This window comes from Taurulus bubalis (genome assembly GCF_910589615.1).
Source record: "Taurulus bubalis genome assembly, chromosome: 3".
Classification (NCBI taxonomy): Eukaryota; Metazoa; Chordata; class Actinopteri; order Perciformes; family Cottidae; genus Taurulus; species Taurulus bubalis.
Window position 1 is genome coordinate 7,505,445 of NC_136591.1, and position 144,179 is coordinate 7,649,623.

General features: G+C 42.1%; 7 protein-coding genes across 7 annotated transcripts in view; all 7 read right to left on the bottom strand.

Annotated features, from left to right (window-relative positions):
- Positions 1-9,381: 9,381 nt before the first annotated feature.
- On the bottom strand, positions 9,382-10,721 carry LOC306734602 (alpha-2 adrenergic receptor; the record flags this gene model as incomplete). Its single annotated transcript, XM_079215963.1, has 1 exon — positions 9,382-10,721. The coding sequence occupies exon 1, from the start codon at positions 10,681-10,683 to the stop codon at positions 9,382-9,384; it is 1,302 nt and encodes a 433-aa protein (XP_079072089.1). The 5' UTR covers positions 10,684-10,721.
- Positions 10,722-38,671: 27,950 nt separating this feature from the next.
- On the bottom strand, positions 38,672-65,138 carry LOC306733916 (protein Dok-7-like; the record flags this gene model as incomplete). Its single annotated transcript, XM_079215227.1, has 13 exons — positions 38,672-38,808; positions 41,020-41,193; positions 46,164-46,233; positions 48,161-48,249; positions 49,118-49,431; positions 49,876-49,924; positions 51,606-52,292; positions 52,632-52,730; positions 57,046-57,165; positions 60,919-61,119; positions 63,390-63,620; positions 64,926-64,971; positions 65,085-65,138. 13 exons carry the CDS (start codon positions 65,136-65,138, stop codon positions 38,672-38,674), a joined length of 2,271 nt encoding a protein of 756 aa, XP_079071353.1.
- Positions 65,139-66,174: 1,036 nt separating this feature from the next.
- On the bottom strand, positions 66,175-78,803 carry hgfac (HGF activator; the record flags this gene model as incomplete). Its single annotated transcript, XM_079216075.1, has 14 exons — positions 66,175-66,488; positions 68,090-68,232; positions 69,074-69,214; positions 69,536-69,675; positions 70,684-70,948; positions 72,060-72,157; positions 72,864-73,038; positions 73,409-73,519; positions 74,647-74,778; positions 75,819-75,962; positions 76,057-76,130; positions 77,969-78,062; positions 78,560-78,623; positions 78,738-78,803. The coding sequence occupies 14 exons, from the start codon at positions 78,801-78,803 to the stop codon at positions 66,315-66,317; spliced, it is 1,821 nt and encodes a 606-aa protein (XP_079072201.1). The 3' UTR covers positions 66,175-66,314.
- An 8,560-nt stretch (positions 78,804-87,363) lies between these two features.
- LOC306734008 (regulator of G-protein signaling 12-like) lies at positions 87,364-107,073 on the bottom strand. Its single transcript, XM_079215330.1, has 15 exons — positions 106,949-107,073; positions 97,512-97,533; positions 95,299-95,468; positions 93,998-94,090; positions 93,544-93,687; positions 92,683-92,865; positions 92,411-92,561; positions 91,519-91,616; positions 91,080-91,265; positions 90,680-90,753; positions 90,437-90,563; positions 89,894-89,993; positions 89,650-89,708; positions 89,082-89,193; positions 87,364-88,847 (listed from the first exon to the last, which is right to left on the bottom strand). The coding sequence occupies exons 1-15, from the start codon at positions 106,973-106,975 to the stop codon at positions 88,267-88,269; spliced, it is 2,127 nt and encodes a 708-aa protein (XP_079071456.1). The 5' UTR covers positions 106,976-107,073; the 3' UTR covers positions 87,364-88,266.
- A 10,279-nt stretch (positions 107,074-117,352) lies between these two features.
- msantd1 (Myb/SANT-like DNA-binding domain containing 1) lies at positions 117,353-119,247 on the bottom strand (the record flags this gene model as incomplete). The annotated part of the gene is made up of 3 exons (XM_079215408.1): positions 117,353-117,644; positions 118,606-118,902; positions 118,988-119,247. 3 exons carry the CDS (start codon positions 119,245-119,247, stop codon positions 117,353-117,355), a joined length of 849 nt encoding a protein of 282 aa, XP_079071534.1.
- A 4,977-nt stretch (positions 119,248-124,224) lies between these two features.
- Positions 124,225-136,844, bottom strand: dtx4a (deltex 4, E3 ubiquitin ligase a). Its single transcript, XM_079216279.1, has 10 exons — positions 136,816-136,844; positions 136,510-136,724; positions 134,220-134,924; positions 133,670-134,132; positions 125,956-126,017; positions 125,526-125,687; positions 125,347-125,408; positions 124,886-125,206; positions 124,685-124,774; positions 124,225-124,581 (listed from the first exon to the last, which is right to left on the bottom strand). Exons 2-10 carry the CDS (start codon positions 136,715-136,717, stop codon positions 124,351-124,353), a joined length of 2,304 nt encoding a protein of 767 aa, XP_079072405.1. The 5' UTR covers positions 136,718-136,724; positions 136,816-136,844; the 3' UTR covers positions 124,225-124,350.
- A 6,389-nt stretch (positions 136,845-143,233) lies between these two features.
- coro1b (coronin, actin binding protein, 1B) overlaps positions 143,234-144,179 on the bottom strand; it is an 8,160-nt gene continuing 7,214 nt past the window's right edge. Inside the window, exon 11 of the mRNA XM_079215962.1 lies at positions 143,234-144,179. This exon is cut by the window's right edge and continues 578 nt beyond it. The gene's annotated coding sequence lies outside the window, so the exon portion shown is untranslated.

The following is a 144,179-nucleotide window of genomic DNA, read 5'->3' on the forward strand; positions in this document are numbered from 1 at the left end:
CGGCCACAAAAGTCGTGCAATCTTTTTGTGAGTTTTCCCCTCAGGCATTTCAATGTGTGGAACATTGTTTTTCCAAGTTTATTGCCAGTATGAAATTGACATTCACTGTCTTATTTGAATCTCTTTGTCCATGGAAGAGAGGTCTGAACTCTCAAGAGGTTGTCTCTCATATCTGGCTATGAATCACAAGTATAATCCTGATTCAGCCGAGGATGTCTTGAGGATGGAGACGATTGTTTCACTGACTCAAAACTTGACAGATGGATGCTATTGAGACTTATTTACAGATGCTTAAAATCTCCTGGAAAGTGTTTCCATCCACACAATGCTAACTGTGATGAATGGAGACATCCAACTATCTGAAAGTGGTATTGATCATAGCGTCATAGTTTTTTTTCTTTTCTAGTTTCCTGTTTTATTTTGAAGTCCTTGTTTCTTGTGTCTGCCCTGTCCCTGATTGTTTCCTGCTGTGTCCAATCACCTGCACCTTCCCTGTGTATTAAACCCTGTTTGTCTCCTGCCCTCGTGTCTGTTCGTCCTGTGTATATCTCGGAGTGTATGCCAGTTTTTAATCCCTGTTTTGATTCCTGTTCCTGCGCTTTTGGAATCCAGTGTTTTTGGAAGCCTGTCTTGTTTTTGTTAAATAAATTATTTTGGAACCGTTGCATCGGCATTTGGGTCCTCTCTGATACCACCTTGTGACCCAATCAATCAAACCCGCTGTTAGTCACAATCAACAAAGCTCAGCTGGCAATAACGTCCTTATTATCTGACATTGGAATCCATTTTAAGGGGTGAAGGTTGAATTTAGTTTACTTACTTAATACCTTTATCTTCTGACAGAGTATGCGGGGTGTTATGTTCACATATGTTTCAGTTTCCTTTCAAACAATTTATTACCCCTCCGAGTTCATGTTTCAAAGTGTTGGGCCTTGTTTCATAAAATGTACCGACTCAGAATGAAAAGCTTCTCTATGAATAGAAACGTGACATTGATATATTAACTCTCATCGTCACGTAATCCATTTCAGAGTCCAGTGCTCATTTCATCACGTGTAAAGAGGCTGTGTGGTGTGGGTCAGGAAACTGGTGTAGCATCCTTCATATGACACATGTTCTAATGGAGGCGGAGCAGTTAGTCATTGCACCACAGAGAGAGGAGACCTTGGGACCGACACAGGCTGTTTGCTTCATGGTGAGGCTGTGGAGGACTTTCTGTACAGCAGCTGATGGTACAGGTGGGACTGACGGCATCAGGCCTCTTTCAGTACATTTTATTATCTTAGTTATTGCTCAGTAAGTGACCTTTATCGTGCTGGAGTTTCCATTCGGTTATTTACAAACCACCCTACTGTAAAGCCTTCATTGCCATTTCATTTTCTCTCTATGAATGCAGTCTGTTTAGCTGGATAAGATTTGAACAACGCAGGGTCTTAAAATGTTTTTGATGTAAAAATGAAAGCTGTTCCCCAAACATTTGAAATAAAAAAGTCTTGATGAGGCTCAGTATCTGTCGAGCCCTTACTTAGATCTTGAATGTTGGATGGCTGTGTGTCTCGCATCTCCGGTCGAGCTTTAGCTCCAGGGATGCGCAGGTGTCCACCTGACCCCTCGTACCGACTGCGACTCGGTTCTGTTATGTCCTCTTCACGGCCGTATACCAAAAGTCTACCGATTGTCTCATTAACGTTATCAAGTTCACTTTTAGCATTGGGCTTCAATTTGTAATATTGGCAAATAAGCGCTTTTCTCCTCGACACCAAATCCTGCACCATCTTCTTGTCGGTCAACTCTTGTTACTCTAGTCACGTGACATCACCGATGACAAGCATTGAGAATAACTGTAAAGAAATAGCTCATATTCTTGCTGATGGTCTCATTCACTTGTGCAGGTCATATAGAGGCATCAGTATTACATTCAGACTGTTGCATAACCCGTTAAATGTTCCTCACAATAACTGTAACAGCATAAAACACAACTACACTACAACCTATTTGCTTAATATTCCTTGTTGGCTTTACAGCATCCACAGTTACTTCCAATGTAAAAGCGCTAGCTTTTGACACATGCAACAGCTTTGACACATGAAACAGCTTTGACACATGAAACAGCTTTGACACATGAAACAGTGGCATAATGAGATAATCAATGACATCTTGTTCTGCGCTCTCTCTCGCCCCGCACAAGTAATTATCACCAAATTGACACTGTGCCTCAGGCTTTGCGTTTCAGGCTATAATTCTAATTGTTAATTAGATTTGACAAAGATTAGATAGTGTTGACATGGGAAAATGACTCATTATAGTATATAATTCAATTTGAACAGATGTGGCTGGTTTTGCACTAGACTTTGTGATGTAGAGGAGACGACCCCTGGCCATGCTGTTTGCCTTCATGTCCTCCCCGAGGCTGGATGAGCTCAGTGGAGCAAACAAAACAATAAAAGTGACTCATTGGGTGTTTAAGGGCCCTCCTGTTCTTCTGTATCTCGGTGCCGTCACCCTATGAACACAAGATAAAACAGTGCAGCCTAAATGTAGAGCTAAATAACATTGTGTTAGGTGAGGTAGTGTGCACACAACTTAAAACTTGTGAATTTGATACTTTTCTCTCTTTTTTTGTACGTTTCATGTCACTTTCTACTTATTGTACATTACATTCCAGAGGGAATTATTGAAATGTTTACTTTAATTCTTTTCACGATTTACCATGACTGGCTATGTTACAAGTTAAGAATTTAGAAGGAATTATGAAGCATTGTAAGATATTAAAATACCTATAATTATACAAGATCAAATTAGCTTCCCCTCACCCGACATGCCACAACACTAAAATGCAACTTAAACATGAATGCATCAGCAATAGTGATCGAATAATCTAATATATATATATAACAGTGTAACGGTCACATGGGACATTGTTCTGCATTGAGACCTTTAAGGGTTGAAATGTTGTGTAATGTGAGTACATTTTGCTAAAAAATACATCTATATATGTGTGTATATATATATATAATCCGCCTTTAAAAACAAGCCACTCTCAATCGATTTGAGGCGATTGGCGCAGACAGAGCTAACAAGTTGATGGGTTGTGTGAGCTCATGGGTTTGATTGAAATATCAATATCACCATCCTTATCATTTAACATTTGGTTGACTCATTCATTATAACACTGTGTGATGAACACAACGACTTCCATCTTCTGTACATTAAGTGCACTGCCTCTGTAGAGAAAATGGATCCCGAAAATCTGGGTTTTGACGAAATCTTTTCACACGTCTTGGTACCCGAGCTGTTTGGGAGGACAGCCAGCCGGCTTTCTGTTCAGGCAGAGTTGTGAGCTCAGCTGTGAGCGAACAGCGACTGATGTCCTCTCCATCATTATGTGTGACTGCTACACTGTGATGTATGATTGGCTGAAGTCAACAGATGGGATAATTCATCACATATCAAAATGTTGATTTAGGTGTCACAATACGTTGATGCCGGCTCAACAAACTCGACCGCATCACTTCAAATACAAATCAAGATGAATTAATTATAAGCAAGCATCAGCTAATGTTATAACTTTGGGTTCAGTGCATTTAGAACATTTTAAAGGGTGGAAGAGCTCATTTTTACTACGTATCTTCATCCCACAGGATGCTCTGTGGATTATTATGAGACTTTATAATTCCGCCTGATGATTTAATCTATATACAGCTGCGAAAGTTGAAGACAATCCAGAGTGCTTTTATGTTTTAATGGTTCAAAGAGCGAACAACTTTGCAATGTTCTTTCAAAGGTAAACATACATTTGAATGTAACTTTCTTTTTTCTTTTTTTTAAGGCCTCAGCCACCAAATAGCTCTTTTGGGTTGATGGCCGGCCCATATTTCCTCACTGGGTCTGATGTCTGGCAAGAAAATTGAAGGCAGCCAGGTGTGGCAGCGTCAAAGAACTCTGAGGCCTTTCATCTTCCTCAAAATGTGCCAGGATTAATGATGACATGAGAAAACCTCATCTGCTTTTGAGGGAAGTATATTGTGGAGAGGAGCGCATCAATGCACTGTTTACTCTCAAACAAGTCATTTGTATGCCAAGTGTTTCTTGAAATTGAAAAGCACTTAATTAGCTAATTATTCAGACTGGACCTCTTGAATTGTGATAAAATGGGTATTTTAAGGTCTATTCCCTGTTAAAAGTTAAACATCTAATAATGATTGCCATCCAATAAAGTTCTGTCAAATGCTTATATCCACATTGATGGATTCCTTTGGTCACTCTTGACTAAACTTAGGATGTATCGTATATTTTGTGTACTCCAACAGGAGATGGTGACATCGGCCTTGGAAAAGCTGTTGTAATACTCAAAGCTTTCACTTAGAGAACATTCCAACATCCCTTTCTTTGCTCTTCATAGTGGTTCCCACCTTGAATCTTTTTAGCAAAAAAAATAAACAAAGCGAATCATTCAAAGTAAAGTTAAAGCTGCACCGATCCAAATATTTACATCAATAACTGGATGAAAGGAATGTGATGGGTGCTGCTCATAATGACAAACCCAAGGATAATTATCCCCCATGACTCTTTGGCACAGTGTTTTTTCCACTCATTGTTTTGTATTTTAAAGCCTGCAATTGTACTGTTAGTTTCACTCTCATTATTTACAGAAGCATTGGTAAAACCTCTCTGATAAACAGTGTGCACGACCAAGTGAACAGCAGAGGGACAAAGCTCGTGACTGGCTTGTGAGTATTGTGGTGCTTTAAGCAGCTAAAGGGCCGACTCAGGAATTCAGTTTCTCAAGGTGTTACTTCTTGAGCCTCCGTCTAATAGCACCGGCTTAAAAGGAGCAAACAGCTATTGTAGGTCCCTACTTGTTGCTTTGTTGCTTTGTATTCTCAGTGATGTGAAATGCTTTCAAAAAACGTTTTTTACCAAATGAAACTGTGTGATCAAACTCTCTTTCATTTAAATTGACATCTGTTTCCCTGGTGACGCCTTCACCTTGATTTCCAGCCAGAAAAGAAATGAACAAACAATTCTATTTTCATGAAATGCTCATTCCTTGCTGCTTTTTCAAAGCCATAAAATCTCAGCACCTGGCAAAATTATTGTTGAGTCATTGCTATCGATCACAAACCCTGTTGAGCTGCTGTTGGTTTTCGGACTCTCGAAAGCCGCAGGTGTTTTATGTGCAGCCAAATACATTTTAATATCCTGGTGAAGAAGGCACTGTCCTTACCAAACCTATAAATCCAAAGAGGAACATTGGGGGAACAGTACGCTTAATCTATTTCATCTTTCTTGGACTTTTAAGAGGAAAACAAGTTAGCTTTGGTTATAAATTGTGCAAAGATTTAGCACGGTTGGACACTTTCTTCTCTCATTGACAGTGAGTAAAAACAAGTTTTGTTTGGTGGGGAACTTTGACTAAACATAAAATACACAGACTGGTGGTGACACACATATTGTCCTACTAGCCGCTTTACACCTACCTTTTAATTCTCCTTATTCAAACAATCAAACAGACCCGGACACTGTTTTAGTTTTTAGTTTTTTTTGGGACATACATCTCTGGTGACCTCAAACAGCAGTTGGAACAACAGCAGATGGACCCGTAACACGTTTCTAATTTGGCTGTGCACATTCAGCCACAGCATAAAAAGGAGGAGGAGGAAAACAACAAGAGTTTGGTGTGGGGAATTCAGTTTCACCTCAGTGCTGCCCACAGGGGCCCAGGAGAATATTAGATTATGAGGCGGCCAGATCCAACATCAAACCTGTTGTGCCGAAAGGTCACCAACACCCTGAAACAGACATGGCCGCTCTCCATTAGAGGGACTGAACCCTTGTGTTTGACCCCATCATGGCATCCTGATTGATTTCAAAGAGAGTATGAGATTATTTGACCTTAAAAAGGTTTCATTCATCCCCTGATAGAAATAAAGAGCAATTATGTAGTTGCATTTTCCACCAAATTAAGACACATAACTGCACAAATCAGTGAAACCAAATATCGGCTCTCACTTGCTTTGCATAAATGGGGATTTTCTCTTTCATCTTAAAAGTAAACTTTTGAGTTTTGTTCATTTAGCGTGTCAAATTCTAGCGTGATGAATGGTAATTCATAACAGAAACCAGTGTATAACTAATTTAAAAGCAAAAAAAGGCATTCATATTTAGAATGATCGACTTATAATTGAAGCTGTTACAGTGCTTAGTCTCTGCTTTTGTAACTGTATTTCCATTCAAAAACAAAACAGCCACAATACTTGATATGATTGAATCTATTGATATGCATGGCCGTTAAAGGGGCTCCGTATCGCAACATCACACCAAAAGTTCAAATAAGACTTCTTCATCTTTTATTTTTGCACAACAGCAGACAGTTTAAGCAGGAAAATGTTTACTGCACTTTGCAAAATGTGAAGAAACAAACCCAACACAAACTAAACAAACAGAGAGGTAGATTCTTGAAAAAGTTTGTTCCTTGATATTCATAGTTAATGGCCACTGTCAAATTAATGTTATCAAAATAATAAATACAATATTGACTTTTCTCAAATATTTAAGGTCCAGTCAGAGATCAGAACAAAGACTCTAATGATTTAGTCTACTGTTGTGCTTTACCGTTTGTCAGCGATGTTATGAAGTACTGATGACGCTGTGATTTCACAGATACACTCAAAGCACCCACGTGTTGAAAAACACTGCTAATTTATTTTTCCTTCTCTCATACCATTTTTTTTTTACAGCAGAAATGCAGAGAGTTTAAAAAGAAACTGTAAAGCAAACAGCCCCCAAAAAGCCAGACCTCCCAAACAAGTAACAAAATAAATCTGAGGGGTCATTTACGCTTCATGACTTCTCTCCAACACTTCTCCTTTACTTGTACAAAAAAAATACAAGATAGTTTTACGTCCTCAGGCTTCTAAAATATTGATTTTAATTAATTAATTTGAGATGGTGGAATCACTGTGACTGCAAATGTGCGTGTGTTGGTTGGATTATTATCAATCTGGGCTGAGTAAACAGCTGATCTAAAAGCTCCAGGCTTACTGTGTGTGCACTGGTTTGAAACTTTTTTTTCCCAGAAATGTGCAGAATTGAAACACAACACTGACATGCTGAGGGACCTCATGATGGTTTCTGTGTCATCACCTAATTTCAAAGGAATAGACATGTTGGGAAATAAAAGTATCTGCTTTGATCTCGTACTGTCATGGATCTGGAGCCAGCAGTCAGTCGGTTAGCTTAGTTTTGCTCTATTCGAACAAAATCCATCTACCAAAACCTCTAAAGCTCACAAATTAACATGTTATATGTTTTGTCTCTGCAGTGTAAAAAACGACAGCTAACTTAATGGAATCTCCACTCGTCGCCTAGCAACTGTTTCAACGAAGATAAGCACATAACCCCCTGTAAAACATTTAAATATTTGTACATTTTGGTTTCTATATGGATTAAACAAACTAACTATGTGCTAAGAGGCACATGTTTACCTTTGGAGAGTTTCAGGCTAGCTGTTTCTCCTGGGGGGTATTCTTCGTACCTGGCTAAACAAAGTCAAGCAAATGTCCTAATCTCCATCTTAACTTAGCGAGATGATTGACATCGGGCTATCTGGGTTTCTTCACAGCTGATCCGCGCTGAAACGGTCTCGTTAATTCTAGCCAGACATCAGTCATCTGGATAAATGCGCGCGCCCGCTCCTCTTCAGAAGGATAATAATGGAGCACTGACACCACGATGTTCTAACAGTACAATGGCAAATAAACTCAGAGGAACCTCTTTTTATCTCTCTACTGAGAAGCAGGAGATGATCATGAAGGCATATGAGGAAGTCAATACCGTAATCATTCACAGCAAACGCGTTGCGAATATTCCAACGTTTTTGCAACGTTGTTGCCGTGAACGCAACTTTAACACCTGCCCCGCTGCGAGACATAAGCGTCACAAATATATCAGACAAGTTAAATGCGTCAGTGTTGGGAAAATGTATCGGCTAATTTGAAGTGCTTCATCACCCAAATCAATCAGATTATATTTACGAATGAATATATACTTATGAGGATATATGTACTGTATGCACGTATGAATCATGTACTATATATGTGTATATGAGTTTGAATATGTGTATGGGCGGATCAGTATGTATGTATTATTCATAATCAGAAATTCAATCAATTGAAGCAGTAAAAATAAATTATGTGTGATTCTCTGTATTCTCATCACGATCACCTTAATCATGTTCTACAATAATGATATGTATGGTGTATTAATAGCACTGTCATATAGTTATGAGTGCTTTCAACACATCCATAAGTTTCTTTAGAGCTAAATAAACTTAAGAACAGCGGCATGCAGCGGCTGATAGTCTGTGTCTGAGACGGGCGATCAGCTGCGCCTGTGGTGATCAATGTCCGCGGCTCGAGAAGCTCTCGTAAATAAATTATTTCTTGCCGGCAAAATCTATAGCGCCGCGTACAGGAAGTCATGATGAGGTAAAGGATGGATCCTGCCGATCTGAAAGAACTCTCTCCCTATAAAACTAATATAACTAATATCGCTCCTTCATCAATGAGGAAGTGAGCTGCCTTTTTTGTCCGGTGGGAGTGTCCAGCTTATCCAGTGAATTTCAGTAAGCCTGCCCGGGAGCAGGTTTACATTTTTGGATGTGTTGCTATGGTGATTAATCTAAGCTTGCTTCGAGAAACCGAGAACGCCTGACCTACGTCATCTTATCCTGACAATTAGCCCGCTAACTCAGTAAGCCAGGTACGAGAAATAGGGCCCTGGTTTCCAGTTTATGCTAAGCTAGGCTAACCAGCTGCTGACTCCATGTGTACCACACAGACGTATTATGGTTATCTTCTCATCCAACTCACGGGTTAAGGCTCTGTCTGGAAAATGATTCCTTGTTTCAAAATCTAGCTTTAAAACCATCGCTATTTCAGTTTTGTGCTTATGTACGTTACATATTTCAAAATAAATATGTCACCACCAGCAAATCTGTGACCAAGTAGTATTGTATCACAACAAAATTATAGAGAAATGGTCCACATTGTACGGAGTGAGTCGGGCGTGACTTAGTGAGGTCATTTTGGCCATGGGGTCTCCAAGCAGATATATCCGGCCATGTGTGTATCTTTTGTGGTGCATAAAGCGCTTGATAATGATCAAACACTAAAGCATTACGGCACACATCAATAAAATAAAGATGGTTCTCACTAATAAGACCTTAGAGACACCCAGTATAGGTGGCTAACGATGTGCACTGTCATGACTGAATTACAACAGGACAATGAGACAAAACAGGCTTCTTCTTCTTTTTTTAAATTCACTTTGATACACCCTCTGAGATTGTCACGGTGGTCCAGCAGTTCTGCTTCAGATCTAAAAGGACTTTTTCCACGACTTGCAGAGGATCTTCTGGAAGGCGCGCCTGAAGTCCCGGTTGAAGATGGTGTAGATGGCGGGGTTGAGCGAGCTGTTACAGTAGCCGATCCAGAAGAAGAATTTAAAGAGCGGGTCGGGGATCTTACAGGAGTCCCTGCACACGCCGTACAGGCTGTAGCTGAAGAAAAAGGGGAACCAACACACAACAAACACCCCCATGACCACAGCCAAGACAAAGGTAAACCTCTTTTCCCTGGCTTGAGAGGCCTTCTTCCTGGCTAAGGAGCTGCGGCGGCGTTTCCTCCTGGAGGTGAAGAGGTCCATGGACTTGTTACTGACTCTGGAGATGCGTGTGGACTGCTTGGGGACGGAGCTCTTCTTGTGGCTGGCCCTCTTGGCTTTCTTGGAGTCCTCCTGCTGGGGTTTGTGACCTTTGCCCTCCGAGGAGGAGCTCTCCATGTCTGCGTCCTCAGTCTGTTGGCCGACGGTGACGGTGCGTTGGCTGGGCGTAGGCGGGCACTGACAGTGGCCGTTCTCTCTCTCGCCGTTGAAAGGGGAGGTGGCTTTGCTCAGTCCATTCTCAGTTTGAGTAACACCATCTGGCCGGAGATTTTTCCCCGACATGGTTCTGGTTCTGGTTTTGGCCACTTGGTATATTCTGATGTACACCAGCACCATGATTACGCACGGGGCGAAGAAGGACGCGATGCTGGAGGAGAGGATGTACCAAGTGTCATCATTCAGCTCGCACTGAGGCTGGGAGCTCATATTGGTGTTGCTGTCTACAGATAAGAGCGGCGGAGATGATATGAAAGCAGATATAAGCCACACAATTACGATGATGCACTTGACGCGTTTGGGAGTCCGCTTCAGGTTGTACTCTACCGCCTGCGTAACGGACCAGTAGCGGTCCAGACTGATTGCGCACAGATGGACAATAGACGAAGTGCAGAACAACACATCCAAAGCCAGATAAATGCCGCACCAAATGTTTCCAAAATACCAGTATCCCATAAGTTCATTTGCCAGGGAAAACGGCATCACCAGAGTGGCGACCAGGATGTCCGCAGTGGCCAGGGACACCAGAAAGAGGTTCTGCGGGGCTTTCAGCGCCCTGCTCGTCAACACCGCAATAACCACCAGAATATTCCCAACCACGGTAAAAAGAATGAGAAAACTTACAAGAGCAGCGATGCTGGCTATCGCTCCTAAAGAATATCCACTGTCCAGACTCCAGGTGGAATTCAGATGGATCACCGTGAACGCGTCCATTCCGCTGGCGTTATTAAACAAATCCATCCCGGCTTGTAGTGCGCTTTATGTGTATCCCGGAGTGGCTGAATCTGGGCTTACATTCACATTCAGCCCCTTAATGACTGAGGAGTCCATCAAAAGGCGCAGCTCCGCGGCCAATTCACAAATCTGACTGGATGAAGACGCGCGCGTGAAAAAGATTCCCACTTAGAGGAGTCTTTGGAGGTTATTTGTAGCCAGTGGATCATATTTTAAGATAACTTACTTAAAGAGAAAACAAATCTCGCTCGCGCCCTGCCATAGTGTTGTCACGCGTCTCCTGGTTGTCAGGAGTTGAGTGCCGTCCAGCAGCTCCCTTCCTCCAGCACAGTGCGCGCTCTCCTAATGATGCCCATGTGTTGTTCTCAGAGAACTCACTGCCCCGCCCCCGACACACAGCATTGTTTTCATATTGTTGGGATACGATAGGGCCAGGGACAATAAAGACTGTATCCTGATATGTGTTATTAATACGACATTTAAATGTGTGGGTTGGAACGTCAACATTTCTAGATTTTATGATTCAAAATGAGGGAGAAGTCAGTGTTTTTAGTGTCTTGGTATATTGACACGTTAACTCACTGGAGGTTAGTATTTCTGTTAAGTATTTTGGACTTTAAGCTGCTCTCCATCATTGTCAGGATATTTAAGGTGCGAGTTTTGTAAATGGAAAACCTGATAGACACATGCACGATTCATTTTGTGTGTCTTGAAGAGGAGAGTGTGAAGGAGTTGTGTTACAGTGTGATGTGAGGGAGTTGAGGGAAGCTGGAGATGTGAGGCTTGTAGGGATTTCTGAGTTGAGCTCATCAGGCAAGAAGCAGGCTGCGGCTACAGAAGATGGATTTGACATCCACATTTATATTTTAGGCTTGTTTGTCAACACACACACACCCATGGGGCCATGCCTCTATAACACTAACAGAGATGTTATGACACTGACAGCCGGCATCTTATCAACCTGTTGATAAAACCAACCTGACCTCACATAAATAATGCAACTGTACTGTCTGGTGTGTGAGTCCAAGCCAAACCAGTGCATTGATATGGGGGAGCTGGAACAAACACTCTTCCATGCAACGTTGGGCAGGGAAACATGTTTTGCTCATAAAAACGCTTGTTTTTTCTCCTCATTCACAGTTGATAGGAGAGGTTTTGATGATCACACTGCAGCCATTCTCCAGTCACAGTGCACTACACACGCCTGTGATGGAAGTCGGCGTTTTCCCCCAAGAGTCACACAAATGATTACATATAAAATAAATGTTCAAAATGCTTCAAATGTGTAAAAACTTGAGGTTAAAGAACAACAATTTAGACAACAAACAGGTACTACTGTACAAAGTGCACGTGCATTAAAGTGTACATTTGAATAAGCCTTTTTATTCTCTTCAATGGATTATCCTTCATGATTCCTGCATATCTCAATGAATAGCATTCATCATTCAAAAATATTTCATTCTTTTCATGAGGCAGAGACAATAAAAATGCAACCCTTGAAAATCCAACAGAAATGTGCATATCTTCGAAGAGAGTTGGGTGAGAAAGATGTTGAAAATGTATTAAAAATAAGAATACCAGTTTAACATTTTCAAACTAAAGAAATTCATGATAATGTTTGGAAATAATCCAGTGTTTGTATCCACATAAACAATTTACAAAGCAAAGCATTGGTGATAGATTATGAAGTATTAGGATATTTGCAGTCATCTTCGACTCTTTGGTTTAGGTTACATGTTATCTTATATAAAACACCATATCATCGCAGTAAAAGTTAAGGCAAGTTGTTTGCTTCAATAACAACAGAAAGATTAAACATGAAACATTCTCTTTCAGGATAATGCATGATGATTTCCTTTTGAGCCTGTATCACACAAAGAAAATCTATTTTTCTGTTTAACTAAAAGCTACCTGAAACAACGCTGAAAGGATTGAGGTGGCTTTCTCCTAAAGTGCTCCGTTCTTTGGTGTCAGACTTGAGAAGATTATGTTCTGTGATTACAAAGAGAAAGGGCTCTCTATCCAATGTCTCATGAGAACTTCACAACATGTTTTCAATATGAGTCTTGTGGGAGCTTCTACCTTTTATCTATAATTGATTTTTTGTTCACAAATGAATTGTGCTATCAATAGATTTTAAAAGAACCTTTGTGTTAACTTTGATATGATTGTGCAGCTTTAGTAAACTTGTCTTCTTCAGCAGTTCCGTATCTGTTGCAGGGGGAGGTGAGAGTATGACTCACGGTCTTACCTCATCCTATAGCTCGTCTGTGGAGTTGAACCAGTGACCTTTCAGTTCCAAGCCTGCCTCTGTCAGCTGGTCCCTTACAGCTCTCATAGCTGAATATGTCAGCTATGTAACAAGTGCAGGGCATCAGACTTAATCATGATGCATTACTGTACACGCTCCACCCTGGTGTGCTTAAAAGGAACTCCACTGATTTTACACATCAAAGTCTGTTTTCAGGAGAAAATACACCTCTCAAGCCTTTTGTGGCTGCAGAGCGAAATGTGTGAAATAAACACATTGTGTGACTAAAACATGTGTTGAATGCATTTCTTCCTCATAAGATATTTGCAAAGCCGATTTCCTTAAAGTATTTTAAGTCCAGCATGGTTCGCCCCCGTGTTTACTTGGTAGCAGTCTCTTTTGCTGGTGCAGTGCTGCGTTTCTTGTGACCGCCACCTGATGATTGACGGCAAAGTGTGACCCCATGGAAGGATTAGGTATTGAGTCATGTGTGTGCACAACATGAACAAAACTATTTGTTTAATAGAAGAAGAAGAACAAGAACAAGAACAAGAGGTGAAAAATCTACACTAGCTTTAGGTAGTCATTCTGCTGTGTACCTTCATGTGTGAGTGGAAGAGTCTGAGACGGTGATGGTTATGGTAATAGTGAAAACAAGCACGGGATTTTAACTGAAATATAGGGGAGGCAGAGAGATCCCTGTCAAAGTTGTTTTAAAATTCAGAAAAATGGCCATGTTTCTTCCACCTTTACAAAAACAGGAAGCACAGCATGCATGGAGTTGGAACAAAGAAGATCAGGTTTATAGTGGCAGCAGCGCTGAGCCGCCAGTCCAGGATGGCTGAGCGAACAAACGCTCTTTGCACAGCGCTGCTGAGGAGTGAGTGAGTGGCGTTTTGTTAATTGAGCACAAAAAGCACTTGTGAGGCACGACGAGGAGCTGTGAGCGGGGGAGCTGTCTGAGAGCTCAGCGTGAACCCTTTTGTTGCCTGATCATTATGGGTGGCAAGTCTAATTAATAATGATCTATTAAATGTATATATGTTAATGTATCTGCATCATCCGCATCATTGAGAGAACGTTTATGCTTTATCTGGAGCGAGATGCATCCTCTTTCTACGCTTGGATAAAATTTGACTTTGGCAGTTTCTCCTCCAAGCAAAGTGTTGCCATTAACACAATTACTTGAGTCTTTTGAACACCAAATCACAGACTGTTAGTTTTGTGTCTGCGCTTTCATATTTGAGTCAAAAGTATTTTCCGTCAGTTGCGGTGCTCAGCTGGATTTGCAAATTAACGTTTTAAGTTTTCTCCAAAATTATGTAATAGCATTGCATCACATGTATCAGCACGAGTGGCTCATATTGAGGATAAGTTAACTTCCTTTACGAAGAGAAATTGTCAAAAAATTATCAAAGTTCACATGTTTGTTGCTGTGCATAAAATACGAGAAAATGTAAGCTCTCCACGGGTTGTATTGAGGCAATCAACAATCAAACAATCACAATTGAATCCAGAGTGCAACCTTTCTTTCTGTTGTTGCTGTACAGTCAGGGCCACTGAGTGATCAGTGTTATTAGCGAGGAGATTTGTTAGTTGTTCCCTTGAGTCGAGAGGAGGTACAATCCTGTCAGGATCAGTATTTTCTTCGGGGTAACGTAACAGGAGTTTCAATATTTCTTAAACCCTTCAAACAAAGAGAACTACAAGCTATTTTCAAGGCAAGGCAAGTTTATTTGTATAGCACATTTCAACAACAAGGCGATTCAAAGTGCTTCACATGAAACCATTAAAAGCATCAAAACATAATGCAGATTTAAAAACAGTTAAGACAACATTAAAACAGTCAAAAAGCAAAATAAAAGTAGAAAAAGCAACATAAAAAATAAAAGTTGAATAAAAGTTGCAGTGCAGTTTAAGAAATAAAATGCAGTAGTGAGATGCAGTAATTGAATCTGGTTCAATTAAAGGCAGCAGCAAACAGAAAAGTCTTCAATGTGGACTTAAAGGAGCTAAAGGTTTCAGCAGACCTGCAGCTTTCAGGGACCTTGTTCCAGATATGTGGAGCAGAAAAGCTGAACGCTGCTTCTCCAAGTTTAGTTCTGACTCTTGGAACAGAAAGTAGACCCGTCCCAGACGACCTGAGTGGCCGGGATGGTTCATAAGGTAGCAGCAGATCGCAAACATACTTAGGCCCTAAACCATTCAGTGCTTTATAAACCAGCAGCAGGATTATAAAGTCAATTCTTTGTTTGACAGGGAGCCAGTGCAAAGACCTCAGAACTGGACTGATGTGATCCACTTTCCTGGTCTTAGTGAGGACTCGGGCTGCAGCGTTCTGAATCAGCTGCAGCTTCCTGATTGACTTTTTACAGAGGCCTGTGAACACACCGTTACAGTAGTCAGGTCTACTGAAGATAAATGCATGGACAAGTTTCTCCAAATCCTGTTGAGACATAAGTCCTCTAACCCTTGATATATTCTTCAGGTGATAGTAGGCTGATTTTGTAATTGTCTTGATATGGCTGTTCAGGTTGAGGTCTGAATCCATAACTACACCTAGATTTCTGGCTTGGTTTGAGGTTTTTAACATTAGTGATTGAAGCTGAGCGCTGCTTTCAATCGTTCGTCCATGGGACCAAAAACAATTACTTCTGTTTTATCTTGATTTAATTGAAGAAAATTCTGGCACATCCAGTTATTGATTTCTTCAATGCATTTAGCCAGCCCTTGTATGGGACTATAGTCCCCTGGTGGTATAGTTATGTAGAGTTGTGTGTCATCTGCATAATTATGATAACACACATTGTTGTTTTTCATAATCTGAGTCAGTGGAAGCATGTAGATGTTGAACAGAAGAGGCCCCAGTATTGAACCTTGGGGAACACCACATGTCATCCTAGTCAGCTCTGATGTGTAATTAGCTACCGACACAAAGTATTGTCGGTCCTTCAAGTAGGATTCAAACCAGTTAAGTGCTGCGCCAGAGAGTCCTACCCAGACTTCCAGTCTGTCTAGTAGTATGTCATGATCAACCGTGTCGAATGCAGCACTGAGATCCAATAATACTAAGACTGAGATTCTGCCACTGTCTGTGTTTAAGTGGATGTCGTTGAAAACCTTAACCAGAGCAGTTTCAGTACTGTGGTGCTGACGAAAGCCGGACTGGAAGACATCAAAACAGTTATTTTCGGCCAAGAAGTTGTTCAGCTGTTGAAAAACCGCTTTTTCCATTATTTTACTTAAGAATGGGAGGTTTGATATTGGTCTATAGTTTTTCAATATTTCGGGGTCTAAACTAGCCTTCTTTAGAAGTGGTTTAATAACTGCAGTTTTTAGGGCTTGTGGGAAGACACCTGAGAGAAGGGATGTGTTTACAATTTGTAAAAGATCAGCGGTCATGCAGTGTGAAATATTTTTGAAAAAGTGTGTTGGTAGAATATCCAAGCAGCAGGAGGATGTGTTCAGATGTTGTATAATGTCTTTCAATGGGAGAGATGTAAAAATGTATCGTCTTTATATATTGAGGTTTAAAGTCAATTATTAACCATAACCTTGGAAACGGCTGCCTAATTGGTAAGGAAATGTAGGTGACCCTCATCGAATGGTATCAGGCGGTTGAATCAATACTCTTATCGTTTGTTTTTGCTCTTATTTTTCTGCTTCAGTAGGGGAATGCTGCACGTACTTATAGGTCAGGAGGTGCATACTATTGATAATAATCCAGATCCATGGTCACGCTGCAGGCCTTTATGCTAACAAGTCCTATAAATTAAACATAATACGCTGTTTGTCCGTGACCTCTACCGACCGATTGCAGTGAAAACTACTGGCATGATTTTCATGAAACTTTGGGCCAACGAAGAACCCATTAATTCGTTTTATTTATTTCTAGTTATGAGTTGGAATAGGCCCTACTAACACACATCTACAGTATGCTAATGGCGACAAGTCATAATGCCTACTTAATGAACTGAAAGCATACCTTGTGGGCATCTTAAGCCTTGTTAACGCCTGGTTAATACTTTGCACAATGCCATATGTTAACTGGAAATAAACTGATTAATAAATGTTATTAAGTGCCTGAGGGCCACTGACATTTAAAATAAGATTTATTCAAATCTGTATTCAAATCAAGTAAGTATTGTTTTTCTAATATTAGAATCCTATAATGTAAGAGGCGTACATCTCTAAAGGGTCAAACATAACGGCTCTCGCCTGAAAACACACAGTGACACAGCTGTAAATGTATTCTGTGTCGACTTTAAAAAATGTTTTTGTAGATCACAATCTGTATACGGACACAGCTGCGTTAATGATGCCGTGAATGTTTCTGAAATATGGCCCCCGGCTGCCTTGTTAGATATTCCATTTACTGCTTAAACTGTACTGGTTCCATGTTGGCCCCCTCACAGTAATCGGTCACATTAAGTGCACCACAACTCTTCTTCATTGAAGTTCAGTGGCAGCGTGTGATGTAGAAGGCTTTTATAACTATCACTGACCAGGAGGGTTGTTTGTACACGTATAATCACTTTTAAAGGTACAGTGTAGACTGTAGTATTTAGGGAAACATATTGACAAAAAAGGGGTATAATAATGTTTATGTCTATACAGGGGGCGGGTCCTCTTGCGCCCCAGAACGGACAAGCCAAACTTTGGCTCTAGATGGGGCCTTCGTGTGTTCGCTAGGTCCACGGTTTTGCCTGATGACATTTGAAGTGTTTCTTTATTTCTCAAAAGTGAAACACAATCAAATGTGATATCACGGCCTGGTTCAGATTGCTCCTCTCTTCACTTGCCAGAGTGTTTTGGTGTTCTGGCGCTGTAAATTAAGTGAATTATCAGTTAGAATAACACATTTTGGTTGCCTTTTTTCAAAACGTCTTATAAATATTTGATCCGATTTACCAGAATTGGACCAAAAATAAAGTTACAGGCTTAAATTCTTCTTCACACATAAAAAAAATCCCTCCAGCAAAGCAATATTTCACAACGCCACAACATCTCTGAGGAACAAGTATTTTACTTATTCATGTTGTCAACTATTCTAGACGAGCCACCTGTCCAGCAGCCAATAAAACTAATAAGCAGCGGGGTGATGTAATGCATCATTGCAGGGCACTCAGCATTGCTGCTCTGCACTGTGATGGCTTTTTAATAAGAGCAGTGCCGTATATGGTGATCCAGAAAGACATTGGTTCAGTGTCCACTCACATAACATACGCTAACACTCTGAAACCGTGTTGGTTGGAGGTTCGATGCCTTTAACCTTAAAGTGCTCCAATATAAGTTGCTTTGGAAAATTAATTGATCTGTCATTATTTAGCTAATTAACTAATCATAAAAGTGATTCATAATTTTAGTAGGTTCTCAAAATTAGCTGGTTTAGGATATCTTTATGGGAATTGTTCACAGTTTACTGTATTACTAGCTAATAAAACAATGAAATAATGAATCGAGAAAATAATCTGCAGATTAAATGGAAATACTTATTTTATGGGATGTGCCCTTGGTCATCCAGTGCTTTAAACTGGTTGATCCCACCTGATCTGCAACATAACTGATAGAAGTTATGTTGCAGATTTCTGGATTGAGCTGTATATGAGTAAGAGGGTTTGGTAAATGGAGTACAGCAGGTGGTACTTTAGTTGGATCAATAATGATGGAGAGATCTTCTAAGGGAGCAGGATTTCCCAGGGAAAAAGAACAGCTCATTGTGACATTGAGTGTCCAAACCCAGCAGAAATATTGCAGAGAGACACTTTGCAACAAGTATAGATCACTCAGACTATATGCACATTTTGAAGATATTTCAACCGCTTCATTAAGATTCTTCACAAAGCAGCTGTTTGCTGTTTCTGCCTTTCATTTGTTCTTCTTAATAAAATCGCCCAATTTTCCATCATGTGATTCTGGCAGAGCTGCATGACTAAATACAATGAGCACTTCCATCCTCATCAATAGCTAATCTTTCCCTCCGTGAGGTCTAAGTGAGGAAAGTAACAACCTTTCCGTTCCTTTTAGCTGCGGCTTGCTCTCCCTCAAACAATGTCAGGCACAAAGTCTTTTATGATTGATATATTCAATCTCATCCATCACGCACCCAAGGTCGATGCGAGACGTCGATATCTTGAATTAATTTAACGTCAGAGAAGCGAACAGATATTTAAAGGTACCCATGTCAAAACTAAAAAAGCAATGCAACGTCTTCACATCTTTTTGACCGACAGTCCAAAACATGAAGACAGTAAGTTCACTTTCATCTCAAAATAAAGTAGCAGATCTTCACATCCGAGGCTCTGATTGTGTTGCTTGAAAACTTACCAATTAGTCAGATTCTGATCAATCAATGGTCATAGTATTGATTAATTACGTTTCTGTCAATCAAATGATTGATTGACTGAGTGATTGTTTCAGCTCTAATTTCAATGTAGAAACATTTTCTTCAGTGAGTTTTCAAAGACACAGCTTTGGTTTTACAGTTTGACTGTAAATACATTTTCAGGTTATTTCTACTTAATATAATTATTATTAACTTCTCATCATTCACCTCTAAAACCTAGTTTTCTTTGGCCATACTGAAGGCGACATGATCCTGCAGGCGCCTGCAGTGCAATATAAGTATTTGTTCTAGTTATGGCCAGTTAAGCTTTGTTTAACCATGACAGCCATAGAAGATTACAGTGAGACAAAAAAATCAATATTTGACTGTGACACTGAGCCTCACGGTTAATATACATGTCAATCTCTGCTATCTGTTTGCTTAGATGATACAATTTACATAATAGGATTCATAAACTAGTCAGTGTTCTTGTTAACTTTGGCTAATAAGTGTAATCATTCCCTGTGCATATCTCATTGAACACCCAGCTCGACCATGTGTGTGACAGCCGTCTGCTTTGTTACTAAGCATTTAAAATGTCAACACGGGTCTTGTTTGGATGCCCATCACCTAGTAGCTGTCTGCGCTCCCCATTTCCATTCCCATTGTATTTGAAAGATTGTATTTGCAAGCTGTTAGAGCTTTGATACATTTATTTTTTTATTTTCTTTCCTCGGTGGCTGTTCAAGAGATAAAGCCGACCATGATTATCTGTGTATTATGCATGTCTTTTCTAATTCAATCAAACAGAAACAAATTGTCCTTTTCGCACAAGTGTGAGTCATGGCGTATGAGTAACGCAGTAGATGAAGGTGCTTCGGGGACTCTTCGTGCATCAGTGTTCATGTATTCTTTCTGTATCTTCTCTGCTAATTTGCTCTAAGCTCCTAATTACAAACAACAGATTGCTCACGGACATTTTTAAAGCGAGTATCTTCTCTCCAAAAGTGTCCTTGAGCGAGACATTGCTGCTGAGGGAGCTGTGCCAAGAGGGATTTTCTCTTTTTGAAGATCAATGAATTATGACATAATCACAACCTCTTATTTGGGCGTTAATAAAACATTTCACTATTATTATTTGTCAAGTATTATACTCTACATACACAGCAGCAGGTAAGCAACTGTAAGCCAAAAATAAGGAGCTTATGCTTTCATATTTTCCTAAGAAATAATAAGTTAGAAGCCATGAATAATTGATCAGGCACAGATTTTCTTTTTTATATTTTAGAGGGACACTTACCATATGCTGCGTCTGCTTTCAGTCATGACCTTCTGAAACGTTCATGTCACTCATCTAAAGCTGCGCTCAGCATGGGAGCAGAGCAGAAGATAAAATGTGCTCATTGAATAAGCTGTCTATGTGAAACAATAAGCAAAGACAATGGTTGTGTGGATTCACTGCAGGATCAAATATGCACTCTGCAAGTCATCTCACTTTTTATTGAGATGTAAAATCCATTTTTACCCCAAAAATATGGAAGACTGCCAGTAAAGCGAGAAATGCACTACTTTTTTCTTCCTGCAACGTATGTTGCATAGACAACAAAACCACGTTTACAGCTGCACTAATACATGCTTTTCAAACATTAGTAATGGATCAAATGACTTTGTGTGATGTGGTTGCTTGTATCTTACCCTCGGTTTTCAGAAGCGTTTTAGCATCTTTCAGCTCATTGTTTGGGTTTTACTGCCGGCCGCCACACACTGTCCGGTTCACTCTGACTGCTCTCATCATCTTCATGTCCAGTTGGCAGCTAATTTCAGTGAAAAAGCTCTGATAAACGATATAATTGTGTGAGTATGCAGTTAGTTTTTAAATATCAGACACTGCAGGGTTTAATTAACCTGAAGAATGCCTTTCATGCAATGAAACATGGCTGCATAGTGAAGGATACACTGAATTCCCATTTGTGTTTAAACCTAAACGCTATAATCAATCCTACCTGCATGTGTCTGCCCATCTATTCACAGAGACAGCAGGAACATTATTCAGTGATGAAGTTTAAAATATACATGTACTCTGTATTTGGCATGCAGTGAATACAATAGATGATGGGACGCTGTGGGTAATCATAGTAATTAATGGTTAAACAAACTCCTAATACTCTTACAGTCCTGCAGGCTGATGTCTGTGATTGTTCAAGAACATTACATTTTACGTCATTTATTGTGAACCTTGACCTGTGGACCTCAACGTCACCGACAGCTCCTACATCGTGCTTCATCATTTCAATCCATTGGGCATGAAATGGGATGAACTTGTGCTATCTTCCTCAGATTATTATCCTCCTCAGATTATCTAAGAGTGAAGCGAAGCGGGAAAATGGGATAGAGATGACGCGAGTGCAGTTCAACGTGTGGTCAGATGGTGTTCACTCGCCTCCTGAATACCACCAGACACCTGAAAAACAGCAATAGTTGGTTGGAGTGATAATGGCGGAGATATGTTTTAATAAATACACGTTCAGGTGACACATATCGCTGTTATCTTTGCATCAAATGTCATTTTTCATTTGTACACATACTTTACCTTTCACTGAACTTTTCCACAAACAGATTAGATAAATCTTTTACCAATACCACAAGATAGTAAGAAATTGATTTAGCAGTGGTTTTTTTGTGTTGTTGCTAAAAATAACTGTCTGACTAACTAGTAGGTGTGCCAACTGTCTTACTACCAAATAAAGGACACACACTTCTGTCTGGAGCCCCATACCACAGCGGTATGGGGTGTATATTCATACTTATTCAATTGGAAAGGCAAAACATATGTGTATTGCATTTAGTCTATAGATTTACTTAAATGAATACATTAAAAGTATAAATAATCAAAATAACCACAATGTGGACCTTAACAGCAACAACAACAAAAATACATGTCTGTGGAAGCAGTGTGTGTTGTCGTCGCCTCGTCTTTTCTCTTTTGCAGGTTAGTCCATATTTTCACATGCTAAACTAACCAAACAACACCAGACATAAACTAAGTATACTGGAAATGAAACACCTGCTTTGTCAACCTCTAGAAACCTGTAGAAACCTTTTTTGTTTTTTTAAAGAAGAAAAAAAAGAAGATGAATCTGCTGAAATGCATATGTACCACAGTAACTAGATGAGGGTGCAGGCTTTAAATGTGAGTAAAACTTTAGTTTAGAATACATTAATTTCGGTTGCTGCCATTTAGTGCATGCATTAACACATTCTTGGGATTATGTCTTTAGAGTGACGGAAATAAAGTTGCAGACAACGATTCATCTGTTCAATTATTGCATACCTGTAATTAAATATAATTGATTAGGTCCAAGAGATTCTGGCACTACAGAACCACGATAAAGATCCACTATGGGCTGTCCCTCCATTCATACACAGCAGATAACAGATCCAGATTAATATTAATGCACTCGTCTAATGGGCTGACAGTGCTGTCTTGAAATACTCTACACACTTCAGAGGAGGAGTTTTGTCAGCACTTTAAAAAATAGATTTGGGTGATTTCAGAAAGAAGTTTAATGACTCAAAGTTCAAGGTTGTCTCCTGAGAGAGAATGTAGTCATGGATTATATGCATTCCTGCATAAAAACTATACTACTGAAATATCATGCTGAATCATATCCATGAAGTAATTATTAATCTTCACTAAACATACATAATGAGGTTTTCAAATGTTACTCACACATGTTACAACACTGCTGTAATCTTCAAGGAACATGCTTCGCAATAATTACATCTCTCGAAAGCATCAAATGTAATTACACTCTAAATCTTCTCTCCTGAGTAGAAAGAAGACAATTTCCATAGAATAATTGAAGATGTGGGGTGTAGTGGGACTGGTCAGTGTTGTACTCTGACATTATTCCCTCCCAGGCACGAACAGAGCGAAAAAGCAAACAAGGACGACTGCTTTATAGCAACACGTATCAGTGCATCGAGCTGTGAGCGGCTCAGCAATGCCACACATCAGTAGATCATCTGAGCATCTGTGCAAATAATGTCTGACGCTGCGTGAAAATGAAATAATGAATCACTGCCGTCCCTCTGATGTCTCCACAACTCGTTTGAATCACTTCAGCGAGCAGAGAAAAAGCCCATGTGAGGGCGGACAGGCTCCCTGTCGTCATTCCTGAAAGGCACTGGAGTCGCTCCACAAATTGAATTCCACTTGCAACAATAGCTCAAACTGATAACAATAAAACACTCAGAAAGGGAATTCTATTCAGTTGCCTGGCGCCTGCTCCTTTGCAAGCAGCCTTCAACTAAGCTTGATTGCTAATTTACCCGTGTATATTGGGTTTAAGGCTCTCTTTATTGATTTAGAGACATTTTTATAAGTAATATCAACAACCGAAATGATGAGAAACGTCACCCCACTTTAACGTTTTAAACTCAGAAATACATGTTGTCAAGTAAAGTGACAAAAAGTGTTCTTTGTCCTCATTTAAATCAGCTTTCCTGTTGTAAAAAATAAATGAGTCAGTATTGGTATTCAAGCAAAATGTTGGTGTTATTGTGTCTTCAAACTCTGAAGCCAAACTCGACAAAGGAACAAAAAAAACATAAAATGCATCTCATTACCTGGATGTAGATGGCCTTTGATTGGTCGGTCCAGAACTGATATGTCGCAACAATATGAACTAGTGCTACAGAATTCAGAATTAAATTAAACTAAACTCTGTGTGTAATTAAACCCAGCAGTGCTTTGAACAAGTTAAAATCCCCAAATGTTGTGTCAATCTGGTTAGTAGATGTTGAGATATTTTATTTCAAGTAAAACTATTATAAGCAAGAGGAAATGTCAGTATGTCACAAGTCAGTAGGATTCCTCCTCTGGGGGGCGTGGGTGTCTTTACAAAATTGCATGTCAATCAATCTAATAGTTGTTGAGCCAAAGTGAAGCAACACACACACACACACACACACACACACACACACACACACACACACACGCACACACACACACACACACACACACACACACACACACACACACACACACACACACACACACACACACACACTTTAGCTGATAGTTCTCTCTTTGTAAGAGTTTAATATCACATTGTTCTGTAGCCACATGAGTATTATGTATATGTGTCGTCCTATGTGTTCATGTTCAGTGAAAATGAAGCTAATTGTGTTAGTGGGTACAGTCTGTTTTACTCACGGTGGTGAACATCATCCCCTCAAGGCTGCACTGTACTATCAGACACATGCTTATTCAAAAAGTACTTCCAAGGGCCATGAACTGTTTGATATACGGCAGTTTGACATTTGACATAAAGCAGCATTTAGCTTCACTGTCCAGTCGATTGTATAACCTGAATCAAAATACTGCAGGACAAAAATAAAATAGCCTCCAATAGCATTAAATGCAATTAGGCTGGACTTGAGATTTGTTTTTATAGTTTCATAATAAGATGTGAGAAAGGGTCTTATTGCTTCTGCATCCATCTTGTTGTGAAAACCTCCTTGATAACACATTTATTCCACATGCCTCAGGCCTGATAAGAGACACACTCAGTTGATTATTAGTTGATTAGGCCTGTTATGAGTCATGGGGCACATTGTGCATCGAATACATTTCATCTTCAGTGAATTTAATTAGAACCAAACATTGCAGTGTTGAGCCTGAAAAGTTTGAAGATGATGTTCTCTCTAAATGATGTTCTGCACACAACGTCGTGTGCGCCTGTGTCTCGGCTCTGTTTGTCCAAACAACATGATTGCGTGTTGTGGCCTTTTTATGCCGGCAGAGCTGCCATGCATTCTGAATCTTTGTGAGGCCACCAACATGCTGTAAAGCATCAAAGCATTTCCTAGGCACCCCTAAGGGCAGAGTCCTTAATACAAGGAGACAAGGAGGACAAGGGATAGGTTGGGAGTGCATGAGAGGTCAGAGTACTTCCTCTCCTTCAGCCAATCAAGTGCAGAACAAATGTCAAGTCCTGGAAAGGCCAGGCTTAGAAATGAAGATAGCGGTTGACTCTCTGAAATGTCAGCTAATATCCCAGCAAAGCAAATTCTGAATTCCTCCTGAACATAACTTATGTCATAGTGGTTCTCAAAGGAAACCTTTCCTAAATGCATACGTACTCTTACACAATAAGTACGTGACAACATTGGTAATTGACTTGGACTCCCCACTAAGAAATGAAGGGTTTTCTAAAGCCTTTTAGACATCAGTACAGACGATTACAAGCTTTCTTCTCTGCCTCTACAAACTTTCAAAAAGACTTGTTGGTCTCACTTTGCTGCCACAGCTCGTTAATAGTTAATAGTAAAACAAATTATAAATGGATCCCCGTGCCTTTTAGGTTATTTTCCATGCAAGCCGGGTCAAGATCTCTCATGTAATATGGAGGATGAGCTGTATTGCAAACCAGAATGCCAACAAAACAGAAGTAAATAATTTACTATCATATTCTGCTCATGTGAAGAAGATAAACAAGACCCTTTGTGAATTTCAAATTTGGTGCTGAAAACTTACTTTCAAGCTGAAATACTTCCATCCAGAGTGTGTGTTTATAGCTGTGTTTTTAAAGCACAGTCAAAAGCCAAATGGCAGAGAGAGAGGAGGACACTGTGTTTTTTTAACCCTTATATACATACCATGGGTCTGTATACCTAGAACTATATTACACCTTGTCTAATACATGTATGTACTTGAATCAAGTACCTAACTCCTTTGTATTGCTTGAACAAAATGGCAAACATCTATAATGAAGTACAAAATGACCGTAACCTCTGTGACAAATACGTTTGTGTTTCTACTTCACAATAAAAGCCACCTTCATGCTGAGTCATTGTGATACTTCTAATGGAAAGAAAGTAAGACATTTGAGTAATTTATTTTATACAAAAGAAGAATGCAAGAAAAACATCCAACATTCTATCAAATCAGAGCGACATAATACCGCAAGCTCTGTTTTTGCAGCTGCTTAAGCCTTCGTGTGTTTTTCCCATCACGACTCTCTAAGCTCTCCCCGGGACAAACAACAGTTAAACTTAAAGTGCGAAACCATGTTTGAGCAAAGATAAGTCACACCACTAAGCCTGAGGAGTCAAAAGCTTTTCTTGCTCTCTTGCAGAAGGGACAAGTGTCCTTCTGCTTTGGTGTTCTTGCTTGGGGTCGCCTTTATTTCGCCCAGAAGATTAAAAACATCAGAAGTTTCTGACTGCTGTGTTTACAAGCGCCCACAATAGTTTCCAGGAGTTTTTCACTCTACTTCTGATATAAGTTTACCAATGCTGCAAGCTTGAGGTTTTTAATTATTAAATATCTACCTCATTTTGTGAAGTGCATTCTGAAAAGCTACATTTTGAACATACCCATTGATAGTTTAAATGTTGTTGTTGTTGTTGTCAAAAACCAACATTGCCACAATCTGATTCCTGACACTCGGCATCAATAATCCCAAAGCGCAACCAAATGCTTCAAAGTCAAAGCATAGTCGGCGTTTTTTTCCTGATGTCTTACTGCTTTTATGTTTGCCTCAAGCACTCTTGAGAAATGGGTCGGGTTAAAAGCGGGTCAAAGGTCACTCTTTGAAGAGTTGCAGCACCAGCGCCGGTCTGTGGACGCCCCTCCAAACTGCCATGCTGATTGTCGCCTTGAAAGCTCTCCTGCTGTTTGGAGGTTATCACTGTATACCTCGTGAACAAAGGACAAGCAAAGCATGCAGCATGTGCAACATGCACACATTGTAACCAACAAGCACTGAAGTACAACTCATTTATTCAAGGGGGGAATGTCATAGTTTTCTTTTCATAATTATTGCTTGATGCTTTTCCCCACTCTGTTGAAAATGTTGAAAACAAGTAGCTTTTTTGACCACAATCTTTCACCTTAACAAGTAGATTTAGTTGGATGAACTTTAACAACTACCCAGTGGTGTGGCAGATCAGAAAATATGAACCGTTTTTGTAATTGTTAAGTCTTTCTTATCAAACTAAAACCAGCTGTTTGTGAATTTACTTCATCCGCATGTAACGTCTGCAGTAATGACTCGCAGACGTTGGTTGCGTTGACTCGCAGGTTTATGGTAACAGTGGTCACAGGATTGGCAACAGGCTCTTCGCTAGCAGTAGCTACAAGCTCACTTAGCATCCCCCACACTAGCATTACTAACAACAACACACAACGTCACTTCCTCCATAACCACCCGCCTACCCCCCTACTCCACCAATCACAGGCCGCAACCCTACCAAGAGCACGCGGCTTCCCTGTGATTGGCCGGAGAGAGTGAGAGGCCCCTGACCGATCCCTCCCCACCAACAAACTCAATTTTTGCAATTGATGCAGAGGTAAAAGAATAAATAATAATAATAATCAGGATAGATAACAATGCAATTAGGCAGAACATGAACAACATTTCTCAAAAATGTATTCAAGGACTTTGGTTTCCAGATACAATGTAGTGCAGATCACTGATACAAGCTCTGCAAAAATGGAAAAATAATTACCGCCCTCTGTTGCAATGGCACCTGCTTGCTGTTGAGGGATTGCTTGAATCTGTCAGCATCAAGGTTACTGAGCGGCCCGTACGAAGCAGGCCATCCCTTTTTATTACAGAAGTACAGTCTGCTCTCGTGTGATGGTTTCCTGGCCCAGAGTGGGGACAGCCGTATCGATTCTGTCCCCCTCTTCAATCCATTATCAAGGCTCTGTCAGGACAGCCAGGAAGCCTGGTGTCTCGATTACACTGCTAAATCTGGTAATTGCTTCATAATGACTTTGCTTTTCCTTATATTTTTTTGACAGGCACTTTTCATAGCTCAGGGGATTTCCCTAGAGTGTCTGAGTCTGACCGAGCCTCCCGATTATAGCTTCTGGACTTTCTTGGAAAAGCATTTTTATTTGGAGCTTTTTTATTATCGGCTTCAGTTAAATACAGTTAAATACCCGTTCAACATTTTGTTTGTTTTATTTCCAAGCGTAAGATGAAAAGATTGATTAGTTAGCCTTGCTCTCTCCAAAGGTAGAAAAAACAGATACCAGCATCTATAATTCTTATCAATTAACACAATATATCTTGTTTGTTGCTACGCTTTCTCTTCCATGATCAGATTTCTTCTGCCAATCTTTTGCTGGACACCACACATATTTTGTGTCTTATATTCTAAAGCAACATATAGGCTATTAAATCCTTAACAGTAGTTGCATGTAGCTAGCAAGAACATTAGCACACACATCACTTTGGTGAAAGCTTAGTTTCTCCTTGCTTCCAGTCTTTATGCTAAGCTAACCCAGCCACATCCTGCTCTAGCTTTATACTTAATGCATCATAATGAAAATGGTTTTGTTCTTGGAAAACAGCCTATAGTACTTTGTTAACAATGGCATATCACAGGTTTAACACACCTGCATGTACCAAAGTTCCTATCCTTTTTCAATGCTGCCATTAATAAATTACAACAGTTGGGGAGCCACTATGACATAATAATCAATACTGGTGTCAATGGACACTCAAAAGCATTTTAGGTAAATTTAGTACATTTAGGAATCAACAGCCCTGTGAGTCTGCAGTGAAAGCTGATCAATACAGGATATATATAATGTGGTTTTGGTCTTCTTTCACTTTCGCGGTACATCAATATTCCTACTGTAAGCGAACGCCCCTTTATCTTTAATCAACATGCCATGTCAATATCCCTTTATGAAACCCTGCATCAAAACATATTCGGTCTAATTATTCATTAGAGCGTTCATTACAAACTGTTAGAGGTGGCGTCGCTTTGCGTAGGTCCATCCTTCAAATCTGTTTGTTTGAGCTGGCGTGCTGTGACAACTCCAACCCGTCCTCTCTTGTGTGAAAGTGAAAAGACAATGGAGAAAAGATAATAGATTTAAGTGGCTTTTAAAGCACTGCAATTTAAATAAATTGTCATTTAAAAAAAAAAGCTGCACTGAGCCCCCGATGCATTGCATTAGTCAATTGATTTGACAACACACTTGAGTTTATTTTAGTTTCTCTTTATATTTGGCTCAAAGCTTCAAAGACATAAAGTAAACCAGCAATTCTTTAAAAGAAAATGTTAAATATCTACCTTCCACTTCATTAACTTGTCCATTATTTCCAACTCTGATAGGAAATTACCCACTTTCTTAATGCATTTGTGTTTGAATAAATTATTAAAATAGAACCAAAGTCGCACCTAAGCAAAGCCCAGACTGACAAAAAAAAAGCCTTAACATTGATTACTCAACAGTCAGCCTATTCTTGCTATTTCTATAAGTGCATTGATGCTGTCGTAAAAAGTATTTTCAATGTCAAGGAAAAGCCATGTTGTGAGTAGTATGGCCAAATGACATCTGCTGAACGTTTGTACTTTAGTCACAATATTCAATAGTTAACACCATAGACTAGTTTATTATTTATATACCGACAAATTTGAAATTGTGCTGTTGAGCTATTTCACTTCTTTTCAAGGTGTTTTGGGTTGTTGTTCTTAGATGACACCATAGACATTTGTGATTTATCAGTTAGATATCTACAGCCATTGGACAGTTAGCTTAGCTTAGCATGACGACTAGAACAGATAACAGCTTGCCCAAAGTTCAAACATCTGCCTACCAGCACCTCTGAAGCTCAGTAATGAACACATTGTATCTTGTTCATTTAACATTACCTTTGCACAGTGCCAGGCTAGTGGTTTCTCTCAGTCTTTATGCGATGCTAAGCTAACCATCTCCTGGCTGTAGCTTCATATGTATTATCAGACATGAGTGGAAAGCTAATAAGTATATTTCCCAAAATGTCAAACCATCCTTTTAAATACAGACAAATAAAATGGTTTCAGATCATCCCCAAGCATCTTAAAAAAAAACTATGGTAACAAGGATGTTGTGAATAAATGTACAGCGTGAAACAAGACAAGTTAGCTAAAAGGAATGATGTACAGTTCAGCTTTAGGAAGACAGGATAAGAGAGCAGCTACCAAATGTGACGAGTGCACCTGTCTTGTATAGTAAACAGACAATAGTCCACACTGACTAAAGCTTTCCTCCTGGATTAGTGGTAGCCCCAAAACATTGTCAGATTTGCACAGAGTATTACAGTATCTGCACGCAGGCACTGGCTATACAGAGATACCAACGTTTTGCTGAGCAATGGTTATCTATTTTCTCAGCCTACACTCCTGAAACCATGTGACTCATCTCCAAAATGTCAGGTTCTTTGGTGTGCAATGAGTGTGTCAATTGATTCAGCCTTGAAGAGCTAATCGAGGGCCATGTTTTCTGCTCGGCATAGATGTGCCAGAACCCCCTTCAGTTGAGAAGCCCAAAAGTAAAAGCTGAAGATGTTCACCTGAAGAAGTGCCACGACAAAGGTAGCTGATTTTCTTTCCTCAACTTTAAACCACGTTTAACTCTAGAGTAGCACAGATTAAATAGCGATCTTTGACAACTCTACAACAATACTGGGTAATAATTATTGCATATGCTGGAGCAATGAAGCAAAACAGGAAGTGTAGGCTCGTGGTTGCTCTTTTGCTAACTTTTCTGACACGTGTAATTGATGAGCAATATCCAGGTGTAAACGTAAAGGTAGTTTATTAATTACTGCATATTTATTGACACAAAACAAAAAGATAACCACATCCTGGTACAAACCTATTTGCGTATTATCAAACCATAAAATAAATAAATAAAATGTCCTATCTAGGTTACCACATTGACATCTGCTCTCCCACAGTCGAACACTGTTTGTTTCTCCAACCAAGCAACAGCTGGCCCTAGTGCCTTACTGATTATATTGGCCTTGTCTCACTTGAACTTGACCTTACGCCCCCAAGTGGTGGGAGGTCCAACATAACAGACCACCCAAATATGGCTCAGGAAGAACATGTTATGTGTTGAGATATTTCAACCATATAATACAGAACAAAAAGTCTGTAAAAGTGGACCCAGTCTCCCTGGACAGACAGGTAATAGTGCGTTCTCCTGTGCGGGTCACACCCGGTCGGTATGTGTCATATTTAATGTAGCGCAGCACCAAGGCCTCTGCTCCGGTCCGGCCTGTTGACGCTGTATCCCACCCTCTCTCACATCATCACATCCAGGGTTGATGACACAAATCAAGCCTCCTCATTTCAGGATGTCAGGGTTTTGCTTTACGGGGCGCTAAGTGCCACATGCCTCACTTTGTAGCACAGAATGTGCATTTAGTGCAGCTGGGGGCGCCATGTGTCACGTCCGATGTAATACATGGGATTTTATGCTAACATAATATCGTTATCATGTTCATTTTACAGCACTTAAAAGTAAATTAACGCAGTCTACAAAGTCCAAGTATTTCCTGTTTAACTGCTAATTTTTGCATCACCACATCTTGACGTGTTTATTCTAATGAGGGGAAGCAAAGGAAACAAAAAGAGCATCCCAAGATATGGCAATCAGGACATACTGTATGGCAAAGCCACAAGAGTGAAAAAGAAAGAAGGAATCAGATGCCGCTCACAATTATCATCACTTTTACGATTTGTCTACAGACTCCACCCCTCACATCCCTTTTGAAAAAGCCATGACTTATTTTCCAAAAATCAGCATGTCATTTCAGAGATGATTTCTCCCATGTTGAGTTGAGTCACGCTGTGTCACACGGCCCTCACTGTGATAACTGTTCTGCGCTCTAAAGCAACTTTTCTCATTCATCTCTTTGATCCTGCACAGTCAGAAAAGTAAGTTGAGGATCAAATCAAGACAAAAACAGCAAAGAGAAGTTTCAGTGATGTTAGGTATGTTAAAGTAATATTAAAGTACAGAAAGGTAAAATAAGCAGGATCACTTTGCTCAGCCATCAGCGCTCCTGTTTGTCTGGAAAAAGGACAAATGGAAATCAAAAGACAATGGTGAAAATGTAAAAAAAAGCTGAGCTTTAGTGCCGATTGCTGAGGTAATGATGTCACTAAGTAGATCATTGTTGATGCGCTTCACAGTTTCTGTTGTTTTCCTCCCCTCAGTAACAGTCAGCAGATGAGCACGCAATTATCAAGCTGAAGTGTTTGTGTTTGGCTGGACATTCATTGTTGCTACTAACATAAAAAAAAGAACGGACCCCATTTGGTGCATTATGTAACTCACACCCAAACCGGGCCGACTACAGCAGCAACTCACTCATGTGATGTGTCACAGAGGAGGAGGGGGTCAGAAACTGAGCAATTCCCCCAATGTTTCACACACAGCAAAATATAGAAGCTGTTTTTCCATTTTATTTGATTCTTGCAGCGATATGGCGGATTTTAAAAGCTCACACATATTACTTGCCTCAGCTCAATCAATATTTGGCACCATGATCTTCTCTCACAAAGCTATAAGTGAGTGAATCATAACGACACAGATTAGCAGCGCAGCCTGGAGCAGGTTGACTGATAATGAGAGATTGAGAAGTGAAGGAGGGAATTTGTTGGCTTCAGTAATCACATACAAATGTCCTTTTATGTTGTGGTGTTATTTGGACTAATACAGATCATTTAGGCCCCAGGAAAATATTCCCAAATGTTATCACAGTATCATTTTCCTCTTTCTATAAATGTGTTTATAATGTATGTGTCTGTGTAGAGAAAATGAGGGCTATTATTGTCTTTAGCTGTAGTATCTGAAATGATCCAAACCTAATTATAGACCCATTCATTTTGAGGCACTCTGACCCAGTAGGATCAGTAGGCTACTCAGCAAGAAGAAGAAAACTATCGTGTCAATGAACGTATTGAGAGAACTAATGTACCGTGGCTGACGTACGGTTTAATGTGTGTGTGGGTTTTCAGTCTCCACCGTATTCAGGGGTGAGTCCATGTGGAGATAATGATGATCTTTGTATCCTCCGCTGTCCTTAAACCACCATCTATTAGCAAATTATTATCAACACATGAGCACATTTGAAAGTGAGAGAAAAACACAAATAAAGTCAGCAAAGCATCAGGCAACCAAAACAGCTGCAATCCAAAGGAAATAAAAGCTTCATAAGAAGGAAAAATAAATAAAAATAAAACAAGATTAAGGCTTTTCATCTTGAGATGCCTTCTGGCCTCTGACTGCAACAGGCTCTTTGTGTGTTTGTGTGAGACATTAGGGGCTCGTAATTGAGTTGGGCTGAACAAGGCCAATGACTAGAGCAAAAAGGTCAGCGGCTGGAGTTTATTGGGTTGTCGTTTGGAAATGCTACTAAACCCTGCAGGCTTTGACCATTTGCAACAAATCACTTCCGACAGATAAACCGATCAGCTGCTATTTGTGGAAGCATAACATTTACTTAGAAGCCGTGAGGTTGTGGGCTCGAGCATCAGTGCGTGAGTTAAGAGACCGACACTCGGTGAAGCCAGGCTCCACACTTGAGACGGTACGTACTTGTGAGACCTCTCTTTATGAAACCTCTCACGACCCAGTCTGGCCTTTGTGATTGATATTAAGAGTCATGCTAGCGTAATGTAGGACACACAGTCTGGTCTGAAATTCGCTATATCAGTACAGTGTTTCTCTGGCAAGACATTTACCCTACAAATGACTAATGTGTGTGTTCTCTCTGCTCTCTGTTGCTCTGCCAGACACCTGAAGAGCTGCTGCAGTAATATTATGCATCGCTGTGCGCCACACAGAATGATAATTGATTGAAACTTCAGGAACAGAGTGGCATGAATAACAATATCATGGAGGGAGGACAACAAGGACAATTAGAAGATCCATAGTCAGTGGGAACATGAATGGTTTTGTGGTTACAGGTTGGATGAATTACATTTACATGCCTGGGCAAGACAGCGTATGATGTAGAGGTGTTGGAACGATGGACATGTTAGAAGTGAAAAAACTCGAGTTCAGTGAATTATGTTCATGTTGTCTGACAGTTGAGCTTTGGAGCTATGCACATACGAGCCATTATTGTGAAATATACATATCGATTAGCGTAGCTTCAAGTTCCACAGCATAGCCCTGAATTGATTTAGATGCTCTGATAGTGAATTGTGCCCAGAGTCAAATCAAAATGTTAATTTAAGGTCCGATAGAAACTTAATTGTAGTCTTCATGACATGTACATAAGAGACGGGGTTGCTGCTGGAGTGAAGTGATGGTTATGGTCACATTTGGACATCAGATGCTGGACGCTGAGGCTGAACAAACAATAATGTATTCAATGTTCTTGGAGAATTATTAATGGACTTTGTGGCAGGAATTTCCTGTCAGGCCTTAAAGTGCTGCTGTGTGGCTTGAAAATGAACCTTTCTCTCGGCTCCTGCATAATTTAGTCATTATTTCTTTTGAGTCCTGAAAGCAGCAGTGATGAAGAGTAGAGATGAAGTACCTAAAAGCCTCGGATAAATAATAAAAGATTGAGTTGTTTGAATTTGTTTTCTAACATGTACGTTTACGATTGACAAAGTAAATAAGACAATTTGATTTGCAAGGACCAATTACTTTTTCAGGATATAAGAGAGATTTCAGATGATTGAACCAGTACAAAGAACTGAACTGAACGGCCCTGAATCTATTAGCTCTCCCTCTACAGGCTTTGTTCTTCCAATCCATTGTACTCGAGAATCTGAGCACAATGGCAGTTTTATAATAAGACAGTGTTTGTTTTCTTCCTGTTCAGTACATTCCGTTATAGACGGACAAGTCAAGTCTTGAGATAAATTACAAGTCTTTTAAGGATTTTCAAGTGATGTCAGAGACTTAATTCATGTGATGATCCAAGGCCCGTCTGCTGTTGTCTTTTGTTCTGGATTTTTACCAGATCGAGTCTTAAGTGAATTAAGTCTGACTCAAGTCTGACTCAAGTCTACAGGTCCAAGTTCTGGTCGACAGACGGTGGTGCTGAATTAGACCTGTGGTGTATTCACTGTTGCTGGGCACAGTGGGAGAGATTAAAACTCCACCCACAGGAAATAAACTGCAGTTTCTCACATTAAAACAGGCAAAGTAATTACACACAAGCCGTCTGTGGATTTGCATAGTTCATTTAACTCCTACCACCAGTTTCTCATGGGCATTAACATTAATTTATTTAGATCAATATTGGACCGCAGAGACAGCCAATTATACTTTATCGCTCCGCTCTCTCTGGCGATATTTAATGAGTAAATGAGTTTCTAAGACACGCTTCGCTGACCTGTGTGGTTTCGTTCCAGGTCAGTGCCGTCGCCTTCCATAGTGCGAGTGACCGTGTGACGAGTCAATGCGAATCATGTTGCTCTGAGAGCTGGCAGATATACAGTACGTCGCCATCTTGTACATTGTGTGGAACAGGAACAATCCCTATTATTAGTGCCTCTCTGTCTGAAAGCTTTTCATTTGGACCTTTTACAGCCTGATCTGAAGCAAACTGTCTGAAAATAATGTGCACTGTGTTTCTCTTCCAAAGCTTTCACACTTCAAAGCTGGGGCTCCTTTCCTATAAAGATGTGTCTCTGCTTGCTGGCGCTGGACCCTTGGTACCGCTCATACAACCACTGCACAATGCACATGCTTTTAGAGAGGGGGTCTCACAGGTTTGGTGGCTAAGTTCTAATTTGTTTGGGTTGTTTGTATTCAGGGAGCCTGCATATAATTGAGGATCGCACAGGAACGATGCACACGTAAAACAAAATATCTTTTTACGTCATCGTCGTTTTGTTGTTGCAGGGACGTCCTCCATCTTCTCGGTGTGGCGCTCCTCGTGCTTTCAATAAACTGACAACCAAGTCCAGTGATGAGCTGGGGGAGGAGGAGCTGGTGGTCTGGAGCTGGTGGTCCCATTGTCTTTCAAACAGTAAACGTGTTCAGGTTGCTTTAGGCAAAGGTCCTTCATAGAGTGATGGGCTTTAGGCTTGTAGTTGGTTATCTGTACGATGCCACTTTTTCTGACATTATTGTAGCATAGTATACTACATGTATATTACTGCGACTTTTCATGACATTTTTAAAACATACTATACAATTACTTTTTCACGGCATTCGACCTTTTGACATATTTATGACACTACTCTTTTTTTGACTTTTATAAAATACTTTACTATGACATCATACAACACAACTTCTTAAAACATTGTTATGGCATTATATTGGTATTTTTAAATGCATTTTTTCATGGCATGCTATACTATGACCTCTATGACCACCAAAGGATGTTTAATATGCAGACAGGGACGTAACGAAAAGGAATAACAAGTTAAATTTGAAAGCATTTTACATGTATTTATTGATTCTTTTTAAAAGTTCAAAGATTAATGCAATCATGTACAGACAGGTACATGTGTGGTACTGGGCTATATAAATATAAATAAAATGGACAACTTGAATTATTCATCAACAAATTCAATTATTTTGTACTTAAAGTTTTAAAATGCATAATTTAATAGCAGATGTTATCTATAAATTTCTATTTGATTATATAAACAGTATTCCACGAGCACACTTCATAGCCCAAAAGTGAAAAATGTTGCATATATTTTGATAAAATGTGAACAGCGCTAATTACCTTCATACTAGTTTAGTGATTCAAATGCTTAATGAAAATAAATCATTAAAATATGCTTTATATAATATCTTACCAGACCAGTTAACAACTGTATATGGGGGAAAGTCCCATATATGATCTACTGTCGCTCTAAAATAGCTGAACGTTCCCATCAAAGCAGTAATTGTTAGAAATAACTTACATGAAAAATAGCATTACTTGAACTCATCATTTCTGTACATACATAATGTCTTTACATGTATAGTTAATAACAATCCATATCATCTAAATATAAAGAAAATGTATTTACAGATATGAAAATAAAGTGTAATCACAGTACAGTATGAGATTAAAACAATGACTAAAATGGGCTACTAAAATAGCTCTTCAAAACACTTAATACCTATTTTAGTTTGAGTAAAAATGCTTATGTGTACACACAAAATTAGGAATAATGATGAAAAGTATTTAACCATTTCAGTGAGTAAAAAAGAAAACTTAAAATACATCAATTTGATAAATGATGGCCACGCCCGACAGTGAAATCTGGACTACACTTGTTGCTACAGAGTGATTAAGAAAATCCATTAATTTTCAATCACCTCCCTGCTTTGCATTATTAATATAGAGATTCTGTTCATCATAAACACCAATCCATTACTTACACCAAAACGTATTGTGCAGAAGCATCGATTATCCTGTACTTACTTCCACATTGTTTAAACTTTTAACAGTCTGAAGTTGGCATTCTGAGTAAGACTGGATGAAAGATTTCCTTAAATATGAACATACAAAAAGTGAATTTTGTTAAACTACCTGTGGAATCACTGAGCAATAGATGACTGAACTCCTTGTGAGAATAAACACAATCTCTAGCTGACACCCCGCCTCGTTAAAAAAAACAGCAAGCTGCAAGTTATTATGGATTGCGTGAGTGAGCTATGAAGAGTTACTGGGCTTACTGGGGTTACTGGGGCCGGTGACTCGGCTCAGGACTCGCACATCTTCCCCCAAGTTAGCCTAAGGGCTCGAGTACTGACATAATACCACTTATTGAGATGCCCGAGTCCACTAAAAAGAACAAGATTGAAACGTTGCTCCTAATCCTGTGCTCCATCTTCAGGTTGCTTTGGGATAACAGAGGCACGTCTGAATCTAAATTGGTAACGGGCTGTGCAGACTGCGTCTAGACTGGGCGAAGCAACTTCCATGACGAGAGCAGAGAACAAATTCCATAGTAACACCAGAGTTATGACAACTTAGCTTAATAGTTACGAAGGTTGCACCATCGAGGCTGAAGTTATCTTCTGGCTAAGCCCGGGTGTAAATCTTACGTCTAGTCAGAAGCTCATTCATTATTTCTTCGAAAAATAAAAAATAAAACCCAGCTCTGAATAAGACAGCTATGTTTGAGGGAAGTGGTGAAGATGTGCAGGGCGAGGTCACTGATCGTTCACTGAAGCAATTTTACACAAAACAATCGGCTTTGTAGCCAAAACTAAATTTGATATACTGTATTAGAATCTACTATTGACACGCTGTTCTGCAATTCTTTAATCTCCTCGGCCCTCCGGGGTTTTGAGTTGGCTTCTATCTTTCAGTTAGTTTTGGTTTCAATACAGAACGACTAAGATGCTTAACTGTGACAGTAACTGTAACTATTGTATCTCAATGTCTATGAGATTTCCTTTTTTTCTTCTCCATCATAAAATTGCTGCAAACAAAGTCCTTTCTAGTCCATTATAAAGACACACTTGGCAGTTAGGACCAGGCTTAGTAAAGACCAGTTGGAGCAACCTGCAGCAGACGATCTTTTGGAACGGTCTCAACTGAAAACCTTCTCGGAGATGCTTCCTGCAAACTTTGATGTGGTACGCTGTTACTGGGAGAGAAAAAAACCATCCTGCTGAGATGAACAGTTCGGTGATGAAGACATCAATGTGGCGTCCCCTTTCTCCTCAGATCCAGAGTGTGAAGGCCCTCTTGGCGTCCCAGGGCGTGCTGCGTGCCGACTTTGTGGGCCGTCTCTGTAGCGGTGATGTCAATCTGGGCGTACTTGGTGGAGCTCTTTCCTGTCGAGACACAAAAACATGAAGGAAGTCAGACAATGTCGAAGGTTTTAATATCCATCACTGTGGAGTTCATATTCAACACTTTGTCATTTGGTTTGCTGCTTTTTCAACGAAACATTTAGCAGATTGACAGAAAATGAAAAAGGAAAACTTTTAATTTGGACCTTTTTACAGCCAGCTTTGGAGCACGCTATGTAGATATTGTGCGCTGTGTTTCTCTTCCAAAGTTCTCACTGCAAAGCTGGGACTCCCAGATCCTTCCCTGACAACATACTTTGACTGCAGTTATTATAAGTCTTCCCTCGCCACCACTCGTCCTGTGACACAAAGGCACAAATCTGCCTCCATCATAGAGCAGAAACAAAAAACAGTGGACAAAACTGGCAATTTCAGATATGAATAAATGCTGTCTATATAAGTCTTGTACAACAGTAAACTGAATGTTCTTGGGTATTGACCTAGTGGACAAAAAAACAAAGAAAAGCATTTTTCATAATTTTTTTATCAAATTTGGAAACAGAGTTCAGAGTTAAGTGGATCTCTGCCCTGGCTGCCAACAGGATAGTTTGTTGAATGCGCCACACAAAGCAGAAGGATATTTACATTAATTCATCTGAAGCCTTAAAAATTCCCCTCATGCATAGCCATTCATATGCACGTCACTTGCGATTAACCCCTGACATCTTGCTTATTTGATTTCCACACAAAGAAGGGCGCCACATGATGGTCCTGTGAAAGCAGAAAGCTCCCCGCATTTGCATGAATAATCAGTTAAGTGTGGTCTCCTGCTCGAGTAATGCACTTTACATAAGATTGAGAAACGCACAACTCCATCAATGATCATTGGAGGAGGATCCCATTTGAGCCAGTGACTTCACAGCTGTGATCTGAATGCCCTGTGACCCGCTTTCAGTGGCGAGATGGGACGCCACTTCTCCCGGGTGACAGATTGAGGCCGCGTGCCGGGATATAAACTGTATTGCTGACATTAGATATTAACCTCTCCCGTGGCAGAGTCTGAGCGGTCCTCGTATTCCTGAGGGCAATGATGCCAACTTGTCCGTCAATTACAGCGTCTCTGATGACAAGGACTCAGCCGTCTTTTACAGAAACAAAAAAGGGAATCCACTGACTCGTTTGGGGGCGATTCCAGTGGGTCTGACGATGTGAAATAGAATTACAGACATCTAGAGCGACTTTTCATCCAGTGATATCCTGGTTTGTTTTAAGTTGGCTTTCTTACCTGTCTGCAGGATCTGAACATCTTTTTTATATATTGCTTTTTCACACAGAGCACAAATGAGAAAGCCTTGTACTCTGTGTGAATAAAGACGAGAACATAAGTTCGAGACTGAGGTCATTTTACGTAAAGTTTAATCAATTCAGGATGTGGATTTTATTTTCAATTCAAACCTTTACTTTAAAAAACTGGTTACATCAAACAATGAATTGTCCTCATGAATCTTTCATGATTTTCTGATGAGTATCGGCATATGCATTAACGTTCATTCATGATTTTCCTGTTTACGTTGATAATGATTTACAGCACGTTCCTTTGGGCACAGATTGAAATAGTGATGAACATTTAGACAGTGGAACAGTTCATTAAAAGCATGATTTAATCTTCGTCTAATAATAGCAAAGGAGTGTTGTGTGCGTGCTGAAGTATATAAAACATGACGCAATATCAGTAAAAAGAGGATGAATATAATAACCCAAAATTATTGCCATTACTAAAATATTACAACTACCCTCTAGGACAGTGGTTCTCAACCTTTTTTTTGTACCCCCTAACCAGTGAAAAGCATTTTGGGTTGAAAAAACAATGTAATACACAGCGCTGTGCCATCAGTGGCTGATTTAATATAGAATAAATACAATTCAGTTTATGAGCTTGCACTTATATTATTGAATATTTAATAAATAATGATTTTTAAAAGGATTTTTGAATTTATGCTAATTTTAAATCTCCAGTACCCCCATTTGAGAACCACTGCCCTAGGACTGAACATGTTCTATATGTGTGCCTACAATACTTAGGTTTTTGTACCGATACTAAAACAATATTTCCTTGTTGCCTGACAGTAAGTCGATTTTTGTCTGACTGTTTAACATGGCTGCTGTCTGAATAAGTAAAATAAAGTAAATATTAAGAGAGAAGCTGGTTATATATCAGCACTTTAACTTATTATAAGGTTATGCATGCCTTACTCTGAGGGGGGAGATGTGCGACGGCCCCTCTGGGACCCGGCTCCTGCAGCTCCAGCTCCATGTAGTTGAGCTGCTTCTTGGATGTGGGACTAACAGGAATATTCACATACGTCACACCTTCACTGCGAAGCCTTTCGGAGAGCGGCGCCTCTGGGGGGAAAACGAACACTGGCCCTGTCAATACAAGAGTGTTAATTAAGCTCAGGAGGAGTTTTGTTAATTTGTGTCCTTTGCTTCTTTTAAAAATAATTGTGAAACTTATTTTTAACAACAAATTCCCAGAAGAGACTCAAACTAACAAGTAGTTCATCCTGATAACAAGATTCATCTTTGAAGCCAATCTGGCTTAAAATAACTCCATTGTCATCCAAAAACCATTTTAAACACATGAAGGAAGCATTTAGATGACTACTTCTTCATCACAAATAACATAGGTGCGTTATTTCACAGCGTTTTTTCAAAGAGTAAGTGTTTTGCATGGGGTCGTTGTAATAAACAATATGTCACATGGTGTTTACTTGTGTTCCGAATAGTTTTTTGGACAACAATGGAGCTCTATGACACAGAGGAATAAGCTATAAAGACAAAACATAGGATCCGCGTGTCCTTTCAAAGGATTTGTTGATAATATAAAATGATTAATAAAATAACTCAAGCTTTACTCTGGCACTTATTTAAAAATGGGATTTTGTATAATTTTTTGGTCATTATGACCTTAATTAAACGATAACAATGACGGAATCAAGGATACGGCTTTGTTGTTATAACCTTCATCAAAAGCTAGAAGATTTTTCCCTCCAGGGTTGGGACGTCTTGAGGCAACCGTCCTTATCAACAGCCGAATGTTGATAAGAGTCATTCAAATATAGACACCTGCAGTTAAGTCATTATATTCTCTTTAACAGTAAGGCACAGCAGCAGATCTGAGATCAGCAGCTACACTGGCACACATTGTATCCCGCAAAATTGCCCAGAATTCTCCAGAGGCTAATTATGCATAATTGGTTCGGCCCAAGGGATAACTTATGAGATGCATTGGGTCATTTTATATTATGAGGCTGTAAAATCATAAGTTATTATCCTTTTAAATACACCAGCAGCGTTGCATATCCAATTATTTATATGTGTAAAAACTTTGTGTGTTTATTGGCACAAAGTTTTATGTTAGTACAAACCAAACAGGAGGACCCACAAAACTAAGTTTGCAGCCTAATCTCCAAAAATTTAATAAACACAAAATCCATTGTCCAAGCAGATTAATTTTTCCAATATTCACAACACCAACAGAGGTACAAATCCCTGGCAGATTTTCTATTTTAAATTAGTAAACCAGTCTTAAAAAGCATTATGAATTTGCACAATTGGTTTTAGACACATGTACAAAAAGATAATCGCTATAAATGACAACCTGCACACAAGCAGAATTACAAGTAAAACAGCAATCGCGTCAAGAATCTATGCAACTGATTAAATGGGAAAAGCTATTCAGTTGAAATGGGTTGAGGCAGGATTTCTATGCTTTGACAAGAAACACCTTTTGTTCTGCCGGCTTCACACACAAATTATACCCAAAGTGTTGCCTGAAGTCCATGCCATTTATTGTGTTTGATTGATGGTTTCAAGTGAATACAGAAAGCTTTACCTGTCATCAGCTTAAATACCAGCTGCAGAGCAAATCAAGTTCATTGTCTTTTTGATACAGTTTCAGAGCAACCGTATAAAATATGTACAAATATCATCTCTGTGACACGTTTGTCCAATGCTTACAATTTCTCCTGAACAGTGATGTCAACATTTGTTCGTGATGTTGCTTTAGAACAACTGAGAGAAAAAACAGATAGACTGATTGATGAAATTAGGTCACCTACATCCGCACTGATTATCGGCAACACGCATTCAAAATCATCATCATACTACAGCATCAAGCAGTTAAAGAGCCAGTGTATAACATTCTGAGGTCCATTAGCAGAATCGCTGTGCTTTTGTTAGCTGAGAATGAGCCCTGCTTCGCTACATACGGAGCAGGTGCTCTTCACAAACGGACAAATCAAACACTGGCTCTAGCGAGAGCCTTTTATGTTTTGATCCTGCCTGAAGGCCACCGTATTTCTCCAACATGCTTGTTAAAACTGTGGTCACGTGATCACATGACTTGAGTCTCAAGGGAGGAGTGAGCGTAGGAGCATTCAGTTGGTCACAATCTGCAACTGGACTGCTAGATGCCACCAAATTCTCAACACTGTGCCTTTAAGAAGGAGTCCATTAGTTTAACCACTTTGAAACAGAATCCTTTCTGCTGGTGCTTCGCTGGAAGCATCGACTCGCCACTCCTGCAGCTAGCGATCATTTGCATCATGTCTGGATGCAAAGTGTAATATCTAGATCACAGAAATTGAGCGTTTAATTACAGTTGCTTTGTGTGTAAGATGATCCCAACAGCAGTAGGAGCGCAACAACAGAAAGCAGCTCAGCTGGGGGCATTTACTAATGAGGCTATCTCTAGAAGATTACAGTTATTATACCGCTCTTCCAGCTAATATACACTGCTTAAATACATGCGTTTCAGTGTCATGGATTCAAATGGATCTGTATTGCTACCGCTTGTAATTACACTTTTAAACAATCATCAGATGCAGCGTTGTAAATTGTGTTCAGAGGCTGGGTAAGGCGTCACATTTGGGGACTATAAAGATTTCACGTACTTTGACTTTAAAATGCAACAGGCGACACTCCTGCCCTCAGGGAGATGCCATTAGATGCCAGCAGAGTCTCGGTGGGTTCAGCCTTTGGCAACATCTAAGAGGTCCGATCCCTAATTGATCAGACGCCAAGCAGCCCCCGCAGAAGAGCTGTGTTTTATAATGGCTGCCATCACAACAGCCATTATAAAACACAGCTATGAGGCCGAGGGGCCTTTCCGTCACACACTTTGCCCAGGAGGGAAGACCTGGCTGAGTTAGTGACCAGAATTCACAATGTCCACGGCTTTCAAAGGGGAAACATGGCGGGTTTAATGACAGCTGTGTTATCAGGGAGAGAGGCCTGTTCAAGCTGGGTTTCCACCTTTTACACTTTATTCTAGCAGACACACACTGAGGTGGAGGTGAAAACATGTCTGAAAACCCAAAGGTGTTATGGCTGTACTCAAAACACAAACACAGACACTCTCTTAACACTCTTAAGTAAAAGGACAAACTTGATGCTCTGTTAAACAGTATTTTCACGTAATTTCAACGCTTATGTGATGATTATTGTTGAATAAAACAAACAGATTTTTAAAAATCTGTGGTCATGCTTCCTTTACCGGCTTCCCACCAGAAACTGTTCTCATCAAATCACTTGATCGGGCCGAAGATACCACTGTCATGGTCTCTCCGGTGCTGGGTGACTTTTATCCAATCCCCAAATGCTGACTTTTTGATCAAATTAGATGTTGTGTGTAAAAACAACAAGATAGGAGATTACTAGAGGTTCATTAAAACTCTAGTTCATTAGCTACACCTAGCTAAAACTAATGCAGTTTAATAGAAGTCATGCGCTAAATCCTTCCTTCATGAATGTTATAATTTGTTGGAACTTTTTTATTGAGGTGTTGATGCAACACATTTTTTCCTGCATTGCATTAAACATACTAGTGTTTTCATTATTTAGCCTATGGTACATAAATATATAAATGGGAAAGGAAAACAATTAACAGAAAGTTGAACACCTCCCTAAAAAAGCCGAACCTTACTAAGGATTAATCCAAAAATCTGACAAAACACCCAATTGATCTCATATAGTTTTGTGGAAAATGTGTCCAATAAAATCTTGGTCACAAACTATGTCAAAGAGACATACAATGATCCAGCAAAACATGTTTTTATACAGAGTATGGTGGCCTCAAGAATAGTAATGCCAGAGGGAAATGTCCCACCAAACTTCTGAAAGCTTGCACAACAGAATAGCCTGAACCGATGTCTCAATGTGGAATCAAAACACATGAATATAACATCAACAGTAGTAGCTGCTAAATGCACCGTTTCACAAAAGTGTTCCCGAACTACTATCACATCACCTGAAAATCCTTTACTCATCTCAGTTGCCATCAAGCCTGCATCCTCAAGTAAACTTGAGCCACTGGACTTGGCCGCCTCCTGCCTGTCCCCGTCCATTAACTGCTGGCTGAAGCTGGTTGATGGGGAAGATGACATGGGAGGCGAGCCGTGTGTGTGTAGGTAGATGACCATGACTGATGGGTTTGGTGCCACATGGTGACAGCTGCTGGGACCTCCTAGAGCAGGTGTGCATTAGACTGAGGGCATGTTTCTGAGTGTGGGATGCTTAAGTGGCCAAAAGTCCCCCGACAGCTGTCCTCTCACCTCAGCATCAGGGCAGGTATCCCGTCACACATCACTGCGCTCTCCGTTTGTTTGGACATCTTTTCCTCTCGACACAATTGGTTCTTATGTAACTCGAGTTTATGACGTTAAAAAATGCAAATAATAATGCAATGAACAAATAAATGTTTGCGCTGCAGTGAGCCCGCTACTATAAAATGAAAAAAAAAAACGTGTGCCCTTTTTTTTAAATGATATTAAAAGCAACTCAAATTGCATCGGTTCATATGTGACTCATCTGATATCACATCAATCGCCCATATGGGCATTCTGCTTTCATTCAGTTTGCAAAGTTAAAATGGATGAAGAGTTGGTGCATCTGGCTCTCATGTTATGAGTCTATATGCAGCACTGTACAGTGTGTGCTACGTACTTTTATGAAAACAACTTCCTGTCAATGTCACAGTCCATTACTCTGAATAGAGTTGAGTAAACATGATGTGTGTGGAGTGCGTGTCCATTCCTTACATCACCCTTGTTGATGCAATGCCTCGTGCCAGTCTGCCATTTCAGAACCTGGATGAGCTTCATTTCTTTTATTTCTTCATGCACACCAAGAAACCCGGGGCTGTGCTTATAGCTTTTGTTCATCCAAGTGCATGAGTCATGAATTTAATTCACTTTTTGGAAGTGAGTCCTGGTTATCGTTAGAAGCCTTTGTGCGTTCAGACATCATTGCCACAAACAACAATCTGCATAATTTAACCGGCCTGGTCGAGAACAACAACCTGATTGTTTTCACTGCTTGATGTCGGTCTCACTCACCTTGAGTCTCTTGAAGGAACCTCTGCTGACCACAGCTGCCCATCAGCTCGTACTTGCTTTTCTCTTCTGCCTGCGGGACACAGACAGTGCGCACTGTTGATTAGAATTTGCAGTCAGCGAGGAAACACATAAATGTACTACGTATTACGTGTGACGACGACGACTTTGTCCTCAACAGCTCGGTGGACACGTCAGGAGTGTTTACATACAGAGGCCCAAATTCAGGGTTTACCGAGAGCTCGAGGCCGTGTCGTCCATGTCGAAACACTGGCTGCTGTTGTTCATCGTTGTGGATGGATAACCATGCCTTTTACATTGCAGCCATGTCATCTTTTATTCTAGACGGCCACTGTAAGCATAGCTATTGTGGTGTGAAAATCGGTGGCATAGTGCAGCCATATTGCTTTCAGTGTAATTTGGGAGGACACTTTACTCACATGTGGGACCATCCTCACACTGAGAATGTACATAAAGGGGACATTTGTAACGGGCATCAGCCGATTGCTGTATATTGGTACACTTTAAATGTTGTATTGTTTTTCAGTATTCATGTTTCATATCCGGACTTTCCAGGGGTTAAATTCATTTGTTCACATTCAACAGCATCGAGGCTTGTGATGTAACGCTGGCATTAATAAAGAAATTATCGGTATCCCACACAATATGTTGCGATAAATATGTCGCAATAAATATATTGCGAAATACACGTATTTACTTTCTACCCACAAGTTACATCAGGGGATTTTTGCCCCTCCCATGTCTCTGCGTTTGTGTGGAGCTGGATCCAGAAGGCGATTAGCTTTGCTTAGAAGAAAGAAAGAAAAGAAAAAAACACGCACTTTATTAATCCCCTTTGGGAAATTCTTCTCTGCATTTGACCCATCCCTGGTTAGGGAGCAGTGGGCAGCCCTTTGAGGCACCCAGGGAGCAGCTGGGGGTTCAGTGTCTTGCTCAGGGACACGTCGACACTCAACCAGTGAGACCACTCAACCTCCTGAGTTGAGTTGAGTCAACTGAAAGCAGGAGGAAACTGCAAGCATGGCTCCCAATTTCCAAAAACGCTCACCTCTAACGTTGATAATTAACACGCTTTATTTTGTTTGTTAACCCCATAAACAAACCGTAACGTCAAACAATTTTGTGGTTTTAGAGTAAGTTACATGCATGACCGTGGCATCAATCTTCTCATCTATGTTATTCCCCAAAATATCAAATTATCCCTTTAAAACAGAGCTACAACAACTAAGAACAGGTTCAACCAATGAGCCTATATTCCTGTACAAAACTTTATAACGAGAGAACTATAATAAGAGATGATATATAAATTACTGAATAAAACGGCTATGTTTTCCATTTGAAGGAGGAGGTAGAGGTAAAATGTCAATCAATCGTGATTTATAATCAGCTGCAGGATAAAATCAATGCTAACCTAATGCAAAGCTGTGCAATAAATCATACTTTCATGAGAGTTATAACACCAACAGCCTCCAATATGACCGTAAAGTTGAATCAACACCTCTCTCGAACATAAAATGGCTACCGAGTGTACTTTTGAGGTCTTATCGTCTCCACTCTATTGCTGCTTGACTTTTCTTCATTTTGGCTGAGCGAACACCTCTGAGAACAATGTGTCTCATCAAAAACCCACAAGGAAGTCCTAAGCACAGAATTGAGACAGCACACATTTTAAGTACAGCCCGTTAATGGTCTGCTTTCTCTGCATCACAATCAGAACATTTCTGAGACAATCCAGACTTTCTCAACTGCTCATTCACGTGTGTGGAACTAACGGGACAAGAAGTTAAAAACTACTACTACGAACTACTAACTCTGTGTTCAATTTGAGATATTACTTGAGCCTATTATCCCCATGGTATTCCCTCGATATCAGACGTTTTCCCTAAAATGTTAAGCTCGACTCAGAGCACAATAAGTTGCAGTCACAATGTGTCATTGGTTGATAGCATAAAGCGGATTACAGTTATGAATGGGCATACCTCCGAGTTCCTCTCCGGCGCCCGACTCTCCATGATCTCATAAGAAGGATCAGCTCTGCGTCTTTCCTCTTTACTCTTAAGCCTTTTGTCTGGTGGGAGAGAAAAACACAGGCGGCTTTAAATATTAGAAATTAAAATGAAACCTCTTGTGCCAATAGCCAAGGCATGATCATTACCCCACATTGTTTTTTTAATCCAGTTTGTGAATCAAATCAGACACGCCGCTCTTTGGGTATGAATTGATTCCTCCAGATCCAGTGGGGGGAACAAATAACAGTGGATTGACTCATCAACTCACAATAACACCAACTATTACACTTATATAAGGAAATAGCACCCCTGCTGGAAATAAGAGCTGTATTGATAACGTGCAAGGCATCACAGAGAGGTTACACATGCAGCCGTTTAGTGTCATTTCATGTCCTGCTCTGCAATAAGTGTGTTACTTATTGGTTAAAATATATACAGATATATCTGTATTAAGCCAATATCAGCCCGGTAGATTTATTGTTCTAAATCTAGCCAGTTTATTAGGTAGTGTACTTAAGTAAAGTATACCCTTTAGGTTTAGAGGGTTATAGAGTTCGGTATTTGTTGAAACTGTTTTAAAGAGGTGTTAGTCTCTCGTGGAGTCTATACATAATTTATGATTTCATAATTCATCCAATAACAAGTTCAGTCCCCTTTACTTTTCAAAGCCCTCAAACTCAGTTGTCCAAGCAACACAACAAAAGGAAACAACACAGAGTGCAGAGAGAAAAACAAGTAGTTGATTAAACAAAAGAAGCCAGAAGGAAGAGAAGTTTCTTTCTTTTCTTTTTTATTGAGGATAACGAGAACGGATCGGAGACAAAGAGAAGATCCACTTCAAAAGGTCTGCAGAGGAAAAGGACGCCAAGGGAATCGGAGAAGCTTTTGTTGTGAGTCGAAGAGGAAACTGGAGAAGAGGCCTCTTACCTTCGCTGGTCACTGTCGGACCACTCATCTCTTCATACGGACACGGTGTGGCCACGCCCTGCGAGCCGTCACCGGGAGCCTGATAGAGAACAGCCGCTTCGTGTTCTTGGCTTTTCTTGAGGGGCAACCCAGTTGGAAAGGTTTGTAATGTGGAAAAGTTCCTGTTGCGGTTCATTTCAGCCGGTGCGACCCGTGGAGGAGGGTGGCAGTGCTCTCCTCGACACTTTAAACAGTTTTCATATATGACGGCTCTTTTGTCTTCTTGTGATGGTCCACAGGTGCCAGTTGGTGCAGATTTGAGCTCATTTCCAAAACTAGGGCTCATTGACTCATACAGGTTCAATCTGTTAGTCTCTGCCTCAAGCTGTCTATCTGCATTTGGGAAGCCGAGCAGATCAGCTAAGAGACTGACTAATTTCTCTCTTCCTTTTTTTGGCAGCAGTGAATCCTCCCTTCTTCTCACTGTGGGCTTCTCTAAGCTGTGGATTTTTCCAGAACCGGGCGAGGCACAGGGTTTCTCCAGAATGTTCCTCACTGCAATATAGTATTTACTGGCGGTCAACACTTTGATCTGCTGGATTGAAAATATGATGTTCTGGAGGCAAAGAAATCCCAAATCTCCCAAATCAAAATCAGCGAGCTCTGTCTGCTACAGCATGTTATGAATGTTTTGTTTCTCTAACGTGCATAAACTCTGTTCATGCACGCAAGATCCAATGCATGCAGGTGCATGCAATATTTCAAATGATTACACTTACCTGGTATGGCAGGTATCACTGAACCACTTGCAGGGATGCACGATGTCCCCTGTGAGATGGAAGAGAAAATTACACAAAATAAAGTGGTTTAATTAGAAGAAAAGGCAACAACAAGCTCTACGCCTAAGAGGCATGTTAAAAGGAACCAACAATGCCAACAATCCCATGAGAAAGAAAAGACAATTGGTTCCTACTGAAGATGTAAACCTGGAAAAACGGGTTACAAATGTTACCGTAATCTTTTAAAAGGCTACATAGTTTCCTTTATGAGTTGGGCACTGTGGGTTTAAGCAAACATTACTCAAACAGGAGGAAATAGTTGCAACATAATGAGTATTAACTGCAGCAGGACAGTGTAGTGTGTTGAATAACCCCAAAATAAGTTACAATGACAGCAAAGAAACCATGTGGCTTAATAGGCAATAGTGTTAGTCAGCTCAAGTCATTGTCTTTTCATGGGATTTGTTGACAATAAGAACATATACAATATGGCCATCCTTATACATTACAAGCTCACCACAGTGGACTGTTAATGTCTATAACTTAAATACCTTTATATTTCAAAGTCGTGAGGAGTCACGGCTGTAAATTAACTCAATGTCATGTCCATGGCTGTCAGATGACTACATCAATCACACAGCATATTTATTTTTAAAAGTCATACCCTCTCTTGTCAAACCAGCCAAAACAAACTAATCTGTTGACAACAGAGTGACTATTATAGTACAATTAATTATTATGAACTTATCTCAATGCTTGTATAAATATACTCAACAATGTGAATTGACATTGTGGTTGTGATGTTTTCTTTGGAACCGGGCCTTTAACTGTGAGCCAATAAACAGGACATGGGTGGATTGTGTTGCTCAGGCGGAGGGTGATAAATAACCTCCCACACTGCTCATGTCGGATCCGTAAGCTTCTGGCCAATAACTCACATACTTAGTTTACTTCACTGAGGACTTGCTGAAAAGAAACGAAGACGAAGAGAACATTTTATTCAGGTATCAAATGCAATTTGGGTTTCTTAACTAAATGCACCACCAGTAGGTGGAGCTATTAGTTTAGAGTATTCAATGACCATGACATGTAACTGACATGGACACACCAGAAAAACTAATATTTTAGTTTAATATTTAATTAAACTATAGCTCGACCTCAAACTCAAGAGTGCAAGATATTTGAAAATATACTGCTGGTTTCTCCTGAAAATGATTTTTTTAAAGTAATTTCTGACATTTTAGGGTGATGATCACCCTATTGATCCCCAGATTGATCGATAATGAAACATGGACAGATGGGCAATGTGCCTGTGAGCGGCTTCACTGTCCGCCTGCATACCGCAAAGGTCATATTGACAACGAACTACAGAACAGATGATGCTGTGATGACACGGCCTGCTCACACAAGCTGCTACTGTGTGACAAGGAGTTACACAACAGACCGTGTTCAGGAGAGCATTTAAACACAGAGGATGCCATTTCTTTGAGGTAAACATATGGCCGACGCGAATCGAGAGCGACACTTAGAGCCTAACCCAAGTGTGTTTCTTCCAAAAGGATAAAACATCAAAAATGTATAAAAGAAAAAGAACAATCTCAACTGACAAAAAGCTATTTTTCTACTTACCTTAAATCCACCACAAACTAAGCAGATAGTCACAATGGTTTTGGAGACAGATGTGAGAGAGCTGCAGATGTGTTCACTAGAGGCCAACCTGGTTTTCTTACTCTCCTCTGAGGGGATTTGTAAGTGTTCACTCATTGACTGTCTTTCAGGAGTTTCTGAGTGACCGTCAGAGGTCGTGGCGCCGCTTTTATCCTCCTGTGCCGAGTCTGCTGTGAGGCTTAAAGAGGCAGGAGTGTCCTTAGTTGAGGTGGAGGGTTCACTGTCTTTGGCATCCCCGCTCCCCTCCTGTAACAGACTCCTGGGGCTGTCATAGAGATACCTAAGTGATGTTGGTACTTGGTATTCATGTCCAGGGACAGCGGCGCAAGTGCAAGGGCTCAGTTCTTGAGCCAAGTGGGGAGGCAGGCTGAAAACGGACCCGAAGTCCTCCCCGGTGGTGATGTCCAGGCTGCCTGTATAGGAGGAGAAACTTCCCGAGTAAGAGGAATGGCTGCCGGTGGCGATGCCGCTGTCGGACGAGCTCTGACGGCCGATCTCCTGGAGCTGCCGGGGGGGCTTGGCCACAGGCCGGTTTCCACCTCCCTGGTTGACGGAAAGCTTCTCGATGCTCTGTAACGCCACTTTAGCTCCCGAATGGCTGACGCCGTCAGGTGGGTTGGAGGCCGGCTCAGTCCAAATGGCCATTCGGCTGCCAATACTGCAGTCTGATTGGCTGGTGTCTGACGCGTCGGAGGAGCCAGATATGCTGCGGTCGTCTCCCCCAGCAGACGGGCAGTATGCGGACGAGACTGCCCGGAGAGACACAAACATTAATGCGATTTTAATTAATATTATTATCAATAGCGTTAAAAAAAGCATTTTTAAAGCCTCGTGATATTAATATGCCTGTTTGTTTTTTCTCCACATAATAGGAACAATAAATCACCTGTGTGTGTATTATGTCAAAACTTAATTTTAATCCAAGTGCTGTATCTTTAAAAGCCAATGTATCATGTATTCTCTTTGGTGTGCGAGAGTATGTGTGCTTTGGGATAATGTGACACACATTCAAAGCAGCAATATTTGTAAAATCGCCAAACTTTTAGCTGCAGTTTCACCATTTTTCTACTTTGAAGTACGCGCTGTACCTGTGCTGCTCCTGTGAGAGAGCATGCTCAGTCGCTTCTCCAGCTCCTGGGCCTCGTGGTTCAACCTCTCTTCCAAATTCGTCTGACTGGCATTGGGGTCTGTTAGAGAAAGCATTCCAAGAAAAACCCACAATGGCTCAATTTAATTAAATATATCAACACACATAGACTTATATCGTATTCATCAAACAAACTAATAACGACACAGGACGTTTCTTAGACCCTTTAAACCACAAGAGCCTCACTCGCAAAATGCTGCGGCGTCAGGAAAATAAGCCGCAAGATGTCGATGCATAATTACCAAGCACTTCGGCAGGAGTGTTGGCCTGAGAGTGTAAAAGGTCTTTTCAGAAGCACAGATAATAGTCACACAGGGGAACAGTATTTGTGTAACACTACAGGGTGTATTATTAGCGTCGCCACGTGGTCTGTTGGCAGGCGCTCTGCAGCTAGTGGCTGAAGATCATTGGTGCCTTTCAAGGATTTATGTATTATGTACCTTAGAAGGTCAACTCTTAACACTGGATCGATTCTTTCCCCCGAGCCCTCAGCAGTAATGTGGTAAATGGACCAGAACTATGCATATGGTTAAGTTCACATCCGACATGTGGAATATTGATTTACAGTATACAACAGTTTCCTCAATTAAAAGAATGACTGGGACAAACTGTAAGATGACTTTAGTGAGCCACCGGTGTCGTCCCTCGTTTTATATAGTTACAGGTCGAGCTTTCCTTTTGAAATCCTGTTACAAATATATAAAACAACTGTCATATTATAGTTAGAATTAGTAGGATTAAGGTTTCAAACTGAAACATTGAGTTTTCCTGCATTAACTAACATTTAACTTTAAAAATTAAGTCATTACTGTGATGTTGATTATAAACGTATATCTTGAACTTAAATATTAAAGCTCTTTGCCCTGCTATCACATTAACATCAGGAGGTATGGCTTTCCTGCTGAAAAAACCTCTGTACAACAATGCAACTTCAACTTCACATTTTTAGGAGAAAACCTTCAAACTGCGATATGGCTCAGTGGTAAACTCATCATCTTAACTGGTTTGATTCCAACTAAGAGATACATAACATTTCAAACGCTTGTACACACATTTGCAAAATGGGCGACATTTAAAACGTGTTCAACCAAGCCAGAACTTTCTCATTAAAATTATTGTTTTCTTGTTATAATTAGATGTTTTACCTCAAGATGAAAACATACTGTCATCTTAATATGACAAAAATGTAGGAATGCTTTTCTTTATTATTACAGTGCTAGTGTGTATTGGTGGTTTCAAGTGGCACGTAAAGTGTACAATGTGTACTAACATCATCGTGAACAATACAAACTGACATATTTCCTGGCATTGTCATGGCTGCATCCAAATAGAAATATATATTGTACTGCCTCTACCACAGCATCTCTGCCACCTTCTGCTGAATAGAGATTCAACATCATACGGATCAGAAAGAAGTGGGGTCGTATCTGTCCGACTGGCAGGTGTCAAAGCCTACCACACGCTGTATTTCTTGCGGCTACCTCATCTCAACTAAGCTTCACTAATACCTCCTCCCCTTTAACCAAAATAGGATTTCCTGGCTACTGTAACTGGCAAAAAGCAGTCCTCTATGTTTATAAGATAAGCAATACGAAATAAAGATACTGACACTAACAGCACTTATTGCAATCCTTCCAGCTTATTTCTGATGTGTTATATTGGGCTGTAGAAATAAAACAAGTATACATGTTCCACTTCATCCTGAAGCAGCCATTGTTTATCTTCATTTCCTATCATCTCAACCACTGGGCGCCTTGATTACTTTCAATTTTTCAAGATGAACGTAGTAATGCAAGTCTAAAATGTTCCCCTTGGGCATAATTTTTTTTTGTACCCTGGAGCCTAAACAGAGAGCAGGAGAGAGAAAGTGGAAACAGTGCAGCACACAAAGGGTAACAGACTGATGAGTGAGCCCGGCAACATAACAGCAATTAATGAAAAACAGACACAACAGACACAAAGACAAGAACAGAGGTGAACCGCAAGTGAGAACGAGAGACACAATTAAGAGTTGCAGAGAGGAATAAGAGTATAAAATGAGAGCGAGGAGCGCTGGGCGACCGAGTATGAAACGAAGGGGGGAGGCAGCAGTGGAATCCTGTGGATGAGGTTACATACATGCCCGGCGTGATTAGGAGGCTTTGGCTGCTCCGCTTGTGTGAACTGTGACTTTGACCCCTTGCTCCCCCTCAGACATCCTCCCTGCTATTTATTCTACTACGCTCCACAATAATAGGGGTATGAGCTCAACCTGTGATTGGGCGACGAGATGTGTGAAAACCAGAATATCCCCGAGCCCCACAGCTGCCGGTCCACATTTCCTGTTAAGTCGCTCACTGGGTGAGACATTTTCTTATAAAACTGCGAGTGTGGAAAATCGAAGGTGTTAAAAGTAGACGGCAGAAGAGCAGATAATGTTCAACAGCTTTAGTAATATTGGACCAAATGTGTTATTAAAATAACACATAATAAATAAAAGATAAGATGGAGGGATGACAGTCTGTATGAATATTTGTATTAGAGACCATTTCTACCTGATATATGGCGATTTGAGACAAGGAACATTGAAAAAAAGAAAGAGTTTGAAGATACCCAGGTATCTACGGTACATCGCGTCTGTATTTATGTGCCAAGTTACAGTTTATTTTAAATGTAAAACTGCAATTTATTGGCCATTTCAGGGCAGCCTAAACAAGCTGGACATGCCATATCATTGTCTAAAATAAATGTATGGCTAATGTGTCAGCAAACAGCAGGTATGATGCACCATAATAAAGTGCAGTGATCGCTCTCCTATTGGCTCTATTTGTGGTCTCCACCAGCTCCCGAGGGTAATTTATGTCTCTTTAGCTCCTGAATGCTGCATTATGATCACCAGGTAGTCGATAACGTTATTGGCTCCTCGTTTAGTGTGGAGCCAGTAGTGTACTGTGTGTTTATTAGCGGCGTGATGACTGGTGACAGTGAACAAGTGACGCCAAAACTCTCCAAAGAGTTGAAGAGAGCTGCAAAGTCAGGTGGTAATTCTCTCTGGCTTCGTCACGACATTCGATCCTTTTCACATCGTCATTTGATCCATTGTTGATACAAAAGTATTGATAATAAAAAAGGTATAAATTTAAGAGTTGGATTCAATTAAAACATTTTTTTTACTATTTGAATCATTTGTTAGTATATATATACTGTCAGAAAATACCAAACAATTCCCCAGAGCCCACACTGAATACCTTTTGGGGTGTGACTATTGACCAGACAAAACAAACTATTTTTAAAACATCAGTTTCTTAGCACATAACACAAAGAAAAGCAGCAAATCATCACAATTGCAAAGCTGACAAATAACACAAAAGTTTGTTATTTCTGCTATCAAAATGATTGGGAATTCATTTCCTTTAACTTTCAGCCCTGAAACTAAATAAACACCGCTGACGTTATCTTACAAAAAAACAAACTGTGCACTGGAAAATTGCTCAACTTCTTTTTAGGAAGATACTGTCAGGTTTTCACGATGGGTGGCAGGAGAAGAGGAGCTCAGGGAGGAAATGTGACAGCCTAGGGCTCATTATACAGACACACTTCACTTTTACACAGCAAGTATTTAAATAGTCCACCCTTCTAACTCTTTTGCAAACTTATTATACTTTTCAAATATTCAAAAATGGAGATCTGTGATATCCATCATTTAACCTTCGTGCTTGACATCTTTGACAAACTGAAATCTTGCAAGACAACCCTGCTGTAACAAGAGTATAAAAAACCTTAATGGCTATTTGGAACTCGGGCCGTTCTCCAGCGTGCCCACCAGTAGCACTAACCCTCAACTAAACATAGACTGCAATTCAATTTGCTTTCCATAACCACAGCTAGTGCAGTAGTTATCCTCTCACTGATGTTTAAGGTGACCCTAAGCTTTACATTCACCACAGTACACTTAAGTCAGGGGTTAGGGCGTTGGACTAAAATTATAAATTGCTTCAAAGGATTAACCAATTACATAAAAGCAGCTGTTAGTCACATCAAAGCACATCCATCCACGGAGGAATCCTCTGACTCATTGCGCCAAAATTGGTTGGATTCCAGGAAGGCAGCACACCTAACAGCTATGATAATCCCTGGAGGCACAGGAGGGGAGCCATGCACGGTTTGCTACAATTTAAAATTGTTGTACTGGAGTGTTTTTTTCATATTCCCTGTCAACAGCAAGGCTGTTATTTATCCAAATAAGCATCACACAGAGATCCACCTTCTTTCTTTAAATGACGGTCCTTACAACAGATCTTTCTGTCTCTCAAAAGTTGGTTTTCCATTCCTTTCCAGCGAAGCAGCTTTAAATTAAACACCTCTCTGGTACTGACCTGGCAAAACTGGCCGCAGTCCAAAAGGGCCCCTGTTGGGAGAGATGCCTCTGACGATGCAGTCGAATAGAAAGCTGATCTGCTCGCTCTCAGCAGATGCGAGCAAGAAAACGCCGGCCCCTGCAGAGGGAAGACTTTATTAGAGTCACGTTAGTTTTTGCAGCACTGAAAGAAAAGAAAAAAGGGAAATCTTCACAATTGGACACTTTGAACAAGACTACAGGTGCATTGCTTTCACACCTAAAAGAATTAGCCACTTGAGGGCGGTCGTATAACAACGTTGCCGAAATAAAATATGAAAAAAGAGCTATAGGATCAAAGAATAAGTGAACAAATCTGGCCTTGCATTCGGTGAGAACTGTTGGTACTTGACAGTTTCTCATTAAAAAAATAATTGAGGTTTGGTGCTGTTCTACATTTCATATGAAGTCACAACAAATATTAAAATGTCCTCTTCAATGCTCCCAGTTTGTCTTTCACATAAATTCAGAATGTCATCAAAGGTGATGTAGGAATGCAAAGGTTAGAGGCCGTGGACCCTCGAGGCCTCTTGACAATACAACTGGCTGTTCATTACAAGGTGTCACCATTAAAGGGTCAACGTGTCGCCCTGTCCCTGAGACCACCCATCTCAAGACAGGCCTCCATCACATTCCCAACACTCCCCTGGCAGCGAGCAGGGTCAAAGGTCGGCAGTAAAGGCTGCACAAATGTCCGCACCAGTCAAAATGTAAGATGTATTGCCTGCTGATGTGGATGATAGGGATCTAATTAAGTTTAAGTAATTCATTTCATCTTATATTGTACTCTCATCTGGCACAGAAACTACTTGGGTTGGATTTAAGATGAAATATTTTCTTTTTGAGGAACCACGTCTACTCGTGTCAAGCTTATGATAACAGGTGACTGAACGTCAGGTGACACAAGCTAGAGCACAAAAGAACCAAAGGACAGGTCGACCCAACACACAGTCATTACAAAGTAACAAAACTCATTCAATTGTGTGAGGCCTTTTTATTTTTTTAACCCAGAAAAATTTCATCCAAGTTGGCAAACTGTAATTAAAAGTAGAGTTTGTTTTTTTGGGCAAACCGCACTATTTCTTTCTTTTCTTTCTTTCTAAGTGAGATGAACTCAATGATCTATGCAATCAGCTGCAGCTTCCACACACACACACACACACACACACACACACACACACACACACACACACATACACACACACACACACACCTAGTTATTATCCCCCGCCAAATAAATACAATCGAACTATCCTCTAAGGGACAATTGTAATTGTCTTTAAAGCAGCACAACAAGCTAGAAACACAGCACATAATATGATACTCAGCCAAATAAACCCACCAAGAAACATATCTGACTCTTTCGCTGCTTAATGCTGCACGATGTTCATCTCACCGATAAATCTCTTCTTCACTGCTGGAAACGTGTTCGATCACACACATCTCGCTTCACCACTCACTTCCCACACACACACACACACACACACACACACACTGGCTCTACTATTCTCAAAATCACTTACAACAACTTGTTCTAGATAGGGCTAGTTTTCACTTCCTCGTCCCTCCACACTCATGGCACACAACAGAAGTTTTAACAGGTTGTCATCTGCAACCTCATTGCTAGATGATGCCAAATCCTACACACTGCACCTTTAAAGATGTAAACAAATCTCCTTAAAGCTCAAATTAAGAGCTGGGTGATAATGATCTGTAGGGACACTCCTTCCCATTACATATAGTTATTTGATGCCGGTCACAAGTTTCCATTTCAAAAACATCTTAAAAATGTTGAAAATAATTGGCCTTTTTACTTGATAAATTACTAGAATCTAAGATGATCTACTTTTTAGTGTTAGTTAAGTCTCTATTTAGGATTGCATTTATCTATATTTGTATTAGTATATGTCCTTGTCTACCTCCTTGACTGGTTGTTTGTATTAATGTGTTATGCATGTGTGATTTAACTGCTGCCGCGCTGCAATTTCCAGCTGGGATTAATGAAGTATCACTATTGCTGATTTATTCTCCATCCATCGTTGTCCATGTGACGGCTCATCCGAGCCCTCACATCAAGTGTAAGAAGTGTTTTGCAGCACACGTTGGCTACTTGACTCGCATTTCTTTCCAAAAAACTAGAATCATTGAGGATAAACTCCGCAGGACAAAAGGTCGGACAAATACAGCTTCAACCACAAGTGAGAGAGGTTCAACGCTGTGACACCACTTCTCCCTCTGCTGTGGACAAACTGTGCTGAGAGATTACATGTCACAGGAATGCAACCGCCTTCAACACTCAAGCACTAATATGCACCTTCACGTTGACACAAAGTTCCCTTTCTCTCTTTCTTTTTTTACTGTCTTCCTGGACTTTAATGTGTACGTGATTTCTGAACGTCTTCATATTTACCACTGCCGAAGATTTAATGGAGCTAAATAAATCACACGTTGCATACTGAAGTGTCATGTTTCCAGCGAGGTCATCGAGTGTCTGTAACGCTCTGATGTCTCTGGCGTTCCCCTCGTGTCTCTCTGTCCCCTCCAGGTGTTGACATACACTCATCCCGGCTTTAATGGCTTCATGTCTGTTCCAAGATGTACACTGTAGTTTACCTTTACCCCGGGACACACACACACACACACACACTCACACATAGCAACACAAAGCAACTTCTCTAGAGTGACGCATGGAGTCGGGTTTTAGGCACAGCAGGCGTGATCCTGCACAGAGTAAAACAGAATAATTTCCTCCAGCAGGTTTCTTGTTGTCATGAAGCAGCTGTCGGAGAGGACTAATGAGAACAAGGGAAAAATATTTGCCTGCCGTTTATATCCTATGCTTGCCATTACTCATCCAAGTAAACCAAATTACCCAGAACAGCACCCGTAGGTGGGTGTTAACCACATATTGGCAAACTGAAGAGAGTGTGGAGCAATACAATATCAATTGACACAATTGTTTTTAGCGGAATTATACAAACTGGATGACAAATTGGTGCAACTTTGACGTATATCTAATGACACAACAACCAACAAACTACCAGCTAGGATTGGCCGACTGCAGAGAGCACGTCTCAGTTTGCAAGGGAACACATGAAAACTATTTAGCAAGCAAGCTGAGAAGTCAAAATTGATTTTTTTTTAAGTAACAGATCAATGTTGAAATGCCCAGTGTTCAGTCATTCATCGAGTATGAATGCTAACGGGACCGATCCAACTTCAAAAAGAAAAGAGGCCAAGCCTAAACATCAGCACCAGGGCTTTTGAACTCATCGCCTAAGGTTGTGGAGCTAAAAAATTAATATATATATATATAATAATTAATATTTTCCTGAATCGGAACCAAGTGAAACCATGAAAATGCAAACAAAAGCGTTTTCCCTCTTCTAAATGGCTGAATAGCACATACTACTCGTGACATTGTGGTTCTGGGAAGGAGCCTCTCTTCTACAGACACTGTTGAAAGAAATGAATCATCTACAATGAGATAATACTTATTTAATGAGCCATTAGCCTCTAATGACGTGACCCACTTTTACTCTCGAAATTATTGTGATGAAGATAGTGATGGTCTGAGTTTATCTTTTCTCCTTATCCCTTATTTCTGATATTTTAATTGTTTTACTTGGTTTTCCTGTCCTTTCTGCTATTGATATTCCGTTTTCTACGCCTCCCATTTTGTCAACCACTCACTGGAATGTGTGATATCGAGCATATCGTAAAAGTAGCATAAAAGCAACAACATTAACCTCTAAGCGTTCCTGTAAAATTTGACGAAAAACGCCTATCCAGGTATACCCAAAGTAAATTTGAAGCTGTACTTGAACTATTTGGATTAAGAGCAAAAACTTACAGTAACCACATCTTGATCCTCCCTCGAACACAAATCCATTGGGTACAGGCCCATATCTGCGCAGGTCTGGAAGGTTCCAGTGGCCGATAATAACAGGAGGGACGTCCCTGGCGAGAGCTAGCAAGTTGTTGCACAGATGAAGAGTCGCGGGTCCGTTCTCCAACTTGGTCCCTGGTAAGACTTCAACACTGAATCTATGAACTGAGGAAACAGAGAAACTAGTCAAATAATGAAAACTTCCATTCGTTTCCAGCACGTTCTTTTCAGTAGAGACTTTTCTAGATGTTCTACTGGACCAGTAAAGTCTGCCTTAGAAGTATTAAAAGCCGCTTTTTTTATGTATTGATATTCACTGCAATGAGGTGTGCAGGTATTAAACTACAGTTTAAACTATGCAAAAGCATGTAGTCAATGTAGCAGACAAATTGCAAAAGAAATGAGTAAAAAGAAGATTTCTTTCTGTTTTGAGATTTGATAAAGTTTACTTCCGAGCCTGCACATGTACATGCGTCACATCTTCAACATTTAGGAAGGCGCACACACAAAACACACACACACATATGAACATATACTTGCTTGCATACTAATACATGCAAGTACATAATACAAGTGTATTTCTCAAAATGTTGTCTCAAAATGTTGAAAATAGTTGCATTTCGGCACAAAATGATTACTTCCACACGGATTTAATTTCATTCAACAATAAAAGGAGAAACAGCTGCAGACACAGAGTGAGATCAGCAAGCTCTGAATGCAACCCACCACAGCCCGTCACAAACATCTGTATAATCCAGTCTGTGTACTGTTGCTAATAAGAAACCAATGACTGGATGTAAAATTAGAACGAGGAGCATTGCATTTGTGTTTCTGCCGGTGAGTTCGAGGAACCTCGTTCAAAGCATGAGTGGAGTTTACTGCGCTGAACAAACCGTGCCAGGTGAGACTGATGGAGGCGATGATGAGGAAATGTCATCGCGCAGGTTAGGAAAGATTCATGCAAAAATGTCCCACAGGTGACATGTGTGCAGGCCTGGACTCACTCCACACACACACACATTCAAGGACAACACACACTTGTATCTGGCTCTCTCAGAACACACGGACGCAGGTGCAGCCGTAAAAGCAAGCGAACGCATATATTTTCACACGCACGTGCTTCAGACTGGAAGGAACAACTGTGAGTTTGTCTTTAGCGCCATGTCCTCTGCCAGTCAGATCCCATAACACTGTGATTAGTGACTGCTTTAAAATTCAGCTGGACTCCAGCCACCAGCCAAACAATCCAATGCTATAATTAGCGCTTATTTGTTTACCACTTATATAACTTCTACCATAAATCCACACAGTGGGCTGAAGGCCAGAGACTTGCAGAATCAGTCACATCTTTTAAATCACTTCTCAATTTTATTTTATTTATTTCAGCACACTATTTAATTTGTAACATGTCTTGTTTGTTATAATAATTATAATAACACTAATAATAATGAATTATTATTAGTATACATGTTGTGTTTAGGGGCTTGGCTATATTCACTTTTAAAGCTATGAAGTCAGGTTTTCATTGTGCATGGATATGTACAAAAATGAATATCACAATAATATGTATCATCAAACAATCAGTCAAACCTGGTATTACACTTTTAAAAGTTTTTAAATGACCATCCACGACGATAAAAGGTTTGCATTATGTGATCTACTAAATACCATAGACACCATTCTCACTCACATGGAACCCATGCGGACACAGGAATCGAACCTGGGACCCTCTGGCTGTGAAGCGATACTGCTATGTATGTTTATCTGTAGTTTAAATCTTGGTTTATGCATCAAATCAAAAACAAGTAGAAAAAAAGCATAACTACACCTATTGGTGTGACGGTCCAGCCTGCATCTTCTTTTAAAAATGTTTTCATCTCTCAGGTTTATGACATTTTAACTCTAGATGAGAAAGCGTTTACATTTATTTTCATCAGAAAAGCCTCACAAGGCCAACAGCAATGTAGAAAATCATCCATGACCTCAAAGAAAAAAAATCACCCCAAATACGTCAGCAACCAATTTCATCTTGCAAAGTCAAAAGAAGCATAAACATGAATTCCTAATCGCTTGCAGGTGTATCTTTCTGTCACTATGACAGCTCGGCATTACTTTGGAATATGAATTTGTACCACAGTGTGTTTGTTTATCTTGTGCTCTTTCTTTTCATGAACTTTAGAGCTCCTGTTTAGAGCTAACTTGTGATGAAAATTGTTCGTTTCTTTGCACAGGTTTGGAAAACTGCAGGGGGACTTTTCTTGCTCTGCAGTACATTTCAACCACTGGAACCTGCCAGCATGATGGATGAACTAATCGGCTTGTTGAGAATTGCTTCGTTTCCAGTCGAGCGCGGCCAAACGTGCTATATTTCTGTACAAACTACAATGACGGACAAAAAACACGGAAACCAAAGCACGACGGGCGGAGCTCCCCACCTTCTCCCAGGCTGTAGCGCAGGCGGGCGTCCCACGCCTGCAGGGCCTCCTTGCTGTCGAAGCCCAGTAGAGCCGCCTGGTTCAGGCAAAGGATGGCCAGAGTAAAAGCCACGCCGTCGTACCACTGCCCCGCTTCCACGCCGCAGATCTCCTCCAAGGTGACACTGGTCCTCTCCTTGTTGCCCTGCGCTTTGTCCGACTTGTCTTTAAAAATCAGCAGCAAGAGGCAGTCTGGAGGAGACAGAGAGCAACGGCAGAAAAATAATACCTCTCGTGTCGACAAAGGAGTCTGTACATTATATGTTTGTATTATCTTTGGACGTAACAGTTTCCTGAAAATAACTGGAAACAACATCCAAAGAATCCATAATTAATGACATTGTCAAACACTAATAATATGTATTCTGACACACAGTAGCGGTTGAAGTGTCCTGTGATCTTTTGGCACCTTCAAACAATCAGTGTCAACTGACAAAACAAGAGTGTGTGTGTGTGTGTGTGTGTGTGTGTGTGTGTGTGTGTGTGTGTGTGTGTGTGTGTGTGTGTGTGTGTGTGAGCTGTGATAACAGTGACATCAAAGATCTGAGGAGGAGCAGCGCTCAGCCTCAGTTTAATCTGTGGAACACGTTAAGATGTCCTGCGCCAGATATCCAAAGAAACCTTTCTGTGTAATGCAATAGCTACTTCGTCACTTTGAATCCTAGTTTCTTATTCACAACATGCAAGTAAAGCCAGAGGGGCTCGGGTTGGGTTAGACAACCTCGTACTCCACTTCAGGCAAGCTGAAACCTCCTCAGTGAATGGGACTAAATAAAAAGTTTGTGGAGCGTCTAAAAATACAGCCGGGCTCAGGCTTTAGCAAATCCACTTTGAGGAAGCTGGTGAACGTGAAGACAAAAATAGTACAATAAGCATTCTGAATGTCAAAATAAAAGCTGTGCACACATTACATCAACAGTGAGGTGACACACACACACACACACACATTGAAGTACAGACACAAAGCAGGAAACAGTGACATTCTAATTTACTAATAAATACACTGATTAACGTATATTTAAAATGACATTTAGGACATTTAACCCGGCCTTTACTGTCAACATTTGTACTTTAAATGGACGTGTTTAAAACAAATTATGAACTTGTTGCTTCTGCTTTGAATGGATCGCTTCAACATTCCTTGCTCTTGTACTTTTGTCACGTTTATAAAAAGTGAAATACAACAACCGGTTTAACACTTCACTTTTACTGTCCACATCAAATAAATGATAACTCTAAATCGCACTTGACTTTTATGTTGAGCCCAGAGACAAGAGCCAAGTTGTGAATGTAGTGAGCGAACTGCAGCCAGGCCTCGTCAACACAGACAGGACTTATGCAACTGGACAACGCGCGCACGAGCAGCTCCCTGTGGCGCAGCGAACATGCGCATTCACTGCGCAAAACCCGCACACATTAGCCGTTTGAAACAAACCAAGATGAAACGTGCAAAAGTGACCGGTGATACTTTTTTTTTGTTTGTTTTTTGTTTGTTACCTGCTACTGGGGACGGCTTGCGAAGAACGAGCCACCTAGTTTTCCACTGTGGAAGAAAGCAAAAGTAAAGACAAACTTTTTTGTTTAAAGCACAGACGAAAGTGCGTTGAATGACTTCTGCCCACATCCGTCAGCAAAACATATTGACACGCTAAAGACCTTTTTTCCATCTCTGAGTCTGGCATATCCCTCCACGACAACAGAATCCGTCATCTTCAGTCATGGTTCCTGACAGCTGCTCAGTCGCTGCCTGAATGAGGGGTCACTTTCAAAATAGCTGCTATCTCTCTCTCTCTCTCTCTCTCTCTCTCTCTCTCTCTCTCTCTCTCTCTCTCTCTCTCTCTCACGGCACGTGGGAAATGGCATGACCAGTGTCCGTATGCGCAGCAGCGAGCCCACCGTGCTGCTGCCACCTGGGCTGCTTTATGCCACCTGCTACTGCTGGAGGAAACAATCACATGGTTCTCATACCACAAATACCACCTTTCATCAGTACTTCTGACAGTCTCTACAGACGCTGGTTCAAGAACCACACACACACACACACACTTAGGCACAGACACACACACTTAGGCACACATGCCAAGTGTTGAGGATATAGCACTAATTGGAGACTGGTCTGCATGGTTTGCATTTCTTTGTCTTTTTCTTTTTTTCTTTGTTCACTGATGTTCCGACATGTCCAGCCACACACCAGACTAAAACATCCTCTTTCCTTTATTTTCCACACTCACAATCCTCCCCCATCCCTCTGTTCTGTTCCATAATTTCAAGGTTCATAAAAATCAAGAAATATTTCAAGAGATGCTATTAGGTTATTTCTGCTCCAATTGCCGCCATGTTCCACAAAAACTATTTTAGAAAGGGAGTTAGGTTGCAAAATACTCCTGAGAAATAATTGAAAATAGGTGAAGTGGCCCTTGAAATGTATATGTGTATGTTTAGATCTTAAAGGTCATGTTCTCTGGTGAAAATGCAAGTGTACTTTCTGCCAATATATTATATTTATAATATGTTTGTATCTTAAAATCAAAGCCATAGATAAAACATAAGTTTTTGCAACTTGTCTGCTGAACTTCAGCGACACACACATTTTATTTTTATGTTAAATTATATTTTCTATATACTCGGCCGGCTTCGGACAAAGCTAGGAAGTGCTCTTTCTCGAAAGAAATTGGTGAAAAACTGTCCAGATCTGAATTCATTCATTCGTCTCCACAACATTTAAAGCTCCATCAAGTCAGTCAAGGTTTATTCAGTCACAAAATGTTTCACAGTTATAAAAAAGACAACCTATAAACTTCCACGAGCATTACAAATAAAAAACTGTTTGAATACATTATAGTACAATATCTCATATATTAAAGCAAATGTCCAGGTAATGTCCATTCATGTAGCCTTGGGTTTGCGTCTGATCACTGAATTGATCCATTCGATATAGTTCACCACTTTAGTGTAAACACCAGGTTTTTTAGTGCGGCCGCAGCCATCTCCCCAGCTGATGATCCCATACAGGAAGCTGACATCATCCCTCGCACAAGCCAAGGGGCCCCCGGAGTCGCCCTGCATGGGGAAACACATAAATAGATAGAGTTCACACACATAAACATGCATGCACGGATCAAAGCGGAGTCACACAAACAGCTGAATCACGCACTTCAAACCTAATTCATTCCTAAAAATTGCACTCTACCAAAGAGGTAAACAGATAACTGTGACATTTAATTCAAGAGGAAGGAACTTATATATGTATACTACACACGGCAGGTTGAGTAGTCTGATGCTGCAGACAGACCCTCGCTAACTTCCCTCTGGCACTTGACTCAGGGGAATCCCTGCTGCCATCTTAAGTGTTGTTCCATTACTCCGATTCCTTGAGTCATCTTTCTGATATCGACCCTTACAGAGCCGAGGGAGGAGGTCAACGACTATGTGGGCTCTGGGGGTCTATATTTCCCAGAACACTTTATGATCGGTTGTAATTTCCAATACTTCAGAGCAATACGAGGGGAAACATATGAGGCGGTTGCAGCAGCTCTTTGTTAGCTCGTATTCCCTGGATCCCACGTTTGGGTGACAAAGTGACTAAAAGGGGAAATTGGTTCAGTATTTTTTGTGATTGACATTTTACAGCATGTTTGGAAAAACATAGGATATTTAGACTGATATGAAACAAAGAGTAAAGGACAAAGAAATTCACTAGTTAAAAAACTAAAATAAGATACACTGAACACTTGTTGCAGTGGACATCCGTGACACTTCATCGTTTTATCCTCACGGACATTGGTGAGAAATTGTAATAATTAGCATACAAATGTGGTTTTCTGATGTCACTGTGACCTTTGACCATCACAATCTAAACAATTCATCCTTGAGTCCAGGTGGACGTTTGTGCCAAATTTGAAAAAGTCCCTTTCAGGCGTACCAGAGACGAACAGACGGGTGGACAAAGAAAGCTTTCTTATTTCAAATAATACATTTCTATCCTGCAAGCAGATTATGACATGATTCATGGTGCATACGCTGATTTCCATTGTTGGACAAGCAGTCTCCTGGCCGACAATAGCAGTCTGGACACATTCAGGATAAATAGAAGGAATGATGTCTTCCACGGTCGACAGATAAATTGGTCCATTGAGTGAGAACGCTGCAGACAGCAGCCGCTAAAAAATGCCCTGTTTTTGCCACCGACAGGCTCAGATAGTTGTTGTAAGGCTCTGACAGCGTAATGGAAAGGACCCGACAGAAACTGGAACATTTCTTTATCTAGTCCGTTTGTTATCGTGTCACGTGACTTGTTGCCAGAAGACAACGGTGGAAACGAGAGTGAGAGTTGAGCAGCAGAGTGCTGGTGTTGTCGGAGTTGTTGTGCTAAGAGTACAGAAAGGATAGCTCTTCAATATCATGGCTGAATATTGAGCTGATTTCAACAATGTGGGTGCAGCGTGCAATTTTTTTCAGAGCGAAACAAAGCTTGGTTCAATACAATAAACAGACCGGATCAAGCCAAAAGGTAAAGAAAAACATGTTATTCACAATCAGTGACCTGAGCCTGACAGTGGCAGTTGTAGCTTTTTCTCCCTAAAGGTGAGGAATTGTGAGAACATAACCATCAACTTGGCATCCTTGGATTTAATAATCACGGCCTCTAAATGTTTTCCTACCTGGCAGGCGTCGACACAGTTGTCGAGTCCCGCACAGATCATGTCAGCGGTGACATGGTTGCCATAAACATCTGGCTTCCTACAAACTTCATGAGGAATCAGCCTTACTCCGGCCTCCTGCAGACTCGAGTAACCCTCGGCCTCTGTCAAAATAAAGCAGAAATAACACATCACATGACACAAAAGTAGAACTGTGTGAATACGAACAAGGCCTATACAACAGCCTAAATGAGTACTATTATTTTTCGATTTGTCAGTTAATTGTTAATTAATAATATTGCCAACACTCTACTCTCTCAGAACTGTGTGGGCGTGAACTGACTGTGCCTAATCTCCCTCAGTCTCCCTCAATCTCAGTGTTATTAGTTCATTACGTTTTATGAAAACACATCATTTACCAGCATAGCGCCACCCAATTTTCTGACTAAAGGTTTACTAAAGTGGTTAATACCACCGGTGTGCAATAATTTCAATGTCATTTCCCAAGATGAAGGTCTAGTGGTAGAACATTGTCTTCCCGGTTGCTCAGACATTTCACAGAGAAGGATTTAACCTCAGCGGCCTTAATGGGAGCTCGAGCCCTGAACCTTAAGCAATACATAGGTAATTGTTTCAGATGGATGTTCTGTAGAAACTGTTTTACACATTACTGAAGTCTTTACTAGATAAGATATTCCCTAGCTCTCTAATTTCAATGGTACCTCCCAATTTACTACATCAATTGTTTAAAGAAAGAATAATTAATAACCTTGAAAGGACTTTACGCACAATTGTAGTGATGGATTTGCGTACAATAAGTACATTGACAATCAAAACAAAACTTCTGCTAAGGAGCAAACCAACGCTGACTCCGCTCTGGCAGTTTAAAACAAGAAAGACATGTATTGTTGTTGCACTAGCGACACAAATAAAACGTCCGTTCCACTGTATGAATGTCGATGGGTGTCATCATGGTGACACTGCCAGGGTTTCCTCATCACTCACTCTCGTGCATGTGTCCCCAGCCGCTAATAGTACAGCAGTACTCATCGGGGAACGTCATGCTCTGGTCCGGGAGACAGATGGGTCTGATGAACGGGGTTCTCCTCACACACCGCCCGTCCTGCTTCGCCAGCTTGACCAGGACTGCCCAACAGAAACACAACGTTACCAAAACGACGACCAAAAGAGTCGTTTACGTGATGACACAAGTGGTAGACTTGGAGACTCCGTTGGCCAATGAAAATGCCACACCCAACCGTCAGTGTGTGTGTGTAAGAATGTGTGTGTGTTTGTGCGGGGGAGCACAGGGACACAGCTGCTTAGTGACGCACAGCTGTGCACGCAGACCGTCTTTAGTGAGTTTGTGTGTTTCTGAATGGGAGGCAGGAGGTCTTCTAGTTTATGTGAGTCACTGGTGTGTGTGTGTGTGTGTGTGTGTGTGTGTGTGTCCACTTTAATGCTTACCAATGTCATGTAGTGTAGGATTAAACACTGAGAACTGCTTTGGAAAGATGTACTTCTCCACTCCAAATGTCCTGGTGTTGGGACCAGTGACGTTGAAATGCTGCTGGCCGAGCACCACTCGAAGCTGAGACCTCAGGGGGCTAAGGGAAGACACACAGCTGTCAGCCGGCGTATGGATGTACTCACACTCGTGTCCGTCTGTCTGTCCAACATCGTCGTCCAGAGACAAGTCACCTTGAATACTACCAGCTGAATGCCCTTAAACTTTGATCCCCAGAGAGTGAATCACGGGATGCCACCGCCTCTTTTACCACCAACATTGATGGGCCATAAACTGGCAATGATTGCACAAGAAATATCAAAATATAATGACCAGATCTCCATTTAATGTATCTAGTACATAGATGCTCCCCCTTTCAGGCTGATTTAATGATCTCTTGGCTTTCCCTCGGGACAGATAATAACACTTTAATAGCTAGATCTCCAGCATGTTGTTCATTATGCTCTGCGTGTCTGTACTGTGTTGTGTAAGGAACATTGTGGACTTTCAGAATTTCAATCAAATCACTATCAGCTCATACAAAATCAGTTTTGCAGTGACAACATGTGTAAAAGAAAGCCTTGCAGATATTATGTTCTGGATCCTTTTCAAAAATCCTGAAAAAAGCAACAACTGTTGAACTACTTTGCACATGTAATATACAATAATAATATCGGTGTCCACTTCAATGATGTCATGATTTAGCTTAAGATCTTTGAACTTGAGCAATGACAACAGATGCCTGTGTTAGCTGACATCAAATGGGAAATGTATGCACTCGCATGTAAACAGCGTGTGCATGAGACGTTTTTAGGTTTTCCTCGAACTGGATGTCTAAATATAGGGCGTTCATGAAGCTGTGACCTCTTGTTCAGCTGCAAAGGTCGGAAAACAGTTAAAAATATTGCTCCCCTCTGATCTACGAATGTTTTCTGAACGATTATGTTTTACATTGCTGATTCAAACCGAGCACTTTCAGTCCTTTATACACAAGCTGAAAAAGACTCCCAAGGACACAAAGTGTCCCAAAGTTTCAGATGCACATTCTCTTCATTTTTGCCTTTACATTAATACAAATACGAGCTTCCGCAGTGCATCCATGACGTACTTGCGGAAGAAGCAATGAGCTGCAGAGACAATCCAGCAAGAGGAGACCAGGGTGCCGGCGCAGAAGCTTGACTGTCCGATGTAGATGGCAGCCATCCAGGGGTGAGTACCTGGCAGGGCGGAGGTTCCGCCCAAAATCCGCCCCCTGGCTATCGATAACCTCTTCTTGTGCTTTTTGCCACACACGTTCTTTTTGCTGGGCACGGAGGGCTTGGGTTTTTTAACGCCGGGCAGGACACCAAACGGCATAATCCTTCGAGAAGAGGCTGCATGAAAAACAAAAAGTGCATGATTATTTCAGACTTAGTGGCAATAATTACGACTACAAGCTACAAGTTATAAACGAGAACTAGAACTACAACAAACCGGTCTAACAGCTAGAATATTTTGCGACCGCCCTCCCTAGAATACCTCTTCTGAATGTTTTCGTGTTTGTCGCTGGCTGATTCTCCCCTGCAAGAAGCAAAGAAAGCTGTTCTATAGGCGGATCATGTGAGGGTAACAGAGCAGCCTCCAGCCTTAAATCTAGACTGAGGAGGGCACTGCAGATTCTGCGCATACCCCTGGCTTCATGACAGACAGTCAACTGCGCCAAATCCCACTCATTACATAAAGAATTGGCTGCACCTGACATGACATGTTGATTCAGGGTGAGTCATGCCTTGTTCCCCCTTTATCTCATAAAGCCCATATTATTAAAAAAGCTCTGCCAAAACCAGTCGAATTGGCTGAATCCCACTTTTCAGAGCGGCGTGACTCCACACATTCGCTGTTTTCTCTGCCTTTCTGTGTTCATCGCTAAACACTGGATTTCTGATTAAAAGTCGAGGCATTTAATGAGGCGTTGAGCTGCTGTGAATTTGTCCCTGAACGCGTCACGCAACTAAAGCTGCGAGAATGAAGATATTGAATGATGCACCGTGTGGCCTTCGTGAAGAGTCTTCGCTTTTCATTCCTCATAACGATTATTATTTTTTTTAAATCAATTTATTTTGTATGGCCCAAAATCACAAATTTTGAAAAAAAAGAAAAAAACCTTTCAAGGGGAAAAATTATAAGTTCATTATGTTCTAATATGGGTCTATAATAAGGACAGCGACATGAATATGCCATCCTTGGTGAGATACATAAGGGGAAAAAAACGCTTTAGCTTTCACTTCACTCAACAATAACCAAGGCCAACAATGAATGGATTTTTTTTTACTACTGATGAAAGCAAAATCAAGCTGTTATAACTGACCAAGCTAACATATTATATATCCTGCTTTACCAACATGGAGGAGCATCAATGTACATCAATACACCCGTTCCGTGATGAAACTAACTCCAAAACAACAAAAGACGACAAAACTCCTTTCCTGTGCCCCGTTTACTCACACACAGGCATCACACAGGAGGGGACGTCACAGTACTCCCAGGAGATGGCGCCGTCATTTAGTGTGTAGCACCACGGCATCTTGTCCTTGTCTGGGTTCCTACACACACAGAAACACAGCGGCAGAGTGTGTGTAGGTGTGACTCCAGTGTGTGACAACACAGCTAAATGGCTTACAGGGGCTCCATCACTTTTGAATGTGGAGGATGAGGATGATTCAGTTTAAATAATGAGGAAATAAGTTTCCCTGAGCTGCAATATGAAACTTTCCCGTCAATACAACGTGTGTGTTTGTGCCTAAATCCCAATGTTTGCTTGAAATGGGCTTTTTCTTTGATGTTTGGGACTTTTTTGGGCGCATGCCATTTGCTGTGAGCATGCCATATGGCTGCTGTGTCGTCAGGGCAACAACGACTGCTGAAAGCTGTAAGAAATGGAAGAGGAGCGAATGTGGAGTAGATTCTTTTTTTTTTTATTTTTATTTTACACAGGCTGGATTCACCATGTGCTTCTTCAATGCTCCTGGTGGTTTTATGGTTGCCTCTGAGTAGACTTCTTCTCAGGGCTCAGTAACATGTGCGACAAGTGTTGCCATGTGAACCTCACAGATAAGGGCTAGCACTAGCAGGCGGCTTTGCTAGCTCGGTGTAAAAAGTTGGATATTGCAGCTTGAAAGAAAACCTGGCTTTTCAGATAAGCCCGTTCCTACTGCAGCAACCACCGAATCAACGGAAGATCTACTCAAACAGGAAGTAGTCTTCGTCTGCCACATTGCTCGCTAATTAGCAGGATGTCTCGACACACACCTGCAGTAGGCGTGTTCCCCGAGGCCCCTGAGGGGCGGGGCCACCATCGTGCCCACGTGGATCTCGTCATACAGCAGGTCTGAGTTCCACGCCACGCACCTGGCGCCGGACACCGTGGTGCCCACCAGCCCTCTGTAGTCTGTGCCCCTGCTGTCATAGCACTCTGTCTCCGGCTCTGCACACACACACACACACACACACACACACACACACACACACATCACAGGCGGAAAAGACAATTGTCTCAAGCACGTCTCGATTCTGCAGATCAACACAGATATGTTAATAATGTGAACGTCCTTCAGACCATATCCAGGTGTGTGTTGACAGATATCTTGCTTTCGCACTAAAATCAGTCAAAGCAGGAAAACCTGGAAAATAAACTCTCAGGCTGCTTTAACGACAGTTACTCGCCCAGGTCTCCCGCCATCATTAATCAAATCATTGTCACGCACGTGCATGTGCGTGAACACAAACACGCATGTATGACAAACACACAGGAGGGCACACATAACGAAGAACACTCCAGTCCTGCTTTTACTCACCGAAGCTGCAGTACGGACCGCTGTAGCCACGTCTGCAGTTACACACTTCTTTGCCGGTGGCGGTGATCAGTCGACACGTTCCGTCATTCTGACACGGGTTTGTTTGGCAGACTGGACACAGAGAGGGACGCCAGGTCACATCCTAATGCCATACGTACTGAATATTTCCACAATAATTTAATTTACATTTAAAGCGCTTAAAGCTCAAATAAAAGCAGAGACGAGTTGTGAACACAACATTTGTATATCATATATGGTTGCTAGCCAGCAGTGACAAAGCCAAATTAAAATGTATTAAAAAAGTCATGTTTCTGGCCACCTGATGAATGTCCAACGTTCACTCTAATTCAGCTTTTTTTTAGGGCCTTTACCAACTTGTGAGGGAAATTAGTCAAATGTGTCAATGCCAAACATTTTTGTCAAAGTTATATCTTCAGCATGCTGTGACAAAAAAATCCATTAGGTTCAACAAAATAAATCTCTCCACTGATTTCTTTAGCAATTGCTCAAACGGTACAGTGCAAACGGGTCCTGTGCTCTTAATATACAAATAGTATATCTAAGTGAAAAGTCAAATGTCATTGTAAAGCCAAGTCAAAGAGCATTCAATTTATTTTCCCCACTGTCGAGAGTAAGATAAGCCCGACCATCATGAAAAAAAATTAAAACAGGTTTCGGCTCAGCGAGGATGAAACTCCCTCGCTGCCTTTCTCTTTCATGCCAGGGAATCCGTTAAATGCCCATGAACATCCCCCCCCACATCGAGATGAAAGCACCTCAGGGACCCATGGGGTGTGTCCTAAAACACCATTCCTGAGTCACCGTGAGTCATATAATCTGTCTTTTCTTCCATTGCAATGTTAGTCGTGTAACTATGGAGCTGTGATCAAAGAGAACAAGCTTGTCTCCGGGCTGGGAGGAGATCTGACACTTGTATCGTGTGAGGCTTGATAAGTATGAAAAACGCCTTTAGACGGCATTCCTTAGAGAGCTACTCTACATTGATGGTCAGCATTTTACATGATGTTAAGTATTAAAAAACGCAGTGTCTGCTGCAAATTCAGCGAATTCTTAGAAACTACATGCAGAGTAACGAAAGTTCAACAGTTTGTGGAAGAGCATATTGTTTAAGTGATTGTAAATACATCCTCTTATTGGGTTTCACTCTCAATCACCTCAACAAAAGCAGAGCACAGAGACACAATTGAAGCAGAACAACAGCTGAAAGCACATCTTACTTGTGTAGCGAACTCTTTCACACTTGACTTCCCCCGCCACACATGTGCACTGTTCCACATTACGGAGGTGAATTCGTCCCCAAGACTCTCCGATGTCATAATGGCGCAGGTGTACGGTTTCATAGCACTTCTCTGAAAAGCCGACACAACACATAAAAAGGCATTAGGTTGAAATGTGAGAGCAGACTGAAGAGCTGAGCTTGATGGCTGAGCTGTGCCAGATTCTTTCTGAGTGAAGCGCATGTTTGAGTGTTTTTTTTTTAATTATGTTTTTGCTTTTGTTTGATTGGGAACGATTTAAATGACTTTGAGTGTAGAGTGAAACTTCTTTGGCAATTGATTCAAAACAGACTAGTAGAGCGTGAAATTTCATTCTTGATCTTGGAAATCATGTTTGGCAAAAGAAGGTTTAAAATCAAGAGAGGACATCATTTGAATATTACCATTGTAACTTCATTATACTGCAAAGATTGTCTCATTCAAGACTTTTTAAAGTAACACATGCAGGTTTTGTCTTTTTCTTTTTTTGACATAACCTCACTTAAGGTTTGAATTAAACTGAACTGTTAAACTGTCTACTGAAGCAATACATTCCTGAGTGTGTGTTAAATTGACCAAGAAAGCTAGTTTCTCCTGCTTGCTGAGACTTCCTGGCTATTCGTAGGCGGATACTAGACATCCAAGATGAAAATGTAGTTCTTCCTCCCATTACCTCCGTCACTGTCACATCAAATGACGGCGCTGGATGCAGGAAGAACTACAACGTCAGCTTTCTAAGGCTGTGTAGCGCACACACTGACGCATGTTCAGTCGACTATATTTACCATCAAAGCTGATTGGACGTCCACGTAGAAATCTGGCGAATTTCCAAGTTTAAGAATTAAAAATAAAGTTAACAGAGTGAAATCGTATCCATGTTCGCATAAGTTTCCTTTCAACATCATGAGGCTGATGATAGAGTTTGTTAGTTTTTCCTGGCAGAGACTTCTGTTTCATTTGGCAGCTGTCAGCCAAATGTGCACATTGATATGAAATAATGATTGCAGACAGAATCTGACAAAACCCAAACTAAAAACTTGTTGACAAGATTGAATGGAGGATACACATGACAAAACAGTGGTATTATACTTGTCATTCATAAAATAATAACAAAACTCATCAATTGTACATACTCTGCTCACAGACTCTCCCGGTGAAGCTCTCGGGACAGGAGCACTCGAACCAGCGCCTCTGAGGGATCAGCGTGCAGACGCCTCCATTCTGACATGGGTTCACCTGACATGGATCTGTGATCCTGCGTGACGTGTGGACAAAAACTGAAACGCATCAACAAAGAGACCAGTTACAGGATGACCAAGACAGTATCCTGATTGACTGATTGCTTAAATGCACTGTGGTCAGTGAACTAACCAACTGGCTGAGTTTTCTCTGGTGCACAGAAGCCCCACTGCCGGTCCCGATCAAAGTTATTTGTGAGGGAGCACCTACAGAAGAGGAGACAGTAATATATTTATTAGATTTCAAATGGAAGAAGATAGATAGATAGATAGATAGATAGATAGATAGATAGATAGATAGATAGATAGATAGATAGATAGATAGATAGATAGATAGATAGATAGATAGATAGATAGATAGATAGATCATTTGTTTGTCGCAGCAGCAAGCAAAGTTACATAGAAGACACACAAATATTAGGTAAAATACTCAATATATACACAAAACAGCAGAGCGTATTAGATTTACAAAAATTAAACAATAAAGAAGGTGCAAAGTATATGCAGTGTATATATAAAGTGTATATAAGTATTTACAGTGAAGAAACATTTGCAATTGAGTCAGAGTTGGCCAATATGACCACATTATAAATTGTCAGAGATTTCGCAATATTGTTTATTCTGTGACATCTCTCCATTTAACACCTCGGGATGTGTGATGTTTTACCTGTTAAACATCACCAGGTAATGTGCAGATATTAGCATTGAGCTCTATTACAGCCTTGCAGGGCTCGACTTCTAGTCTTGTTTTAAGATTTTTGCAGCAAAAAACAGACGTCCCTATCTGGGTATTTTTATACAATTATTTGATCATTGATTTTTCTGAAAATGTAATATGTTTGTATTGTGACATAAAATAACTTGCACCAGAAGAGAGGATTTTATCCACCCCTAAATGACACATTTCAAACCTACAAGTACGAACAAGCTGCTCCAAAAATCTCTCCGTGACGGAAATGCTGCACTTTTTGAGGCCAGTTTTATTCGGAGAAAAAATTGGGAAATCTTTCTGAAACATAACCAATCAACCTTCACTAACTCTGTCAATCATCCACGACTTTAATCAAAGTTACTTCTTCAGCATACTTCTGCTCTCTGCAGCTGCGGTACGTAATGACAAACCTATCTTGACGCCGAGCTCATGAGCACATCACATAAACACGCAGTCATATTGTGTTAACTTCATGTGTAGGTGGACCACGAATGTTGGGACATATATAATTGCATTCATGTTGCTCCAACTTGCTGCTGGCTCCCTCCCTTCTCGTCTCAATTCAAAGGAAAGATGACTGGAAAGCCCTTCAGCAAGTTGCGCCAAAATAAAAATCCAATAAAAGGATGATTTTGTTACCACATCACAATCTGAAGCCACTAAAAATACAACATGATGGTTTAACTGTGACGGCTGTTTATCTACTCTGAAGATAAACTGTAAGAAGTTTTAAAAATCTTATAAACAGCCGTTGTCACAGTTTAAGATGAATTTTCTACGTTCTAGCTTATGCCACCTTTAATATCTTCTGGTTATAATAACATCATTGCACAATGTTCTAGTTGGGGCACACAAATCATTATAAAACCCACCAACGATTCAGCGATGAGCAATTTATTGAAGCAATTAAGCACCTCATTAAATATAACATTAGCATGAATCTCTTCGACTACACAACCCAATTACACACGGCATCAATGTGCCTTCGAGTAAATCGATGGCATTAATGCATTGCATTATGGGAAATACCTGTGTTTTTGAGGCATTTTGAGGTCATCCCAATTTCATACAGTGCCTCAGTCATTCACACAAACTCCCGTGACGTAACACCTGCGGTCCGTGTGTGAGAGACGTAGACAAGGTGTGTAGCTTATGAGTGGCTGTCTGAATGTAACCAAATATGATGACGCAGCACTTCTACCTGTCAAGTTGTGTCGTGGTGCCTCTTCGTCTGAGTCAAGTGTGTGGTAACGTTGTGTGATTGCACGCACATTAGTGGTTGTTTGTGTAACCAAAACGGCAGAGCCGGATGGGCTGGCTAATACGGTCTCACCATGGTTTTGAGGAGAGGATGGTGAGGCAGTGATGATGAATCCTTCCACCCTGACGAAATGGGAATTTACATTCTTTATCCGTTGTAGTGAGAACTGGCAGCAGAGCAACAAAAACAAAGAAGAACAGCTTGTTAGTGATTTTCAAAGAACACAGATGGGCAACGCACAAAAGAGTGAAATCAGAAACTGTCTGAAACACATTTTGTGTGTGAGGTGCGGTTTCCCCCTGCACCTCACACACAAAGACTCCTTTGACTTTGTACTACATAGCTCTGATCTGAGGACACTGAATCCACGAGCCTTCTTCAACTGATACTATGGTGTGTTGCCAGGTGTGTTTGCACATACAAGATCATGTGTGCATACAAATAAACAAAGTGCAATAATATAAATACGTGAAAATTCACAATAGAATATGGAAAAAAGCAAACAAACATAGTGTGATATTTAGCATATGTGTTGTTAAAGTGTACAATCAAGACAAAAAGCACACATGTTGTACCACTAACTTTCTCTGTTACTTCAGCTGGAAGTACATCACCTCCCTCTTTTCTCCCCTAAATCAAGCATATGCTTGAGGTAAAGCTTACCTTTCCGACTCTCCCTGAACGGCTCTTTGGAGATGACTCTTTCATACGACGGGACCAATATGCGCTGAAATCAGGGAAGATACGTTATTGCACGTTTTCTTGCTTTTAGCGCACGCAAATTGGATAACAGAAAAAAAGAAAAGAGACGCAGAGGTTGCGCAGGAAGGTTAAAACTTACCGCCCGTGTACTGACAACACAAGGTAGAAAAAGTAACATAAAGTATGCCATCATGGAAGTTTGCATCCGTTGGTCCCTGGTTGTCCCGGACGGAGGAGCTCGTTTCCAGAAGTCCGAAGAGGGTCTGTGTGCCTGTCACGTTATATCAGTGAGTTTCCGAGTCCGCAGCCAGATTTTGGTCATAGGAAACGTGGGACACCCTGCAAGTATTATCCTGTCCCTCACAACTTCAAGCCGGATTGAGTAAACCCGTTGCGTCATGGGGCTCGTCTACCTCTGAGGCATCCCGTATCCCGGCTGGTATTCCCTCTGCACCTTCCCAGCTGACGCCCACGCGGGTTATCATCGAGAGTCAACGAGAAAGGACAAAAACCCAGGGGTTTCCAGGGCCGGAGGCGGGTGACGCTGCGGGAGCCCTCCTGGTCCTTCCCGGGGTCTGGGACCGTGTAACGTTCACGCGCTACTCCGGCGTCGTTCACGTTACTTTTTGCCACATAATATATCAACTTATACGTCGGTTCAAGCTGTAACTTATGGTTGTGGTTGTGTGTTGTTGGTTTTTTAACTGTTTTTAATAAAGACGTTTGTATAAACAATGTCAATTTAGACATAACAAAGTGATTTACGGGTTTAGAACAGAAACATTTACATGAACGTGACATTAAATAACACTTCTCGCATTAGAGCATGACAGGATTAAGCTAATATAAAAATACCAAACGATTTAACACTGAAATCAATCACAAACGTTAGTAACTAACTTAAACTTGGTAGTGACGCAGTGGTTCTCAAATGGGGGGTACTTGAAGGCACCCTAGGGGAACTTAGCATCAATTCAAAAATCCTTTAAAAAGTGATTTAATAAATATTCAATAATATAAGTGTAAGTTCTTAAACTGAATTGCATATATTCTATAATAAATCAGACACTGACGGCACAGCGCTGTGTATTACATTGTTTTTTCAACCCACAATGCTTTGCACTGGTCAGGAGGTACTTGGCTGAAAACAAATTCCACAGGGGTACATCACTGGAAAAAGGTTGAGAACCACTGGTCTAACGTTGCAATGCACTGCTGATAACCGGAGCGACCTGTCTGAGGCCAAAGCAGCTAATGTCACAACAAGAGATGTTAGACTTGGGATTTGTTTTTTAAGTCCTCAAACAGGTTGAAGAAACAGGTTGAAGTTGCTCTCTCCCACTACACATATAACTGGCAGAGAAGCAGTCTAGACATGAAACCACCCACTGGCCTATATCTCCAGCTTTTAGGATAAGGTGTATGAAGGAGTTGGGAGGGAAAAGGCTTCTGTTCTAATGAAGAATTCAGTAATGACAGTGAGGAGTGAAGCATGGAAGTGAAGAGCCCAACCCTCTTGTATGCCCCACGTGTTGTCAGCATTCCGGCAGCAACATGCTGTGTCAAGACAAACTCCCCAGTCCCATAGTCAAACCTCTAATTTCCACCAGCTGCAATAATCTCTCCAGATGCTGAGCTAAAAATACAAAGAGGAGGCTGGACGACTGAACTGCACGTCCACATTAGCAACAAATCCCCAGGTGAAGGTAGCTTGTTTCCAAAAAGGGAAATTGTTCAACTAAGACAGTGGTTCTCAAACTGTGGGGCGTGACCCTCTAGTGGGACGCGGAGGTATTACAGGTGGGGCGCAGAGGAGAGATGCAGATTCTTTTTTTTTTTTAATAATCCTTTATTAATCCCACAGTGGGGGAATTATTCTCTACATTTTACCCATCCTTAGTAATGAAGGAGCAGGGTGCTGCTGTGAAGCTCTGGGGCTTAGGTGTCTTGCTCAAGGACACAAGGAAAAACAGGCATGGAACCGGCTACCTTGTGGTTTCAGGACGACCACTCTCTCCATGAACATGATAACTTTACATAGTACAAAAGTACAAAGTACAAGGACATAAAACGTCATTAATAAATACATGGAGAAATGCCTGTACTTTCATGTAAATGGCTACGTTACGCCGTTAACAGGTTACGCTTGCACGACTCGCCGATTCTTGGCGTTTTGCTAAAAGCCTTCCTCCGTGAGATCTCCGTGAGGTCGTCTTTTCTGCTGTTGCTTCTCTCAAAACATAATACAGATCTAAGCTCAACATTGAGCATGAATTGAGAGCGGCCGTATCAAATCAACCCTGTTTTAAAAATATGTGTAGAGGAAAGCAGCTCACTGCAGCCACTAATACTGATACAACGTGATGCTCAGACATCTGCACTCATTTTGCAGAGGTTGAACATTATTGTTATTATCTTGAAAATATATTTAGTGCAAAACAGGTTATTTGCAGCCACAATAGGTAATTGTTTTGCCAAATATTCGTTATTTTTTGCAGAGATAGAACTTTATTTGCATTGTTCCAACAAAGTGATTGCACATGTTATTAGTTTTTGTCTGATGGAGCAATCTGGTTTACTTGAAAGGGATTTCAATTTTCTTTATTCTATTATTTGAAAAAGCACGGATGGAGGAGTCACAAAAAGTTGGGCCATTTTGTTACAATTGTGTTGGGGCGGTGGGGCCCGAACATTTTTCTTCCACCAAAGTGGGGCGTGACAGAAAAAGTTTGAGAACCACTGAACTAAGACAACCAAAGGCTTTCCATTAATTATTGACAATTATGACTAACTTGGCAAACACATTTAGCTGTCCAAATATGACAAGTAGGAGAATTTGGAGCTGTGAATGTCTTGCGTAAGACTTGGGGAGTTATAAACTACAACAAAGAAGTATTATTTTTAAGGCGGGGGGGGGGGGTAAAGGTTAGGTTGGGATGGTGAGGATTTCCCTACTGTCATAAATACCAGAATTAATCACGTACAAAAGAAAACAGTGTCAGTTTTGTTGGAATTACAACCATCAAAGCTTTTTAATCGTTTAACATGTGAACAACCTCAAAACCACAGAAGCAGGAAGTACAAGCAACAAAAGTTACAGTCATGTATTATCTGCAAAACATAGGAATGATATAGAGGAAATATTTAAATATGCATTCAAAGTGTGATTTGCCTCCCTTTTGATCCTTAAAACAGAGTCTTGTCCAGCATGTATGGTCCAACTAAAGTGGGAGCAACTTTCTAGTCGGGTGAAACAATAGTTTAACAAAAAAATCAAACTCAAGGTTCACTCACTAGCTTCTTTTTTTTGTGCTTTCAACTGCATCTCACAGACTTCCTCAGCATAAGACAAGCTAGTAGGTGGGGATTGACGAGAGATTTTTAGATCAAACTTAATAAAGTCTTTATACTGTTAGTTGTAATAAATAGCTTAATTAATGGTTAATCCCTTGCCTTGTACGAATCCCTCGCCGCTCTTTATTTATTTAGATGGTTTATAAGAAAGTAAACACTTGTAATAAACTCATTGATTACAACTTATAATCTATTTGCTATGTATGCTCTACTTAGAAAATAGTACCCAAAAGTTCATTTCCGGCTTCATCCATGGTTGTCCCTGCTCTAACATGGCTCTTAATGCACGTCATTATTAAACTAAACCAAAACAAAAACATATCACTGTCCAAATATCACAACCAGTACTAAATATCAACAAGAAGACGCCAGAATCAGTAACAAATATACAATATCTATCACCGTAATATTGATTTTTTTTTTTTAATCATTTTGAGTGTACATGCAGCCCATCGTTTAACTAATTCCCTTTCGAAAGACAGTGCCTCAGGTTTAAAAAGTGCAGCAGTGGGGGGGTTCCCTTTAGACAATCGTGGCCTTGTAAAGGTCCGTCTTGCAGTCCTTGCCCTCTGGTGCGTTGCGGCCGTTCTGGGGCATCTGGGTATTCCTCAGCTTGCTCTGGCACTGCCGCAGCTCAGCGACGTAGCCCTGGAAGCTGAGGCTGAGCTCGGAGTCCTCTCCCTGGGACGGTTCGAGCGGCGCCTCCTCTAGATGAACCCCGTCCACGTCCATCGCCTCCTGGACCTCCTGGACCGCCTGTGCAGCGTCGGCTATGTCGGCGTTTGGGTCCGTTCCTTTCTCTGTGCACGAGAGATAAAGACAGACATGGAAGATTTAAGACGAGTCGATGCATCGTGGACGGCCATGGTCTGTTTAAATAGTTATGAGCGTGGTCACAATGAGTCATCTCATTCACATGTCACGTCCTCATTTAATCTATTGTTTATATCAATGTATTGATGACTGCGGCTTTAAATGAGCAAATTAAAACAGGCAAACAATGTTAATTTTACAACTTAAAATATATTTTTTCTATAATGGGGACTAAATACAAACACAAAACATTGTTCCATCTCTGTGCAGCTTTGACTCACGTGAAGCTGCGGCCGATCAGAATGCCTGATGAGCAGATGCTTATCCTGACTGTGTGAGACTTCAGAGGATCTACGGATTGGAGACTGTCACCCATGACGCGGCTGCACATGCATTTTAACTCTACGCCGCTCAAATGAACATTTAATATGTGTGTAATCCGACAACTGTATAGGCTGTGTAATCTGGACAGCTGTTGTCAAGAGAGAAAACAATGACATAACTGCTTTAGCTCAAACTTGCTGAACTCGTTTGCCCAATCATGGGGAAAAAAAGTGAAGAAAATTGCAACAGGATTAAATTAATTATTTCATAGACTTGTTGTCACATGCGGTGGATTTCAACATTACCACTTGTGCTTTTTTTTGTTTCTTTTACAATTCAGGGCTGCATGACCTCATCCGACACAAGCACTATCTGCACTTTTTTGACGACTGTCTTCAATGTCTTTTTTTAATCTTTTTTATATTTATCTTATTTACTGTATATTGTGTGTGTATAAGTACGAAGAGCAAAGTGAAACCGGAGTCAAATTCCATGTATGTGCAAACGTACATGGCCATTAAAGCTGATTCTGATTCTGAAGTTAATGAAACCTTAAAATCACACGTGTTGGCCATAAGGATCCCATCTCATGCCAGTGCACTCAGGTGCCGAGGAAGCAGAGTTCCTGGGATGCAGGACTGATAAACTCTCCCCTCCTCATGTGAACCCTGTGGCCCCTCAGACTGTAAACACAGAGGCCCGCGTGACACAAACACAGAACTTCTCCTAACTCTGCCGACTGTGATTCACTGCTGTTCGGTTCAGATGTAAACACAGCCTGTGAGCTCCAGCAGCTGACCTTTCACGGACCCTCAGCCGAACAGCGACGGCTGATGGGATCCCGAACCATATCCAAGGATTTTTCAGCAACTGCCCAGGTCTTTGCCTGACGTTCGAGGACATGATCCTTACGTGTGTCGTGGCGTTGATTATAATGTAATCGAATTGATGATGCATCAACATAAATCTCTATCACAGGGTTTTCCCGCAGGATGTGATTTATTGGCGCTGGTATGCAGAGTGGCTAGATGACTCTTTTTCGATAAATTGGGATTGGTGGAACTAAAAACGAATTGTACTTTCGACGTCATAAATGTATTCATCCATCCTTGAACCCTACTCTCATCCACTCCCTGCACCCGTGGTTCCATACCTGGGTATAGGGACCCCTGAAGATGGATTTGACGGGTTAGCTACACAAGCTACATGCAAAACACAAGCTACATGCAAAAGTAAAAATCACTTCTTGGCTCAGGTCTTTATTACTCGTTAACCCATGTCAGCAACTTCCCTTCTTTATAAAGGGTCCCAAGTAGGACTGCAACTTATTATTTGCTTAAAAGATTACTTGGATACATTTTCAAAATAGTTGACGATCCCGCTGTAACCATTAAGCCACCATAGCACTAGTGCTATTTACAATAAATGTCTCAAGAGAGATAGTTCAAATAGTTTGCATGCTCCTGTGTCTCTGGAAGATGGGAAACCCCAGTGAGATGTATTTGTTTTAAAATCTATGGATCAATCTGCACACCTTGCTTTCTCTACATTATTTACCCAAAACCGTTCTCAAACATGTTTTCACTGTCCAAGCTTGCTCACGCTGCTATGACGCGGAAACACGACACGTCACCGTGTCTCGGGTGGCGAGTCTTCGCCAGCAGCCGGGGTGCTGAGACAAGACCAGCCAGACTGGAACTGACCCAGCAACAGTTCTCACTGAGGATCAAAGATCCACGTCAAGCCCTCCCCATGACCCCCAGATGGACGGTAAGGCTGGCCCAGGGTCAGAGGCTGCCGTCTTTGAGAGCTGACACAGAGACACGATGGGGAGACGGGCCTGAGGGGAAACTGAGCCATATGGTCCCTGCGGTCAGATGTACTGCTGCGACATTACAGAGCATTTTTGGGAAATAGCCTGGGCTGAGAGTGGATGTCCCATTTACTCCCAGGAATCCTTTAATCTTCTCGTATGGGCCAAACCATTCCTCTCAATTAAAACCCCCAGCAACTAACCTGCCCCTGGATGTGTAGAGGGGAGCAGGAAACACATGTTCAACATAAACTCGCTGACTAAATTTGTAATATTTAGCACTAAACTATAAAAACTCACAAGTGAGTTCAAAGCAGTCATACGAATGGAGTTACACTGTGTGATGTCGCCCCCTAGTGGGCGTCCGTATCCCCACCAGCCCGGCCTGCTGGCCCAACGCTTGGCAGAGGGAGAGGTGATTACAGCCTCGGTTAGGAAATGATCGCGATAACAACAGGGCAGCAGTTCTCCGTTCTGGTCCTCTGGATACAGACCAGAGGCCTTCTGGGTTTTATTGTAACAGTCTAGTTAGGGGATAATTTACACTTGATATGCCAAGTAAATGCAAATACCTGTAGGGCTAGAAGTACTCTGCGTACTTTAAACTACCCCTAAGAGTTTTAGATGCAAATGCTCATACTGATGTTTGGGTATATATATTTTTTTTTAGTACAAAACTAACTCTACCCCCTAAAAATAAATCTATAAAGCAATGCTTATGTGCTCCTTAAAATGCATTTATGATGACTGCAGTACAATAAAGAGGAAACAAAAAAGTCCCAGTGTTTAAAAAATAACGGTATCTTATTGCTCTAAGCAACATAACTTCATATTAAGAAGATGCATCTGGACTTTGCCCTCTGCCTTTCTATAGTGCTTTATTATTCATGGCATAGTGGCAGTGGGGTCTGAGGAACCTGCTGATCCACCTCAGCAGTAAGTATTTATTCCCTTGGAACAGCAGAGGGCGTCAGTCTAACACACAAACAGAAGAGGGACGTCTGCAACTGCTGAAATCCAGCAGATTGAGGCAGTAAAAGAGCATAATTGCTACTGAACCATTGTTTACTTGCGTGGACCGGCGGCCTTTGCCTTACTCCGTGGGTGTTTATCTTATTATTAAGCCCGTGAGCATGACTTTCCACCAGAATTCAAAAGTAACAACTTCATAAAGTCTCTAAAAAAGTGGAGGCGTGTTAACTCGCTTTGCATATCCATGTTTGCAGACCCCTCACAGCTTTACCGCGGTGACAAAGCAGAGTCAGAGATAGAGAGGCCTGAATCATAGCTGTTTCTATTTTAGCTGGTGGGAAGAGAGGGGGAGAGACGGAGAGATGGAGAGAAAGAGGCTTGGAGATGGATGAAAACCAGCAGCGACAGTTTCTATCTGTAGCTCAAGTCAACTCATGGATAAGGTTACCATGACGCCCAGTGGTGGGAAGAATCAGGCGGATGTACTTAGCAACCAGAAAAGAGGCGCGAGCCTGCGGAGGAGCTTCCATCCTTCCTCATCGTCTCGTGCACACACACCTTTCATTAAAGCCTCGCTATCAGCATCGATGAAGGGCTTTGAAGTGCAAGAGACTCGTCAGCTGTGTGGTTGGAAAACATGTAGCGTGATTGTTTTCTCTTTCTGTAGAGTTCACAGGGTTTTTAAAGAAGGTTTCCTGGGATTTTCGTTGAAGCCAAGAACCAAAAAACATGTTGCCTCTGATTGGATATCTGAAAACAGAATATTCCTGGCAACTCTGAAAATGTCCAATGTAGAAATAAAAAAACCATCACCATTACAAATCAATTCACCACTTGATTGTTTACCTTATGTCAGAAACAAACACAGTGGAGGAGAGCGGGAAATTACATGGAGGGGGAAATAGAAAATGAGATCCATCTGCAGGAGATGATGTTGATGATGATGATGATGATGATGATGATCCAGCACTCTATACACAAAGAGTCAACACACAAACGGCCAAGCTTTGAAAACACAAGTTTAAAAGAGGACGCACTTAAAAAAAAAGACCCACAATGCCACGCTGAGGCAACACACAACAGAGCAGTGACCCCCATCGAATAACAATACACCAAGCAGGCGGACCGAGCAGCTTTTTAACGACGCCGTACAAACACGCCACACTGAGCTATCTGAGCAAAGCACACACGGCGAGCGGCGACACCCTGGAACGAGCACACACACACACACACACACACACACACACACACACACACACACACACACACACACACACAGAAAGGTACAAAGGAGTGGGAGCTGATGAGAGGAGGAAGCCACAAGACAAAAATGAGACAGAGCTGACGGAGAAGGGGAGGAGGCATGCGGAGGAGGAGAGGTGGCGGCGGCGGAAGAGGAGGAGGAGGAGGAGGAAGAAAACTGAGCTCACAAACGTGTAAAAAGACAGACGAGAGTGATTTCCAATTCTAACATTTATTAGATCTACTCAATCACAGGTACAGAGTTTATTGGCAGTGATTATCTACAACAGGCATCTAGAGAGGGAGTGAATGACCCAGATAGAGAATGACAAGCAATTCAACAATGTCACCAGAACTAAGGAGCACTTGTTCTCCAGTGACTAATTATTTATGGCATTGCTCAATTTGCTGACACCATTTAATGACTCACAGGTTTGAGAGATTACAAAAGGAAGGAAAAAAGCTTTTTGACATTGTTGCATTGCTCTTAACTCGAGGTGGTGGGATGGAGAGGAATACAGTATTTATATTGTACCGACTGTTCGCAGTCGCAGGTCCAACACTGTAAAACAATTGTGTGGGTCTGGTTTGCTACGATGTTTTCTAATTGTACATAATGAACCCACATGCCAGGAAACACAGCTGCTAATCGCATCACTTTCAGTTGTTCTGAATTCATCGACTACAGTACTGTCAAAATATTGATCTAATATTAATCTGTATGCACTGTGCATATATTGTTAATATTCACAAGCTCTGCAATCAATTACATCTGCATTCTCATGCACCCCAAACTACAAAATAAACTGAATATCTAACTGGAATGACCTAATCCCAGTCATGTGGCGAAACCCAACAATTCGTGGTGTAAGTAAACGTTACTCACTGAACAAAATATACACATCCCTATTTACAAGACGATCAGAGTGTAATTAAGATCAATCACACACATGCTTTGCGGAGTATAATCAAACAAATCAGTTTAAATGAATGGCAAACTGAGAAAGAGTCAGGATCAATTTGTCATTAAAGTGCATCAGAGTCAGTGTAGAGGGAGTTTAATCATGGAGGTGGTCGGGTTGAGACCACCGGGGAGAGAGCGCACACATGCACATACCACACACACGCAAACACACGGAGCACTGGTTTGTTACACTGTAGCAGTACCTGAACTGGACTTTCCCTCTCCACCTGCGTCTTGAGACGGAGGGCAGTGTGGTGGCGGGGTGAAGTTGGCTTCGGGGAGGCTGCTGTCGAAGGACGGCATGAGGGACGGTGATGGAGGCATCAGGGTGCTGTTGGGGCTGCTGATGTCGCCCTCCCCCACCAGAGTCAGGTCGCTGTGGGCGTCCTCCTCGACGGTGCGGAGGATCGGCCGGGTGTCCAAGGGCCGGGGGATGGGGGAGAGGTGGGTGCCAAAAGTTGGGTGGCGAGGAGGGGGCATCAGGCACCGCCTGGTCCCGGAGTGTCCGTTGGCACTGGAGCTGAGGGAGGAGTCCAGGCTCTCCGAACGGAGGCCGGCGGTGAGGGCCCCCCGCGAGGAGACGCCGTTCTCCCGGCTTGGTTTCAGGCCGCCGGGGGTGGAGCAGGCCAGGTCAGAGGAGGCGGAGCAGGAGGAGGTGGGTGGGGTCAGACGCAGGAAGTCGGGAAGCACCAGGTCTTCTTTGCTCAGGAGTCCTCGCTGGTCGTTGGCTCGGGTGCTCTGCGCCCGGCTCAGCAGCTCAAAGAATTCTGCAACAAAAAAAGATCAAACAAGTTCCCTTCACTTAAACTGTCCACAAAGGGGAGCGCCTGGAAAGACATGATGAGTCGAGGGTTAACATTCGGCGTAGTGGCCTCACACCTGACAGAGAAAATAACCCTCCAGAGCTGCCAAAGATATCGGTTAGTCCCGAGGCAAAGCAAAGCAAAGCTAAGAAATCCACCAATAAGTCAGAGAGAGAAAGAAAGACAAGAGGGATTTACCTTCAGCTTCATCTATATTAATCTTTTTCTGTTTTCTCTTTTCCCCTGGGAGTGCTGAGTCTGGTCCACTTGCTCTCACAGAAAAGTCCTTTGGTGTTGACCTCTCATCTCCCTGCAGATGCAACAATAACAATGCACTCTGTTAGGGGATGGAGGGATGGGGGTGCATAAAGGGGAGGCTAAGCATGAGCTGCCAAGCACCCTAGTGAGCAGAGTGTCTGGATTTACTGACACCTCATGTATAGATGAGCCTCGTCCATCTGTCGGCTCTCTGTGTCTTCCCTGACCTCGCTAGACCGAGTGCTATCTGCCTACATAAAATAACTCAAGCATGGAAAGTGAGCATGTGAGTCAGCCACAGGCAGTGTTAGGGCAAGGAATACAAACAAAACAGGAACCCACCAATTTAAAGCACGTCAAAGAGCGTACATGTGAATAAAGATGAATGAGGGCCACTAATAATGACACTGAATGTTGCATAGGCAGCGCAGCAGTGGAAAGGGACCAAACACCACACCGGGACTTTAAAGGACACACACAGGAGAGTAAAGATGTCGCGAGTACTTACTGTGGCAGAAAAACTTCGACTTGGAGGGTGGTTTTTTAGGGAGGAGGCCTTAGATTTGTCTATTTGAAGACAAAGAGAGATGCACAAGAAAATAAATCATCAGGCTGAGAAATCAAAGAGGAGAGAATGAGACAGGAGGAGGGCATTTTAGACATAATAAACCCACGGAAGAAACTGATGTTTGCAAGTTCCAGTAGGGGAAAAAAAAATTCTCATATCCATTTAAAATGTTTGATGGTCTTACCTTTCCCTGAAGCTGCCGGGTCGATTCGCTCCAAAACAACTCGTAGGCCATCCAAGCTCGATATGGGGGCGCCCAGGTCCAAAGGCTCAGTTTCTCCGCTCTGAAAACCAAACACAATTTGATGGTCAACACGTCAGAATCTTCACCTGCAGAAGTCTAAATACACAATACTTAGTATGTTGAGCACAAGGCCGATATTTGACTTCACGAGCCCTTGTTTAATTTGTGAACTATTCTCCAGCTCTGGACTACTGTATAATACAGTTATAATGCCTGAAAACCCACAGGACGGAAATAAATCTTCTTGCAGGGGCTTAGGGGAGGAGTTGGCATGTTTAAGGAGTGTCGTCATTCTTAATTATAGCCCCGGTGCTCCATCTTCCGAGGCTGGGCTGAGTCAGAGAGCTAACCACCGTGTAGAGATGGAAAAGGATGCGGTCGCTTCCCTCCCCTAACCATGATGCTCCACCCTGTGGCACTGTCACACACTACACAGGAGCTTCAAAAGCATTACGGCCATTGTAGCCACCGGGGACGACTTACTACTTTGGCCACAAGATCGCTGAGGTGGAGGCCATATTTGGCCACCACGGGGCGCAGGACCTCAGTGACTGGTTTGGTAGGTTTGGCTTTAAGCCCCACGGAGCGGTTAATGGGTACCAGGTCCAATCTGGGAGCCGAGAGAGAGCACAAGTAAATGTCAGCACAGACATGAAAGCATAGACAGAATATGCTGCTTTCAAAAGAAACTGACAGATCCGGCAAACTTTGATGAATTATTCATACCTAAACAGAGTCCGCTTCTCCACTCTCAGCTCTCGAGAGCTGAGGGTCATGCAGTCTTGGTCCAACACCAAAGGCTATGAGGGGGGAAATGAAACTGCCCATTAGCAACACATAAAGCTCCAGCAAAAATAAATAAAAAAGACTGCACACATTGTCCACTTTAATCCTCAGAAATCCTTTTAATTATTTTTGGTTGAATTCCCCTTTTTACAGTTCTCACAATGATAAATAAAGCATGTGTAAATGGTAAATGTATTTGTGCAGTATTTACCAAAACTTTGATTTATATCAAACAGAGGGTTGCATCAATTCATTAAAGAGGAGCTTGCAGCAGTGCTCTGCTCTCTGATCTTTTAGCAGCAGATGTTTTTAGCAATCATCAGTAGTTTGCCTCCCTCACCTTCTCCCCTCCCACCAGGAAGAGGTCCACAGCAGCAATGTTGATGCTAATGCTCTGGCAGAGCTCTTGCAGGACTTCCCTTATGGAGGCACCAGGCCGAAGGCTGATCGAAGGGCAGGAACCGTTGGGCAGCATCACGCTGCAATGTTTGGGGGAACGCTCCCATGCTGAGTGGCGATTATCAGACTAAGGACACAAGATTTGAAAGAAGAAAAAAAAAAAAGAGTAAAGATCTGGATTATGGCTTTTAAAGTGTCAACGATACATAGTTTCAGTTGAAATTATAGCAAGTTTTTTGTTGTTCTCTCATTTATGCCATCCATAAACAAACAATGAGTGGGCTGACCAGTATAAGAAAAAACAACTGTGGCTTGTTACGCTGGCTTCATCAGACATAGGGCTCTGTGTTGCCATGGTGATCAGTCCAGAGGAATTTTACCTCAATCTTGCCAGCAGAGCAGGAAGTGGCCATCTCCAGACTGGTACCGGACGACAAGGAGCCCTGGGACTCCCTCCGCCCATTACTGCCCCAGTAATCTGCACAAAACCACAAAGAGGATGATGAATTCATGGCGATAAGACACATTAGCAAAGGACACAATATGTAACATCAAGACAGCGCCGAGCTGACTTATAATCGTTGTTTGACGCCACTAAATCTTCACAGGCGAAAAAGTTAAAGTCGTCACAGAAGATAGTTGCGATTAAACAGTAGGTGTTTCGTTAAATTATGGTGCAGCTACATTTAGTGAGACATTTATGTTGAAGCGTCGGTGTGATAGTAGGTTCAATTTAGCAAGAAATCACATGATAGAAATGGAGATAATTAAGATGGTAGCAGAACTGTGCCATCTGAAATGTTTTGTGGACCAGAATGACTACTTTCAGAGAATATTTACAAACAAAAAACGAGGAATGTTATTTATATATTCCACAAAGCTTGAACGTGTAAAAGAAGAAAAAAAATCAGAAAATGACATTGAAGTCAATTGGAGCCTTGAAAATAAGAAACTTTCAGCTATAATTTGACATTATAATACTAAAAATCTAATCTAATCAATATCATACTAACCTCATTTTGGTATTTTGCCACCTTTCAAACATTGGCCTCTAACTCTCTACGGTTTGTCAAATTGCCAGACTTATACTGTGTATGGATACTCTGAGGACTGCGGAGCAGCTGTGTTTCTCCGTGCCTCCCCCGCATCGAGTTCATGGCAACGCCGGAGCTGGCAGCGATTTTGGTGTCTTGTTCAAGGACACATGAGCACTTTGGAAATTTGCGTGTTGCAAAAGCCTTAAACTTAAACCAGAAAGCATCAAATTCTTACCGAGGTTAATGTCTCCTATGTCCTTCTTCTTCGGACCCTTCCCAAAGCTCCTGTTGCGGGACCACGAGAAGAAGATGCCGCGTTTCTTGTCAGCGCTCTCATCCCTGCTGTCTTCATTCAGTGACCTCCCTGACCTCTGCTTTCTGGCCTCCTGTTGGTTGGAGAACAAAAACTAAAGATTGGTACTGCTCGTACTGGTATGACGAGCGATGCCCGCAACGTTGTTTTCCATGACCAGTGGCTTTGATACAGTCAGAAAGCAATGGTGGCACCTTTTTGGGAGTGGAGAGGGCAGAGCGGTCAGAGCTGGCACTGTGCTTCGAGGGCGCGGGACTGCAGGGAATCTGGTAGGGGTCCGGCAGGGATCGGCCATCCACCTCGGCACACATGCACTCTTGGTAAAGGGAGGACTTGAGGAATCGGGAATAACTGTCAAACTTCATCAGGTTGAAGATCTGAAGATGGAAAGAGTGGGTGTTTGTAAGTCAAATAAAACAATGAAAGTGATGGTGAGGGAGAGGTGAGATACACAAAGAGACACATCAAGGTCAGAAATAAGGGAGAGAGGAAGAGAAAATGACACATAGACAGAAACAAAAGAGAAGAAATGACTAGCATTAACATATGGTTACAGTTGACGTTATAGCAGATCTTAACAGTTAGCACATTATCATGCTTGTGTGCAGGCAGAAAATATGCAGATCTCTGACTGCATGTTGATGTGTCAGTGTGTACAGTGCACGCTAGGTTCTCTGTGGGTGTATGCCAGTTTGTGTTTATCACTCTTGCAAAAGCTCAGAGCCCTTTCGTAAACAAACCCAGATGGCCACCGGAAAAAAAACAATATGCTCGTGCAAAGTGACTAAAGGCTAGATGAGAACCAAACCCCCCACTGTCAAGAAAAATGTCTCGATCTTCAGTGTTCATACGTATGAACACTGAAGATCGAGTGTGTATGTCGTACAGATTGTAAAGCCCTCTGAGGCTATTACAGCTATATTGGGCTCTACAAATGAAATAGAAATTGAACAATGTAAATACATTCGAAAGTCTAAATTAACCAAAGACAGAGAAGTATTTTTAAAATTGCGTTAAGAGATGAGCTATAACTACAGCGGCTGTCTTGTTGTTACCTGTAGCTGCTGCGTCTTGAACATGTCGGGCCGTGGGGAGGTGAGGACGTCGTCGGCCAGCTGGGCTTGGCTGTCGATGTTGACCGGCATCGTGGCCTTGCTGGACAGGAAGCTGTTGTAGATCTCTCCGGCTCTCTGGGACAGCTGCAGCACAGAGGTTGGATGATGGAGAATTTTAAGAACTAACGATGTCGCCACATGTCTTCTTATGTAACGCTTTCATTGATGTATTTTTACATTTTTTTACCCTTTGTACATAAGTGATAATATTACTGTCGTTCTAACAGAGAATCAAAATCTTACGTTCTACATGCAGGTACACAAAGTTATGTTGACAAGGGGAGGTCAGGTTTGACTGTTTTATTTATGTGGATATTAGACAAATAGGTTGGGAACCATTCCAATCAGCGTATATGTTTGTAGCAATGGGAGTTGCCCCATACTGTGGACTTACCTGCTTTTTATCAGCTGCAGGGACATGACAGAAGTATTCGCAGGCCTGCCAGAACAAGATATTCTCCTCACTGAATTCTTTCTTGAGAAATTCCTGTGGAGACACACAGTAGGAGAGTTTCTATATGATCTCTAGCTCATTCCTTCCCGTCGCTCCAGTGCAATTGTTGTGGAGACCAGTAGTGAGGCCAGAAATGATCGGGTGTGATGTTGTGAACAAGACTGGTGTAAGTGTAGGCGAGGGATAGTGTAGGCGCACAGTGCAGCGCTGAAGGAAGGTGAGGAGCGAGGTGCTTCTGGGACGCCACAACTCAACGTCGAGCGCTCTGAAAGTGTTGTGGGCTCACTTCAAAAGACACATCTTTTATGTGGGAGGTAACATAAATGAGGTGCCCGTGCTCGGAGAGGTTGGACATTGAGAAACCGGTTCTGAATCGGTTCCAAAATAAACCTAGGATTTGTTTTAAAATTCTGTCAACTCTCCAAAGTCTGGCAATGATTTAGAGAGGAAAAAAAGGTGATTCAACAAAAAGTGATGACGCGTTGAAATAATTCTATTCACGAAGAAAGCTGGTCTAGTCTACTACCTGGACCAAGGACCAGGACCAAGTCGAGACCAGACCAGTGTGAGTCCCACACAACATGGAACATACAAACCAAAGACACTCCTCAAATTGATCTTAAAAGTCCACATTCCCACAGAAAACAAGAGAAGATTCCTTCATTTACCTCTTTTATTGCCATATATACTGTGTATGTGTGCAAGTATATAAGTGTGCCATGAGAAATGTCCTGATAAAAATAACCTAAAGGCATTGCAGAGGAGTATTTTATGTGTGGAAGTTCACAGTAATCAAGGTAACAAATAACTCAGACGATGCACAGACTGAGTAAAAACACGGGCAGCTCCGAGAAGTGACCTTCAAAAAGACCGACCTTGAGTGCTACAACACTAACACGATAAAGCACTACTTCAGAGTGAAGCCATTTCATTCCATAACGGGCAATCAATAGGTAACAGAAGAGCACTAAGCACAAGTAAAACAAGTGTAAAACTAAAGAGGATGTTTTTCTTTGTTGCTTCCACTACATTTTAGTTTCCTTTTCTTTTCAAATAACACGAATCACAACCAGGCTTCAACAAGAAACCGAATTAATGAGCAGAATCGCTAAAACCCAAACAACACACACAGTCTACTGCCGCTCGCCCACTTTTGTTTTGCACTTAAATCCTAAATCCGAGACGCCGAGACTTAGTAAAACGGGATTCAATCCATTTCGGAAAACTTTTAGTTTTCTTACCGAGAAGTAGCGCACACCCACTGGATCCTGGAGGAGGCGTTCGAAGCAGGCGGCCCAGCTGGCCACGCGCTGCTCCGGGACCCCTCGAAGGCTGCCTGCTCCTGGGAGACTGCCATTGCTATTCAGGCTGCTCTGGCTGCAGCATCCCTGCAACTGGACTCCACTGTAGTCTGCAAGACGGAGAGAGCACAATGCAAAATGTTAGCGGGCTCTAGTGTGAAAGGGTAATCCCAGCCAGAGGGACCGTTGGAGAGATTCTGCTATGGACCTTGCGGCCTTTTTTTGGGTGCTTTTGAGAAGGTAGACTGAGTTAATTTAATCCATGGAGGAAAACAGAGCTTTCATAAAAAAAAAAATATATATATATATATTTATTTAAGAGACATCCTCTTAGAAACCAACAAAACATATCCTGTCTTGTGTTAGTACACATCTCAAAAAAGCAGTTTTGGTGATCGTGGAAGCAAGAAAGCACAATAAAACAGCACATTTTTACCATCAGAATCGGGTGAAGGTGTTAATTACTTCACCTAAAACGCTCACTACAGTCTTTTCAACACTTTACTTCAGAGTACAGGGAATGACATATGAGTTGTCAGCAATCTAATAAAAGTCGTGATCCTGTTGGAGTTAAGAGAGGGAACAACTTGCCATAAAATGATCTTGACATAATGGGGAGCCAAAAGGTGCCGTATATCTGCACCGAGCATAATTGCAAAAAGGAAATGGATTTAGACTCTAAAGTGAAGGTCAAGGGAATTGCAAGGAAAGCTCTGCACTGTACCCATTTCTACATCTCCCATCGATAAATGTCACACACTAAGTGTAAGTCAAAGTTCAAAATATGTTACGGGGGAAGTGTGGAGAACAAGGCTAACAGATCTGATCGCATCCGACAAACAGCAGATGTCACTCGGTTGGTAAGAAAGGATCAGAGAGGGGGCAGCGAGGACAGAGAGCAGAATAAAAGAAGACAGAACAGAGGAGTTGAGGACGATTGGAGGGACACAAGGAGGGAGTGTGGGTGAGTCAACTAAAGTGGAGGCTTCGGCCAGCGCAGTACCTGCTATCATGGCAGCAGATGGCCACTTTACAGCTGTGAGGCCGAACACAAAAAAACAAAAGGGCCACGGTGAGATTTATAACACACACATTGCCGTCGTCATTCTGCTGAGAGTCAACTGGTATTAACGAGAGTGCATCTTTGCTGTTGAGAAAAGGATGCGCGCGAACATATCCTCATGTTGTCCGCCCGCCTGCACAGGAAGTAGGGTGGATTTACAAATAGGTGTAGTTCAACTGTGGTGAAATAAAAGCGCTGGAAATAGTTCACGACGTCACCAACAGCTGTTCAGTGAGGTCTTTCAGAATATTACTCAGATGGCCTCTACGTGACCTTTTAAAAACAGAGCGCATCTCAGTCTGAGGCGTTAGTCCAGCTGAATGAGTGTGTCCTTAAACTCGCAAGGGCTTCACGGTAAGCAGGAGAATTTGTGGGATTTGTTTTCTTACAATGAAGCCAAATGGCTGGTTTCCCCCACGGGCCTTTGGAAGTCCCTGTCTAAAGTTTGCTGACAAGCCATTTGTTTGGACTTGGGTTTAATGCATTAGGACGGAGGCTTTGGGAGACTTGTTCACCGCATTGTGTGCCGCTCGGTTAATGAGATTGGCTTTAGAAAGCAAACAGCCGTGCGTGTCTGATGCACATCCCCGCTGAAAGGAGCTGCCCTCCTCGCCGCAGCCTCGGTCAGCCTGTTAGCAAATGTTATTAAAAACTGCAATGAAAGGGAGGACCAGACAGCATGTGCACGCTAGCCCCGACTGTAACCCAAAACATGCTCGGCAAGCATCCTTTGTTAATTAGGCATGCTGCTGCCTACAGTGCATCATCCTCACTGGGTCTTTTTTATGAGACCTTTTCTGTTGAGCAGCTACAAAGTTCAGCACCGAGCAGAAAACGAGAAATTAAAATGAAAGACTCTGAAAAAGGCACCGCAAGCTGGACAAGATCAAAAAGCTTTGCCGTTTTAGTGAAAAGCGACGATTAAGAAAAAGCCTTCCGATCTTGTGACCCTTGCGATTTAATTCAGTTTTAGGAGTTTCCCTTAGACGGCTGGCATTCTTTTTTTTCCCACGCTTCACATCAAATGATCACATTAAGATTCTTCCAGAATCGTGTTTTAAAGTAGTAGGAACAAAGGAATTGTACTCACCGCCATCGGAGGAAGCAGCAGACTGAAAGAGAACAAAGGGAGACATGAGTGAGAGGCTGCCCTCATGACCTTCTGTGCTGAGACAAGAAACTGAAGATAGCAGTGTCTCTTCAGGCATCCCACCAGTCGCTCTGAGGTGTGGGTCCTTGTGGTTTGTAAGTGAGAGTGTGTGCATGTGTGTGTGTGTGCGCTACTGGGAAAGGGTTGGATCTAGGGTCCTTACACAAGGCCATCAATTTGTCAGTGGGTGGACCCCAGGCCTCTACCACACACAGCTGTTCACACCTCCACACCAGGACCCACCCTTCGTTTTATATTATGCTCTCACAAACAAACACACACACTGTGCATTCCTGCTAACTGCAGTCACAAAGATCAGAGCTCATCAAGGCAGAGCTACTGGAGAGGCCTTCGCTGGCTATAATGGTCCTCTATTCACTTGCTAATTCAAGCAATCGGGGGTGTATGCATGTGAAGACGGCCATGAATAAAAAGGCAAACAGCACAACCCCCCCCACCCCCCCGCCTTGCTGGCATGGCAATTTGAAGTTTCATAATTGGGTGTAATTATAGAAAAGGAATAATGCTGGATAAAGACACCACCTGTGTTTGATCTTACGATGGATCAACAAATATTTTCGTGGCAACATTTCAGTTTGAAATCCCTGCCTCAGCTTTGGGCTTCTCTTAAAAACCTGTTAGCATCCTTTTGGTGAGGCTGATGAAGATTTAAAGCCCGAACTGTGGAGCTGCTGTCGTAAATACATTTAAATGCAGGGGAGGATATGAGAGGCGCATCTTAGGGTTTGGTCCAAGAACACAAGAACAAAACAAAAAACACGGCGCGTTGGAGGATTCATCTGAAAAGGGGAGACTATTTCCAGACGAGTGTTTTCTGAGCTGCCACTTCAAAGTGTGAATATCCAAGGCTGATAATGCGGCTAAACAAGGCTCTTAATGCCAGGCTGGTGCCTCGGTGGGAGCAGTACATACAGTTTGTACTTTAGTGCAATTGCATAATACTGGCCTGCAAAGCTGCAACGTCACAGAACAATGGAAAGGAACGGAATGAAGCTGTGAATTTAAATAGCCGTTTTCAGCTCGATCAATCGGCCGAAGAACACGCTCAGACGCATTGTGGAGCGGCCCATTCTTTATCGTCTTTGTTGGTGCTACTGTCCGTCCCGGAGGCCGGGGACGTGACCGCGGGGCCATGTGCGCTGACGTGATGCCCCGTTCCATTTTGGGAGAGACCACATGTAAAAGCTCTATCAGACACAGACCGCTGGAACCACTAATTGTCTGTCACGGCCTCTTTACAACTCTGCTGCTGCCGAGTCCAACCCCATGTAGTCAACACCCAAAAAAGCCACCCCATCTGTGGTGGCTAGCATGTGTACAGTAATCATGGGTGGGTAGGAGGAGGACCAAACAGAACAGAGAAGAACACCCACTCCATCACCATCGGTCTGTCCCTTTTGGGTCTAAAAACAGCTAAACCTCAAACCTTAAATATATACACTGAGCGCTTTCCTTTTGAAAGAAGCAGACAGACATCACACAACATGACGTAAACTTTGGTTTCGAACAAAGGTCTCCAGGCGGAGGCGTACGATTTGGTGTATTTTCCTACTCTCCATTCTTTTGGGAGTAAAGACTACTTTCCAAACCTATGTATGGGAAGATTTGACTTCTATGGTGACAAATGGGATATATATCCACTTCCTCTCATTCACAGACATGTCATAATGAGTGGGAGAGGTAAATCATAATGCTCTTGACACAGGTTTTATGCAACATCTCGTCATTTAAAGCAAGCTTGTGTCAGAGGAGAATTATGTTGATGACAAATATGTCTGTATAGGTTGGTATGCAGGGGGAGGTATCCCAACCAACCCAGGATGAGCAAGAATCTTAATCACGTAACCACTGCAGTTTTTTTTATTGATTTTTTGGTGATCATCACGCAGTAAAAGTTGTTTCTTCTTCTATTGGTATACTCTTGTGGGATTGATTTTTATATTTTGCTGACTGAAGTTAGGCTTGTATTTATTTGCACCTGTTATCCCTCAAATCTGTAACCGGTGAAATGATTGTTCCTAAAAAGCTATTTATTTCATTTTGAATGGATTTGAGTTTTATTGTTTTGAGTCTTTTGTTTTCAACTCAAGTGTTGTATCACGTGTGGCAGTTTGTTTTGTTAATTTAATTGACATTATCGTGATATAGATACACATAAACCTGTTATAACACGATAGAAGCTCTTGGCCATATTAGATTACACACAATTGTTTTACATTTAGCTAATAGCAGCTAATGATTATTTCAACTATTGATTAATTTGTTCATGAATTCGTTATTCTTTTCTTCTTCAAATAATAGATACAAATTTTTATTAAACTATAAAATGACAGAATGCAAACACAATAAGTTTCCAATTATAGAAAACTGGAAATCTGGAAACAACAAATGTTTGGTTGTTTTTCTTGATAAACAAACTAAATAGATAAATGCATTGTTGTTTGATCAAGTACTTACAAAGAAAATGACATTGTGATCAAGGATCACATTTGTAAAGGTTGACACGGTGTTGTTTGTATGTGTGTGTGTGTGTGTATGTGTGTGTGTGAGGCTGCAGGGATTAGACCACACACACCCCTCGTTATTACTTCCTCGCCCACAAGTCCCCTGCAATGAGGCACCCCGTCGCCTCTTGTCCACCTTCCTCAGTTGACACCTCTGGTGACGAGCCGGTCCACCATGGGTGGCTCTGTGGTACTACAGACCCGCTTTGATCCTATTCATATACGGCTGAACTGCAGAGATCCCATTTCACAGCTGGAATCCCTCTGAAAGCCGTCCACGTTAGAGGCCGTTATCAACCAAATGGACAAAATTCAAATTCCAGTCCAAGCGGAGCCAGGGTACTTTGGCTCTCCAGTTGGAAAATACTCTCCCAGCTTTAGTGTGGTACAGCCTCCACGCCGTGCAGTCTGGCATCCCCGAGACTCCACATGCTGAAGGAGCGTAGAAGATCCAACCGAGACGGACTCATGTGTGATCTGTAAAGTGAGCCGCCGCGACAAAAGCACACTTTCACCCACCGGCGTCGAACCAGTGGAAGGACAGGCCAACTTTACACAAATGCTAATGTCACCCATTACCACCTCTCACAGAGTGTATTATTTCGGATCTTTTTAAAAGTGATTTATATTACCTTTTGGGCTTGTTTAGGCATGTTCCGTCCCTCAAAAACTGGGTTGAGATGTACCCTGCTCAACACTTCACCACGGTCAGATTAAAAAAAAAAAACGATGAAAAAAAAGTCTCTGCTAAACTTTTACACAAGTCCAGGCTGATTCTAGCATCCCGCAAACAAACAACCGTGAGTCCCCACCACTTCAAACAGCTGTTCTGAGAGGTAGAGAGAGGAGCACCAACGAGGGAGATTAATGAGAAAAGCAGCTGACTGAACAAAAGGAGTCTCCCGGCTTCGTACGGAGGAGGAAGAGGAGGCTCGCTGGGCAAACCACAGTTTACTTACAGTGTTGAAGTTCCAAGTCCTCTTGAAGGAAAGTCTCTTTTTGAGACTCATTGTTCCCTGGTCTGCTACACGAGGAGCACACAGACAGATTGTGTGTGTGTGTGTGTGTGTGTGTGTGTGTGTGTGTGTGTATGTGTGAACGCATACCTGAACATTCCCCACCCAAAACTCCGCAAACCATGTCTGTACAAGTCAGAGAGAGTGAGGAAGAGAGGGAGGGAGGGAGAGGAGGAAATCTGACAAGGTACTGGACAGAAAGAGAGAGGAAGAGGAGGAGGAGGAGGAGGAGGAGAAGAAGAGGGGGGTTGAGAAAGAGGAAAGAAAGATCCCCTTACGCCGCAGCTGTTGCCATGGCAACGCAGCCGACAATACATACAGCCTCTGCCACAGTGGCGTGAAGGAATCAAATGAATTAACCTCCCCGCTTTGTTCCACACACACATACACACACACACACACACACACACACACACACGTCCATGTCCAAACCACAGAGTGGCCTTCCCCCTCTTCTGTTTCCAGTTGGGGCAGAGAGAGAGAGAGAGAGAGAGAGAGAGGTAGAAGAAGAAGAAGAAGAAGAAGAAGAAGAAGAAGAAGAAGAAGAAGAAGAAGAAGAAGAAGAAGAAGAAGAAGAAGAAGAAGAAGAAGAAGAAGAAATACCCGGTCCGTTTAAATGGAAACCAGATGAATTTTGTTTGAGCAAAATAAAAGTTTGGTCGCCTATGAGTTGAACTCTGAGCTTCGTTAGCCGCTGTCACAGAGCAGCGTTGCTACCCCCAGCATGTCGATTGTTTAGTTGGACGGTCTATTATTCTTCAAGCATCGGTGGCTCATTCGGAGGTTCTCCCATGGCACACGAGCTGACATTAAACGTCCTAATTTTCCCGTGAATAATGGATGGTTTTCCCAGTAGATTTCTCCTGTTTAATTGGGTTTTCACATGTCTATCACTTTGGAACTGGGATGTTCGTCATAGTTGCATGGTTGTGTCGATGACTCCAGAGGGTTATGTGTTCATGTATGTAATGGGAGAGAAGGAGTGATGGGACAAGGCCTCCTCCGTATGCTTCAAACACACTCGGTGGAACAGTCTACTTCAGCCCTGCACGTTTTGCCCTTTGACCTCCCTGAGGCGGAGCGTCCACCGCAGCCCATCTACGCACACATTACAAAGAGCAAAGCAATGTTGGAACTCTTCAAACCCCAAAAATGCCTCCAGGAGAAGCATTTTTCTCCCTCTTCATTCAGGTCCGCGAACAGAAGCGCCCGCTGCCACAAAGTGAATGGGTTCCACGTGAGCTCTGAGCCTCCACTTGAATTTAATCAATTCATAAAACCTTTGACAGGCTTTAAAGCCACAAACGAGAGCGCTGCTTGTCACAAGACCAAACTAATTGAATGTCAAGTTCTCCGGCAGCGCAGACGGAAAACAATCTAGGCCCAGCTATCTGTGGCAGACGACAAACTATTCCGTGACAATAACATCAGGAGAGACCCTCGCATGGAGGCCGCTTCCTTTCGAGGCAGAATGGGGCGAGGGTGCGGTGGCTGATAAGACCGAGGAGACATTTCATTCCCAACCAAGCGAGGAGGGCGGGGGAGAGAATTATGAAACACCCCTGACGGTATCTCAGTGAAGATAGTGGAGTCAGACAACCGGGTGTTTAATTTTCGGTGGTTTAAGAGGATCCAGTGTTTTTGACTGTGGGAACGTCTTGTTTGGCACAGCAGGTCTGTCAGACACTCACACAATCACATTAGCAAGGGTTGGATGAGGTCAGCATGCTTAAGCGATAGAAGGCGGTCAGGAATGGTAAACAACACAAACATACTGTAATTAGAGTCCCCTTTAGATTCCCTATCTGTATTATGCCCATAGATCAAGGGCTGTGATGTTGAGTCCCTTCAGACAACAGCCTATTTATGTGATTTGCGAATTTTGAGAAATTCCTATTTGATATTTTTGAGCCTCAGAAATCATGCCAGTGGTGTAATTCAACTTCACTTAAGTTATGATCTAATTTAGTGTCACATATTCTGGGACACTTAATTAGATTTCCAGGCATGTGATTCGGGCATTCCGCCTTTTTTCTTTTTTAGACAAAGTGTAATAGTGTTATTGCCAAAATGATAATTAAATTTTTTTATTTTAGCCATCATCTCACCAGTACACATTCAGTTGTTGACAAAAAATGGAATGCTCAGATTTACATTTAAAACGTAAAAAAAACATTTACAAATGCAGATGTGAAATCTTGTCATGCAAAGAGTTACAGATGTAACCATATTCCAGGACTGGACTTGACGTGAGTGGAAAGCAAACAATTAACTCAATGTCTGAGTTTGATTTAAACACAAATCGAGTGCAGGGGGGTGGGGGGGGGTTCTATAAATCAAATACATAAACAAAGATCGTCCATCAAACCTTAAGTGATGATGGGTGCAAATGTGCCCTCGGCTACCGAGCCGTAACGGTCCAGACTTTTAAGTGTAATCCCCTAAACCAACAAATGGGTTGTTCTCAATGTCTTTAAAGACACGAGTGATTTGCATGCAAACAGAGGCCATCGCCACAACGCGTTTCATCTCTTAATCCCCCTCATCAGCGGTAATCTACTGCCTGCTCCCCAACTTTAACCGGTTAGCAGATGGATACGGCTCTGCTCCTGTCTGGATTAAAGTGGCATTACTATGATTTGTTCGGTGCTGCCGTGTTTACCACTTGTTGCTGACAAAGTAGCATTCCTCTGGATGGAGATGTTTACCCTTTTCCCTCCGCTGCCCTACTTCTCACTGCGTCGGGAACACAGCGCTTGAACCGACATCAGAGTTTGTCTTTCGCAATTTATGACAACAATGTAAATTCACATCTTGTGATATTCGCCTGAACCTGTACAGCTCACGTCACCGCTCTCGCTACCCGAAGCTTCACTGTGAAGCCAAAAAGCCCGCATGGGAACATGATGTTATTGTTGGAGTAGCAAAAAAAAAGGAATGTTAGGTTAAAGGAAATGCAAGTAACACATACATTTGATTTATAAGGCACAGCTAAACAAAAATAGAATAACACCAGAGAGGGAAACTGGAACTAGTGACCGCAACCCCTCCCATCTTAATTTATTATCATAGAGAAAGAGCTGCGCTCACATGCGCCTGGAGGGCTCGAGGTGGGTAAACCACATAAGATACCACCACACCCTATTACTGCTCTTTCTCTTCCATAAAAAACAAAACAGAAATGGGCTTTCCATCCTGAAACCCGACACTTGTAATTAGTCCTGTGAGGTTTTTTTTACACTAAGAGTAACTGACACGAAAGTCTCGCGCACAGTGTTTTGAAAAGTCTGGGTGCTTGAGTACATTTGTTGTGTGTCGATATAAATGAATATCTGCCTCCTGGAAGTGCACAAGACTATATGTTGCCAGTGACAAAGGACTGCCATACTTGTTTACTTCCTGTGTAAGTCCCACTGACCTCACACCCCACTGTTAATCCTTTTTGGTCATGCAGGGAACCTGAGCTGGTTCAGGGAGACTGGAAAAGAGTTTATCCCTCTCGGCTGAAATATGATGGCATTTTGTCTCTATGGGAATTTGGCATAGCGACAAGTGGCAACGCAAGCAGAAAGTTGAAACTGGTGAAACTTTCTCAATACAGCATCTGCATCTTTCCTTCAAAAACTCACTCACTTTTAACTCATATGTGCAACATGTGCTGATCATCTTTTGCTGCAACAACTCACACAGCGCTGCATAATTTGCATTTCAAGGCAACCTTTTTATCTACTGCCTTTTTGCAATGTTGTGACACGCGGCGAAGGTCAACGCATGAACAATGTGTCGCTGTTCAGTGTTTACTCCACCTAAAGCAGTGAGGTCATGCAATAACCAAGCCACGCAAACAGATTTATCGGATTTCTTGATGTGGACCACAGGATGAATATGTTATAGGAATAGTTCACGAGGGAAAGTTGGTGTTTACAATTTCCAAAGTCACAGGGAGAGTAACTTGGCCGCCCCAACAATCCATGTTTATGACTTCCACAGTGGGAAAGGAGACAAGGCTTTGGTTCCGCGGGGCAACCTGCGCCAACACAAGGCCAAAAAGATACCAGCTAGACTCACTTTCCCAGCCTCCCCGCAAACCTCTCTCGTTCAAACACGACGTCTTGCTCAATGTCTCAAAGACAGACGTGCAGCAAATACGCCGTGGCGTCGTCTGAGCTACAGGTGTGAGGTAAAGAGTTGAGCACGACGAGCAGCCCACTGTTCCCCAGACATGTCTAAACTCTTTCCAGGGAGGTGATACAAGACTTTGGCACTTCTTAAAGCCATTCCTTGTTGAGTAACCTCCACACCCTTGGCAGTAGATTCACCTTCAGTGGCGAAGAGAATAATAATAGAACGATTGAGGAAGGTAAACAATGAATCACCCCCAGAAGCTGTGCACCACGTTCATCCGTCCTGGTTCAGACACTCTTTCCTATCGCCAATCAGCACGGGATGGTGAAATGCTGTGCGGTTAACTAATTAAAATAAATACATCGTAATCCTGAATGTTGATGGATGATGTCATAGCGTTGGTGTGACAACAGCCCAGAGTGGAGCTGCAAGCGCGTCTCCGTCCAGAGATGGCGAGGCGGCGGGTATTTTCCGTGGTCACATTTTGGTCCAAACAGCAAACTCAGCAACCACAGCCACATCTGGTCATCTGGTTATTGGCTGTTGCATATTCATACCCCCGAGCAGCTGGACAGTTAAATAACTTCTATTCAAGTTCTGTTGTGTTAATGTACTGTTTTTCCCCCAGTCTGTGGGTTTGGAGAGAGACGTAATTGCAATAAAAACTCTTGCGGGAGAAGAGAGGCAGAGAAGAAATCATACTGGAGACATTGAGGAAAACGTCAGGCTGCGTGGTTTTAGCCTAAGGACACGTTTCCTGAGCGCTGACTGTCCACCCACACTCCAGAGCCGGGCCGTGTGATGTCAGCCAGATTAAAGTGTGTCGTGTTCTCCTGCCTCTCTCTCTCTGCAGAACACACGGTTCCTGCTCATCTTCTCAAATCGTAAAACATCACGAATAGAAGGAAGGATTCACATAATGAAGTGCGGCGTCTCAATTTAGCAGCGACTGGAATATAAAAAAAGAATCATGACTCAACTTATAAAAAAGGGAATATAGGTCGGTTGCTTGGATTAAAACATATTGCATGAGCCACAAAAGATCAAGCAGCAGTCATGTTGATGTCTTCTTGAGGTAAGTGATTAAGAGGGCTGGTGAATCAGAGCAGGGGGGGACATGCCTGCACAGGGGCAGAGGCGAGGGAACAACCAGAGGCAACCATTTCAAGTTCAAACTAAACTGCTGCTCTTGCACGATCCCCTCAAAACAAAATGCAAGACATCAGACCACAGTGACCTCTGACCTCCGCTTCCCTCGCAATGAACCCAACTTCTCCTAACGCATCCAAGTAATTGCAACAACAACAAAAAACGGGTCGCTTGTCAGGGGGAAGCGCAACAGAGCACACACTTCATTCAGCGACCCTTTTACGAGTATAAACGTGTGGGGGTCACGTCACAAAACAACCTTTTAGTGCGCCGTCTAATTTAAAGTCAGCGCGCATCCCGATATAGATGCTCGGCCACATTTCTCTGTATAGAGCAGCGCAGTGTGTGCGTGCGTGTGTGAGTGTGTGTGAGTCCCGCTGGCACTGGTCAAAACATTCCTCCGACAGACCACACAAGCCAACCACTGTATGCCGCTCAGCGGGCTACAACCGGAGCTCCAAAGAGCCCAAAGACGGAGACGCGACCGGCGGCGGGAAGGAGGACGAGGAGGGACAGACACAAACAAAACATGCAGACTCCGGGATTTCCTGGCAAGACTTACAGGGCTGAGAGTCAAAGTTTTCTCCATGTATGTCGCCGTGCGCGTGCGTCTGGCTTGTCCCTCAGCGCTGCTCCACACGGCCGCTCCGGTTAGATTGATCCATCCGCCGGGGCTCCGCGGTGCGTTTGCGGTGCAGAGAGACGGAGCTCTACGGGGGAGGACAGCACGCGCAGGAGAGCAGAGGAATCCTGACAGCTACTGGGAGTTCAAAAGCTCCCTCTCTCTTCCACTGCTGCCTGCTCCCTCCCTCTCTCTCCTCCTCTCTCTCTCTCTCCCTTTCTCTCTTTGCTGTAAATTCCTCCTCTTTCCCTCTCTGCGTCTTCATGCCGTCTCTTGGTTTCTGCTACGCCCACAAGAAAGATCCATTACAAGCAGGCGCGCAAACAAGAGCTGCTAATGTCTCCACACCTATGAGGAGAGGAGAAACTTCACACTCATGGGGCAGGAGAAGAGGTGCCCCAGCATTTTTCCCAGCATGCATTGCCTGAATAAAACACTGCACTTTGACTAAGTCACATGAACAGATGTTTTCACCTCAAGGCATGGTAGACAACTGTCTCGTAGTGGTGGAGTGGCGTGTTGGGCCTTTGCTGCAGGGCGCTTGACAAGCTCCGCGTGGAAATAAGACCAGGAAGGTACAAAGCGGCACATTCTTCGACATGCCCCGACATAAGGAGATCTGACAACGGAAGCTCAGGGTGCATCAAAAGCAGCCTCCGTCACAGGATAGGAAGACGAATCGGCACAGACACAGCGCAAATCAAAAACACATTCAAAAGAAAAAAGCACGGGGGTCACATTAACGCTGTTGACTTGGTGCGCGGGTCGCAAAGGCTACGCGTCAGAGCCGGTGTAATGGGGAGAAAAAAACAACATTTGCTCATTCCTGTGCTAGCCACTGTGACGCACGACGCGGCCACACGCCTCCAAATTGTCCGCAACAGGCAGCGAGGCCACGTACGGGGGCTACCCGCAGGGGTCTGCCCCGAGCGCCAAAATAGTCTCACGGCGTCTTTGTGAGTCCAGATGCATGCGCTGGCTGAGCGCTCATCACGTATCTTTGCAAAGCTCTCCATGAGAACAGTCCCTCGGAAAAATCCTACATAACAACAGACACATACACGTTAGAGAGACCAGAAACCACTTCAACCACTTCAACCTCTCTCTGTAATCGCACACTGAATGTGTAGAGGCGAGGAGGCATTCAAGGTCAACAGCTTCGCCGTCTCTCCCGTCTGATGCGATGGCACTTCAGAGATTTGACGTTTGCCAAAAAATCTGTTGCTGAAGCAAAACCACCAACGTGTGCGTGTGTAGGCCTTTCTAACGACACACTTGTTAATGCCATTGGAGTGTTTTTTAGTTTGATGAAGCAGTCGCTCTTAGAAGTGCCCCACCAGATCTGTTGACCATGAACCCCGGGTGAAGCTCAGCTCTTGAAACAAGAGTCCTGGGGCAAGCGCAACGTGAGGATCTAATGGCCTTCGACAACCGTAAAAACCTCCCCTGTGGTGGACTACCTTGACTTCAAACTGCGCGCGGTAAAACGACCCGCTCCTGAAGATTAGATGCAGTCTGAGTACCTATTGAGCCGGATGCAGCACGGTCACAGACCCTCGGATTTCTTGGATGTTATCTCACAGGAGGTGGAGCGATATCATCTCCAGATATCGGCTAATCGGATTAGTATAACATCTGCATGTTTGTCTGCAGACATCGCAGCACAGAACGGAAATCGATACTTTTTGGGAACTAAGAAATACTGTTGTCATTATATTGTTATAGTACCACACACAGTACACAATCTCCACAGAAGAATGTCCAGATGGGGACTTGTATTGGTTATGATTCTTTGAGAAACAAATCGCAGGGACCTTTATTTAAAGCTGTTTGTCTTGTGGGGGAATTGAACATCTACCTCTCTTCACTCCCAACCACTGCAGTCGATACGGCTCTGTGCACAAACAAACAGCACACAACTCTGTTTGCACAGCCGTGATTGTTTTCACTTGTGGAAATGGAAATGGATTCCTATTCAGATTGTAAAAAAAAGGGGCTTTTTTTCTTGCAACAGACAATTAAACATGAACATTCTTACATTTATCTTCAAAAGGGTTAGGGTTAAGGAGCATTAGTCACACTCAGCTGTCTTTCTGCCATTCATTCAGGAGCCAACATGTCAGAGCTTGATCATGTAACGTTACCCATAATGCTTGCATGCGAGAGGCCAGAGCTGATACTAGGATGTCTTTCCCTGCGTCGGAGTCGTAGCAGCTCCTGATAGAGTAGGTGTGTGAAGTCCAGGTTTTACATTGTGCACAACTCATTATGTAATGAAGAACTCCACACAATACTACAAGTGTGAAAGCGTCCTGCTTTCTGTCCATGCCAATGTTATTTTGTTCGGTGAGAAATTGTTCCACGCGAGAAGCGTAAAGTAGAAAAGTGATTATGGCTCAGTTCTTGAAAAATATGTTTTGAAACTTTTAACAATTCTTGGCAAACAGCTGCATCAGTTGTTAGGGATATTTGTGAACTCAGAAGTAATTAGATGCAACCCAATTTGCAACTGCTAGGAAACCATGACCATAGCAACTGAATAAAATTAAACACATGACAGAACCACGACAAACATGGTGAGGGGATCTCTGCACATTGGCCGACGGAGCACAGAAACAGAACTAAAAGGCATAATTATCAACTTGTTCAAAGGTTTGTGGTTTCACAAAAAGAAATTAAAAACACTGCCTGGGTGGAATTCATCAAAACAAAGTATCCCAAAAAAGTTTCTTGCATTTAAGCATACAGTGAGGATCGGGAGGGGTATAACCGTTACGTAAATCAACAATGAAAGAAAGCATAAAAAGTTGTGCTATGCAGCTGTCGTAAGCTTTTACAGCCATCTCTAATCCTGTGGCTGTACAACTGGGGCAGACCTGCTCTGAACCTGGAGCTTTTCACCAACAGTCCTGTTTAGTTAGCCAGGACAATCCTCAGGAGAGCTTCTATGAGTACAATGTGTGGTCAAAGGGTGTGTCTGTGCCTGCTATACACACACACACAACTCAGTATTTGGTTTGTTTTTGTGTCTGTTTGTGTGCTTTCAGGGCAATAATGTGAGGTAGGATGGCCCAGCGTGCGTGTATTTTTGTGGATATGAATCAGTGTGCATGAGTAATGCACGCATGCGAGCGAGTTCCTTTAGCAACATCAAAATGAGAAAATGCGAGCACGATATTCAGCTGCGAAGCAGTGCTCATTAGCGAGGCCAAACAAACAGGACCACGCCTCTGGTGCACACAAAGACCACTTTGTGAGCCGCCCCGTGCCACAAGTTTAGCAGCAAACGCAGAGTTCAAGGCAACGGAAATGAAAGGTTGAGAAAGAGCTGAAAGTGGAGCAGCATGAGAAAGGCGGGGGGTGGTTCAACTGAATGTCCACGGTAATGTAGCAGACCACTGATGATTTTTTATTTTCAAACAACATTTGTGGGAGACGTTACAATGGCAAAATGAATCATATTAAAAGCTTAAAATATATATATGGATGTTTTGAAAGACAAAATACAGGAGAAGAACCTGGAGGAAAAAGAAAAGAAAAAGAAAGATAAATAAAAACGCGTCACCTACCTCAAGGTCATCCAGTGATCGTGCTAAGCTCATTCGTTTGGAAGAGCGGCGCTTGGAGGCGCGCGTAACACCCATACCCCAAAACCTGGAGCCCTGTGAGAATAAAGGAGTAACAGATGAGCAAAGACACAACGACCAACCGTATAGACAGCATATTCAACATCGTTACCCTTGTATTTCATTGTGAATTAACGGAGTGTTTGTCAGTCAACATTCCAAGTGATGAAAATGTATTTAAAATAAATGTCATTACATTCGATTGTATTGGCAGTACTGGTCTGGATCAATTATCAAAGATTACCAATAAGAGGTGACACGCTCTGGAAATTTCAGATTTTCTACAGAGCTTCTGTATTTACATATAATGGGGGTCATGTCTGACAACATGCAGATTGGTCCCATAAGGTTTACCTGAATGACTACAAGCCTGTTTCCAAAGTAACGATGCAGCACTAACTAAACCACCATAAGAGATCAGACAAAACCACCATAGTTGTCTGCCTATCATCACTTTAGAAGAGATAAAGCAGTTCCACCAACCGCCCCTGTTCTTATGATTGGAGAGGCGGAGTCTAATGTTTGATGGAGAGTTGAAGAATTGCAGATAATTACCACTGCATGACATGGGCTCTACCCTGTAATTTGCCGGCTTCCTGTGGAAGATTGTCTCCTTTCTGATCTAATGCGGGACACAATCTGCTTCTGATTTATAAACACAGCTAAATGCTTTGCCTGAATAAAAATAAAAAATAGTAAATAGTGTCAACGAAGGTTCAGAAACAATATATTTAGAACTAAGAAATAGAACGGGAAAGAGGTCTGGATACAATAACACGCGTAGCCGCGTCTAAATAATGTCATGGAATTGGCTGGACGTTTAATCCACCATCTGTCAACACTTGAAAACGAACAGAGATTAAAGAAATGGAAATGATCATCTGCAAGTGGAGTAACACAGAAGAGGAATTTAATAGAAGCTGGAGTGAAAATGTCACGGAATAGATAAAGTGAAGTAGAAAAACTAAGAGATCCCTATATGGTTACCTGGACAACATTTTTAGATTTTTAGCTACCGGCATATTCACATACAAGTCTGATGGCTGATTGCATTAATCCCCTTGGTTGAGAGAGTTCAATAAACTGTGAGATTCTGCATACACATGGATTTCCTCCTTTTTGGGACTGTGTGGATACACAGGGCCATCTTGTGGGCAGAAAGGATTGTTACATTAAAACAAAATCCCTCACTCTGCATGGTTATAACAATGACATCATTGACTTAAAACAGGTGCTTTCTTGAGTTCAATTCACACTCGGCACCAATTGACTGCTGAAAAACGTGGAATGTATTTCATTGTAGGTGCCCCCAAAAACAGGCTTACGAACACCCACTCAGTGTCTGGAAAGTCAACTCCATCTGACCATTTAATGCTTCCTGTGTCGCTGTGTTAAACATGAACCAAGTACAGAAACAGATGTCTTAGTGTGACTGTGCTTCCAAGGATTTCTCATTAACACATGGCAAAAAACAACAACATATGCAAGGATACAGTATCAAATACAGTACAGAATAAATACAGTAGCAAAGCAAAGCAAAGCAGAACTCCAAATCCGATAATATGTCAAAAAGTACACACAAATCAAGTTTTGATTCAACGTAAATAGCCATGGGTAAAATGTGTTTACCTTCTAAACTCCAAATATGAATGAATTAGTAATGTTTTATACATACAAACTGCAGCCAAGATAGTTGTTACAATTAAAGAAGTAAAACTGGCATTGACTGACCAGTTAATGCCAATTAATTTAGACAGCTATGTATACACAAGATGAGCACTAAGACAGGAACCATGTAAACTGATGCTAAAAACAATGTTGAACTTGTCAGACTTCTCTAATCTTTCCTGTGGATATGTTTTCCCTCTTCAGGCTTAATAAAAATTTAAAAAAGACCAAAATAATTGCAGACTTCCATTTTAAAATGTGATAAAAAAAAAAGTGTCTTACTTACATTTTTGGTACCGTCATCTTTCCGCTGTTTCTCTCTTTGATCAAGAAACCTTTTGGTCCATTCCTGTCTGGGAGGGAGCATCATGACCTCTGCTGAGCAGTACCGGTCCGAGGGGATCTGGTTCATGGGGGGAGGCAGGTTATTTGTGCCGGTGCTCAGGCCGAGGCTGGAGGACCAGTTGTTGGTCACCGGGGGCTCAGGATCACCGCTTAGGGCTTTAGACCACTTTGGCTTTGAGAACCACCTTTGGCTACCTCTGAGAGGGTCTCCAATTAAGTTAGCTTTTTTACTCAAAGGCAGGGGAGGCGGTGGCGGCTTGAACTGGAACTCGAGCCTGGGTGGAGGACCTCCATAAAAGCTATGAAGAGAATCAGGGCCAGGTAGTGACTCTGAAAGGGAATGTGTGCCGGCACTGTTCTCGGGATTCAGTTTTTGCCCGCTCTTGGAGAGGTTTATTGGGGTGAGGTCTTCAGCCCGGGGATAATCCCATGGACAGCTGGGGAGATGGGCTCCAGGGTGGTTTCGGACGGCAGAAGGGAAATCCCTGTCCGTTCTCTCCTCAGGGGGGGACGCGTTTCCAATTCCACTGTCCCCATTGCTGCTGGCGCTGCCTTGTTTGCCCGCGCTGCCGATCTCCTTGACTTGCTGCTGAGTCTCGATGTCAAGTTTGACTCGAAGCTTCTCGACAGCATCCCCCATGTCACTGTACAGGACCGTGACAAAGTGAAGAACATCAAGGGGAATCTGAGGGAATTCCAGGCAGCCCAAGGCATCTGGATCTGGAGTGCAGTCAAAGCCAAAGCGTCCAGCAATGCCTATATGGTCGTCGTGAGTTCCCAGCTCTGGGTCGATGAAGAAAACATGGCAGGAGGCACGCAGAGGACCATCCTCGGGTACACGGCCATTGATTATATGTGCTGTAGTGACCAGGCATAAAAAACGTGGGTCTTCAGCACACACGGCCCCTAAAACCAGGTTCTCAGCGGGCAACGCTGCCAAAACAGCTCCTGCATCGTCACAAAGTCGGATGCAGTCAAACATGATCTTCATCATCACCAGAGTGTGGGTGCTCTGCTCGGTTCCCAACAATCGGATTCGCTCCCGAATGGCTTTCAAACAGTCTTCTTCTGATTCTCTAGTGTTTAAAATCAGCTCTGTGGAGCTCAGGTAGCCCACCACCAAGGTCATGTTTAACACACCCCAGTCTGAATTAGCTTCTTCTGAGTCTGTAAATACAGAGTCTGTGTCCTCGGCTCTGGAAGTTTCCTTCTGTCGCTGCTCAGCTAAAGAGTTCCACTGTTGTCCGCTCCACTGGGACCATTGCGACATATCAGGCTCGGACACCGGCCTCTGTTTGGTGGTGCTAGCATGACTTGAGTTAAATGAGGAATTGCTTGAATCATGAGAGATAGTGCGGAGAACACCTGCCTTTTGGAAAATACCACTTTTCGGGCCACTCCCAAATTTTGCATCATTAAGAATGGGGTTCCCCATGATTCGGCTTGCAGCATGCACCACCAACTGCAAGGGTCCTTTGCAGCTGCCAATCAACTGCACCACAGTCTCATGCAAAGCAGTGGACACGTCGTTTCCATTGATGGCCATTATGTGATCCCCCTGTTTGAGTCCTACCAGGTCAGCAGGGCTTCCCTCCAGGATGCCACTCAACACACATGGCCTCTGTCCCGAAATAGTAAAGCCATATCCGGCCCGGCCACGGATGACCTCCACACCCCTCAGCTCACTGACCGCATTTAAATCCAGACGCCTCCGTGCGCCCTCAGGCTGGATCTTCATCTTTCTTGTGCTGTGAGATCTAGTGTGTGGGAACTGAAGCACTTGCAGGTTGCTAACACTATTGTGTTGTTGTCATCCTAAAAAAAAAAAAAAGTGGGAAAAAACAGGAAGACACTTTAAAAGCAGTTTGTCTGCCAAATTATACCCCCTGAAAAAAAGAGGACAAAAGTATTGGTATTGTCACACAGGATAAGAAAATAATTCAGTTGCTCATCAGCTTTCAACTGAGACATGTTGTGGGGAAATACTCATTTGAAGCATTGCACTATAGGGCTACAACACTTATTTTCAGTATCTCTTAATCTGCCAAATTTCCTAGCAATGAATTGAGTTTGAACTAGGTGAAATTGTGGAAAAAAAACACAGTTTCCCAATATTATGTCCAAACAACAAATACATTTAGTTTACAGCCATTTGAGACAATATAAAAGACAATTTCCACATGAGAGGCTGAAACAAGATAAATTGTGCTTTTTGTTGCGCTAAAACTAACTTCATCTCCAGATCACACAGTATAATAACTAGGTTATGTTTAAATTAAAATGTTATACTTGAATAATACTTCTTGCTGAGACAAAAAACAACTGAATTACAAATACACTTTACACAATAAGGGCAGGGTGTTTACTCCAGCTATTTCTTACTCGTACTAAAGCAAATTATAAACCAAGCAAAGACTGACATCAATCTTTTTTAAGCAATTATCTGTCAGAGATAAGGCCCAGCAGCTTGCAGAGTACCCACCCCTCCAGCCACTGGCCCAAAACAGAGAGCCAGCTGGCTCCCTGCTCACAGCAATGAGAACCAGACTCTTTGGTTTCGGTCAACCACCGGTTTTAAATGCTCCAATACTCTGCTGACCACACAAGTTAAACATGTTCAACTCCGGAAGCACGAAGCCTAGTGGTTTTATTTTGTATTTTGTATCAGTTATTACGAAAAAATAACATTAGTTTACGCTTAGTTACGCTCGTTAAATCCGAAGCTTTCGTCACAACGAGGCTGCGCGAGGACTAACGCTAACTTTTTAAATTACCTTCAACGAGAGTGAAAAAAATCCATAAACGCTGCCACGGATTTACATTGACTCTGCTCAACGTCGAAAAGTTGACATTCTCCCTTTAAACGTCCTTTGTTTTGATGGTTCAAAGCAGTCTTTCACTGCCGTGATTCGGTACTTAGTCCATGTGGCAGCGCGCACGAACCCCGCCGCTCACCATTCACACAGCGTCTTTCATTGTAACCATGACAGCGTAACGTCTCTGGAACACGTGACCTCCCTTCCTGGCCAATCACCACGTCTGTCGCGTTCAATATTCAAACGATTGGAGGGACGCTATTGGCTGACGGTGACGACTGTTGATAGTCTTTATTTATACAGATAAAACTCATTTAAAAGCATAGAGTTTTTATTATTATTAAACAACGCCACGTAAATATGGAAATAGTGTGATTTAAATCATTACGTGAACATTTTAAAATACAGACAAACATTAAATGTTAATAAGTTATCAATTTCTATTCCATTTCTAAGAAAACACACATTTTAAGTCTTACCTAAATTATTTTTGCTGTTTCTGCAGTGTCTCTCAGTCGTTGTGCGTGTGGTTTGCCACCTGCCTCTTCCACACAGGTGCAGCAGCACTTGACTGCTCATTGTCTGTCTTGTAAACAATACCTCTCTGTTCAAAGGGCGGCAACGGTTGACTGTCACATGGTTATATTAAACATGTGCAGCAGCCTACACTTTTGCAAGAAAGACGGTTTGATTAAAGATGTCACATTGTGATTACTGATGCCATTTGTCATGAAGCAATTGTTTATTTTCTATGTATAGTTTTTGGTAACAGCACTATCAAAGGTAGCAATATTTGCTTCACATCTTCAACTAACAGTATTGCATTTTATTTTTCATGAAGCAGTGACTTGCATGGAGTTGGTGTATTGTGCGATGGAACTAACTTAATCCCCAGTTTCTCCAAATCCTCTTAAAATAGACTGAAAGGCAAAGACTTTAACATTTCGACTCTATCAGGCCATGCCTTCTGTGTATTTTGCATGTCAATAATTACACTGTGGTAAAAAATGAAAGACGATAAATAATGGCAGACTGTGTGTTCTTTTATTCAGCAGAAATGCACAAACGAACAGGACATCTTTGCATATTCTAGAAATCACTGGAAAAAAATTTTTTGTTTCTGTTTCTATTTGGCCTTTATCTAATCCTAAAAGCACAATGCATGCATGATTCAACTGCATGTTATTTGTTTGTCCTTAGTCAGTCTAATTAGTGTGCAGGCAGAGATCCAGTCTGTGTGGTCACAGCAATGTACAATCTGAATTTCCTGATATGAACATAAAAATGAGTCAGTGGACTCAAAACAAATTGTCAGATATTTTTTTATTGCAGCTAAATAAGAGTCACAAAATAGACATGTCTGTGGGCTGCAGCCAGTTATGTTGAGATTTGCTCACAACATTTCCAGCCCATTCATTATTGCCTCAACTTCGGCTTCATAATGCTACACATTGTCCTGTTTTGGCATCAACGTTTTTCAACTTGTAATTATCCTGGCACAGTGAAAAAGTGACAAGATAAGTCTGTTTTTTTGCAACGCTGTTGTTCCCACAGTGATTTTAATAGGGTACTCGACAAATTATCACGACAGAATATCTGATACAGCTATCCCTACAATAAAAGCTCACATTGTGGCCTGACATACATTATGCTTATGTGCCAGTCATTACGGTTATTAACATGGGCCATTCCATTAATGCTATTCAGACTGATGACGCTTAAAAAAATCGTAACGGTATGAGTTTGTAACTCTCGGCTCTGATTAGTGCTAAACGTTGACATATGCAACATGATAGACCTTAAAAATAAATATATTTCATTCTTGCTTTAACAAGGCTATAAGTGAGGCAAGACCATAATCTCTGCACGAGCACCAGAACCCTCACACTTCATGGCTTCACTGGATCTTTGACCCCACTCTGACTCCACGATGCTGATGTGGCGGAAGGAGGCTGGATCATCTTCTCAAGAAGGTTCATCATTCGTTCCTGCAGCTGCAGACACTGGACCTGCAGGAGGTTCTGTTGGTGCATGGCGCGTCGGACCTCCCTGCACGTCTCCTCTATGGCCCGGCTCGACTTCTTTTGTTGCTGTAGCATGGCCTGCATCAACCGCAGTTTCTTTCTCTTCATGGACAGGTGCTTGTTGGCATGTCTTTTCCTGGCTGAAGTCGGGTGAGAGCTGGAGAACAGAGAGTGGACCTTTCAGAGCAGACAATGTATTGTAGGAAGAGATCACCTCTGAATGCAAGAGTTCATTGTTAGTCCTTTGATCTAAATCATTAACGCTTTACAAAAGCCAGAAATTGTAGAATTTAAGGACAAAAAGTACTTTAAAAGTGATGAAAAATACGGAATAAACTAATTAAATTGGCATTGATGCATACAAAAGCCAGAATGCAGTAACTAAGTCCAATTTCTGTTTAGACCAGAAAGTAAATGTTTTACCATCGCTATCAGCTAAAACATTGCTAAACAGCAAATTAAACAGTCAACTACCTAAAGCTCAAGCTAGCTGAAGATAATCATTCTAAGTCAGACTTGGCAAAAGCCAAATGTACCTACTGTTCCCCCCTTTTTATGTCATATAGGTGTAAATTGAAAGAAAACAGTGTGTCAAACTTGAAGTTACTACAAGATAGCCAAATCCAGTTTAAGCTAGCTGAGGATAGACACAGCTAGCCCAGCTGTTTAATGTAATTGAAACATATCAATTTGGATTAACTAACATTATAGTAATTTAGTTGGTTATTCCACGTAAATAAGGCAGCAGCTAAATCATTGAGGATAAAAACCAGCTAAACTATTCCTGCTACAAAGGTAACTAGCCTAGCTTAGCAGAGGAGCAGTCACCGCAATCTCAGCTTTTTACACTCGGAGAGTTCATGACTTTGTGGTTGAGCTGTTTTTCAACCATATATTCATAAACTTGGAATGGTTCAATTCAGTTTAGGGCAAAGATGAGGAATATATCATGTTTCATTCGTATTGAATGTTTTCTAAATGTTCCCTGACGTTTTTCCAAAGGTTGACGACAAGATACGCCTGAATGCTATAACCTTGAGCTTTTTGCCATTTAGTTTGACTGTCGCTTTTGGTTTTCTCTTCTTCAAAAATATACATTGATCACTAGTTCCTGTTACCTGGAGCCTTGCGTGGGTGTCTCACTGTCAGAACTCAAAGAGTCCAGCTCTTGTTTGATCTCCATCTCATCTGAGGAGCCCGTGTACTCTGGCAGGAATCCCATCACCCCCTCCTCCGACTGGGGCACCAGGTTATCAGTAGACTGGGAGGAAGTGGATGGACCTGCAGCAGAGGCCTGAAACTCCAAAGAGTTCACTCGCCCGTTCTCCAGCGGCTTGGAGAGGATCTTCTCGATAGCCTTGAAATACGGCCAGTCCGGCGCCTCCCCACTTTCACAAATTACAGTTTTCAGTCGCCTGTTAAAATGGGGAAAAATATATATAGATGTTTAAAGTCTGGAGTTTGCTGTCATACCTCTGATTGGCCATTTGGATCTGCTACACTTGCCTGTATTGAAATGACATGTTCGTGATTTTCATCTTGATCTCCTCTTTGAAGCGCTGCTCTCCGGTCAGCTGGTAAAACCTCTGGGACATCTTCTCGTAAACCTTGGCGTTCCTCTTGCTCATTTTCAGTTCGTGGTGGTGGTCCTCCCACACGTACAGGAGGGCTTTCATTTCGCCGTCGGTCCAGTTCGGGGCCCGCCTGTGTTTCTCATTGTTACCTGCCATGAGGTAGCTGAAACCGTCCTCTGTTGCCATTTTTGAAAAATGGTGTCTCTTGGCCCGTGCTTGCAGAACCAGGATCTTTAGTGGTTGTATTTGAAAGTCTTTTACTGAGCTAAGAGCCGTGTTGAATCTGCAGTGAGGGAGGGATACATGCATTCAGGCACACACACACCGTCCTGCCTGTGCCCTTCCCCCTAGCCTAGCTGAAAGAGGACTCAAAATGGGGCCTAAGGCGGGAGAGGAATCCGGTTAAAAGCTTTTAGTGGTGCGTGATGTCATCGTGACATCAAGTTGCCTTGGCAACGGCAAGGGAGGCCGTGCACTTCATTTTCCCTCCCTCTCCTCTAACCACTCCCATCCGCTCTCCTTTCCTCTCCACTCTGCTCCACTGGCAGTACAAAAAGCTTTTAGCTGAAAGGCAGCAGTGTGAGCGCATGAGATTGCCGACAGTTTTGAAATATGAGCCTCTGGGGACGAGGGAAAAAAAAAGGGAGAGCTGAAGGTATGTGTTTCCCTGGCAACAAGGCACTGGATTTGGTCGTCAGCCAACACACTGCTCCATTTAAAAGCTTTTAATAATAGACAAGTCATTTTGAGACAGACGGCGGAGGTTTTGCATGATGTAGAAGAGAGGAAGACGCTTCTAGTCTGCAGTTTAGCCCTAAAAGGCAAGAAAAAAACAGCTCACTGAAAAACTGTGAAACACTTTAGGTGGAAATACCAGGGGGGGAGGGAAGACATATTTGGCAACATGTGGTGATGAACCATAGGCACCATTGCAACGGAATACAAATTGCTGACTGCTCTGTAATCTGTAATCAGCTTTCTATTCATAGCCGTGGGTTGAAGACAATGGACCCCTGCAGGAGGGGTTTCTCTGACCAGTTGGAGACCCCACCCCCATTTAGATCTCAGCAAGGGGCGGATTTCTAACCTACCCCCATCTCAAGTGCCCTAATCTACCATATTATGTGCATTTATTTCCCCTTGTCTGTTGCTCCCCTTCTTTCTTCCTCCCTCTTTGTTCCCATCCTTCATTTCAGAATATGTATGCATCAAAGCCACACTGCACAGACCGCTCTCTCCCTGCAGCATTTTGCCATTTTCTTTGTCTCTCCATATTTACTTTTGATACCCACAAAGTGCAGAAAATGGTAAGGCACTAACACACAAGCCCACCCTCACTTCATCTTTATTAGGGCCACTAGTTGCTGTCAGTGCGGTTTAACTCAGTTTGAGCCTGATTAGACATTTAACCCATCTGCTCCTCAGTAACCTGACAGGCGGCCGGTGCATCTATAAGCCACAAATGTGCATCTTTGTCCAATCCATCACATATGTCACTTAAGACAAACGTTAATCTCTGCGGTCACAGAAATGGAAGGGCAAACGAAAGTTGATGCGAAAGGTTTTTTTGTGTGTGTTTGTTTTTCCACTGATGCAGGTAAACTATTTGTCTCTCAAAAAGTGAATTAGCCTTTTGGGGTTTTGGTTTATATGTATTGCTTTCTGACTCCCTGACGATAAAATAATCTTTTTGCAAGGTTGTGATTGTTGCCTTGGCAGTTTTCGCTCAGAGTTAACAGGGATTTTTGTTTTCACAGGACATTGTAAATAGTCACTAATCCTTGCCCGTTTCAATATCCTGAATAAATCCTCTTGCTGGGGTCCACTATAATTGTGTCTAATTATCTCCGTACATTTTTTCATTCATTAAAGTGGAAGTAATCCAGACTACTAATCCAGGAGCCAGACTAATCTACAGATAAACTGGTCATGCGCCGCTCTCTTCTTGAAGTAATGAACCCACATCTATAACATCCCAAGACTAACAGGATCTAGAGTCATTTTCAGGAGACTTTTACAGATTTATAATGTCATCTTGGTCACAATGGCAGAAAATGTATCTATAACTGTCTATATAATTTATCTATAAATTTGAGGTATATTTTTTAAATGGCAAAAAGTTTAAATCAGTTCAAATAGATTATTTCAGAGTGGATGATGAATTATAATAAATCCAGTATAACATAGTACACAAACGCACACGAGGAAAAACTGATTTCTCATCTATGCTATGTTTACTCTTTCCACAAATATTTATACAAAGGCTTAACTTACATTTACAGGTGTGTTTACAGTCCCTTTAACAGTGCAATAGCAGCACAGAGTGGCAGAACAGACATTTATTTAAAAAACTGAAAATGCTAAACCCATGGGATGACATGTCTGAAACAGCTTTAAAATAAAAATAATACTCCACCATTAAACTGCAGTGCAGGATTCATGATACATATCTGGCCCTAACATTCTGGCATTTATTTCCAAAATGTAGTCAAACATACCTGTTAATCCTAAAAATCAACAGCTACCCTTTTACTTTGCCACAGAGAGATGTGATGAAACGTTCATGAGTTCGGAAATCTTCTGAGAGAAGAAATAAACCATTTATCCTCATACAAATGAAAAGGTACTGTTACACAAAGCTTTAGCATTCAGTATTCATTTGTATTCACCACATGTAAGAGTAGACTTAAGACTACCTCTGTGATAGCGCTTATAGTGAGGGCTGGCTCCAGGCCCTAGATATGCTGCTAGAGGCCTAGACTGCTGGGAGACATTTTAGGATACACTGAGCTCCTCGCTCCTCTTCTCTCTCTCCACATTACTAACTCTACTTCTTCCCCAGAGTCTTTGTGCTTTTTCGCCTCACAGGTTGGAGGATTGTGGCCCTGCCTGACACCTACTACTATTATTATTTGTATTATTAGTTACATTGCTGTTAATCATTGGCAATACCACTGCTTTCATCATCATGTATATTCTACTACATCCACTGCTACTATTATTATTCGTGGTCGTAACTTTTTCATCATGCCTACTACTACTCATTATATGAATAATTTCTAAAGTTATAACTCTGTTGTTTTGTTCATTCTGTACACATTACATATATTGTATTTATGTACTTCATGGGAGAGGGATCCTCCTCTGTTGCTCTCCTTGAGGTTTTATGGGAGTTTTCCCTGTGCCGATGTGAGGTCCCGAGACGATGTCGTATGTGTGCAGATTGTAAAGCCCTCTGAGGCAAATTCTTTATTTTTTATTTTGGGCAACACAGAATTAATTTAATTTACTTTAATTAACAGTTTGCCACAGCGTCTGCATTTTTTTTTTAAGTTACAAAGTCCAACTTTAAATAAAAGATGTTAAATTTGAATTACAGAGCATATCTATGGCCTTCACTTGCCATTCACTGCGGCGGGGGTTAAACAGGCGGCTGACAGTGCAGTCAACTATGAGCTAACCTGTGAGGCACGCGTACATGCACTAACTAAAAGGCATGCAGGCCGGCCGGCCGGCTACATCAACAAAACAGAGAGAAACTCAGATTACAACACACGCAAAGGACAAGTGACTTAATTCTCTGCTCAGGTCGGCATTACTCCATTGTATCTTTATATTTCAAACTGTTGTTTTATGCTGTATTAAAGCTATGAGTGTTGTACAGTAAACGTTTAAAGTAATGAATGCTGCAACATATATGGAATCAGTAAACCTTACATAAGAGACTTAAATGAAGTACCAAAGTAAAGTTCTGTGATCTCTTTGAACCTTAGAAAAACGTTTAATGCAAATTTGTGCACATAAAACACATACATACAGTACAGTGCATACAGTAAGAATCATAAAGTATAAATGCTTTTAATGTTGGCCTACATTAGTATGTCAACACATACTGTTGTACATCTCATCTATTGTACCTCATATTAAACCGGTCCACAATGGACTGAATGCACACTAACTGGACCACTTTGGCCAAAGCTGGATCCACAACAAGAGATAGTCTTCTGCATCTGCTCATGGCAAAAACTACATATGATGAAAACAACTGATGAGCACATGTTGTAGTGTGAGTAGAGCATTTGAGGCTGGTGTGTGTGTCCTACACAATAATACAGTAGATACAAGCTGTCCGGTTCATTTTGATACTAAGTAGAAAGCTCTGTGCAAGTCTGAGCTCAGGCAGGAGGTCCAATCCTAGCCTTTTGGGAATTTACTCCTCCTGGGGGGAATGGTGTAATCCATAGTCGCCTTTCCTCTATCAGTTCTTAACATTACCGCAGATACAAGAAGACATAGAAAGCTATTAAATGCACCCATGCTCTGAGGGCAGAACAATTAAGGAATGTCAGTTTGTGAACTAATCTAATACAAAATACTGAAAAAAAAAGATTTTTGTTAAAGAAAGGGGGCTGGTATATGGCATATAAAGTGTCAGGCAAACTCTGGTACACCAGCAGCTCATCTTAACTTCACCCCACACCTGAAAACAATGCAAAGAAACACACCATATAAAACAAAAATGTCTAATTAAAATATTGAAAAAAGATGATAGAATGGAAACAATATCATATATCAAGTATTCATAATATACAACAATACAATAAAATATAAATCAAACCTAAACAGGAATGTAGTTCTGGAAAAGTACCACTAGAGGTCAGCAAATATTCATGCTCAGATATCCAGTTATACATTTGAAATATTTATCTGCAATGACAAGTTTCTTCTGCTTGTGGACTTGAAACACTTGAAACAACATACAGACCCTCCCTCCTTTTCAGTTTAACCTCCTTCCAGTTCCACATAGCAGCAGCAGTAGTAGTAGTTGTGGTAAACACTTGATCAATTCAGCAAAATTCACTTAGTTACATTCTTGAAATGAAGTCTCACAGTATAAATGACAGTTGTTGTTGTTTTTTTTGTTTGTTTTTAAACTAACACTGACTTGTATGTGCACAGTGGTCTCAAATGTCTCACTGAATAACATCTTTGATCTTGACACTGTTACTGCATTGGGAGAAAAAAAAAGTCTTCCCATGTATCGTAACTGACTCATGCAGTCATGAGAGACATTTTATTCCCAGCAAATTCTGCTGAAACACTTCCTCCAACGCTCCCGTAAAGAGTTTTGCTTTTTGAAGTTGTTGTCCATCCCGCTTGGTAAAAGTTCTCTCTGTTGATTTTTTATTTTTTCCGCAGACTTTCAAAATCATTTGTCTGTCCGGCTGTGGATCCCGTTCCAGGATCGCGTGTTTCTTCTCGTGTCTACAGTGTTTTGAAAGCGTCTGTTCAGTCTCTGGGCAGGCACTCCTCCTCGGTGATGCCCTGAGCCTTGAGCTCCTCCAGAACGTTGTCCAAGTGGCCCGGGTCGGGGTAGCCGTGGCCCGTCAGGTTGGAGCCGAACTCTGTCTTGTGGTGCACCTCGTTCCAGATGACTGTATCCGACTCACCGGTGGTGCTGGACGTACCCACAGAGAAAATGAGCCGGCGGTCCCACGCTACCAGAAGAAGCCTCAGAACCTGGACGGAGAGACAAAGAAAGAAAAGATGACGCTTTCGTCACAGAATCCCGTCACAATAACTTGAACACAACCAGGAAGTTAAACCGCAGAGAAGAGTTTACCTTGCGTCCCTTCTCGCTGTCAGGGAGGTAGCAGTGTCTGGGGAACCCGCGGGCAGTGAAGGGTTTGCCTGGATTCGGGTGCTCTGGGCCCTAAACAGCGAGAGCAAAGGTCATCACATCATAAAAAGCAAAATCCAATAATGCTTCCTGTTGTCATCATTTAGAAGCTAGTGTTCATGCAAAGCATGGGTAAGACTTTACCTGGATGCCAGGAGGGATGTTATAAATGATACGGATGGTTTTGCAGTCCGGGTGGCCGGGTAGCGAGTGGGGGATGACGTGGTACTCCATCTTGCCCGGCGGCTGGTTGCCGGTCTTGACTCCGTAGATGGTCTTGCAGGTGGGACACTGCAGGCTGCCGTCCTTGTTGCCGTTGTTGTACATAGCGACGAGGCATTGGAGGTGGTACTGGTGGCCACACTGTGCGAGGCGGCCCACTGACTCGGCCCGGGAGATGCCACCCACGCCGGGGCCTTTGTAGCCCGATGGCCCGGCCAGGGCCTCCATGCAGATGGTGCAGTCCTGAGACGGGAAGACAAGTACGGGTTATGACTTGCCCAGTCGGATACAGACGGTTTTCCTGTTGGCTTTTTAGGTTCAGCCAATTAAAACAGGTCTTTCCAAATGACTGAAACAAAAACCATCGGTGAAGGAGAACTCACCTCCTCTGGGGGATTGCGGACTTTCTGAAGGTACCTCTTCACCACCTCCTCAGGTGTCTTCCCTACGAGACGGAAACAGGAAATCAGACGATCTGTTTATGACTAGAATGCATATGGTAGCTTTGACTGCACACGGGTGAAAAAGCGAACGCACAAGCAGGCTTTATCGTCAAACCTACCTTTACGGGCCTGTTTCTTCGTGGTTTTGCGACAGCAGTGGCCCAGACCGGGGATGGGCTTGATGTCACTCTTGCTGACGGGTGGAGGATGAAGCACCAGCTTGGGAGGGCGGGTCAGGCAGACAGGAAGTCCCGCTGCACTCATCAGGATGCCTGTAATGCCTGGAAACAGCCAGCAGAGGGGGAAAGTGAGACACTGCATTTGGGGTTTAGTCAGAGCACGATTAGCTCTTTGTCCAGAGAATTCTCTATTAACCATAATCTAGAGGTCTAGTCAGTGGATATATGCAAGTAAAAGTCTATTTAAAGAGCTAGATGAAGAAAGATGCATCTCCAATGTTTTGAAAGCAGACCTATTTTTAAGTAAGCCCTTTTGATGGATTTAAATATAATGAGGGAGGGAACAAAATGGTTGTCTCAATTCATTTACCTGCCAGCGCAGGATGTACAGGACTCGACCCATTCAGGTTCTTGACTGGAACAGTTGGTACTCTGAAAAACAGGAAAACAAACAGATTACTCTGCTGATTGCCGACACAAAAAGCAGACATGCAACTGTCCCCAGCCACCGCGGCCTAGATTGGAGGCCTCAGATGAGTCACATGTAAACAGGTGGAATGACACAGAGAATAATATTGTAGCTTCCGGTTCGCTCAACGTCAGCAGGCTAAGGAGCTTTTGCAGAGTCATGTGTCGAGAAACAAACAGATGCTGCTCATCACGACTTGACTTACTGTCCTATAATTACCAGGTAGGACTTCCTGCTATGTAAGGCTTAAGATTAGGATTGTGTGTACGGTAGCATTATCGACAACGGAGGTATTTTGCTATTCACTATTTTTCAAGATTGAATGAAATCAAAGCAGCTTTGATTTTAATACAGCACAATCCATTTTTTTTAAAGAGCACAAATATATTTATATTTATATATTATACAGCAGTAAAGAAACCCTTATCTAACTGGAGGAGTGTCTGTTGGTGTTCTTAGCATATCTCAAGAACCGCTCATCCGATCTACTTCACACTTAGCGGGTGTATTGCTGGGGATCCAGCGGATCGCTTCTTCAAAGTTGGTGCAATTTGGACACGCAATATGAATACACTTTGAATAAACAAGCACACAGCTCTGTGTGGCAGCAGGGGCGGAGCCTCAGGGGGTCTGCAGACTTGCGCATGTCGTCTGCAGCGAGCAGCAGACTCTTTACATCGTGGGTTCACTGAAATATGCTAAAACACAACGGACGTTTTAATAACTAATAATACCACACAGTAAAAGTCCTGCAATCAAATGTTTCCTTCAAGTGAAGAGTGAAAAAGAGGCATTATCAGCACAATGCACTTCAATTTACTTGATGTCTGTTTAAAATGGAGCTTTCAATTGTAATATGAAGCTGGATAGTTTAATGAATAACGATGTATAATAATAATAATAGTAATAATAGATGTATAAGTAGCCTGGCTGAGGACCCAAGAGACCGCAGTGTTGAGTGTGAAGTTTGTATGAGCGGTTCTCCAGAAAGGCCAAGCATTCTGCCCGTTCTGAACAGGCATGTTTTGAATGCTACGAGTTTTAATCAAATGTCAAACCATCCTCCACCACTGCTGTATGGTATCTCTGCTCATTAACAGGCAAAACACACATATAGAACGCATGATAGCTGCCACTATTACTATCCAGTCAGAGGTGTGTACTCACGGCGCGCCAATTCTGATAATAGTCATTTTTTTGACGATGCTAGAAAGCACCGAAGACCAACTCGAGACTTTCCAGCAACACTTTCTACTCGTCGCAGTGTTTGACTTCCTCCGGTACTTGTCCGCCCCTGCCTCTCCCTCTTTCTCTTTCTCTGTTTGTGTGCGGCTGTCGGGTCTCCCTCCCTCTTTTTATAGGGATAATCCACCTGTTTCCATCTGTTGACTAAACTCTGGGCCAGAAATCCGTCACAGGAGGGATTACCCGTCAGTTACCGTGTCACACTGCCAGGCCGCCATAAGGCCAACGGACACGAGCACACATACCATGTCGATGTACCAACGAAGTGCCTTAGCTTTACACCCAGCCATCGTCGAGTCCTAAACTCAGTCAATTAGCCAATCAATTAGAAGAGCTACACTGATGTGTTCTTGGTGTTTGGGGGCATTTACTTCTCAAATACCTAGTGGAGATATTTGCATCAATGTATTTATCTTGTATGTGTTTTATTCATTCTTTTCACCCACAAAGACAGCCCATCCTCTATCCTTCATTATTGATTTATTCATTATTAATTTTTCCATTATTTTTCTTGTATGTGTGTGGGGTTTATTTTTCTCTTCTTTTTTGTGTTTATTATTATTTACCCTTTATTTTCGCCATTTAACCTCTCCTTTTGATTTGTACAATGGGAATAATATACATAAAAATACGGCACTGCGTTTAAAAAATTAATAATGTTCCCTAGAAAGGTTTAACTATGTAATTTGTATTTAATTACAGTTTGTTTAACTATGTATTTCACTAATATTGTTTGTTTTATTGAGTATATTTAATGTTTTATGAATCAAACTATAATACTTATATTTATATTCATATATATATATTGTTATATTGTTATACTTTACCATAGAACATGTCTCTAACTAAAACTTTAAATTGGTATGATGAAGAACATTAACCCAAATAAATTAAAAGCGGAGGGTGGGTGACGTTAGACAATGATGTTTACAAAAGACGTTGAGCAATTTTTCAATGATAAGTCTTTTTTTGTAGGGAATGTTGAAATGACTTGTGTGTTTTCATTAGCTGTGTCCCTACAAATGATGCAACCATGAAACTTACAGTCAAGCGTTACTGAACTGTACCTGACAATCTGCCTCCACTGTGCTCTGTTAAGTACTACAAGCTGCAGTGTTAGCTCCCTGTGTGCGCGCCATACGTGACTCACAAAGTCCCAGAGACGTGCTGGCTGACTGGGTCAAAGTCGAGCATAATAAACTGACCGACATCGGTGAGTCATATGATAATACAGATTAAAGGAAGGTGAAGGAAAAGCGGGGAAACGATGGGAAACAACTGTTGATTGGTCACGTCCCTTTAATCCCGGCTCATCGAGTGGCATTAGAGCAACCTCCATCTGGACCGCTGGATGATGGAGACAAAAGCTGCCAAACACACACACACACACACACACACATGCTTGCAGAAATCAAAGCCAGTGCGGTAAGAGGAGAAAGCATCACAACAGGTGTCTGGACCGAAGGCCACTCTCGTCCCTGTGATGAATTTGTGACGTTAGCGGAGTTCAGCACTTCACTCGGGAACCATCTGCTCCGTTTCACTTCAGGCAAGCTCTCGCAATGACATAGCCATAACCAATGTTAGACTTTTTTGTCAAAATCATATTTAGTTATCAACCAACTTGGAATCATAATAAAGTATAAACGTTTATTATTATTGTCTGGATAAATTTTTTTATGCATCTCACTTCCTCATTTTGTGTCTCAAGGCGATTTGTCGTTGGTTTTTGAATGAATCGCTTTGTATGTATATTTATTCTAGCTTTGTAGGATTTCTGTATGTTGTACATCCTTTTGCTCATCTTAACCAGTAAAGGGGATACGTCATGTGAAAGGGCGGCGCTCTAAACAATCAACCCGTTAAGAATTAGCACCCTACTGCAGCTCCCCCGAGCCTTTGACTGTCTTTTAGCTCACCGCTTTGAGTTTCTGGCCCTCGACTTGGTTGACTCTCAATGCTGTCGGCAAAAAAGTAAAACGACACAGCCTTCTGGGCGCCAAACTGCAGGCAGGCACAGTTAGCAACTAGCTGGTGAACAAAGATGACCATTGAGCAGCTGGCAGATTGAGTGTCTTAAGATAACGCTGGGAGCGGTTGATTCTGAGGAATATAATGATTTTCTTTTGTTTTGACGTCCCCACTTCCTACCTTCTTACTAACTTTGCTCAGACCACACCCGTCTTCAACCTCCTCGCTCATTTTGATCTCAACCACACACCTGTTTTGTGGCTGTTTCTGACCAAATCCAACCTGAGAGATAGAAATATAAACAGCTGGCAAAGTACTAAAAACTCTTCTATGTTAGCTCCTGCTACAGTAGGCGTGTCCACTGAGTTTTGCCCTGGACAAAATGCTTCTAAAAGGGTCAGTTGCTTTCTTCATTCATTTACTCAATACATAAACGTGAGCCTCATTCGCTCCATGTACTTAAATGATTGAGCTCTACCACTGGGTCGGTTCCCCTTCCTCTGCTCCAGTACCCGTGTGGTGCCAGTTGTGAATTTGGGGATAAAGCAATAAGTCGATGACAACAGGAGCTCTAAGTGGCGTCAGGAGCAAATAGAGGGAAGAGAAGAAGAGCGAACAACGGGGGTGAGCGGAGAATCCGCGGCTGACGTGACTCTTGATCTGTGACGTTGGCAGCAGGTGCTCTCACCCGATAGTTGACAGAATGGGTTCGACACACAGCTCACCCGACACAAAATACAGATTACTGGAGCAGGAATATTAAGCCTGTGGTGTTTGGTATTAATCTGAGGCTTAGCTGGATGGCTAATGCGAGGATTCTGAGAGTTGGGGTTCTCTGCTGGGGCAATGTTGGGTTTGCTCACATAGAAAATTCACCTCAGCATGTGGTCTTGTTTTTTGTGTTTTTACGTTTAATCACAGCACAAGTAGCTCCATGCAGATCTGCTAACGTGACTGCATGTGTTTAAATGAATTTCTTGCATGTTACAGTCGAGGCAACTGCATACCGAGTGAAATCTAGAGCACTCCAGAAACGTCGCTGTCAGAAAATGTTATAAAAAGAAAATAATTGGGATCTGTTGCTAAAATTTGTGGGATGCTCACAACAAGGCGCTGAGAGAGAACCAGCTGCAAAACTGACAAAGAACGATAAAATGATGAAGGAACAGCAGTGCTCTTGGTCCACGAGTCTTCTCGTAACCTCTTTACACCCCGACCACAGAGGTCTTGCTAATCAGCCGCCTCTGGCTATGACACCTGGATACTGTGATTTGTTTCATTCAACACCGATGCCGAATGACTGTTGTGCCTTTAGACATGTTTGAGGATATATACAGTACAAATATTCTGAAAAATATGCAGATATTTATAAATAAAAAAGCTAAATACCTAGTAAAATCTCTTAAAAAGTACTCTTCCAGAAAATAATTCCGTAATCTATAAAAATATAAATATTTTATATACAAGATATTTCCTACTGTAAGCTGCATATGGGCTTCAAAATGCCTCGTGGTCACAAAGTCCTGGCCCTACAAACACGTCTGAAGCTTCAGAATTAAGGTGAGCAGTCAATAGTCCCGGTCTTCTAGCATCAAACTCATATAACAACATTATATAAACAAAAATAACAACATGCTTTTCTGGGAGGAGGTGGGCTTTAATATGAGCATGCTGATGTTGGCTTGCTAACACACACACGCTGTACGCCGCCAAGCCGCCAGGAAGACCTAGTGGCCAAACAGTGGAACTACAACACCCGCGCGCCACGTAATGCCATTGGGCCAAAAATACTTTTTCCTATAGACTTACATTTAGAAAGAGACGTCTGTAAATAATTTGTCTTCTTTTTTTTTCTAGGTAAATCAACTTCCCAGTACTATCACTTTTTAATACATTACATACAATACACACACATGAAAAACACATATTTAAACCATTAGGTAATGTACTAATAGCCAAATCCAGCGACAGAGGACTGTGACTACACACACACGCACACGCACACACACACACACTGAATACTGATGGAAATATCAAGCATTGCATATCGATGAGGACATCCCAGATGTTACAGACCGGTTCCAGATGTGCTTTGCTCAGTAAAAACCACAGCGTGTCTTCTTACAATCAGCTGACGTTTCAAACGTGAGGTATTAAAACAAGTTATCCGGATATCTCCGCAAACCTGCTTTACGAAACAAGCCCCTGGTTCATACTGGTTGCTATGGTTACCAACCCCAGTGCTGACACACACTAAAAAAAAAAAAAAAGCATTTCCAGGCTTTTCAGATTTCTCAAGGCCCTGAGCCACAATTTGTTTGCATGAAAACGATACACAAACTACGTGCTGTATACATCTGGTGTGTGTGTGTGTGTGTGTGTGTTGGCAAAGTAAATCCATCATTAAGCGGCGGAATGCCGAACGTCTGGAATGTGGAACACTTGCTCGGCTCAGCGCGAATGCTCGTCATTGTTTTTCCATGGACGTGAACGCGCCCGAAAACCCGACGGACTTTGTCACAAAGATGAAAGGCTCACGAATGCTAATGAGCGCTGATGTCAGACAGTCGGTGTAATGAGGGCCTCAAACTAATTAGACAGCCCTGTCTGAATTGTCTAATGGTTATGTTTCATAAGCAGGACATTGATAAGGGATGTAGTGTCTGTGAGGGTGTCGTTGGGCTGTCCCATCAAACTTTACACAATAAGCGCCCATTAAAACCAGCTGGCGCTCAAACCAACACACCGCTTATATACTTGTTATAATGTCATTTATCTTATTATTTTTTCCGTCTTTTCTTTCTGATTTGTTCGGTCGGTTAGTATGTTCAAAAAAAGGTTGTTATATTCTGATATTGAACTTGTAGGCAGGCAGTCACAAATGCTCAACAGCATGTCACTAACGAGACGACTAAGGTCGTTCACAGTGGATTTTTTTTTTGATTTTGCACTGAAAACAGCTGCCTGCTGCTGCTGGTGGGAGATAATTCTCCGTGGCTTCATCAATACAAGCGGCCCACATCGTCATCTGAGCCCTTGTTCCTATAATATTTTTACTAATCATGTGTCTTCCTGACGGAAAGACCACAGGTGGTGAGAATGGGAAGACGGGTGTCTGTTGAGCTCCCAGTCAGCACAGGATCCCCACAGGGCTGCTGCCTTAGCCCACAACTCTTCACCCTGTACACCCATGACTGTGCCTCCACCATCCTCATCAAATACGCAGATGACACCACCATCCTGGGGCTCATCAAGGGGGACGACGAGTCAGGGCACAGAACCCAGGTGAACAATATTCTGGTCTACGGAGAGGAGAACGACCTCATCCTCAACACAGACAAGACCGAAGAGATAATACTGGACTTCAGGAAGAATTATCCCCCTCTCCAGCCTCTTGTCATCAAAGGGACCGAGGTGGAGAGGGCCGACAGCTACAGATTCCTGGGACTGCAGCCTGACCTGAGCTGGACCCGTAACACCACAGCCACAGTGAAAAAAGTCCCTCCATGGACTCTATGTATGTGCAGCGCTGTAGGAAAAGAGCAGAGGGAATCCTCCAAGACTCACTCCACCCAGCTCACTCTCTGCTCAGACACAAACACTGACGTACAACCTGAGCAGAGCGGACAGCATCGTCACCCACAGAACACGTTTTTACAACAGCTTCTTCCCTGCCACAATCAGACTGATGGCAAAACAAAACTGTGAATAGGAACAGCACTCAGGACTAACCTATTTATTTATTTATCACTGTAATAAAAAAATAAATAATAATAATAATAATAACCTTCTTGTACATACGACCACCTTTGCACATATACATACCGCAGTATGTACAGTGTTCACATTTCGTACAGTGTTTTTCATATTTCATATTTTATATTTTGTATAGTGTACTCTTTACTGTATAGTGTGTTTTTTCTTATTTGTATTTCTACCAAAACTGTTTACTCGGAGAGCCCTGTGAAAAAAACTCCAATGAGTCTGGACTGTCTAGGCACAAATGGCCAAATAAAAACCTTGAACCTTGAACCTTGGAACATTGCCTTACAGTCGATATATATATTTTCGGACTATTTTTTCTTTCTTTTCTTTCCTCTTCCTTTTCTTTCTTTTTACCGGTCACTCCCCTGCACACTTCATATTTAAACACTCATGCCACTTAACATACACTTTAACTTAAACACACATGTCACAATTTAAAACCCATTGCACTGCTGTTGTTGATTGTTGTTTGTCTCGTCTAACGTCTCATGTCTAATGTATGCACCTTCCGCCTAGAAAAATCCTTGTTTGTGTAAACATTTATGGCAAATAAACGGTTTCTGATTCTGATTCAGATATATATATATATCTTGACTCAAACTGTATATATACAGCTAGTCGGTTGTCTACTCACCCAGAGGCAATAAGGGCGCGCGACTGAGCCATGGCTATACGCTGCAGCGCGGGTCGGCTTAGCCCCGCCAGGCTGGACCGGGGCGGCAGTGGAGCGGCGCAGGCAGCAGCGCCAGACAAAGACACTGGACCCAGGACGCGGGCCGAAGGCGACGGCGTGCAGGTGGAGGCGGCCGTGGAGATGAGAGGCGGGCCCGGGGCGGGTGCCGCGGGGGCGGAACCGGCGGCAGAGAGGGAGGACGAGCTGGAGGGGTGAGGCGGGGAGGTGGCAGCGGATGAGAGGGTGGTGGTGGCGGGAGTGGGCGGCGGTGGAGGAGGCGGGAGAGGCGGCGGAGGGGGCCGGGTGGAGGAGATGGAGAGGGCACCGGTGGCTGAGCTAAGGAGGGACAGAGAGTGGGGGAAGCCTCCTCCGTAACCGAAGCTGGCGCTGCCGACACCGCCACTGCCGATGAAACCGCCTCCTCCTGCGCCACCCATACCACCCATGCCACCCATGCCACCCATACCACCCATACCACCCATGCCACCCATGCCACCCATACCACCCATACCACCCATACCACCGATACTGAAGCCACCTGTCGCCCCAACTATGGACGTCCTGTGGGGGGAGTAAGACCGAGACGGAGGCCGCGGGAGGGTCAGCGAGTACGACCCCCCTGGGATGGGGTAACTGCTGATTTTGGGACTAGGTGGCTTGGTCTGTGGCGGCCTCCGACCCAGAGTGTGAGCAGACATGGCGCCCGCTTTGACACTCAGCACCAGCATACACTGCTGACAGGCACAGGGCTGTCCCAAGGAAGTGATGGCTGAGGCCGGGAGCGCCCCACTGGGGTACGCGCTCCCGTTTCCAGTCCCACCGCTGCTCATCCGTATCCCCATGCCCACCCCAGATACGTCCACGCCGAGCAGTCCTCCATGGCTGGGCATGGACATGGGCCCCCATGCGTGGTGGGATTTGGGCAGGGGCCCGGACACCAGCGGGTAAGCCAGGTCGGAGCGGCGCTGGATGCGTCGGCAGCGCTGCGTCTGCCCGTTGATTTGGGTCATGCTCTCGAAGTCAATGAGGTAGCAGAAACCCAGCGGCGCCAGGTCCAGCCAGGGCTGCTGCCGATCGCGCGCTGCCTGGATGGCGATGCCCACCTCCGTGTCGTACGCCGTCCAACTGCCAGCGTCGTTCTCCCACTCCCACAACCAGCCCTGGCCTGGCGCTGAGGTGGGGTCGTAGAAGCTACGTCGCACCGGTCGAAGGGTACCTGAGGCAGGGATGAGGAGGTCAGAACAATGCAAAAGACAAATGTTTAGATTTTGACAACACCTGTTAGCAAAACAGTTCTATTGCATTTTGACTATTTCTGTGAATAAGACGTTGGACCAATGCAATGAAGATTCATACTCGACTTCCACCGTCACTATAAAGTCATTCTTTGCCCCTCGACCTGAACGACTGTCATGACGCTTGGTGACGAGAGGTTGTTCCAAATAGGAGGTAAGAGACTGTTTACTGTAGATAAGTGGATTGCAACTCGAACAAATTCGACATGTCTGTGTTTGCTTGCTGAGAATTTGGGCAAACAGGTTGCCCCTGGTAACAGCACACGGCGTTCTGAATTCTGATTGGCTGGCAGCCTTGATCCGACCCAAAGCTGGCTGTGTTTGCTTTCCCAGGGTGTCCAGAGAAACTCTATGCGGAGCCTCCATACTGTAAAGCCTTCACACATCCAATCCCGTGTCTCAAACCTCAAAAGGGGCGCAAAGATTTCTGGAAGTAGAGTGAACTTGAATCCACAAGTGTGAGATGAAACCATTTCGGGATCACAAAATCTATATCGGCATATATATAGGCATTTCAAATACATATCGAGTCAAACATATATAGCAAACCATCTCTGATGCCCTCTGGAAAAAAATCATAATAATAATTTCATATATGAAAAAACGATCATGTACAATTCCTATTACACGTAATTTGGAACAGTATTCAAGACAAGGGAGTTGATTCATGAGGTCTGCGCCCATCGACCCCATTTTATCAATGACCTCAGACTCCTGAAATTCACCCCCACTCTTCTCTCTCCTCCTCCTCTTCCTCCTCCTCCTCATCCTCCTCCCTGTCTCCTATTTAGACTGGGGCACCCTGTCTGCCTCCCCCAGTTCAGCTTCTGCCGGGTTTGGAAAACAAACTCCACAAAGGCTTTTGTCAGCCAATGTTTAGAGAGAGAGAGCGAGAGAGAGGGGAAATGTTGGGTTCTCTGCCAAAGTAAGATGCCTGACAACTGACAACTCCCTGCTTTGTCTTACTGCTCTGCTTGCCTCTCTTTTGTGAAACTTTGACTTGTGAAAGATGATTTATTATGCCCACATTCTGCTATAAACGACAGTGGTGCTGATGACAGTAAAAAAAAAAAATCAAATTTGGTGTGTGCATGTGGCTATGACTGGACACTTCAGCTGCCACTGTGGCCTTTGTGCCGGTTGCTAACACACACATGCCCAACCAGTATGACTCACTTCACCATAGACACCGTTCAGAATCACAGACATCATCTCCCCTATGCCTTTAAATGAAATGTCTCATAATACAGAAAAAGGGGTAACATATAGGGAGACTTGACTTGGGAATCTACATTAAAAAAAGAAAAAGAAAGGCATTGTCATTGCTTGCAGAAAACAAAACACTCCCTACCAAGGCATCAACATCAGGGCTCACAAAGACAAAGTAGACACACATGAGCAATACACAAGAAAAAAATAGAAAAAGAAGAAAAAAAAGGCCTCCACCTCAGGCCCGGCTATAAACCGCTCCAACCTCCGCCCCTGTGTCTCTCTCTGCTGTCTCACCTGTGTCTTGTCGGAACTGGTGCATGGAATGCAAGTCGATGATGTAGGGCGAGAGGCGAGAGTCCACCTGGCCGAGGACAACACTACCACACCGCGGGTCGCTCCGGATGACTGCCTCGATGTGATGACAGACAGCCGGGCTGTAGGGCCGCCAGCGTCCGTGCTCGTTCAGCCATTCCCATACCACCACGGCGGATGCTAGTAACATCCTCCTCCTGCAGAAAGATGGAGAAAATGTTTTTACTGACAACACGGAGGCACAGATGTAGGCAAAACCGCGAGGATGATGGGGCGTTTAAAGACAACCTGCTGCCGCTCCACCGTGCATCCCTGCGCACAGCGGCGCTGCATCCATCTTGGACAGTTTGCAAGCCAGATGTGTTTTCCTATCTGTGAATACAAATATATATATATATATATATTCTTTTTTCTTGCCATGACACGACATGCAAACCGTACCTTCCATGTTTGTAGTTTCGGTTATGCAGCAATTAGTAGCTCCTTTAAAATCACACGGCGAGGGTACAGTGAGTTTCAGGGCGCGAGAAGCTTGATGCAGGATGGTTGCATTTTACTCCCTATGCAGATGAGTGACGTCTGCTGAAATCATTTCTCCGGCACAATCAAGTTAGGGTGAGAGGAGAAAATGCAACTTGGATGCTCACGGTGGTGCGGCACTCCTGAAGTAGGTTACTGTGACTGAACGGCTCCGATCGTGCCCGTGCAAGGACGCACTTTTATTTTTCTTCTTTTTTTGTGCTTGATCTGGGGCTGTGTCGGGAAGGGAGGGTCGTATTTCTGAAAGCAAATTATTGCAATATTTACCGGGTTAGATCAGCTCCAGTGTCTCCAGTCAAATCACAGAAGAGTTTGGGTGCTTTAGTAGCCTAATGGTCCACCTGTCTCTGTGAGAATGTCTCCCGTCTTGAGGTAAAATCACGGATTTCTGGTTACATAATTGCTTTGATGAGGTTTCACTGCAACAGTGTATGTTTACTTTGACTCTGGCATACTTATTGGTTCATCCATGATGTCTCGATCGAGTGGCTCTCACCCACCACTGAAGATATTTTTGGTCCGTGAAAAATACATGTTTGACACTCGCGTGCGTGAACACTCCCACACTCACGCGCCTCGGAGACCTCCAACGTCCAATCCGATTCGAGCCTGCGCGCCGTCTGGCCAATCACGGGCCTGTCACTTCTCACACGCACTATGTACACTTCACTTCATGTTTAAATGTTTTCGAATTTGTTACTAATAATAAAAACAGCTTTAAGACATGTACAATGTGTCGTGATATGTTGTACCGTATTCAACTTGGAGAGAAAGAGGTTGTTAAAAGTCTGGAGATGCCGGGGATTGAACCCGGGACCTCATACATGCGAAGCACGCGCTCTACCACTGAGCTACATCCCCATTTATCCCAATAACTACCGAAATTACCGATTTAATAGTTGGAGCAGATGTAGTACTACTGTTGGTAAGACTGTACTAAAAGGTTAGTACTAATGTAAGAAAAACAAATCCTCTTTTGTGGAATTTTTGGCGTACAAACATTTTACGCATTTACGCATTTTGCAAACACAAACAATGATGAACTGCCTTACAATACGTTAATTGTACAGGGAAGTAACTAAATATATGTACATCTATTACAATGGTTTTGAGTTTGAAGTAACCTTATTATATTTAAATGTCATGGTATCATCATTATATCCTTTAACAACAAAGATATATAGAATCTTATATATGATCTGTTTGATACACATTAGGCCACATTGTCACTCACATACAATATGAAATGTCGCTTGATGGAAGGTTTGACTACTACATTATGACTCAAGCTGCAACCAAAGATTGTACTGTAAATATTCTGCAAATTGCCTCGTCAGTTTATCATTATAGCATCAATCCACATTTGAGAAACTGGGACTATCTAAATGTTGTCAATTGTTTTGCCTAAAAAATTACAAAAATCTTCTGTGCTCAATCAATTAATTTACTAATCTTCTCAGCTCTACATATGATATCAAGAACAATACAAACGCAGTCAATTGCTTTTGTTGTTTTTAATTTTCATGTATGTTAGAAATAAACATTTAAAGTTATAAAAACAGTCCACAATAAACACTAAGCAATAGCCTGACACAATAATAACAATTTTAATTTGAACAGTTTTACTGGTAAACATTTAAACACACATTAAAAATGCAATTGATTGTACTTTTTTTTCTGATGCCTCAACAGGAAGTGAAATTAAGACAAAAACCGTAGCTAAGGACAATCTCCAGCGGCATCTAGGGGTCTTTTATGGGGGGGTTCCAGTATTTTAGACTACTTTAAGGTTTTTCTTTGGCAGTGTGCAACATAATTTAGACCTTCATGTTGGGAAATCAAATTTACAGAGAATATATTTTAACATCTAATTAGGAGACTTGGACTCATGACCTCAGTAGGCGACCACTTCCGAAGCCTGTCTTGACATTTTTAAAGTGTTGTATTCTATTCTCACAGCGCGGTCACATTACTCTCTATGCTTCCAGCTCCCTTTTCCTCAGACCAGATGGCACTTCCAGAGAACTGCTTTAGATCTATCAACAATCCAGCACCCCCACTTGCTTCGCCTTTACCTTCCCCATCTCCCACTTTCTCCCCTGTCTCTCCCCCTGCCTTCGCCTCATCCGTTAGTCTGTCTTGCTCCTCTGACTCCGAACTCTTCAAACTTGAGTTACCATCGTCACTTCCTTCTCCCTTTGACCCACCAAAGTGCTGCTCGTCCTCCTCTTCCTGGTCGTCTCCCTCACTGTCACTCCCCTGGCTACTACCCTTCTCCACCTGTCCCTCCTCATCTCGGACATCCTGCATTTCCTCTCCATCCTCATCAGTATCACTTTGAGGCCACAGCTGGACTCCGAGACGTGTCCCCAGAGCGAATGCTGCCCTTCTCACCCGGTCCCTGAATCCTCCTTCCTTATACACCATGCGCTGCACGGTGTATTCTCCATTGGCCTCCCTGTTCAACTTCTTGTACAAGAAGAAGAGCAATCCAAGGAGGCCTAGTAGACAGAATAAAAGGATCAGCACGGTGGTTGTGGATCGTGTGGATCGTGTGATTGTGTTCCCAGCGTCAGCCATGCCTGAAGTGAAGAGAGAGATAGTGAAGAGAGAGAGAAAGAGAGGTTACCAGAGACATACATTGGTATTTATTAATTTCTTTGAATATTTTTGTACTCTGTGCCACTGTCACTTGAACAAATAGTTAGACATTTTGGGAAATTCCCTTATTTGTTTTCCTGTCGTTCATGCGCCTCTCTCGTCTGTACAGTTCATATGTAGCTGAAGGAGCTAGTTAACTTAGCTTAACATAAAGACATCTTGCATGGCTCCGTCCAAAGGCTGCAGGCCTGAAGATATAGTTCAGCACCGTAAAAACAGCAAATTGTCATTTTTACATGTCTTTATTTTGCACAGTCAGCTGTTTCCCCCGCTTTTTTGCAAAACTACGCTAGCTAGCTGTAGCTTCATATTTACCGTACAGAGACAAAGTATTCCTCGAGTTTTTCTTTTTGTGATATATTTTACTTGGGTGCCACGTGGGTGTGTTTTGTGCAATAAAACGAGAGCCTACTAGGCCTTCTGTGCAAGGCAGATTAGATGACGCCGGCAAATGTAAATTTCACATCTTCCATGAAGCTATCAAAAATTCCACGGAGGTGATATAAAACAGGTTGACACAGATGCTGAACACTAGTATGCGGACTGTTTGAACACGGTCTCAATCCACTGCTATTCCTTTACAAGAGCAATACAAGTCTTCTCGTTCCACAAAACAGAGACTTTGATTTATAAATGTACTTTACCTCCTCAGAGTAGAGTAGAAGAATCCCACTTGGAGTCACAGTTACAGGCAGAATTCAGAAGAACTCGTTGTACTTTAAAGCAGTTGTGGAGTTTTCAGGAGATCCATTGATTGATATTAAGGATCTAGAAAAAAGAAAATTAGAAAACTAAATAATGGTTCATGGTGCCTCCAGCGAAAACATTAGATAGCTTCAGATAAAAGATTACCCATTCGGTTCAATTGCTGTGGCGTTTGAGGTTTAACTCACCAGGAAATGCCAATCATAGCTTTAAAAAGATGCATCAGCGGCTGAATTTGAACATTAAATATTTGTTCTCGATACTGATATCTAATCCAGATACAATTTACAATAAAAGAGTCACCATTTCTGCTGGCTAACGCGTCGCCAAAGGTTCACAATGGCAATGTAGAAACGTACATTGAAGATGTGACAGGAAGTCTGTATTGCCTTTTATCTTATGTGACTGTAAACTGGTTGTGTTGTCTGACGTGGCAGGAAGCTAGCAGACCGCTCGCAGCGTTGCTAGTTTCCTGTCAAAAGGATATTTGAACAGTATCAGTCAGCCTGCCATGGGTGGAAACTTTTTTCGGCAGGGTTCATTAGACACCGAGAGATCAGCGTGTTACAATATCATGCTTAATGAAAAAATACAAATGGGAAATATGTATGTACCTAACATGCATTTAAAGCTGAAATGCATGAGGATAATTTGTGGCAACTTAATGCTTGAAATACTGAAATTATACAACAATTTAAAACATGACATAAAGTTAAGTATTCTTATATCTAAACTCCGAAATATGAATAGAGCCGATAGAGAAGAGCAGCAGAAACACGAGACATTCAATATCACGATTATTAAGAATAGACAGACAAAATGTGTGCAGATAATGTTCAAAACATTTTTTTAAAGTTTGAAATAAACTGTAAAGCACTTACCCAAGTTGTGAGCAGAAGATAAAGTTTGAGGTGCAGAACATGAACTCGGCTAAGAGACTGACTAACTGTGTGACGGCGCGCGTGTGTGTGTGTGTGTGTGTTTCGAGACAATGATATAATGAGAGAGGGGCTGATGCATGAAATGTGGAGAAGAAAGTGTGCTGCTGCCCTTTGGGGTAGGAGGTGGCTGGAGGGGGTGAGGACTCAGATTAAAGACAAAACTATGAAGGGTGTGATAGAACGCACAGATAAGAAAGAGGAAGACATTTTATATTTTCTTCCTGCAAAGTTGACTTTCGGTTCGCAGCACAGGTGCAAATTACATCATGCAGCATATATCACATGCATTTAAAAACAATGTTCCTACTCTTTACTGACGAGAATCCCCCTCCAGGAAACAAATACATGATATGTTTATTTCTTGCGACACATTTAAACCTTGTATAAGCGTCGACAGGCTGTCAATAACAGCTCAACTACACAAAAGGCAGCTCAGGTGAACATGAAACCATGCTTTGTAAAAAACAAAATGAGCCCAAGACAACCCAAGAACTAAACTACGATCTAGAGAAGTCTTTTTGATTTCCACAAAAATATTAAGGTTTTTGCTACACACTAGAGATTTGAAGTGAAGAACACAAAGAGCGCCGCTTTCATGATGTGAAACAAGAAGACCACATCCTGTTTTCACGCTGGAGGCCAGTCAGCCACAGCTCAGGCACCAAGCGAAGGCAGTCGTTTTGCAGCATATATCACCCAGTGAGATAGCGGAGTGCAATCATGAGATAATGTACCTTTACTGATGGAGAATGACAACTATGTTAAATGGTTATCACCAGATACTTTTTTTCACAAAGATGCATGATCTTTATTTTGTTTTGGAAGCTATATGATGGTCTAAAACTAAACATATGTATTTGCTTCATGTCCTTCAAGGTGGTTTGGTTATATTTCCATTCTTCTAAATTTTGATTTTGGAGTTTTATACTTTTGCAACGAAAATGTGATCCGATTCCAATTCGTTGGTTCACAAGATGTTTATTGGAGTTTATACAGTTAATTAAGTACAATGAAATCCAGAGATTTGCTCCAGTTGGGTGAACTTTTAGCAACTGGAACGCCTTTCTTCAAGTCACACTCGACAGGTTTTGGGGATTTTTCTCCAAACCGTTTCAATGCTGGATAGTGATTGCTAGTTATAATATAGCAGCCACAACGCCTTGTTTTCATGCTAAACTACATTAGCTGTAGCTTAATATTTAACTTACAGACATGAGTGGCATCAAGCTTCTCATCAAGCAAGAAAACAAGTACCTGTGTGCCCCCCCCCCACAAAAAAAAGCTTAAACTATTCCTCGGGCAGCCCTTTGTTTTTGTTTTTTTGTGTTATATATTTTACTTCAGTACCACATGAATGTGTTTAGCCTATAATTAATAAGATTAGATGATGCCAGCAAATGTAAATTACACTTTGAAATTTAGAGCTATCAAAATTTGACTGAAGACAAGGTAAAACAGGTCAACAAAAAAGCTGAACCAGAATAAGTTTGAGCTCCGTGATTGCCATAGCTTTGCTATCCAACAAAGCAAGGAGGAATCAGATAATGACATACACACAGTTGCATGGAGAGGACTTCATTCTGAGCGCAGGTAGACGTTACATTACACTATTAATGTTCAGAATGTTAAATACAGCCTCTTTAAGAATACTTAAATATGATAAATTCAGAAAAAGGTACAAAAAAAAAAGTCACTATAAAATGTGAGAACTTGTCAGGGTATTAAATCCTTTCTGGAGGAAATGTTGTGTTTGTGTCTATGTAATTGGAGTATGCAGCCATTGTTTTGCACACACTTAACATGTAGACTATCCAAACACAATTTGACCGAGTAATTGAAATACAACAAACATGTGATCATGATCAGAACATTTCTTTTAATACAAAGGAGGAATGAATGCTTATTAAGTTTTCACAATGTAGTCTCATATAATCTGCTACTGGTTTTACAGTTAGTGTTGTGAGGTCAGTGCATAAAGAAATATAAAGTAAGTAATAAAGGGATAAGCTTTATGTGGAATGTACCATTGTTACACGATCATCGACCGACAGAGGTAACAGAAAAATCTCTAAAAGTCATGGCAAAAAACACAATACCAAAGTAAATAAAAAATAAAAAAAAGATCCAACTATTTTCAACAACAATATAAATGCAATTGCAGACTGTAAAAATGTTTCCCATTTCACAGTAACTTCCTCTTCTCTGAAATGCTGTTCTGAATAAATCTAGTGTGTTTTAGGGAGACTGCACTGTTATTTATGTAATGCCATATTTGCACTTGTTGTATACAGAACAACTTAGGCCGTGTCCATAGAACAACTCTCATTTTAGCTTACAGCTCGAGGACAACTAAACTCGAAAACCAGTTTATTTTAGGGGGCACAAGATACTGTGCCTTGTGATATTACAGAAACCTTTGTAAAGCCAAAGCCCGCTCCTGTTAACGTGTAAAAAAAAAAGAGAAAGAAAACAAATCAAAATCACAAGTGCTACCTTTTCATCGACTGCAAAGACGACACAAAATCACGATACACAAATATTCAGCTACACTCTCATCAGCGATCAGTCACATAACTCTCGATGTCAAGGTATGTGTACCACAATATTTTTTCTACGGTTACATTTACACATGGCGTCCTATAATGAAGCAGTAAAACAAAGCATAAGTCACACACTGAATAACAATTGGGAATGACATCACAGTTCAGCAGCTTCAACTACTTGATTAAATAGCCCTAATGGTTATATTTGTGAGTGTTTTAGAGAAAGAAAATCATGTTGGAGGTCCTCATTTGCTTTGCTATA

Coding starts and splice junctions, on each gene's coding strand:
- LOC306734008 (XM_079215330.1), bottom strand. CDS start 106,975: ATGGAGAAAACTTTGACTCTCAGCCCT. Junction 91,266..91,518: donor GCTCTGCTGGCAAGATTGAG/GTAAAATTCCTC, acceptor TTGTGTCCTTAG/TCTGATAATCGCCACTCAGC. Junction 90,564..90,679: donor GAGAAGCGGACTCTGTTTAG/GTATGAATAATT, acceptor CTCGGCTCCCAG/ATTGGACCTGGTACCCATTA.
- dtx4a (XM_079216279.1), bottom strand. CDS start 136,717: ATGTTACTAGCATCCGCCGTGGTGGTATGGGAATGGCTGAACGAGCAC. Junction 126,018..133,669: donor CGCGCCCTTATTGCCTCTGG/GTGAGTAGACAA, acceptor CCTGTTTTTCAG/AGTACCAACTGTTCCAGTCA. Junction 125,688..125,955: donor TGTACATCCTGCGCTGGCAG/GTAAATGAATTG, acceptor GGCTGTTTCCAG/GCATTACAGGCATCCTGATG.